Source organism: Schistocerca serialis, chromosome 7 (assembly GCF_023864345.2).
Source record: "Schistocerca serialis cubense isolate TAMUIC-IGC-003099 chromosome 7, iqSchSeri2.2, whole genome shotgun sequence".
NCBI lineage: Eukaryota > Metazoa > Arthropoda > Insecta > Orthoptera > Acrididae > Schistocerca > Schistocerca serialis.
Genome location: NC_064644.1, coordinates 418,072,311 through 418,216,489, shown reverse-complemented (window position 1 = coordinate 418,216,489; position 144,179 = coordinate 418,072,311). Strand labels below are relative to the sequence as shown.

The following is a 144,179-nucleotide window of genomic DNA, read 5'->3' as shown; positions in this document are numbered from 1 at the left end:
CACTGGCGTCATAATGAAGCTGTTGATGCAAGTGAAGCAGCAAGATGATGAAATCGTTAGTGATCAACTGCCATATAAAAGCCTTTCACACTATTTTCGTAACACATAACTGATGCAAATCTATCTGCATCCTATACATGCTGTAATATACATAGCCAACCACAAGGAAGAAGACCAGCAGAAGACATCACTTTAGATTTCTAGCCACACACTGCCCCCCACCTTCCCCTAAAATGCCACACCAGCAGCTACAGTAAAAAACAATGGACAAAGAGTTCTAGATTAACATAGTTTAAGACTATTTATTTTTAAGTAACATTTCTCTATATGTATGTACGTATGTATGTATAAACGGCTGAAGATGAACAGAACATGTTCGAAACGCGTTGCATTATGTTAGATTAAGCATAAAATAAAAAAGTGACTGGTAGCAGAAACTTGGAACATCGTTTTCGCTAAACATCAACTATTGTGCTAACTATTGCGTTTGCATCATATGAAGCACCACCTACTGGTCATTTTGTGCATTTTCCTTGTTTCAATAAAGCCACATGTCATTTCAAGCATGTGTGTCAATTTTTACCCACGGGGTCACGGGTTCGATTCCCGGCGGGGTCAGCGACTTTCATCTGCCTCGAGGTGACTGGGTGTTTGTGTTGTCCTCACCATTTCATCATCATTCCTGAAAGTGGCAGATTGGACTGAGCAAAGGTTGGGAATTTGTACGGGCGCTGATAAACGCGCAGTTGAGCGCCGCACAAACCAAACATCATCATCATCATCATCAATTTTTACCTGTCTAGTTACATTATTCCTGGAAGTATTGGCTTTCAGATGTAGCCAGACCTTTGGGTCTCCCTGTACTTCAGATAGGATGTGCCTCACATGACCAATGGAAATCACGTTCAACCTGTGTGGTTACAACTTAAAAGTACGTGATGTAAGTGACTCGAAAAAATTACGCTAGAACCAGGTCTGCAAATGATATGAACAAGTCTACATGAATTTTCAACGTTGTCAGTTTTTTTCAGAAACAACGTGTAATATTAATTACTTGAGCATGCATAAAACAAATAGATACATACACATACACATACACACAGACTTAAACAAAATTTATGTCTAGGGCAACGTTCTCCTTTGTCCCAGAAGTAAAATACATCCAATCCTCTAATCCCATCAAGGTTTTCGGGAGACTTCTCTTGGGCATTAAGTGAATGTCGCAACTGGAAATTGTCTCCTAAACATTCGTAACTGAGATTCCTTCTGCCCTACTGACACCCTGTTGGGATATTTAGTTGCAAGGAACGAAATTCTAAAACAGCCTGCCCTGCTCTCGCGAGTTGGGAATGAAAGATGTATAAAAAGTAAATAAGAAAGTACTTCAGCCCTTTGAAGCTGCGCTTAATATTATCACAAACAGAAAGAATAACAGAGGAGAAGAGTGAAATAACAGCAACTGCTATGTTTTTGATGAACCACATTCGCAAATTACTACTTCGAATTTTGCAAAAATAACGTATATGTGCTGCTGTGTGCATGATCCGTGTTCACGTTCATCCGTTCTCTTGCCCGGTCCGAAGCCTGATTTGAACTTAGTTTCTCTTCTCCCCCCTTCCTCCCTTCCCCCCCCCCTCTCTCTCTCTCTCTCTCTCTCTCTCTCTCTCTCTCTCTGTGTGTGTGTGTGTGTGTGTGTGTGTGTGTGTGTGTGTGTGTGTGTGTGTGTGTTTTATCTGTGTTGTGGACTGTTTGAGGGTGGGAATGTTCAGTACGGCGAGCTGCAGACAAGTATGTGTTAGAGACAGTTACTGTGACAGGTAAACTGTTAAGTTTCTTCTCAGGTCGTGTTTCGAATAAGAAAAACATTTTGAGAGGATTGCTGGAGGTGTTACGTGACAGTACAGAGGATTTTCCTTTATTGTGAGCGAGTATTTCTGCTGTGATTCTCAGAAAGAAATATTACAGGTGAATATAAACAAACACTATGCCAATCTAACACGTAACTACGCGGAATAGACTGTAAAACCACAACCATTATCTCTTCAAGCGCACTAGATTTCCTGTGAGTAAACAGATAGTTTCCTTAAAAACAAAGTTACATCACAGCAAAGTTAGCTAAAGTAACGAGTGTTAAACAGAGAGAAAATTACGAGTACTAGGAACTCAGCGCTACATCACTTACCTGAAAGCTTGTTTAGAGGTCTTAAACCTTTTATGAAACATTATTAACCAGTATTTGATGTGTTTCTTTTCTGGGTATAGATACGACAGAAAAACTGACGGAAGAAAAATAACAGTTATTTCAGAAGTGTACTTTCTTTTACCACGTAATCGTCTGTTAACTTTATGAAAGACTTAAAAATTTTTTCTCTTTGTTCCTTAGTGTAATATGAGTTGCTTACACATGCATGTCTACTAACGTATGTGTAACAGGGAATGAATCAATAAGCCTTATGCGAATGTAATTCATCTTTGAAACAAATGGCTTGCAAAACACTTATTCCTCCGATTCTTGAGTATTACTCATCAGTCTTACGACCATTACCAAGCTGGATTAATAGGAGAGATGGAGAAAATCCAACGAAGAGAATCGTGTTTCGTCATGGAATGTTTATTCGGCGCGAAAGCATTACGGAAATGCTCAACAAATTCCAGTGGCAGATGCTACGACAAAGTGGCTGTGCACCACAGATAGGTTACCTCTTGAAATTCCGAATATTTACTTTCCACAAAGAGTCGATCAACACACAAGGGCTATCCACAAAGTACATTACGTTTTGGAATTAAAAATAAATAAAGCACTGGAAATTTTTTTATTATATACAGATGAAAGCCACACTTAAATACTACTTTTCCTACACAGTTGCCATTTAAATTAAGGCACTTATCGTAGCGATGGACGAGCTTGGGAATTCCTTCGTCGTAAAATTCGGCCGCCTGCGCCTTCAACCACGTGGTTACCTCTTCTTGAAGCTGTGCGTCGTCATCAAAACGCTGCATAGCCAACCACTTCTTCATTGCTGGGAATAAGTGGAAGTCGCTCGGTGCCAGGTCGGGACTGTACGGCGGATGAGGAAACAACTCCCACTTAAAAGATTCGAGAACTTCATGAGTGGCATTTGCCGTGTGGGCCCGGGTGTTGTCGTGAATCAGCAAGATCTTTGAGCCCAACTTTCCCCTGCGCTTGTTTTGTATTGCTCTTCTGAGGTTGTGCAGAGTTTGGCAATACCTTTCAGAGTTTATTGTAGTGCCTCTTTCCAGGAAATCCACAAAAATCACACCTTTTCTGTCCCAAAAGACAGTCGCCATCACCTTCCTTGGCGACATTGTCTGCATGCATTTCTTGGGTTTTTGGGGGGAATTTGTGTGCCCCCACTGCATTGACTGCAATTTTGTCTCACAGTTCACGTGCTTAACCCATGTTTCGTCACCAGTAACGATGCGATCGAGTAATGAGTCGCCATCTTTCTCGTAAGCGTCGAAAAACGTTAACGCTGCAGCCATTCGCAGATTTTTGTGAATCTCTGTCAAGATTTTTGGTATCCATCTAGCACAAAACTTGTGGTAACCAAGCTTTTCGGTAATGATTTCGTGCAACAAACTTCGTGAAATTTGTGGAAAACTCATAGAGAGTTCCGTTATTGTGTTTTGATGACGACGCACAGCTTCAAGAAGAGGTAACCACGTGGTTGAAGGCGCAGGCGGCCGAATTTTACGACGAAGGAATTTCCAAGCTCGTCCATCGCTACGATAAGTGCCTTAATTTAAATGGCAACTATGTAGAAAAGTAGTATTTAATTGTGGCTTTCATCTGTATATAATAAAAAAAATTCCAATACTTTATTTATTTTTAATTCCAAAACGTAATGTACTTTGTGGATAGCCCTCGTATTTCTTTCTACATACGTCTCGCGAAATGACCACAATAATAAAACGTTATTTAAGCGAATACAAAGGCTACCGACAAATATTCTTATCACTCGTCATTCGCCATTCGTGAATTAAATACGAAATGTAAGTTAATATAGATAAGTAGGAAAACCAGTCCCGTAACGTTCGAATACTGTATCAATGATATGCTGCTTGAAACAATTTCGTCGGTCAAACATACAGGTGCAATTACTATACTACAGTGCCTGTGTTGTTAAGAAGAACGATGCATGCATGAATTTAGCGTCAAGCGTGCATTTCTCGTGCCAACGGCCTTGCCGCAGTGTTAAAACCGGTTCCCGTCAGATCACCGAAGATAAGCGCTGTCGGGCTGGGCTAGCACTTGGATGGGTAACCATCCGGTCTGCCGAGCGCTGTTGGCAAGCGGTGTGCACTCAGCCCTCGTGAGGCAAACTGAGGAGCTACTTGGTTGAGAAGTAGCGGCTGTGGTCTCGTAAACTGACAAACGGCCGGGAGAGCGGTGTGCTGACCACATGCCCCTCCACATCCGCATCCAGTGACGCCTGTAGTCTGAGGATGATACGGCGGCCGGTCGGTACCGTTAGGCCTTCAAAGGCCTGTTCGGACGGAGTTTAGTTTAGTGCATTTCTCGTGTTGTTTCCATAATTTGTCCAACACCTGCAGCAGTACTCAGTCTCACGAAAAGTACAATACGTTATCAGTAGTAAAGAAGTATCTAAGCTATTTCCACAGAAATATGAAAACACCGTGAGAATTGCATGCTTCAACAAGAATGCAGCTGCTAGCCAATCCTGCATCTTTAAGTCTACGGTATTGGTGATAAGTTGAGAAAACTGTCTCTAAACACATGTACTACAAAACGCCACTGCTTCCTGCGCATGTACCCCGACATCAGTATGGGATATGATCACCATGCACACGTAAACAGGCCGCACAACGGGTTGGCATATTCTGAATCCGGTGGTCGAGCAGCTGCTGGGGTATAGCCTCCCCTTCTTGCATCAGTGCCTGTCGGAGCTCCTGAAGTGTCCTAGGGGTTTGAAGACGTGCAACGATACGTCGACCGAGAGCATCCCAGGCGTGGGGCCGGCCACGGTGGCCTAGCAGTTCTGGGCGCTACAGTCTGGAACAGCGCGACCGCTACGGTCGCAGGTTCCAATCCTGCCTCGGGCATGGATGTGTTTGGTGTCCTTAGGTTAGGTAGGTTTAAGTAGTTCTAAGTTCTAGGGGACTGATGACCTCCCAAGTTATGTCCCATAGTGCTCAGAGCCATTTGAACCAACCAGACGTGGGGTTTAGGTCTCGCAAACAGACAGGCCACTACATTCGCCTGATATCTTCTCTTTCAAGGTACTCCTCCACGATGGCAGCTCGGTGGGGCCGTGCATTATCATCCATCAGGAGGAAAGTGGGACCGACTGCACCCCTGAAAAGGCGGACATACTGGTGCAAAATGACGTCCCGATACACCTGACCTGTTACAGTTCCTCTGTCAAAGACATGCAGGGGTGTACGTGCACCAATCATAATCCCACACCATCAAACCATGACCTCCATACAGGTCCCTTTCAAGGACATTAAGGAGTCGGTATCTGGTTCCTGGTTCACGCCAGAGGTTGCGTCGTTGAATTTGACCACGACGGCACTTGCGCAATGCCGTCAATACGTTGCAACTATCTGTCGTGGTCAGAATAGTATTCTGTATAGCTGTGTGTAGGAGCTATGAGAATTCGGTCATCGGCAGATTGTTGGTAGTCGTGTGGCGGGGCTTCCGTAACGAAGGTAGCCGAAATGTGTGATTTTTCACGAGACACTGTATCGAAGACTTGTAGCGCACAGAGGGAAAGCGGAAAAACATCATGCGCTGACAACGCGGACGAAAGTGTGTTACGTGTGCCGGCCTCTGTGGCCGAGCTGTTCTAGGAGCTTCAGTCCGGAGCCGCGCTGCTGCTACGGTCGCAGGTTCGAATCCTGCCTCGGGAATGGATGTGTGTGATGTCCTTTAAGTTAGTTAGATTTAAATAGTTCTAAGTCTATGGGACTGATGACCTTAGATGTTACGTCCCATAGTGCTTAGAGCCATTTGAACCATTTTGTGTGTTGAGTGATCGTGACAGATGGTCACTGAAGAGGATTGTGGTGGAAAGTAAGAAAACGACAGCTGCAAAAGTCATTGCAGAACTGAATGTCACACTCACGAACCCTGTCAGTACCAAAACACGAAAGGACCTCCATATGGTGGGAATTGCACAACGATCTGGAATTCCAAAATGATTCATCAGTGATGCAACTGCCTGTAACAGGAAAATGTAGTTCCGAAGCGCTAAAACCTGGACTGTGTAGCAATGGAAGAATGTCATTTGGTCGGATGAATCTTGCTTCACATTCTTTGTAGCTTCTGGCCGAGTTTGCGTCCCAGGAGTGAAGCATGAGTGGTTTCGGTGATGATCTAGGTAACTATATCGCGGTATTACATGAGCCCCAATGGTACTTCGCAAGGTCGAATTACAGCCAAGGATTATGTGAGCATTTTGGCTGGTCGGGTCTATCCCATGGTACAACGTTTTGTTCCCCAAAGATGAGACAGTGTTCCAAGGCGACAGAGCTCCAGCCCACACAGTTCACATCGTCCAGGAATGACTTTGTGAGCACGAAGGTGAGTTGTCTCATCTCCTCTGACCACTATAGTCAGCAGATCTTTCAAGATGTGGGCGACATGTGCTAGGCCATTACCGACTAGTAAGACGAACTCATTTCCGAAATGTTAAGTGCAGCAAATCGATACTACACTTATGCTCATAAATTAAGGATAGTTGCAGAATGTGGTGCCACACAACGTGGCACTACACAAAACTGGTGCTAATAGCATAGCCTTTTAGGGAATACACTCCACTCAGATTTGTAAGTCCACGGTATTGGTGATAAGTTGAGAAAACTGTCCCGAAACACATGTACTACAAAATGCCACTGCTTCCTGCGCATGTACCCCTACATCAGTATGGCATATGATCACTATGCACACATACACAGCCGCACAACGGGTTGACATCCTCTGGATCAGGTGGTCGAGCAGCTGCTGGGGTATATAGCCTCCCATTCTTGCACCAGTGCCTGTCGGAGCTCCTGAAGTGTCATAGGGGGTCGAAACCGTGTAGCGATACGTCGACCGAGAGCATCCCAGACTTGCTCGATGGTGTTTAGGTCTGGAGAACAGGCAAGCCACTCCATTCGCCTGATATCTTCTGTTTCAAGGTACTCCTCCACGATGGTAGCTCGGTGGGGCCGTGCGTTATCATACATCAGGAGGAAAGTGGGACCGACTGCACCCCTGAAAAGGCGGACATACTGGTGCAAAATGACGTCCCAATACACCTGACCTGTTACAGTTCCTGTGTCAAAGACATGCAGAGGCGTACGTGCACCAATCATAATCCCACCCCACACCATCAAACCACGACCTCCATACAGGTCCCTTTCAAGGACATTAAGGGGTTGGTATCTGGTTCCTGGTTCAAGCCAGATGGAAACCCGGCCAGAATCACTGTTCAGACTATACCTGGACTCGTCTGTGAACATAACCTGGGACCACTGTTCCAATGACCATGTACTGTGTTCTTGACACCAGGCTTTACGGGCTCTCCTGTGACCAGGGGTCAGTGGAATGCACCTTACAGGTCTCCGGGCGAATAAACCATGTCTGTTCAGTCGTCTGTAGATTGTGTGTCGGGAGACAACTGTTCCAGTGGCTGCGGTAAGGTCCCGAGCAAGGCTACCTGCAGTACTCCGTGGCCGTCTGCGGGTACTGATGGTGAGATATCGGTCTTCTTGTGGTGTTGTACACTGTCGACGTCCCGTACTGTAGCTCCTGGACACGTTTCCTGTCTGCTGGAATTGTTGCCATAATCTTGAGATCACACTTTGTGGCACACGGCGGGCCCGTGCTACGACCTACTGCATTTGACCAGCCTACAGTCGCCCTAGTATTCTATCCCTCATAACGTCATCAATATGTGTTCTTTGAGCGATTTTCAACACAGTCACCATTAGCACGTCTGAAAACGTCTGCACACTTACTCGCTATACCGTACTTTGACATGCACCAACAAACCTCTGCGTATGTGGACTGCTGCCAGCGCCACCGCAGGTCAAATGCACTGCATAGTCATACCCCGAAGTGATTTACACCCGCAAACCGCCCACTAAAGCGTTGTATCTGCATTATCCTTAATTTATGAGCATGAGTGTACATATTTTAGCGATTTTACTGCACTTAATTTAAATCAACTATGGACGTTAATTGAGACGAGCTACGGCCACGTTTTCTATTTCCGCTACACCGAACATTTCACAATGAGTCGTAGGCTGATAAAACGGTTATACAGTTGGCGCAGATGACGACACTGCCTCCCCAGCCGTGACCGCTATATTAGCGTTCACGTCACGGTGAGGACGACAGCCAGGATAGGCGAAGCGTGGCCAATAGTGCCAAAGACAGAACAATACTATGCTTGAAAGAAATGTCACAAGGAAATGAACTAGGCCCATTCACTTTATCTCACAACGACAAGACCCAGCAGTCGGATTTTTGTAATTTTATATTTGTGATACGTGACTTCCAGAAGCCAAATATCATTCCCCCAAAGTAATTCGTTGGAACTCGCAAAAGTTCTCGAGAAAATTGACTTTGAAGTTTTCTGACAAATTTTGATTCACTAAAAATAAGTATTGGTGAACGGTAATAGCGTAATCAATGGATCGCTAGTTCGAATCTTGTGAAGATCTTTTTCGTCAAATTATTTATTCACTTCGAAGATTTACATCGTTTAAATATAAAATCCATTAGGTATATGCTAATTAACACATTCTTAAGCGTAATTTTTTAAAAAACGCACAGAAAGTTCCAGTTTTCATGGCAAATATAAATTCCTAATTACTGATGTTTTATAAAAGATTGTCAGTAACTTTGTAATTTTTTAAAAAATTAAGCAATTTTTACTAACAATGTTTTATAAAATACCGATAATGAGGAATTTATATTTTCAATGTGTGCAATTTGTAATTAGGAGCAAGATGATGTGCATTTTAATGAAAATGATAGATATGTGTTAATTACCATATATTTAATGAATTTGAATTTACATGGTGAAGGTTTTCTCGAACTGAACGAGAAAGTAAAACGAAGAAAGACCGTACCGAAATCTGAACGAGCAACCCGTTGATTACTCGAATGTCATTCTTCGACTGCGAGGTAGCGCAGTGGTTACCAAGCTGGAATCTCATTCAGGTGAACAACGATTAAACCCCCGCGTTCGACCATCCGTATTTGGTTCAAACTGGTCCAAATGGCTCTGAGCACTATCGGACTTAACTTTTGAGGTCATCAGTCCCCTACAACTTAGAACTACTTAAACCTAAGTAACCTAAGGACATCACACACATCCATGCCCGAGGCAGGATTCGAACCTGCGACCGTAGCGGTCGCGCGGTTCCAGACTGTAGCGCCTAGAACCGCTCGGCCACTCCGGCCTGCCATCGTATTTGGGTTTTCCGTATATTTCCCTAAATCGCTTAAGGCAAATGCCGGAATGGTTTTGTTTTTTTTTGTGGAAAGGACGCGGCCGCTTTCCTTCTCCGTCCTTATTTAATTCGAGATTGCGCTCCGTTCCTTATGACCTCGTTGTCGGCGGAATTTAAATACTAATCTACTCCTCCTCCTCCTCGGCGCCAACAAGTGAGCCAAGCGGCCTATGGAGAAATTCGCCTTAACTTTGGTGAATTAAAGATCCAAGGAAATCTTCAAAGTCGATTTTCTCAAGTGTTCTTGAGAGTTGCATCGAACTGGTGTGGTTAACTGATATTTCAGTTCTGTACTTCACCTACTGCAAATATAAAAAACCACTAAAATCCGATTCCTGGGTGGTCTCTGTCAGTTTTTGTTATTATCTGTATCATTTCGTTATGTTGTATCTGTCTTCTTAACGTGCAGGTATTCGCGCTATACCTCGTGCCTCTGACGTTGAACACGAGAAAGGTCAAGGAAACGTGGCTGACCACTATCCACAACATGACAAGGGGGTAAAAACTGGAGGAAAACAATATGGAAAAAATATGACGTTTGAGACTTGCATAGGAAATGGTCCTTCTAGCAACAGATGGGAAAGAATTGCAAGATATAGTGGATGTTCGCCAGTTACGGCCTGTATCATCGCGAGGATGATTCCCCATTTGTCTCTGATCTGCTGATGCAGATACTCTCCTTAGGCCGGTGTTACATAATCAAATTTTTTTGACAAAGAAATTGGACCAAAGTTTCTTTGACAGAGATCTTTAATGTGGCACAAAATGTGGTCTTACACTGTCATCAAATATATCATAAAAGTTCCTTCGCAATGGCCAATGGAGAAAAAAATGGCTCTGAGCACTATAGGACTTAACTTCTAAGGTCATCAGTCCCCTAGAACTTAGAACTACTTAAACCTAACTAACCTAAGAACATCACACACATCCATGTCCGAGGCAGGATTCGAACCTGCGACCGTAGCGATCGCGCGGTTCCAGACTGTAGCGCCTAGAACCGCTCGGCCACCCTGGCCGGCGGCCAATGGAGACCTACTACTACTGTATGATCTGCAATTAAGTGTACAGCAACTGTATTGCCATTATACATGGAAGAAAGACAGTAGAAAAGGAAACGTTCTTGGGCGAAGCCGTGGGTGTCACGCCGAGATGAGAAAGGCATGCAACACAATTTACAACGGGAGCTGCAAGTCGAGGACTTTAAATCGTATGATAATTGCTTGCAATAGGACGAGAGTACATTTCAATATGTGGGCAGGAAAGTAGATTCTCATATTACAAAGCAGAACACTCATCACAGAAATTCTATATCCTCGAAAGATAGACTTATCGTGGCGCTACGATTTCTTGCAACAGGAGAAAGCTACTCTAGCTTATAGACAGCTGTCAGTTTACAGCTGCCTGGCACACGTTTCACACAATGATTCAATACACCGGAAGAGAGAATTTTGTTTTCTGGTAGTGAAAACGTCGTGGTACCATTGGTCTAACAGTGTCAAGGACGAGACGAAAAAGATAATAGACGCGATCCTGCAAAGATGCAAACCTTACGCTGCACGCTTTCAGATATTGCTTGTTGTTTTGCGCCTAGAGAACTTCTTACGTCATTTCGGAGGATAAGCCTGAGGTAGCGTGTAAGGTGCAGATAAGACACAGACGGTAAACAACTAAACCTGTTTCTTCGGCTGTGCGCTTTGAGCCAGGTTGAGACAGGAAGGAAGGCTTGTGGTTAATGGAAGTTACTGAAGTCTTGACTTAATTATTAGGACGAACTAATGAAGAAAATTGTTGAAACAAAAATAAATTTTTAATATAACAGGTTTTAAAATGGACAATAAGTGAAAAATAATTGCTCCTAGCCCCATACAGAGTCCTAATTCCATAGTGATAGTTCTGAAAATTTATGCTTGCGATTTTTGAATAGCTATGACAAAACTTGTAAAATTTAAAACGAAATACATGGGACGCATGCTGCTGATTATTCATGCATGAATAGTTCACCTAAATCACTAACAACTTTACTGCACTGCAAATGATGTGAGCTGCTGTGTGATTTTTCTCAACGAAAGTTACTCTCTACACTCCTTACTATTATCTATGCCGTACGCCCCACGTTTTCCGTTTTAAATTTTACAAGTATCGTCTTAGCTATTAAAAAAATCACAAGTACAGATTCTTAAGACTGTCTACAAGGGTTAGGAACCTGTATGGCGCTAGGAGCAATTATTTTATACTTTTAATCCGTTAAAAAAACGTCTTATATCAAAAATTTATTTTCATTTAAGTAATTATGTTCAGCTTTTTTAGTCTTGTGTGTGTGAAATTTTTCAATTATGAGATTACAACAGACATGTTTAAACCTCAGAATTATTTCAGTTTCTGTTCACCTGAGCCAACTAATATATTGCTATTAGTACTAGTTGAAAACAGTCTTGGTTGCAATTTTAGTTTTATTATTTATCAGCAACGCGTTTCACCTTATTTAGGCACCTTCAGGCTGATCCTACATAGAAAACAGAGAACAAATACATCTATTTAAGGATCGCGATCGCGTTGTGCAGACTTGGATAACCTAAAAGCATGTATAAACACATCAAATACTGAAAGAGCAAATACTTTAATTTGGTATTTCTTAGGACGATCCTTTAGATGATGTAGCTAAAGGGCATCGTTGGCCTGATGTATTCGACGATGCCCTTTAGCTACACTGTCTAAAGGATTGTCCTAAGAAATACCAAATTAAGGTATTTGCTCTTTCAGTATTTGATGTGTTTATACACTCCTGGAAATTGAAATAAGAACACGGTGAATTCATTGTCCCAGGAAGGGGAAACTTTATTGACACATTCCTGGGGTCAGATACATCACATGATCACACTGACAGAACCACAGGCACATAGACACAGGCAACAGAGCATGCACAATGTCGGCACTAGTACAGTGTATATCCACCTTTCGCAGCAATGCAGGCTGCTATTCTCCCATGGAGACGATCGTAGAGATGCTGGATGTAGTCCTGTGGAACGGCTTGCCATGCCATTTCCACCTGGCACCTCAGTTGGACCAGCGTTCGTGCTTGACGTGCAGACCGCGTGAGACGACGCTTCATCCAGTCCCAAACATGCTCAATGGGGGACAGATCCGGAGATCTTGCTAGCCAGGGTAGTTGACTTACACCTTCTAGAGCACGTTGGGTGGCACGGGATACATGCGGACGTGCATTGTCCTGTTGGAACAGCAAGTTCCCTTGCCGGTCTAGGAATGGTAGAACGATGGGTTCGATGACGGTTTAGATGTACCGTGCACTATTCAGTGTCCCCTCGACGATCACCAGTGGTGTACGGCCAGTGTAGGAGATCGCTCCCCACACCATGATGCCTGGTGTTGGCCCTGTGTGCCTCGGTCGTATGCAGTCCTGATTGTGGCGCTCACCTGCACGGCGCCAAACACGCATACGACCATCATTGGCACCAAGGCAGAAGCGACTCTCATCGCTGAAGACGACACGTCTCCATTCGTCCCTCCATTCACGCCTGTCGCGACACCACTGGAGGCGGGCTGCACGATGTTGGGGCGTGAGCGGAAGACGGCCTAACGGTGTGCGGGACCGTAGCCCAGCTTCATAGAGACGGTTGCGAATGGTCCTCGCCGATACCCCAGGAGCAACAGTGTCCCTAATTTGCTGGGAAGTGGCGGTGCGGTCCCCTACGGCACTGCGTAGGATCCTACGGTCTTGGCGTGCATCCGTGCGTCGCTGCGGTCCGGTCCCAGGTCGACGGGCACGTGCACCTTCCGCCGACCACTGGCGACAACATCGATGTACTGTGGAGACCTCACGCCCCACGTGTTGAGCAATTCGGCGGTACGTCCACCCGGCCTCCCGCATGCCCACTATACGCCCTCGCTCAAAGTCCGTCAAATGCACATACGGTTCACGTCCACGCTGTCGCGGCATGCTAACAGTGTTAAAGACTGCGATGGAGCTCCGTATGCCACGGCAAACTGGCTGACACTGACGGCGGCGGTGCACAAATGCTGCGCAGCTAGCGCCATTCGACGGCCAACACCGCGGTTCCTGGTGTGTCCGCTGTGCCGTGCGTGTGATCATTGCTTGTACAGCCCTCTCGCAGTGTCCGGAGCAAGTATGGTGGGTCTGACACACCGATGTCAATGTGTTCTTTTTTCCATTTCCAGGAGTGTACATGCTTTTAGGTTATCCAAGTCTGCACAACGCGATCGCGATCCTTAAATAGATGTATTTGTTCTCTGTTTTCTATGTAGCTCAGCCTGAAGGTGCCTAAATAAGGTGAAATGCGTTGTTGATAAATAAAAAAAACTAAAATTGCAACCAAGACTGTTTTCAACTAATACTATTAAACACTGGTTTGCTGATTCATGCCACAGATGGATTGGAAAATTTTCTAATATGTTGCTTCCATTTACGTATACCTTGGGAAAGCGCTATCGAGGCAAAATTAGAAAGATGGAAGCTTACCAGCAATCGTTCTTACCACGAAACATTGGCAATTGGAACAGGAAAGTGAGGAAATGGCAGTGGCACACAAAGTATCCTCCACCATACAACAGACAAGAAAGCGAGTTGGTTTTGTACTGTCATCTACTTCTGAACTATGTTGAAAGTTGCAAGTTTCTAGCTCACCTCTGAGTACCGCAACTGGTGAAAGAGTGTGTCATTACGACCAATAAAGACGTCCAGTTGACCAGCGAGGTGCTTGTGATCCATCGGTTACGTCGAGTGAGAGTGTCCGCACGTTCCAGCATTGCAGGAGTCATAGCTGCCGACACGTGGGAGATCGGACAGGTCTGCGCGACCTTTCTGCTATGATGACAGATGCCTCGGCCAACGGCTCACCGTGCTTTTGTTCACAGCCAGGTCTCCTTAGACATTCTACAAGTGCTTCTGCTCTCGGTTTCCGCCAAAAGAAACTCAATGACAGCTCTCTGCTTGGAACATACCTCCGTTATAAACGGCATTTTGAGGGTTACGTATAGCACCGCCGGCTATCGTAACTTCTTCAAAGTATAGAGGCTGAAGCGGGAATATTCCAAGATGTCCCATAACAAGTTCCACATTTTTCAGATCGAAGGTGACCGTGAAAAAAGGTTTGCATTACTTGCTAAACGCCTCTTGTACAGAGGAAACAAGAGCGGGCCGGTCCCCTGGGACTCTTCTCCGATAAATACACGCCGTGGAGGACAATGTACTGGGTTCTGCTTCTTAAAAAGTGTTGGAGCCACTCACATAGCTGAGATCCTCTTCCGTATGCTCGGTTTTTGGTTAAGTGTGCAGTGTGGCACTGTATGAAAAGAAGTCTAATTCAATCACCATCAGTTGTAGGTTCTTTCGTGTAGTACCAATCGAGTCCAATTTCTGAGAAAAAGACTTTAAGTACATGCTGTAGTTTCGATGACACATTGGTGATTCCATTGGAAATTGAAATGCTGTGTGGCTACGGCCTCGCGTCGGGTAGACCGTCGCCTGGTACAAGTCTTTCTAATTGACGCCATTTCGGCGACTTGCGTGTCGATGGGGATGTAATGATGATGACAAGGACAACACAACACCCAGTCCCTGAGCGGAGAAAATCTCCGACCCAGCCGGGAATCGAACCCGGGCCATAAGGTACGAGATTCCGTCGCGCTGACCAGTCAGCTACCAGGGGCGGACGACGATTCCATTGATAGTGTGTGATAGTATTTAGAAAACAAAGAGTCATATTCCGCGAGTGTGCGTTGTTAAACCCCCAATAATAATCCCACGGCTCCATAGTAAATGTTACGTCTTTTGTAAGGCAGAATATCTCTATTTTATGCCTGGCTCTGACTCTCATAACCTTGTTGTCAACTGGACGTTACATTCTAACCTTCCTTATTTCTACGGTTGGCGGCAGTAAAAAGTGATTTTTCTTGTGGGTAACTCGCAGAGGCTCAGTTTTATGTATAAGGGGGCGATCAAAAAGTTTCCATTTGAGGCTGCTCCTACAGCGTATATGCGACGTACAGCGACTCCGATGCGGATACACAAGCAGCGACATTTAAGCAAGTGGTTAGTGTGACATTCGTGTCTTTCTGAAGTGTGTGCGATAAATGCGGAAACGTGAACTTTGGCGACGTTGTTCCTAATGGGTTCAATGTGCACCAACGTGCTGTTATTCTTTTCTTGGCTGCTGAAGAAAGAACACCGATAGACATCCACTGGAAGACGAAGAACGTGTATGAGGCAGCATGTCTGTAGAAAACCACTGTTGTGGTATGGTAAGGGGTGCGTTTGAAAAGTCCATGCAAAAATAAAAACTACTTACGTTTGGGGTAAACCTTTTTTATTTTTCGACATAGTCTCCTTTTAGACTTATACACTTCATCCAGCGCTGTTCCAATTTGTTGTACCCTTTCGAATAATAGCAATTGTTCAAGTCTGCAAAATAGCTATTAGTTGCTGCAATCACCTCCTCGTTTGAATAAAATCTTTGTCCCGCCAACCATTGCTTCAAATTGGGGGACAAATAGTAGTCCGAGGGAGCAAAATCTGGAGAATAGGGGGGATGTGAAGCAAGTTAGAATCCTATTTCCATTCATTTTGCGACCATAACTGCTGAGGTGTGTGCTGGTGCATGGTCGCGATGGAAAAGGACTTTTCTGAGGTCCAATCGCGTTTTTCTTGCAGCTCAGTTTTCAAACTGTCCAATAACGATGAATATGCACCTGTAATAGTTTTACCCTTTTCCAGATAGTCGATGAGGATTATCCCTTGCGAATCCCAAAAGACACTCGCCATAACCTTTCCGGTCGAAGGAATGGTTTCGCCTTTTTTGGTGCAGATTCTCCCTTGGTAACCCATTGTTTAGATTGTTGTTTGGTCTCAAGAGTATAGCAATGTATCCATGTTTCATCCACAGTGACTAAACGACGCATAAAGTCCTGCGTATTCTTCCTGAACAGCTGCAAACAATCCTTGCAACACTTCACACTATTCCGTTTTTGGTCATCGCGGAACCCATCTTGCGGATAGCTTTCTCATGTCCAAATGTTTATGCATTCGAGATGCCCACAGCACTAGCAATCTTACGCACCTTAACTCTTCTGTCATCCATCACCATACCATGGATTTTATCAATGATTTCTGGAGTCGTAACCTCCACAGGCCGTCCAGAACGTTCATCACCACTTGTGCCCATACGGCCACTCCGGAAATTTTTAAACCACTTATAAACTGTTCTAATCGAAGATGCAGAGTCACCGTAATGTTTATGAAGCTTATTTTTAGTGTCCTGAGGCGTTTGTCTTTCATAAAGCAATGTTTAATCACCTCACCAAAATCTTTTTCGTCAATTTGTTGACAATCACTCGACTTGCTTGATTCACACGAATGCCAAACACAAGGAAATAGACCAATATGGCTGAAACTCCGTGTGCCTTCTTTCCAAGGATGCTACTAACTAAACATGACATCGATACTCGCCGGTGTGCCATCTCGCGGACTTTGCACGGACTTTTCAAACGCCCAAACGCCCATCGTATATCCTACAGTTACATCAAGTATCAGCAATTTGGTGTTTCACCTCATCCACGTTGGTTCTTGTTTTCTACAGGCCATATTGTTTTTATTTCTTTTCTGTTGATCTTTATTTTGTGTATCAGCAGATAACGTCGGAATGTAATGCTATTTTTGATATCGGTTTATTAAAAAAGTACTCTTTCACTTTTATCTCCCTATCTAAAATCAGAGATAAAGTCATGCATCTTTATCAGCGGCCACTTTCGTTCAGGGCAATCACGCGGTGTATTTAGTTTAGTCGCGCTGGACAAACTGACATAATCGTATCGTACATTTAAAACGAGAACTAAATTCTAAGGTTTTTCTATACAAAACTTGAGTCTTGCAAAGAGAAAAACAGCAACCAGTGACTACTGATATTGCTATTTTCGACAAAATACCACGAAGCTTTTTCGTTGTTTTCTGGAGCTACACTTTCGTATCGTGTGTTTCAAAATGAATATCGGGGTTTTAAGACTTTGTAGCATTTATTACATTCAACTTTACAATTATAGATAATGCATCAAATGAAAGAGAACTCAAACAGTTTTTCCTACAAGTGTTTAACGTGTATACCATTCGTAAAGGACGATCGAGAGTGACTGAAAAACACGTTGAACGAGTGAGAGCGTCTTTCATGCCTAGCCCCAAGAAATCAGTTCGCAAGGCTAGTCGCGAATTAACAGTACCAATGACGTCTCTGTACAGACGTTAAGGAGACGCATACAATTACGTCCTTATCATTCGTAGCTGTTAAAAGGGCTCATTTGCAAATCTTGTGACTGCTCTACTGCTAAAGTGACAACTGCTGCTATTCACTGTGTAATTTGTACATTTGGGTGTGTTCATTGCACTTCACAGAACAGTATTTAATGAAAGTTCGTTTTGAAATAGTAAAATTAGGTTTTTTTATAAATAATGTTTTTACATTATTACGCCTAATTAGGCTGGCGACCGTATAACTATTTCATTAAACAGCAATCAGTTGCTGTTACTTCTTGCAAAATTATTTCTTTCTGCTGTCTATCTACAGCTATTATTACGAAATTAAGGTTCGATACCAATCTTTCCGTTAGGTAAACTCGGCCAGTTTTCTAAACTCCTCTTAGAGGGTAACATTTACAGCAAGTTTAGGCCGTATTTGGCAAATCTACTACCGCAGTAGTGTTGTACGTGGCTGCCTTGTCGTCACTAAGTTAAACTGCATGACAGTATAACAAGCGGAGTAGTAGTGTTGTACGTGGCTTTTCCCGTGGCAGGATTATTTGTTCTGCTGGGGTGTAAGTGTTATAAGTTGTTGCAACATTTACTCCAGACACACTGATCAAGCTTTGGGAAGAGCCCGCCTATCGATGCCACGTATGGAGTGTGAATAATGGTGCTCGCACTGCGCTCTTGTAAGAAAAACTGTTTGAGTTGTTGTTTCATCTGATGTATTATTTACAATTGTAAGTCGAAAGCAATAAATGCTACAAAGCCATAGAACCATGATAATCATTTTGAAACACCCGTTATATTACGTGCGCCGTACACTGTGTAGCACGTACTGGCTAGGATTCTTCACATTCGATGCACAACTTTTCGAGTTTACGACATCTTCTTCTTCTTCTTCTTCTTCTGTATATACAAAATGCAATCTCCTGACTGACTCACCATCGCCCAGCCCAACCCCGCTAAGGATAGAAACTTGAAATTTGGAGAAAGTGTGGATCTTTTACTGTAGGCGTTGTTTAATAAGGGATTTTTCTAAGTTCCAACCATAAGGGGGTTAAATAGGGGACGAAGTTAAAATAAAAACTCGCTATTAACCTAATTTTGAAGCTAAACCTACGAAAATTGGTATTTGATTTCGCGGTCAGAAATAAAGAAAAACGTGTTTCGGCATTTTTGAAAATTTAACCCTACGGGGGTGAAATAGTAGCTGAATGATTTTTTGAAATATTTCATTATTAAAGAACGACTAAAGTATTTTTAAAGCTACATGTATGAAAATTGGTATTTCACTTCTAGGTTACAAATAAAAAGAAATTATGTGCCTCAATGTTTTTGGAAACTGAACTCCTAAGGGGATGAAAAAAGCGATGAGACTTTTTGTGAAAATATTTTATTATAAAAGCATTTTTAAAGTTGAAACTATGAAAATTTAAATTTGATTTCTCGGTTGGAAATAAAAAAAGACGTGTTTCACTGTTTTTGGAAATTCAACCCCTAAGGGGGTGAAACGGGAGTTGAAAGCTTTTATCGAAATATTTCATTGCGCAAGCATTCTTGAAGCTAATTTTATGAAACTTTGTATTTGGCTTCTCTGTTAGAAATAAAACACATGCAAGTCGCTGCGTTTGGAAATTCAGCCCCTTAAGGGGGTGAAATAGAGGCGAAATGTTTTATGAAAATATTTCATTGTGAAAGCATTTTTAAAGCTAAATCCTTGAAAACTGGTGTTTGGCTTCTCGGCTAGAGATGAAAAAACACCTGTTTCACTGTTTTTGGAAATTCAATCTCTAAGGGGGTCAAAAAGGGGAAGACTACTTCACTGACTCGTCATCACCCAGCCCAAACCAGTAAGGATAGAAACTTGAAGTAAGTGTGGATCTCATAGGTACGCATCGTTTAGAAGGGATTGTCCGAAAGTCTACTCCTAAGGGGGTGAGATACGGGATGAAAGGCGTTTTGAAAGTACGTCGCTATTAAGGGAATTTTGAAGCTAGAACTACGAAAACAGGTATTCGGTTTCACAGTCAGAAAATAAAAAATACGTGTTTCAGCATTTTTGGAAATTCAACCACTAAGGGGATAAAATAGTGGGTGAAAGTTTTTTGAACATACATAATTACTAAAGAACTACTAAAGGATTTTTAAGGCTAGATCGATCACAATTGGTATTTGACTTCTCGGTTAGAAATAAAAAAATATGTGGTTTCAGTGTTTTTGGAAATTCAACCCCTAAGGGAGTGCAATAGGGAATGAAAATTTTTAAGAAAATATTTCGTTACATTGAAAAAATTTTAGAACTACATTTATGAAAATTGGTATTTCGCTTCTAGATTACACATAAAGAAACATTTGTTAGGGATGAAAGTTGCTATGGGAACATGTTCACAAGAATGCCCAAAGGCATGATTAACAAAAACTTTGGACTCAAGCTACAAGAGTCGCTTTTTGGTCAGAAGTACATTCGGAAAAGACGATGCTCATATGGCCTTAATTAGCGTGAAAAACTTAGAAGTTGTAGTAGTTTGTGAACAACATAAAAATTCGATTAAATAATAACAGGTCATACATTCTACGCGAGCGAAGCAGCGGACGCTAAACTAGTTCTTTATATTATTCATTGATGTATAAATAACAGCGCAATTTAGCGACGCAGAAAGACTGAGCTGTGTTATCAACAAAACTGACAAGCGACAAGTGCTTAAGACGGTTCACTGGCTGACAAAGGAAACCACAGGCTAGGATTAGCATTAAGCGTGAGATTTCTCCTGGGCTTAAGAAATCTCTCAGCAAACATGCGGTGAATGTGAGGACCAATTACGGCAGTTCACAAGCGGTTTCTGGCAATTTTCAGGTCGAGCAACTTATGCCAGAGGGCTGTGGTACACAGATTTCTCATTAATCAGATGTCAATCTCTATAAAAATCCCAACGCCCTGTTGAAGCGGTGAGTGATTTGCGATATTTAAGTAAGCAGCTGGTTAAGATCTCCATCTGTCTACATTTACATACTGTGATGAGCCAAAATAGTACCAGCGGAAAAATGCTCCTATTGGAAAATAAAATATTCTAATATGTTCCTATTTACTTAAAAGACTCTGACTGAAAAGTGGGATACCAGCTCGTTCTGTCTTCCTCAACACCTTTAAAAATTTTCCTAAAACTTTTGGCATCCGAACATATTCGAGCTTTTTTTGATGTGTATCTCATCTGAAACTCACATATTCAATAACACCCACTAGTTCATCGCCGTAAGTCGCTCATATCCATCCACTTCCAGTTGCCCTTTCTGTCTCACTCATTCAGCTCAATTCAATGCCATTATCTGCTCTCAACTGCCATTATATCTCTCTCTTTCTCTGAAACTGCCACTGTATCCTTCGCTCGTACTTTACCACAACCACTGCCTACTATCTTCCAGTATTCATTACTTTTCCATCCCTTTTTCACTGCCACTGTCTCCTTCTCTCTCAGCATAAAAAGTGCGAACATGTTCACACATTAAAATTTTTGGAAAAAAAAATTACAGGTGCTGAGGAAGGTAAATGAGGCACATGGTACCCCATTTTTCAGTTTAAAACAGGAGCATATTAGCCTTTTTTGGGCTCCGACAGGAGCATTTTTCCGCTTGTTGCCTTCTTTTCCCTGCCGGAGCAGAGCATGTAACTTATATTAAATGAAATGTATTCGCCAGTAAAATTTAGATAGTTTACTTACGTCAAACTGAAATAACGCAAAATTAATTTTACGCTTCAGACCGGATTTCAAGTACAAAAAAATGGCTCTGAGCACTATGGGACTTAACTTCGAAGGTCATCAGTCCCCTTGAACTTAGAACTACTTAAACCTAACTAACCTAAGGACATCACACACATCCATGCCCGAGGCAGGATTCGAACCTGCGACCGTAGCGGTCGCGCGGTTCCAGACTGTAGCGCCTTTAACCACTTGGCCACTCCGGCCGGCTTTCAAGTACAAAAAAATGTTGCATGTGTTTCAGTACTATAACATGGGGTTCCCCAGATGAAAACGGACACACTTTATGGAAAACTGCTCCATGTTAAGTCACTTTATAAACTACATTTTCGCCGCACATCGGATTTTTCGTACGTATTTTAGGTGTACAGTTACGCTAACTTTGGACCTCGGTATCTCGGAAACGAAGAAAGAGACGAAGCAAATTTTCAAGGTTGTTCCAATCGGGATCTTAGCCATACATCGTAAAAATTTCATCAGTCTTAGAAGCCTCGGCTGGATTTTGGTCCACTGATGACGACAAAAATATAGTAAAAAACCCTTTTTGTGGGGTTTTCAGAGGAACTGCCAATGAACTATTGGTGCCGCCATAAGTGCCATCAAACCCACCGTAGACCACACCAAATGCAGAAAGAACCAACCGATTTGCTCCATTTGGCTAAGCAGGATAAAGTTTGACCCTGTGATGTAAGACATTGACACTAAGACGATCCTTCTATTGGGTATACAAATGGTCCCTAGCCCAAGGACTATCCCAAACACTTGACCGTACCTTATCACGAACAGAACCCTAGGTATAAGCACCTGAAAATCGTTTTTGGACCTCACTAGGCCCGCATGCTGCCGCGTGTATACCGGTGAGGTTCTGCTTTATAGCGTGTTGGTGCGCCGTTGAAAGGGTGTTAATAAAGTCAGGGAACACTTTCAATTATTTATTGCACAAGAACCAAACATTGTACAGATATCATACATATATCATTTTGAAGAGAAATCCACAGTGTAGTTTGATAATTTGCCGATAGTCAGCGCTATAGTTCAATTCTTTTATCTTGGCGGCTCGCGCATGCCCGCCCAGACGCGGGAGATTGCTGCGTTGCCAGTTGCACGCGCCAAGGGAAGCAGCGCCATAGTATAGTATAGTTCGCAAACTTACGTTTAGGGGGGAGCGCGCAGTTTATGAAGTAAAGCCACCACGGCCGCATTAACCCTTTCGCTGCTACAGAGACGTGCTCCCCGCATTCCGCGCTGCACGCTATTTTGTCATCACTGCACTGCTCGCCTATGCAGACACATGGTGTTCCGACTGCTTTGACACACTTATCATTCGATTTCACAAAAACTATTTGGCCTAAAAATTTGATTTTTGCACATATTCTTGACTGAACCTGCCCTGCCCCCCCCCCTAAATAACATAATACTGTTTCGATGTTCAACGCAGTTATTGTGCAGCATTAGATGTAGTAAACCATTGCACGAAATTTTTAGGAGTTTGCAGAGGTGAAAGTCCACAGCGTATACTTTCCGTATCGTCGATTTTAGTTGCCACTAGAAATTTCAAAAAATTACATTCAAACGAATAAAATTCATGAAGTAAGACACATCGAAATTGTTTTTAAATAAAGAAAATATTAAGCACCAAATAAGGTTAGAATTCAGAACCTTCTGCTTAGCAGTCAAACACCTTCACCATTACGCTAACGCTGGTCAACATTCAACATAGTTCCTGGAGGACTTTAAAGGCTCACGCAAAATACTGACACACACTGTTCGTATGACTATGAATTACTCACGTTTCGTCGAAGTACAATAGGAAATAAACTGCGAAAAAGCGGTTAGTGAGAATGAATTTCCTTGCTATCGCCTGAATTAGGAGGCTTATTGCTTGTTTGGTTTAATTAATTAATAGAATATGAAGCAATTGGTATAAAGAATGCTTTTTCCAAACTATCTTTTACAGAAAGTCTGCTATCAAGACATTGCTTTTGTTCAATTACATTATTTATGACTGAACGTTTCTAAAACTGAAGACACTCGTCTGTGCTCTGCACTGCAGTCGAGCTCTGGCAACGTCGTTCTCTGTTCATTGGCTGACTGTGTTTTGTGACGTCAGATGCGCAGAACGAACCTAAACTCGGCCGCTGTCGTAAATGACGCGCACTTTAGTCGCAAACACGGCGAGTTCAGGTGCGAGAGCACTGTCACTGGATATTCCTACTTGGACATGTTGCAACAGCGGCTGATGCCTCAAATGCAGTCGGAATCTCCGTTCATCTTTCAGCAGGATGGGACTCCAACCCATTTTCATCGTGAAGTTCGTCGGCACCTGAACACGGTGCTGACGCATCGATAGGTCGGCCGTGCTACAGAAGGGGACAGCTGTCTCATGAAGTGGCCTCCCCGATCACCAGATCTCATTCCGTGTGACTTTCTGCTGTGGGGACACATTAAAGGTCTGGTGTATGCACTGCCTCTACCACGTGATGCTCTGCTAAGAGCTGCGGGAGAGAATACAGAAAGCCACTGCCATAGTCGACAGTCGACGATGCCATGCTGGGACGGGCTTGGCAAGAATTCGATTACCGTATTGACGTCTGACGGGTCACTCATGGTTCGCATATCGAATGTTTGTAAAAAAAAAAATCTTTCAGAGTTTCTCTTCGAAATGCGATATGTATGACATCTGTACAATGTTTAGTTCTTGTGCAATAAGTAGTTGAAAGTGTTCCCAGACTTTATGGTTCAAATGGCTCTGAGCACTATGGGGCTTAACAGCTGAGGTCATCAGTCCCCTAGAACTTAGAACTACTTAAACCTAACTAACCGAAGGACATCACACACATCCATGCCCGAGACAGGATTCGAAACTGCGACCGCAGTAGCAGCGCGGTTCCGGACTGAAGCGCCTAGAACCGCTCGGCAAGATGTCCGGCTGCATATCGACATGGAGTGCATGAAGTAATGTCAATAGCAGGGTTGTTGTTGTTGTGGTCTTCAGTCCTGAGACTGGTTTGATGCAGCTCTCCATGCTACTCTATCCTGTGCAAGCTTCTTCATCTCCCAGTACCTACTGCAACCTACATCCTTCTGAATCTGCTTAGTGTATTCATCTCTTGGTCTCCCTCTACGATTTTTAACCTCCACGCTGACCTCCAATACTAAATTGGTGATCCCTTGATGCCTTTGAACATGTCCTACCAACCGATCCTTTCTTCTGGTCAAGTTTTGCCACAAACTTCTCTTCTCCCCAATTCTATTCAATACCTCCTCATTAGTTATGTGATCTACCTATCTAATCTTCAGCATTCTTCTGTAGCACCACATTTCGAAAGATTCTATTCTCTTCTTGTTCAAACTATTTATTGTCCATGTTTCACTTCCATACATGGCTACACTCCATACAAATACGTCCAGAAACAACTTCCTGACACTTAAATGTATACTCGATGTTAACAAATTTCTCTTCTTCAGAAACGCTTTCCTTGCCATTGCCAGTCTACAATTGATATCCTCTCTACTTCGACCATCATCAGTTATTGTGCTCCCCAAATAGCAAAACTCCTTTACTACTTTAAGTGTCTCATTTCCTAATCTAATTCCCTCAGCATCACCCGACTTAATTCGACTGCAGTCCATTATCCTCGTTTTGATTTTGTTGATGTTCATCTTATACCCTTCTTTCATGACACTGTCCATTCCGTTCAACTGCTCTTCAAAGTCTTTTGCTGTCTCTGACAGAATTACAATGTCATCGGCGAACCTCAAAGTTTTTATTTCTTCTCCATGGATTTTACTACCTACTCTGAATTTTTCTTTTGTGTCCTTCACTGCTTGCTCAATATACAGATTGAATAACATCGGGGATAGGTAGGGTTATTGCTTCGTAAAACAAAGAAAGTAATGTAGGTAGTTTTGGCTTTAACTGCCTGTCGTCGAGTCATCTTTTGTGAAGCTCATATTGATTTTTATTCCTCCCAAATATATTTCCAGCGTCTTAATACGAATGCCAGGATGATACCTTGAAATGGTTAAAACCGATTACCTGCTCCCTCAGTTCAGTGGCAGCCATCCCTTTCTCTAATCATTGTCATCAACTGGACGTTAAACCACATTCTTCCTTGGAATTTAAATCAAAGAACATCGATGACTCAACCCAAAATCATTTATTAGAGGGATAGTCAACTATGACCGGGTGCAGTTCGTTACGGATACTGCGAGAGAAGAACAGAAAGAAAAGTAAGAGAATTTAAATCAACTTTGTATTTTCGTGTATACACAACACTACTGCCATCCTTAGCAAGTCAACGAGTCGTGTGTCGAGAATGCATTGGCTATGATTAAAAACAGGCATCACGGCCTAGATTCCTTTTATCACTGGAGAAAAGCCAGCCAATCAGTCAAGTTAGGTTTATTTTTTTATTCAGGACGAGTTTCGAGGCTGTATTGTGGTGTTACACGCTGCTGTTATTCAGATCGCCGGTACACGTGTTTTCTTGGCACTAGAGTTTCTTTGTCTTGCCACTGAGCTGCTGACGTATGCAACGCGTCGCTGTCAGTCTCCAGCAAGTGAACAAGAAATCTGAACTATACGGATACCGCAAAAACAACTCACAGTGGCACAAGTGCGCTGCTAACGGCGATCTGTAGCGGTTGAACACGCTGATCTGCGCTGCGCCGCATACAAAACTACGGCGAGTGTGTGGCGTGTTATTTACAGTCCGTTTCCCTTGCAAGGGCGCACAAATTTTCCATCTACAACATAACTTAGTACGTTTAGTTCCATAATTTTAAAAATACCATAGTATGTTTATTAATTTCTTGTTCATATATTTTGCCGGCCGGAGTGGCCGAGCGGTTCTAGGCGCTACAGTCTGGAGACGCGCGACCGCTACGGCCGCAGGTTCGAATCCCGCCTCGGTCATGGATGTGTGTGATGTCCTTAGGTTAGTTAGGTTTAAGTAGTTTTAAGTTCTAGGGGACTGATGACCTCAGAAGTTAGGTCCCATAGTGCTCAGAGCCATTTGAACCAATAGTTTGTTTATAAATAAATAAATCTTCTGCTACCAGTCACCATTTTTTTTGTTCATATATTTTGCAGATGCGCTCCCCCGAGTAAAATATACCTCGACATGAGGATATGGAAAAGAAGAAGCAGACATCTTTCAATGACTACAGAAAACCTACTGCTACAGATACCACTATACCGCATTTTTCCACGCAACCCATCACCCGCAAGAAAAGTCCTTACATAGCGATGTCATAGAGAATGCACAAATTTCCACGCACACAGTAAACACACAGAAATACAAATCATTATTTCAGTAAACAACTTATATGACCTTTCACTCGTTAATACAATGCAAAAACAGATAAGAAATAAACTGAAAAAAAATGGTTCAAGTGGCTCAAAGCACTATGGGACTTAGCCGGCCGAAGTGGCCGTGCGGTTCTAGGCGCTGCAGTCTGGAACCGCGGCACCACTACGGTCGCAGGTTCGAATCCTGCCTCGGGCATGGATGTGTGTGATGTCCTTAGGTTAGTTAGGTTTAACTAGTTCTAAGTTCTAGGGGACTAATGACCTCAGAAGTTGAGTCCCACAGTGCTCAGAGCCATTTGAACCATTTTGAACTATGGGACTTAAAGGATGGAGGAGATTAGTGTTTAACGTCCTGGCGACAACGAGGTCATTAGAGACGGAGCGCAAGCTCGCGTGAGGGAAGGATGGGGAAGGAAATCGGCCGTGCCCTTTCAAAGGAACCATCCCGGCATTTGCCTGAAGCGAGTTAGGGAAATCACGGAAAACCTAAATCAGAATGGCCGGAGACGGGATTGAACCGTCGTCCTCCCGAATGGGACTTAAAGTCTGAAGTCATCAGTCCCCTAGACTTAGAACTAATTAAACCTAACTAACCTAAGGACATCACACACATCCATGCCCGAGGCAGGATTCGAACCTGCGACCGTAGCAGAAGCGCGGTTCCCGACTGAAGCGCCTAGAACCGCACGGCTACAGCGGCCGGCAAAACTGAATAAAACAAAAGCAAACTCCACCCATATACGATGATACTCGAGAAATTAAGTAAGTAAAAATGTTATGTCTTAGTGTAACGTCAGGAACCGACGTAAAAATCAGTTTCGGACCACCACCAGGAGATTATTTACAATATAAACCCGACGGATCAGGACACATCTGATAATTACAGAATTACTGAAGCCAATGCAACAAATATATGGGCCCGATTGACAGAAATTTCTGGACGAGATTTAAAGAACATATGGATTGCTATACACCAAGGAAATGTAAAAATAAGCAGTAGCAACACATATTAAAGACACAGGCCACTCTTGAAAATCGAAGACACCCTAGAAATATTACATGAAATCGGAAAAAGTAAGGAAATGAAAATATTCTTAATGAGGAAACCTAATTTAAAAACTCAGAATAGTTTAATCGACATAAGCGAATTCTGATGCGACAGATTTAAAACGCGCCAGTACGAAACAAACGCCATCAGGAATATCGTGAAGAAAGATACGACAGTCGATATCCACACATTGAAAGACCGCCATATTGTTATAAGAGCGTATTGTTTACTTCCACCAACAAACATATTGTGTAGTGAAATACACCTAGGCCACTGACAGTGGCATAGTGTAATGTACCTTAATAGTACCGCTTGAGTAACAGATGGAAACACACTGCGAATGAAGCTATGGAACGCCGAAATCCTCCGTGAACGACTGACATTTCCATATTATTGTATCACAGAAATAATACACGGGTAACTGATGCAAAACTACCTGCACGTCTCCCACATAGTCTGTGTTCTCCACCTCAGCGGACGAGAGAAATTTGCTGAGCTCCACACCAGATATTAATGAACGTCGGCTTCTGCCTCCCCCCCCCCCCCCCCTCACCCGCATCCAAGAGCCACTCCATCGAATGTATACTGCGCAACGTTGTAGCTATTATGTTACGGTGTTAATTTACATTAACTAAGGCACTTTATCATTAAATAATATCTACGTCTTTATGTTTACACGTCTGAAATAGGCGCAACATTTTCGAAGCGCGTAGCGCTACACAAAGTTAAACAGAAAATAGCCGTGCAACACAAATAATTAAAGCCCACTTCCGAGTCACTTTCACACGTCATCGACGAAAGATTAAAAATGTTGCTCTCTCTTTTCTCTGGAAGCAGTTTATCGAGTGGAAGCTTGTGATTCTGAGAACTTCTCATTCATAAATGTAAGTCCAACAGCCAAAAATCACAAAATAATAGAAAAATTAAGAAAGTGAAGATAAGAAACAAAGATACGGGAAGAGGACCCACATTAGCTTCATGGATGGGGAAGGGTTGAAGAGGGGAACCACAATTTTTTTTCAAATGAAAACTCGCGACTATAGAAAAATTGCGTTTCTTAATTAGCAAACATACTAACGCAACAACATACAAAAGGCACCTTTTATCTACACTACTGGCCATTAAAATTACTACACCACGAAAATGACATGCTACAGACGCGAAATTTAACCGACAGGAAGAAGATGCTGTGATATGCAAATGATTAGCTTTTCAGAGCATTCACACAAGGTTGGCGCCGGTGGCGACACCTACAACGTGCTGACATGACGAAAGTTTCCAACCGATTTCTCATACACAAACAGCAGTTGACCGGCGATGGCTGGTGAAACGTTGTTGTGATGCCTCGTGCAAGGAGGAGAAATGCGTACCATCACGTTTCCGACTGAGATAAAGGTCGGATCGCCTATCGCGATTGCGGTTTATCGTATCGCGACATTGTTGCTCGCGTTGGTCGAGATCCAATGACTGTTAGCAGAATATGGAATCGGTGGGTTCAGGAGAGTAATACGGAACGCCGTGCTGGATCCCAACGGCCTCGTATCACTAGCACCCGTGTTTGGCGACATGACGGTGAACGCACATTGGAAGCGTGTGTGATGGTATGGGGTGCCACTGGGTACACGTCTCTGTCACCTCTAGTTCGCACTGACGGCACTTTGAACAATGAACGTTACATTTCAGATGTGTTACGACCCGTGGCTCTACCCTTCATTCGATCCCTGCGAAACCCTACATTTCAGCAGTATAATGCACGACCGCATGTTGCAGGTGCTGCACGGGTCTCTCTGGATACAGAAAATGTTCGACTGCTGCCCTGGCCAGCACATTCTTCAGATCTCTCACCAACTGAAAACGTCTGGTCAATGGTGGCCGAGCAATTGGCTCGTCACAATACGCCAGTCACTACTCTTGATGAACTGTGCTATCGTGTTGAAGTTGCATGGGCAGCTCTACCTGTACACGCCATCCAAGCTTATCTTTTGTGGATGCGTGCAGGTCTTTGTACGGGGAGTTGTTGCATTGTTTGAGCTCAACAATTCCTTTCTTTTTCTTATGTTAGCATAAAGACACATTTCTCGCCACAGTAACGATACAGGACAGGAAAGGTCGGAGTTGTTCACAAGCCAATTGATGACGAGCAAGCAGAATGCACATATGGCCACCCACTCATTTTTGTGATTTTGGCTTAGAGCATGCGATTTTTGAACCTTCGACATTGCATGGCAATGTCGCACGATCGTGGAATGATAATACAGTACTGGCCATTAAAATTGCTACACCAAGAAGAAATGCACATGATAAACGGGTATTCATTGGACAAATGTATTATACTAGATCTGACATGTGATTACGTTTTCACGCAATTTGGGTGCTTAGATCCTGAGAAATCAATACCCAGAACAACCACCTCTGGCCGTAATAACGGCCTTGATATGCCTGGGCATTGAGTCAAACAGAGCTTGGATGCCGTGTACAGGTACAGCTGCCCATGCGGCTTCAACACGATATCACAGTTCAACAAGAGTAGTGACTGGCTTATTGTGACGAGCCAGTTGCTCGGTTACCATTGACCAGACGTTTTCAGTCGGTGAGAGATCTGTAGAATGTGCTGGCCAGGGCAGCAGTCGAACATTTTCTGTATCCAGAAAGGCCCGTACAAGACCTGCAACATGTGGTCGCGCATTATCCTGTTAAAATGTAGGGTTTCGCAGGCATCGAATGAATGGTAGAGCCACGGGTCGTAACACATCTCAAATGTAACGTCCATTGTTCAAAGTGCCGTCAATGCGAACAAGAGGTGGCCGAGACGTGCAACCAATGGCACCCCATACCATCACGCCGGGTGATACGCCAGTATGGCGATGACGAATATACGCTTCCAATGTGCGTTCACCGCGTTGTCGCCAAACACGGAAGTGACCATCATGATGCTTTAAACAGAACCTGGATTCATCCGAAAAAATGACGTTTTGCCATTCGTGCACCCAGGTTCGTCGTTGAGTACACCATCGCCGGCGCTCCTGTCTGTGAGGCAGCGTCAAGGGTAACCGCAGCCATGGCCTCCGAGCTGATAGTCCGTGCTGCTGCAAACATCTTCGAACTGTTCGTGCAGATGGTTGTTGTCTTGCAAATGTCCCCATATGTTGAGTCATGGATCGAGACGTGGCTGCACGATCCGTTACAGACACGCGGATAAGATGCCTGTCATCTCGACTGCTAGTGATACGAGGCCGTTGGGATTCAGCATGACGTTCCGTATTACCCTCCTGAACCCACCGATTCCATATTCTGCTAAAAGTCATTGGATCTCGACCAATGCGAGCAGCAATGTCGCGATACGATAAACCGCAATCGCGATAGGCTACAATCCGACCTTTATCTCAGTCGGAAACGTTATGGTACGCATTTCTCCTCCTTACACGAGTCATCACAACAACGTTTCACCAGCCAACGCCGGTCAACTGCTGTTTGTGTATGAGAAATCGGTTGGAAACTTTCGTCATGTCAGCACGTTGTAGGTGTCGCCACCGGTACCAACCTTGTGTGAATGCTCTGAAAAGCTAATCATATGCATATCACAGCATCTTCTTCCTGTCGGTTAAATTTCGCGTCTGTAACGAGTCATTTTCGTGGTGTAGCAATTTTAATGGCCAGTAGTGTAATATTGGTGACTAAAGTCTTTATCATGTATGACTCGTGCAAACGAAGTTGACACTCGGCGCGCTGGCTGATGGGAGCGACTGTAAATGGGAAATACCTTTACAGTCGCTTCCATCAGCCACCGCACCGAGTGTCAACTTTATTTGCACGTATAAAACATCTAAAAATGGCTCTGAGCACTATGGGACTTAACATCTATGGTCATCAGTTCCCTAGAACTTAGAACTATTTAAACCTAACTAACCTAAGGGCATCACACAACACCCAGTCATCACGAGGCAGAAAAAAATCCCTAACCCCGCCGGGATATAAAACATCTGTTGCGTTTACTAAAATTATGGAGAAACGCTACGGATTTATGCACCAACCCAATATTTTTGATATACCTTGGTTCCACGCCTCGATATCAAGTTGGCTGTGTCATATAGAATACGATTAATTCCTTCATTGCTTCTTGTCGATATGGATTAGTGTGCTATCTTGTTGTGGACCACACACACACACCAGACTAAGAAAACGGAGCTGTCGTACTCGAATAGACATGAATTCGTACAACAGCATCATCTCGCCTGTCTTGCTAGTACGTCGATCTCGTTGTCTGGCGAAAAGCCAAAAGTCGTAGCCAGCTTTCCTTACGTGGGCGTGAAAATTGCTCGTACGTAGTCCAGAGTTTTCTTTGCTTTCATCGCTCTCTCTTCACTTATGCTCTGTTCGACGTTACTTCTTTTCGTACACGTCCCCTTCCAGCCTTTCACTTACGTAATGCGTAAAAGTTTCTAAATAGTTCCATGGCTTCCTGTTATCTACTTAACAAAGCGGCTCACGCAGCTGGTATGAGCTGGCCTGCTTTGACGGTGCACGTACGCGGGATCACGTGTTCGCCGAGAAGACGGAAAGGGGAAGACCCATCTGGAAGTATACTGATGGCCTTCGCGAACGACAACTGTGGGTATCTGTCTCTCTACTCGCTGAAATTATGAAAGCTACGTGGTGTATTGGAAGCATGACGCTTGATATCGATTTACATTTCGTTAATGTCCAAAAGTATACACCAACAATCCAAAGCATAATGACCACTGACCACCTAGACTGAATGCCGCCTGCTCACGCTGTGGGTACGTGACGCGGCGAGAAGTACAGTACCCCGTATTTATTACACAGGCGTTAATGAATCGTTCTTTCTTATTGTCGCCGTCAATCCTCTACAGGAGTGAAACTTCCTGGCAGATTAAAACTGTGCACCGGACCCAGACTCGAACTCGGGACCTTTGCCTTTCGCGAGTAAGTGCTCTACCATCTAAGCTACCCAAGCACGACTCACGACCCGTCACCACAACTTCAGTTCTGCCAGTACCTCGTCTCCTACCTTTCAAACTTCACAGAAGCTCTTCTGCGAACCTTGCAGAACTGCTTCAATTCTTGCAGTTCTGCAAGGTTCGCAGAAGAGCTTCTGTGAAGTTTGGAAGGTAGGAGACGAGGTACTGGCAGAACTGAAGCTGTGGGGACGGTCGTGCAGAACTGCAAGGTTCGCAGATGGTAGAGCACTTTCCCGCGAAAGGCAAAGGTCCCGAGTTCGAGTCTCGGTCCAGCACACAGTTTTAATCTGCCAGAAAGTTTTGTATCAGCGCGCACTCCGCTGCAGAGTGAAAATTTAATTCTATAAACAGGAGTTCTTATATCCTTAGCATAAAATTCTTTCCACCAATGAGACACTCTATGCTCTTAGCCAATGAGTGGCTTCATAGGTAAAGAGCTTCTGTAGCAGGAGAAGCTAGCGCCGCGCTCGACTTACTAGAAAGTGATGTCAAAACGACGTGTCGTGCGATACGTCCAAGCTTTAGACGCCATATTTTATCGTATTTCACAGTTTTGGTTTTATAGCCTGCAGTATGCCATTTCAAGGCAACGGCACACTGAAGATTTATCACAATATCTGCTCGATTTCTTATAATAAAATGTCAATAATAATGCATCAGCGGTAAGAGCCTCAACAGACAAATATGAACAATACTGAAGCTCCAGACTGCAAGTTCTCGGCACAGGATACTGGTAGCTCTGCAGATTGTGTCTAATGGAGTATAAGGTATTAGAGTCACCTCCTGCTATATGCTAATATTGTTTTGTAAGACGTTTAGCGAATTTATTTACCACGGTTTTGTGGCTTCTGTCTGATAGAAATCACGGATTAAATTGCTGCAGATGACATGACCAGCAATGACATTCCTATTCTTGCTTGTCACAAATATTTGGCCGTTTTTTCCTAAAATGTCACGATTTCCGAAGGTATGATTACGAGGGAACCTAAGAACACAGCTCAAATTGCTGAGAGCGAAACGAACACGTGTGACCTGTATATTCATTGCTTGCCATAGATATTTGGCCGTACACTTCTGAATATGTCGCAGTTTTCGAGGGTGTGGTTAGGCAGATATTTACTGCTTGTCACAAAGATTTGGCTGTTTATTTTCGAATATGTCGCAATTCCCGAGGGTGTAGTTATCCAGGAACCTTTTGAAGAGGACAGATTGAATTTCTATTGCAAATGTTTGAACTCAGAACAGCGTCGTCTGTTAGGCCGTGACATGTTTCAAGATCATTCTTCCTAAAGAGAATCTTCGACTGGAAGAACATATTGCTTGGAAAAACAGAATTTCGGCTGGTTTCAGCTCGCTCCCTCGTAGCAACAGTGAGTATCTTTGCCCGGAAAGAATTTGCTGCTTGGGAAATAAGTGTACGTCTGATATACATCTGTGGGGATACCAACATCGATAGCGCTGCTTGCAGGCAAAGAATTGCTGGCAGGGACAGAAATATCTGGGCAGTAAACAAAGAATTCCGTGTGCCGTGACACATGCAGTCACGCTGTTACATCGTTCGATCGCAATAAAGTACTGCCTGTTACATCGTTCGATCGCAATAAAGTACTGCCTGCTCACAACCACCTCATCTCTGTTATTGGAACTTTTTTTACAACCAGAAGTGAAATCTTCCATAGGCTACATCAAAATCATGGCTGATGAGTAATCTTACACGATGGGGGAATAGATCGTAATGAGCTCGTATGCTCATAGATGATCCTTTATGGGTAAATCAATGAGAGATATTCAGCATGATTTTACTATAACGTTTCGGAAACCTTTCCCATCGAAACCAACAACTTTTTGGTGGGAGAAAAAGTTTTACTTAAAAGATAAGCTCCGCTCACGACGACCACCAAGACGACTAGAAATCTGTCTGGGAGTAGCAGTGCCTGTCGAACGTTCGCCAAAAAGTCAATTCGTAAGTGGTCACAGGAATTGGGGACTCCATACTCGACATTACAAAAACATATGAAGAATGATTTGAAGTTAAATATCTTTAAACCTTCCTTTGTAAAAGAAATGAGTGATAATGACATAAGAAAACGTCATCAGGCTTGTGGGAGAATGCCCAATGTCTTTACAACTCTTCTTTCAAGGGGGAAGTGTTTTTCTCGGACAAGTCTGCGATATATCTTGTGCAAAAGCGAGAAACGTTTGTTTTTGGAGTACGAAAAACCCACAGTTTTATGAAAAACTTGGACACATCCCACCACATGTCGTGATCTGGGTTACAGTGTCTGCAACCCACTTGGGAGGTCCATATTTCCTTGATGCATATCTCACAATGTTACTCTCAATCTGATATTTCCTGGTAAATGGATTTGACGTTGTTGAGTCCATTTGCCTAAACTTTTAGAGTGCCCCCACCCCCCAAAGTACTAATTGATCTTGTGACAAAGCATTATGGGGTTCATTAAACAAAAGGTTGCTGCCACACATCAAGAGATAGTTGACGAACTAAAGGTAAAGTATGCTGCTCGAGGTGCATCTACCGATCACAAGCACTATTTTGAGGAAAATTTCACATTGTACATGGAGGAGAATCATACGGCGGTGTACACACAAATTGGAATAAATATTAAAGAGTCGTCAAGCTACTGCCATTATCTCACATTAATACAATGCAGCCATGTATGAATGTGTGGACATGATACAGGGGTTACCTAATGGGATTTTGTGATCATCCGGTATATAACCGGATCAGAGGCCATTGGTAAATTATTCTAGTGATAACGTGGGACTCAAAGGGGAAATCTGCAGATATAAGTGACTTTGACTTAGCGCAAAATGTTACGGCTTGGCTTCTGGGAATGCCAAAACTGGTTGGCTATTCACGTGCTACTGTCGTGAGCATCTCTGAAAATGACTGAAGCACAATGAAACCACGAGTAGGAGACCAGGTTTTGTTTGTCCACATGCCTTGTCATAGACAGTGGAGGTTGAAGGCTTGCCCACGTGCTTTGGACCACATCGTCGTGTGCTCATTGTTGAACATTGAGCCTGCAACAGGCAATCCCTACGTATTCCCATGATGATCCAAAGACAAAGTGGGCACAAGATCATCGAGACTGGACTGTGTATCAATGGAGTCATGTCCCCTGGTTGGTTGAATCACATACCTTGTTACATCATGTCGACAGTTGTGTCCAGATACATCATGATCTAGGCGAACAGCTGCTCGAAACATGGACCATACCACTGACGCAGGTTGGTGGGGGGCATTCACCTGGGCTTCATGAGATCTGTGGTAGTAATTGCAGGCACCATAACAACTGTGGGCTATGTGAACATTACTGTGGACACCTGCAACCCTTGATGCACCTGCAACCCTTGATGCTTGAGGTCTTCCTCAATGGCGATGGTGTATTCCAGCAGGATAACTGTTCATGTCACCTCATCAAATTCGCTTAATCTTAACTGGGACGCCAATGGGCGCCACCTCTGTACCTACGAACCACACGCCCATAATATGTGGAAACAGTGTAGCTTGTGCATAGATATCTGTTGCCACACACCTCCGGAAAAGCTGCCAAGAACTTGTAGAACCATGCCACAGAGAATCGCTGCTGCATTTCGTTTCAAATGTGGACGAATATGCTGGTAAGCAGGTGGTCATAATGTTTTGGCTCGTCAGTGTTAATTTGAATTATAACAGGATGATCAAAAACTTTCCATTTGAAGGTCATATAGACCAGAATTGGTATTTCAATCGGGGAAAATCGCCATGAGCACGGAGGCAATAATCTCAGCAACTCACCTGGTTGATACCTGTTTGATAAGTAAAACAGCATGTACAGATGTGTGAAGACGTCAGTAACCGCTGTTGCTCATACTTGACAGACAGGAATCATCGACGCTTCATGGCCTTTTCTAAAGGACCCAGGCATGATAATCCAATGAGGAAAGATCAGGACTATAGGGCAGGCACTCGAGTGTCTCCCACTCAAGTCGATGTAGCTTCTAAAAAAAATGGCTCTGAGCACTATGGGACTTAACATCTGAGGTCATCAGTTCTCTAGAACTTAGAACTACTTAAACCTAACTAATCTAAGGACATCACACACATCCATGCCCGAGGCAGGATTCGAACCCGCGACCGTAGCGGTCGCGCGGTTCCAGCCTGAAACGCCTAGAACCGCTCGGCCATAGCGGCCGGCGTGTAGCTTCTGCATTACGACATTTGCGATATGGGGATGTGGGCTATCATGAAGCTGCAGCACACAATGTCACAGTTTTTCCTTAACGGCATGCCATACTTTCTCCAGTGTTGCGCAGTACCGTTCCCAGTAATGGAGAACGAGAAGGCTGATTCTCAGATTGACTGCCGTTTTGTGTCGAATCGCGACCAGCATGGAACTTGGTGCACCATTCCACAACAGTGGATTTTAACAGACATGTTGCCCCATACGCATTCTTCATTCTCTGATGCATGTCTACAGTGTTTGTCCTTCGGCAGCCAAGAAAAGAATAACAGCACGTTGGTCCTGTTTCGACGCATTTGGTAATAACATTGCCACAGTTCACGTTTCCGCATTTACCACACGCACGTCGGAAATACATGAGTGCCACAATAATCCTACATGTTCGTGCTTATACACCTGCATCGGATTCGCGCTACACTGCATACAAACTGCAGCAACACACTCAAACAGGTACTTTCTGATTACACCTTATATAAATGAAACACTGACCTGTTAATAAACAGTGCCTAGTTGTAACACAGTTTAATCAGAATCTTGGTCATCAAATAACTAAACATTTATTGCAAATTTTGTTTCAGTTGCTCAACTAGTGACATTGTGGTAGGATGCTGCACGGGCGAGCAAACAAAGTCTGTCCTCTCGAGCGCTAGTCATACGGGCTGCTGCGATCCTACATGACACTGAGTATGGACCCCAGATCTATTCAATATTTACATTGCAGTTGCAGGATCCAGACCAGAGCAGTCTACTAAGCAATATACTAAGATTCTGCCGCTGTCGAATTCTGACAAGTTTTTCCTCCACACATGGGTCATAACACAATCTCCTCACAACTAACCAACATTCAAATGCAATTCCTGAATGAGAAACACTTTGCTTACGATAATCTTTCTACACAAACAGAATGTTCATAGCGCCCGGTTGCACTGCAATACGAATTATTTATATATAAAACTAAGTCAATTTTAACGTTTCTTGCGCGGCGCGAATGTAGCGGTACAATTTTACTGGTCAGTAGTGTATATGAGTAAGTTTCAAGAAGGAAACAAGCGGTGGGGTGAGAGTAAAAAGTCGGATGTGATCTGTCCGGAACCACAGTGCAAATCTCAAGTGATTTACAGAAACCACGATAAACATAAATATGGATCGCCGAAGGGGTATGAACACCACTACTCCTGAATAAAAGTCCATTGTACAAAGTTACAGCACCACTTCAATTGCTACGTGAGATAAAAACAAAATATTTAGAGTACATCTGCTTTCATTCAGAATGTACATTTAAAACCAGCTATCGAAGATTAACAGCAGGACTCATAATTTGTTGAAAAAAACAGAAACACTTAGCTTTTTGTATCATTTTAGCACTTTTCAGCTTCATACTCGACTAGACCAACTCTGGCTACAGTGTTTATCCTCTCATATTTCCGTTTGCCTTGTTTTTCAACAAGTGAAAGTTTGCTAGTGGTAACACTGGTTCCCGTCAGATCTCCAAAGTTAAGCGCTGTCGGGCAGGGCTAGCACTTGGATGGGTGACCATCCGGTCTGCCGAGCACTGTTGGCAAGCGGGGTGCACTCAGCCCTTGTGAGTCAAACTGAGAAGCTACTTGATTGAGAAGTAGCGGCTCTGGTCTCGTAAACTGACATACGGCCGGGAGAGCGGTGTGCTAACCACATGCCTCTCCATTTCTGCATCTAGTGAAGCCTGAGGATGAGTGAAGTCTAAGGACGACACGGCGGCCGGTCGGTACCGTTACCCCCACCCCCACCCCTCTGTTCGGACGGAGTTTAGTTTAGAAAATTTCCTAAACTGGATTGGGCTTTCTGCCTAGAGAGGGCTTCTGCAGCGCAAGATTTTAGACTGCACAAGCATCAGAAAAAATTCTCCTGAGTGGTCTATAAAAGTGAAGTGGATATTATTTTGATACAATAAACGACACTGAATTACGAAACCGTTACCCTCAAAATTTCCCATATTCTTTTTTTATTTTTTCTTTAATGTAGACCTACTCTTTTAATTTATTAATCGTTCGCCAACAAAATGCAGGCCTGTATACATCTCTTGGGCAAATTTCTTTCGCTCTCTACCTGCAACGTAGTGAACAAAGTACCGAACCATTCAATGTCATTTATGGGTCTGCAATCAATGGATATGCAATCTAAGGTGGACTCACTGTTTTAAGTTTTTATATTACGTAATGTCATATTTCCGTGTACTCTGTTACTAAATTTAGGGATGTGTAGAGGGTAATTCAGCTGCCCCTCTCTATGCCGTTTCATGCAACCCGCAATGTTAAAGTGACCAAAAACCACACGCGAGCGGTTGGTACGTGCAAACTTTTAGTCGTTCTGAAAAATAAACAAGGCCTTTTTGTAGCAAATTTTATGTAGTTAAATTTTGTTTGGGATACGTTTCCGCTAGAGGCCGAAGTACAAAAGCGACCTTCAAACGCATCTCCACCCCACATTCATCCCTCACAAGTCAAAATTTGTAGCATGTTGGTAGCACTCCCTTCTACCACAGTACAAATATTTCTGACTACGCGAACTATTCCCGATATTCAACCTTTTTTGGTCTCTATTGATTGGGCTATTACGCCACCAGCATAGTCGGCTATTTCGTTAACATTATTAATTTAAACGTGTCCGTGAGGGTAATGAAAAAAAAAAGACTTTTGTAAACGTCAAGTTGAAACTAATTACGTTGACTATTCGTCCAAAATTAATCCTTACAAGCATAGAAGATTCGAAGTCAGAAGGCCTGACGAATACAACAATGCAATTTAATTTTACAATTTGCAAGTGCTCGATTAAGTCAGTGGCGTAGTACGGGCAATCAATGAAGACCAAAAAAGGTGGAATGTGGGGAAATAATTCGTGCAGTCGAACATTTTTTGGAGAGTGGTAGGAGGGAGCGCCATGAGCAACTTACTAGAAACCCTGACCGGTGGAGGCTTTGTGTTGGATTAGGAGTGCGTCTGAAGATAACTTTTGTTAAGTTAACTAAAAAACTACGACTCTAGCGAAAACGTCTCCCAGTACAAAATTAAGTACATTAAATTTCCTAATTTTTCTGCAAGACGTAACTCTTAGCACGTAGCGCACGAATGAATACGAAAATCTCGCGCTTGGTTTTTGAAGGCCAGATGTAACATTGTGGACTGCATAAATCGACATCGCTAGGGGCAGCTGAGTCTCCTTGCATACTCTTCAGTGACGACACAAGTAAATATGTTGAAAGGTAAATAAATTCCATGTGGATTATTAACAACGATAGAAAGGTGTGTTGTTGGTTTCGTTTCACATTAAATTCGACGTTGTGTTATTCGCTGTAGCTTGATACAATCTCATGCAAACGGCATGTCTTTTTCTTGGCTATGTGTTGCATGTCCGATATACAATGCCCTGTGTCGTACGATGATTAGCGGTCTCAGCGGTGATGCGGTCATCATGTCGTATCAAAGTCACTATCCACACGATTAAGGATTATATATATCCAAGTGTAAAAAAGCAAAAATTGGTAAGATCATTTTACTACTTAGAAGATCCAGCAAAAAGTTTCTCAGGTGGCGCACCGCATTACTGGCGGCTAGCGCGGCACTATACGGTAACCACACAAAATCAAAAAGATTTAGGATTATGAGTGTGTCACGAAAGGTGTTTCTTGTTTTTAGGAATATGAATTGCAAACCTCGACTACCTACACGCACCGTATAGGTTTGCGGACCACTAAAATTTGTGTGACAGAGAGCGCAGGTGGCCCTGCGAGCGCGCAGCTACCGGCAAGTCTGTATTTTGGATGAAAGACACATTGTTGCAGTCACTGAACACTTTTAAGGTACAGCAGGGCAAAGCGGCATTATAACATGCAATTTGTTCTTCTAAAGTACGGGAACCGTGGGCGGGAGTTCGTCGTATCAGCATTGGAATCATTGCGCGTCAGTAGAAAAAGATGACAACCAGCTTTATTACAAAACATGACACAAATTCTACTCAATCCTGACTAATAAAATTCTTCTGACACTAATAAAGGCGGAAACATGAGAACTGTTATGATATGCTCTGCGCGACACGAGTCGTACTATCAGTGTTTCTTAGTCATGTTTATGAAATGATAAATCGTTTGTTATCCAGTAACTGTTCATTACTTAATTCAATAATAATACCATGGATTTAATAATAATTATACCATGGATTTTTGAAGTGAATAGTAAAACAGCAAACTCGTGCCACTTTCTAAACAAAAACGCAACAGCAGAAGAGAGATAGTTACCTTTTCTTCGTCCGTAGGGCCCGGCAAACGTCGTATTCTTCCCAATAACATTTTCATCGATGTATTTTATTAACTTCGATGTCTCTTCAGTTTTCTTTGGTGGGGTGGTGGAGCTAATCTTTCTAGCACGCAACGGATATTCTTCCGGCAAAGAATAAAATCTTCTATTCCCAAATGTTTTCTTAGAAGTCATTATCACACAGACTTCTCTTAAAACATAACACGTTCACTCACAAACAATAGCGCCGCGTTACCACGTCTTGCGTCGTTAACGGCGAACGAGTAAATTAACCTAACACGCGCTTCCAGCGAAAACGCAACACTGTCTGCGAACCCCAGCGCTGGCTACATGCTTCTGTTTTCTGCTCTGCAGTGCTGCCAACACAAACCGCTGTTGTCACTGACCGTCTCAATCTGTCGAGAATACTGCAAAAACTGCAGCAACTGTTTTCGGCGCGAAAGAAAAATGTTATAATTGCAGAGTTACGCGGTTCTGTAGTAAACAAAATACACGGGATTAATGGCGGGATGTCTGCAATAAATAAATGCACTTTAGATAATCGTAAGTAAAATACGATTACTGGAAGTTTAATTGACCCATAATACGTGCATCATCAAGGCAGCTCCTGAAAATAATAAACGGCACTCTGTACTGTTCGTCTCTTAACAGATTCTAGTAAGCAATGTTCCGATTACGGTGAATACTACAGTAATTACCGTCTCCGTGATGGATAATCAGTGTTAAGGTAACTTGCCTAAACGAGAGCTCAGGACTCAGCAAAATGTTTACAGATATCTGCAAAATCATTAGAAACATTATTCGTTATATGGCATGATACATTTGAAAACTCAAATGTTATAACTTTAAAAGGCAAATATAAGAACCTCCGAAGAACATGCACTACACGATATGCATTATAAAACTGTTCACAACATGTAAGTAAGCAAAAGTAAAATTACATAAAAGTTTATCAGTATATCCAGTACGTTGGTAACAAGAAACGAAAAGCAGTATTCCTATGTGAAATACAACACATTATGCGCCATTGAACCTGGGCTAACTGAGAGTCAGATAGGTAATTTGACAGTGAAGGTCCTGCCATGAGATGACTGGCTGTTTGTGTTGTCCTCATCATTTCATCATCATTCATGCAAGTGGCAAGATTGGACTGAGAAAAGGTTGGGAATTTGTACGAGCACTGTTAACCGTGCAGTTGAGCACCCCACAGTCCAAAACATAATCATCAATGAAGGACTTTATGTTATTCAGTCATTTCTTTAGATCTAAACATTAAGATGGTGGAGTTTGTGTATACTGGATATTAAAATAGAGAATCTCCTATTACAATAATTAAATATAATTTGAATGTCATAGCATTCCCCATAGTAGAGGGACAAGAAAAGCTGTAGGATCAAACAGAATGGATGAGCAATGAAGCATTGGAACAGCTCAGGAAGCTGTAGGAAATGAAATGAATAGGTCTAGGTGAAAACTATATAATGTTACAAAAAAGTGCAGAACAAACAGAGGCAAAAGTAAGAAAAATTAACACCAATATAATGAACCCAAGAAATAAGATAAAGGCTGCTTGGGATAAAATTAATGCCGAAAGAAAACAAAAAGATGTATCAAACAAAGAGACAGGGGTAAGGTCAGTGAAAATAGGCAACTCAACGTTTACAGATGGTATAGAAAGCAAACATGCTCAATAATAATTATGTAAATGTGGTAGACAACTGGAAAGAAAAAGTCCAAAAACAAAGGATACTAGGATATAAAAAAAATCATACATTGCCATGTTCTCAGAACTTGTCACAAAAGATGGACTGAATAAAATTGTACAGAAACTAAAGAGAAAAAAAGGTCAGCTGGTGATTACGAAAAATCAAATCGCATAATATGGTCAGTAAGTGAGCAAATAATCACACCATTGCTGGATGTAGCAAACAGGTCTTTCAGAGATACAATTTTGGCAGAAAAAGCAGGGTTTTGCCTTTGTACAAGGAAGGGGAATAGAATAGAGTACAACAGTACAGATTCTTTATTGTCACATGACATGCCATGTACAATCATTTGACTGAAACATTATGAAAAGGATAGTTGCTATTCACCATATAGCGGACATGAGGAGTCACAGATAGGCACAACAAAAAGACTGTCAGAAAGTGAGCTATCAGCCAACAAGGCTTTTGTCAAACACACGCACATGATCACAGTCTCAGGCGGTTGAAGCTCACTTTCTGACAGTCTTTTTGGTGTGCCTATCTGTAACTCAGCATCTCTGCTACATCATGAGCAGCAACTATGCTTTTCATAGTATTGTTGAATTCCATCCTTGTTTGATTGAAATGTTAATGACTTGTCAATGAGTTCAGTATATTCCTACACGGGTATATATAAAAACAACATACTCATATGTTAAAAGAAAGTGTATGCACACACATGTAAGCAGGTTACAATATAACAATGACCCGAACAACTACAGACCAGTTTCACAACTACAGAACAGTTTCACTGATATGAAGTTTCTCTAAAATCCTGGAAATGCTTATGTATAATTTATTTCTTGTCTTTCTGGACAAACACAACATTCTTGTACACATGGCCTATTTGAGAAACGATTTGCCACACAAATGCCTCATTGTTTGGCTGTCCTCCTGCCCCTCCCTCCCACTATTTCCATTGTACATTTTCACTCTGCCACTTGCCCACTAGTGGTGATACACCTTGTGTACAAATCTTGCACTTGGGCACCCCAATTCCCCCTGTCAGTTTGACACTCCAAGTGGCCACTACTAATGTGGTACACCCCGCACAGAAATCTTACAGTTGTGGCACCCCTCTCCGTGTGGCGTCCCAAGCGGTGGGTTGTGTCTTTTGGGCCTTAAACTGGCACTGCTTGTACCATCACATCATGGTTTCTGAAAGGGTAAATCTACAGACTCAGCAATTGCCAATCTGACAGAATATGTTATACAGTCTAACACCATACTAACTGTTAGTTGACTGTGACTGTTTGAAAGATATGAAAAGGTTTATTTTAAAAACTGCTACCAGTCACAAATTTTTCGTTGACATATTTAAATTATTTAATAAAATAATACTCATCCTAAGGCCAATGGTGATACTGAACACGTGACTAGAAGACACCCATTTCAAAAGAACGACGACAACTGAGGTTTGTACCTCAAAACACATTGCGTTATTAGATAATTTAAGTAATTCACCAAAAATTTGTGATTGCTGGTGGTCACTGATAAACCTTTTCATGTTCTACAATCATTAGATGAAAAAAAATTTATATCTGCAATATTTTAGGATCTCTCAAAAGCATTTGACATCACAGCCCACAAAATACTGATACAAAAACTGGAAAACTCGGCATTTGAGGGCAAATAGGAGTGTGGATACTATCATACCTGTGCAACAGGAAACTCTATATGTCAATAAGGAACTCATACCAATCAGAAATGAAAGCTACCAAATATGCAGTGTTTCAGGGTTCACAAACAGTGCCATTGCTATTCAACCTGTTTATAAATGATATGGGTGTCAAAGAGAAAGAGATTAAAATATTATATATAGATGTCATGACAATACTGAACAGTGACAAAAATGTGTAACAGCTTGAGAGAAGAGCACGTATTTCTACAAATGTTGCAACTCAGTGGGCCATGAAAAATGAAATTATTCTGCACCTGTAAGACTATGTATGTGATGTTTAGAAAAAGAGAGATGTCTCAGCATGTGGATTACGAGGTGGGTGATACAAAGCTGGAAGAACTAGAATCCACTAGATTCTTGGGTATTACTGTGGATAATGAGCCGAAATGGAAACAATATATTTTAATTCTGTCTTTAAGAAACTCAACTTGGTCATATTCATAATGAAGCAGCTATCACACTATGATGGACAGCTTCTGTGCACAGTGTACCATGGACTCTTTGAACTGTACCAGCAACGATAACATGCATCACACAAGATTGTTGGGAGAGGATTACAATGGTATTCTTTACACCCACAGGCAGTTGAGGAAGAACAAGATACAAAGCATACCCCACCGACTGACAAAAATTGGGAAAGGATCTCAATACTTGGCTATGAAGCTACTAAAAACAAACAACCTGTGAGTGATAATATGCATGACATGAACTTCACAAAGAAATTAAGAGACCATCTGATGGAAAGCAATTTTAAAGTGTTAAATTTGTATGTATTGTTCTTTATAATGAGTTGTGTTAGAGAGAGTGATGAAAATGGTGGCTCCTTAGGAAATAAATACTAATGAATGTTTTCTATTTTTGATGTGTCCTATATTACATGTACATTTATTGAACACAATACAATGGCATAGAATCAAATAAAATTCAATCCAATCCAATTCAGTTCAACCCTTACTTATCTACATTTGCCATTTAGTACCTGGTCTGCATCATTCACCAGGTGTGGCTGGACAAACTGTGTCAAATTTACAATATAAGTAAATTACAATACAAATGATATTGCAACGAATTTAAACAAATTAAAAATATGCTTTGCACTCTGCACAATACTGTTAGTGTTTCTTAGTAGTCTCTACCATGTGATGAAGTGTTTGTTATCCAGTAATTGTTCATTATCTAATGTACTGACAATACCATTAACATTTATGTATATAGAGAATAACACCGGTCCTATCACACTTCCCTGGGGCTCTCCTGATGATACCCTTGTCTCTGGCGAACACTCGCCATTGAGGATAACTTACTGGGTTCTATTACTTAAGAAGTCTTCGAGCCACTCACATGTCTGTGAACTTATTCCATATGCTTGTACCTTCATTAACTACCTGTGGTGGGACACTGTGTCAAATGCTTTCGGAAATCTAGAAATATGGAATCTGCCTGTTGCCCTCCATCCATAGTTTGCAGCATATCATGACAAAAGGGCAAGCTAAATTTTGCGTGAGCGATGCTTTCTACAACCATGCTGATTCATGGAGATAAGTGTCTCAATCTGAAGAAAGTTTAAGGTATTGGAAGTTAGAGTATGTTCAAGGATTTTGCAGCAAACCGAAGTTAGGAATACTGATCTGTATTTTGTTTGTCTCTTCTTTTACCCTTCTTATATACTGGAGTCACCTATGGTTTTTTCCAGTCTCTTGGGACTTTGTGCTAGACGAGAGATTCACGATAATGCAGGCAAGGTAAGGGGCCAATGCCTTTGAGTACTACACTCCTGGAAATGGAAAAAAGAACACATTGACACCGGTATGTCAGACCCACCATACTTGCTCCGGACACTGCGAGAGGGCTGTACAAGCAATGATCACACGCATGGCACAGCGGACACACCAGGAACCGCGGTGTTGGCCGTCGAATGGCGCTAGCTGCGCAGCATTTGTGCACCGCCGCCGTCAGTGTCAGCCAGTTTGCCGTGGCATATGGAGCTCCATCGCAGTCTTTAACACTGGTAGCATGCCGCGACAGCGTGGACGTGAACCGTATGTGCAGTTGACGGACTTTGAGCGAGGGCGTAGAGTGGACATGCGGGAGGCCAGGTGGACGTACCGCCGAATTGCTCAACACGTGGGGCGTGAGGTCTCCACAGTACATCGATGTTGTCGCCAGTGGTCGGCGGAAGGTGCACATGCCCGTCGACCAGGCACCGGACCGCAGTGACGCACGGATGCACGCCAAGACCGTAGGATCCTACGCAGTGCCGTAGGGGACCGCACCGCCACTTCCCAGCAAATTAGGGACACTGTTGCTCCTGGGGTATCGGCGAGGACCATTCGCAACCGTCTCCATGAAGCTGGGCTACGGTCCCGCACACCGTTAGGCCGTCTTCCGCTCACGCCCCAACATCGTGCAGCCCGCCTCCAGTGGTGTCGCGACAGGCGTGAATGGAGGGACGAATGGAGACGTGTCGTCTTCAGCGATGAGAGTCGCTTCTGCCTTGGTGCCAATGATGGTCGTATGCGTGTTTGGCGCCGTGCAGGTGAGCGCCACAATCAGGACTGCATACGACCGAGGCACACAGGGCCAACACCCGGCATCGTGGTGTGGGGAGCGATCTCCTACACTGGCCGTACACCACTGGTGATCGTCGAGGGGACACTGAATAGTGCACGATACATCCAAACCGTCATCGAACCCATCGTTCTACCATTCCTAGACCGGCAAGGGAACTTGCTGTTCCAACAGGACAATGCACGTCCGCATGTATCCCGTGCCACCCAACGTGCTCTAGAAGGTGTAAGCCAACTACCCTGGCCAGCAAGATCTCCGGATCTGTCCCCCATTGAGCATGTTTGGGACTGGATGAAGCGTCGTCTCACGCGGTCTGCACGTCCAGCACGACCGCTGGTCCAACTGAGGCGCCAGGTGGAAATGGCATGGCAAGCCGTTCCACAGGACTACATCCAGCATCTCTACGATCGTCTCCATGGGAGAATAGCAGCCTGCATTGCTGCGAAAGGTGGATATACACTGTACTAGTGTCGACATTGTGCATGCTCTGTTGCCTGTGTCTGTGTGCCTGTGGTTCTGTCAGTGTGATCATGTGATGTATCTGACCCCAGGAATGTGTCAATAAAGTTTCCCCTTCCTGGGACAATGAATTCACGGTGTTCTTATTTCAATTTCCAGGAGTGTATTTGTAAAACTTAATTGAGATCCCATCCGGACCTGGTGATTTATTTGCTTTCAAATCTTTCAGCTGCTTGTGTACACAAGGATGCTTATTACTATGTCATCCATATGGGAGTCTGTCTGGTGGTCAAATGGCGTATGTTCGCACGATTCTTCTGTGTGAACGATTTTTTGGATGTGAAATTTAAAACTTCAGTGTTTGTTTTGCTATCTTCAACTGCCACACCAAACTGGTCAACAAGGGACTGAATGGAAGCTTTAGATCTGCTTAGCAATTTTACATAGGATCAGAATTTTCTCGCATTCTCTACCAGATCTTTTGCTCAGGTGTGATGGTGGTAGTTGTATGCTTCACGAATAGATCTTTTCACATATGCACAAATCTCTACTAACCTTTGCTTATCGTCTTTTGTGCATTCTCTTTGAGCTGAGAGCGCAACACTTTCTGCTTCCTCAGCATCTTCTGAATTTCATTAATAAACCATGGCAAATCTTTTCCATCCTTTATCCAGTTATTAGGCACATAACTTTCCAGACCACGTTTTATAATGTGCTTAAACTTTGCCCATAATTTCTCTCCATCCGTAGTACCAGAACTAAGTGATGTCAATTCACTGTGTAAGTGAGATGTTAAAACTCCTTTTTGTAATGTTACTCAGTTCGCATGTCACAATGGCTTGAATGTCAGTTATGTTGTCAGACACTTTAATGTGATTGTCCACATTTTGTCATCAAATGTTCAAAAGTGTGTGAAATCTTATGGGACTTAACTGCTAAGGTCATCAGTTCCTAAGCTTACACACTACTTAACCTAAATTATCCTAAGGACAAACACACACAGCCATGCCCAAGGGAGGATTCGAATCCCCGCCGGGACCAGCCTGGCATGCTCATCACCCATGCTGATTTTTAACAAGAAAAGAACTGTCTATGTTTTGCATTTCAATCAAGTCACGACAGGTGTCTGCATGTTGTTTTTGTTTGGTAGTCAAGGTGTACAGGGCAAACTTTGCATACAATTTACGCTTTTTCAAAATATTCTGGAGAATGTCCTGAACACTTGATTCAGAAATGTTGCTTCATTGTGATTTATGATAGAACATTAACACACAATGGTCACATGTCCACTGCTTAACACTGTCTGCTGCAACTGACTGGTTGAATGCACATCTGCTATTTACAGTTTTTAGTTCAAGCTGCCACCATAGTTACTGCACCGACATCACTTATATACCAGGAATAAAATCACTCATGGAACTTTTTTGATTACCTCAAACAAAAACAAGATACCAAAGTGGGACATATCAGACAAACTCTACAATTAATTAGTTGTTTTGTATTTCCTTTGGCCCTCGTAGAATGATCGATCAGGAAATAGGTTCTTAACAGATAAGAAAAACAGGTTATGCAATCTACCAACATTTTATTTATTACAATAAAAATACAAGGATTTAAAAATCTGGGCAAGAATGCTATGGCTATTTCACACATAAGGTTTTATAAAATTATCTGTTGATACAGTCTATAATGTGCAATTAAAGTTTTGTCCTAATTTGTTAGGCCCATCACCAATTAGTTTTCTTCGTGTTTGAAACACTAAATACTGAAAATATATAAGGCATCATGTCAACTACAGGTTGGCCATTCCAGCCATGAGCAAACATTATGTTAACAAACTATTTATTGTGAAAATATCTACTACATTTATGAAATTTCACAACCCTGATGTAGATGGCAGAACACTTACTCTTTTATATTCAATAAACAACTAATTCTTTTGGATGATAAAGCTTTTATATCCTTCAATAAATTCTTGCATTTATGTAAACAATTCTATAAACATTAGTTAATATATCTGTGCAAGAGTGAGTTGTTGACACCAATATGTAATAGGTGAATATTAATGAGCCCCCTGGACTTTTTTGAAGGTACGGACTTTGGCACATTAATTACAAGCATAATTGAACAACAGAATGAAGACAGTGGGGGACAAAAATTACACAGTAGGCCCTGAAATAAGGCCTTTATCGTAGAGATTGATAATGGATTCAGCTATGATACGAGCAGTTCTCTTGAGGTAACCACCACTCGTCAGCATTACAACAGGTATGTGACGCTCATTAGCCTTCATGAATACCAGTTCATCTCTGCGTATAATACCCTGCAAAAAGAGACTGAGTGTTACTTACTGCATACACAATTCATCAAGAACATTGGAATACTTGCAAATGATTACCAAACAGGATTATAAATACATTATGAAAAGAATGCAGGTAGCATGGTGTCTAGTCTCACTGCATCTGAGATTAATGTGTTCTTTCACAAAATAGTGCTGGTGTATGCACACCACTATTCCACTGGAAGTTCAATAAAGTAAGAAAGTGATTTTCACTATGGCATTGGAGAAATATACGGTGATCAGGAACAGTCCTGAAAGCTTGTAAGAGTGTTACAAGGTAGACTCTGCTGAGAAATAAGTGGCATGAAAAATAAATCCAACACATTTCACTATTTCTGAGTTAATTAGCAACAAAGTTAGCCAATCAGGCTGTTGTGTGTGCAAATTCAAGTGGCCCGCCAGATGCAATTCCTGTCAGTTGTTCACGCAGTATGATGATAATCCATGAAACTGCTCAGCCTTTAGCTCATGTTTGATCCTTCCTACCATACCATGTCCAATTTTTGTATCACTCTCTTGTTAAGTTTTAGGAAACCAGACAAAGAACATGTTACAAAATTGCCTCTGGAAGGTTGCTTGAATATGCACGCGCAGCAGCCGGAATGGCTGACTTCAATGCTAATTAATTCAAAAAATGGCACAATGTATCAATTTTTTTCTTAACAATTACTTCTCAGCACAACCTATCCTGCAATACTCTTACAAGCTTTTTAGACTGTTTCTGACCACCTAGTATAAAAAAGGACTACGATAAACATATGTGATTAAAACTATCACTGGAGCCAGTGACCTTATTCAATGAAGAAGCACAACACCCACAGCAACAACTGATGAAGTGTGCCTAAATCTAATATTACTAGTGGCTGTAGAAGTTTTTTGTTCATCTAAATTTAGAATGTGCTACAGAGATGGTGGTGTTACAGTACAGGGGTGGTTTTCATGGTTATGAATGTTGTTACCTTGTTGTGCTTTTAAAAGAAAGCATTAAATGCATAAAGATGTAAACACATTTGAGAAACTGTATACCACAAACAGTAGAGAAACAGTTCTGAGATGATGACTGACTGTTTGTATCAGCCTGCCATTCCTCCAGACACCGACACCTCATTGAAAGTGTCCCAGGCAGAGTTCAAGCCACCAAAAGGGCAAATGGTGGATACAGCTCATATTAATGTCCACTAATAGGTGTCTGGATACTTTTGATCAGATGGTGTACAGTGATTTATACTTATTTTCAATTTCTCTTTTTCAACCCCCCCCCTCCCTCCCCCTCTCTCCTTCCGATCATATGTGTACACACACACAGTTTTATTCATTCAACCTTCCAAGCAAGGAGCAAGGTGTCTGTAATATTCATATTCATAGCAAGTAAATCTGGCATGTTTCAGTGAAACATAATTACAGGAAAACCCAACTTCTGCCACTTGTTTCACTCATTTTTTTAAAATTTTTGTTGCAAAAAATGCAAAAAGTGTTTTTCTCCCTGTAAACTTGTCAACGATAAATATATCTGAGGAAAAAGAAAAAGAGGGACAAAAATATTTTTGTTTTTTCTCTTTGAAATAAAGAATACATTTCCAGAAATGAGACAAAGCATCAAAACATCTGCTGTGACAGATACTTACATGTTAAACATCCATATAGCCTCAGACATTCTGAAATTGTTTTTGCTCACATCCTGCAAACCATTACAACCTTGCATAATGGTTTGGTTAAGTTCACACTTTGTTTGATAGAAAAAGCTCTAGAACTAACACTAAACCCTTAGTTTGCATTAAGCCAATCTCTGCCACATAGTGCCTCCACCCCCATCCCCCTCCTTTTCCAGGTTAGTAGTGCAAACTTGGCAGAAGAACCGCTGGTAGTACACACAAAAAGTATTGACAAATAGGAGTCTGTAAGATACATCAGCTGTACTGTTATCATCAAACAAACTGACCAGTGTAAGTTAGAATACCTAAATGACAAATAAGCCTTACATGAAATATCAAAGAGATTTTACATGAGACAAGTTTGGTAGCCAGGTACTGACATACATTTAATTAATGAAGTATTAAACACCTGCCTCAGGGTAGTATACGAAGAAGACATTCTTTCTGTGCATACCTTGATTGCCTTGAATTAAATTTAAAAGTCTGCTATACAAGTGATATAATTGTGGCAGCAACAGAGTGCATACTGAAATGGAGAGTAATTGAACACCACAAACTGCATTCTGCATCTGTTTAAAATAGTTCTTGACATGGGATTCACATGACCTAGGCATAAGTTCGCAGATGTTTGACAATGAATTTGACAAGGTGTATCTTAAGGGACAGTTATTGCTCCATATTAGAGAAATAATCCTCAAAAACAGTTTAGCATCATTTCATGTATGACTTCTGTTCGGTCATTATTTTTAAGTATGAGAATGAGGTGCCACACCTTCTGTAGTCCATTATAAGCTAACCTGAACATTAATGGATAACTGCTGTGAGTTTCAGAACAGATTCCTTCCCCTACAACAGCTAACAAAAATGAACCTTGAATACGAATTCTTCTGAAGAATTCTTGGGTTGCACGCATTCAATATATAGTGAATTGTCGCTGAAACTGTCAGTGCATTAATCATATTAATTCTAATTTGATAACTAGTACAGTGCTTCACAGAAGTATGTGCCTCCTATTACCACAAAATTATTGACCATTTCTAGTCTGCCAAGTTTTGATGCTTTGTCACTCCACCTGTTGGGTCACTTGAAGTTTTAAATTTCCAAGATGTGTGTCCCCTGACGTCTACACTGTAGAAAGATATTTGTAGCAACAGCTAAAAACTAAATAAATTACTGCTACATTCACTTTACCTTACCTGTGAAGAAACAGACAGAAGACCAAGCCTATCTCCATCAAGGATATCTGTTCCTGCATTATAAACTATTATGTCTGGATGAAATTCTCTGAGTGCTTCCTCCAGATTACTGCAAAGAGATATGGAATGTCATTTAGATAAATCCTCTGAACAACAGAACTCTATTAAACTTTACATCTAGTGTGCTGTGTCATTCTGAGAGTACCAGAGGTACTTTGTGTACAAGAAGACTGCATATGAAATTTGAATACTAATAAGAGAAATGAACAGTAATGTCAGTTGCTGTCATACACAGTCAGTGTACTGAGGAATTAAATATACCACTTCCACACAAAAGAAACAAGACTGCTCACATTATTAAGGGGCTATCTGTTGTAGTGTATTAATGTGTTACTTTTCCAGATTTGTTTATTTTCTCCACCTTTATATCACTAAAGCTAGCTGTTTTATGACTGCTAACTAGTTTCTCATCAAACTCAGAAACTAGCTTATTATCTTCTAACTTTATTTATTTGTGGATCTTAGTCTCATTCCACATAAAGTCTTCGTGCTGTCTGCCTAAAACATGTAATTCCCAGGCTACTAAAAGTGCAAGCCTAACAGTCAGTTTTGACCAAACAGTAGTATGTTTCAAAGAAGCTCACAAAGTTTGATAACTTAATAGGTTTTCTTAAAACTATATACACTCCTCCTCTGAAAAGCATTTTACCCCCTCTGTGGGCTGAGTATAAAATGGGATCAATATCTAACGTTTTCAGTGAAGCAAGACATGGAAGGTCCTCAATAGACTGAGAACTGGAACATTTCGGTGTAAGGTAAACATGAATAAATGGGAATATACAGGGTGTTACAAAAAGGTACGGCCAAACTTTCAGGAAACATTCCTCACACACAAAGAAAGAAAATATGTTATGTGGACATGTGTCCGGAAACGCTTACTTTCCACATTAGAGCTCATTTTATTACTTCTCTTCAAATCACATTAATCATGGAATGGAAACACACGGCAACAGAACGTTCCAGCGTGACTTCAAACACTTTGTTACAGGAAATGTTCAAAATGTCCTCTGTTAGCGAGGATACATGCATCCACCCTCCGTCGCATGGAATCCCTGATGCGCTGATGCAGCCCTGGAGAATGGCGTATTGTATCACAGCCGTCCACAATACGAGCACGAAGCGTCTCTACATTTGGTACCGGGGTTGCGGAGACAAGAGCTTTCAAATGCCCCCACCAATGAAAGTCAAGAGGGTTGAGGTCAGGAGAGCGTGGAGGCCACGGAATTGGTCCGCCTCTACCAATCCATCGGTAACCGAATCTGTTGTTGAGAACCGTACGAACACTTCGACTGAAATGTGCAGGAGCTCCATCGCGCATTAACCACATGTTGTGTCGTGCTTGTAAAGGCACATGTTCTAGCAGCACAGGTAGAGTATCCCGTATGAAATCATGATAACGTGCTCCATTGAGCATAGGTGGAAGAACATGGGGACCAATCAAGACATCACCAACAATGCCTGCCCAAACGTTCACAGAAAATCTGTGTTGATGACGTGATTGCACAGTTGCGTGCGGATTCTCATCAGCCCACACATGTTGATTGTGAAAATTTACAATTTGATCACGTTGGAATGAAACCTCATCCGTAAAGAGAACATTTGCACTGAAATGAGGATGAACCATTCACAGAAGTGTACTCGTGGAGGCCAATCAGCTGCTGATAGTGCCTGCACACGCTGTACGTGGTACGGAAACAACTGGTCCTCCCGTAGCACTCTCCATACAGTGACGTGGTCAACGTTACCTTGTACAGCAGCAACTTCTCTGACGCTGACATTAGGGTTATCGTCAACTGCACGAAGAATTGCCTCGTCCATTGCAGGTGTCCTCGTCGTTCTAGGTCTTCCCCAGTCGCGAGTCATAGGCTGGAATGTTCCGTGCTCCCTAAGACGCCGGTCAAGTGCTTCGAATGTCTTCCTGTCGGGACACCTTCATTCTGGAAATCTGTCTCGATACAAACGTACCGTGCCACGGCTATTGCCCCATGCTAATCCATACATCAAATGGGCATCTGCAAACTCCACATTTGTAAACATTGCACTGACTGCAAAACCAGGTTCGTGATGAACACTAACCTGTTGATGCTACGTACTGATGTGCATGATGCTAGTACTGTAGAGCAATGAGTCGCATGTCAACACGAGCACCGAAGTCAACATTACCTTCCTTCAACTGGGCCAACTGGCGGTGAATCGAGGAAGTACAGTACTGACTGACAAAACTAAAATGAGCTCTAACATGGAAATTAAGCGTTTCCGGACACATGTTCTCACAACATCTTTTCTTTATTTGTGTGTGAGGAATGTCTCCTGAAAGTTTGGCCGTACCTTTTTGTAACACCCTGTATATCAGAGGATGAGCTATGTGAGTGTGGTGAACCTCAACACCACCAGCACCTACTCAACTGCACCGAACTGGCACAACTTGTCTCGATGGATGAACTGTTGTCTCCAATGACAAGGTAGTTCATACAGCGGTATTCTGGGCACCACATGGAATGTAATTATGTATATCTATTTTGTAATATAGTTTGTTCTAGACATGTGTAAGTAAACAAATATAAATGAAGCAACTTATAGACTGACATCTGGCTTTGTTCATTGAGACTGCACAGGATTTCAAACTGTTGCACATTTCACGTGACACAATAAGTTGTGTGCACATTCTTTAATGGTCAACTATTATAAAGCAACATAGATTAAATTAACACTGAAATTTTTTACAAACACCAATATGTGCAGAAAGGACAAATCTTCATCTACAGTAAAGCAAGATTTTTCATGGGAAAAAATTATTCACAATTAAACTGATTACATTATTTTGTTTAGTAGTTTCTAGTACGTTAATACTTGTAGAATGGCTTTTCTGTACATTTTGGAGTATTCAAAGTTATGTACATAGAAAGAGAAAGAAGAACCAATGAAAGGAGCTCAGAAGCTATCAAGAGAGAAGAACATAAGAAACAGACAATAATTCCTCTCTTACTATTACTTTTTTAGGGTATCTGTCATCACTGGAATTAACTCACTTGTTTTTCTTCAGGTACCAATAGTGTGAAAAGGAAGTAGACAGTTGTGTTACATAGTAACCACAATAACTTTTACTTCTTCATATACATGTCTTCAAGCAGTTGACACATGCACTGTAGGACCTTTTACCTCATTCTGAAAACTTGGAAACAAGCTTTCAGACTTCCTTGGATAATTTTTTGTCCAGTTTTTTAAGTATAAATGGCCAGGAGAGTGTGATTTATTTCTAAATAAGGGAGTGAGATTCTCTTAATTACATTTCTGCTGTGTTCAATCAGCTTTAAGCTATAGTATTGTCCAGAACAACAATTGGGCTAGCTTACATTCTTTGGCAAAGTTATTGAGATGCTTTTGCTCACTTCTTTGTTACATGCAAGATTGCACTTCTAAGTGTCTGTAAATAGCTGCTGCAATTTTGCACTAATTCATATCCCACTGCCGTGATGATTTCCCGTACACAACCACTAAACAAAGATAAGCCAACACCGATTCAGCTCACTGAATCATAAATATTGGCCTTGAACTTGAAAATTCTATTACTGTTTCAGCAATATAAAAATCATTTTATAGACAGGATGACATATACAACTGAGCAGCAGGGTAGTTAATATATAGCTTTTTTAAAGTACATGAAGAAGACATGTATGAAATAATGTTTTAACTCCTGAATAAGAATTTTGTTGTGGTGTTTAAGGATTTTTAATCATGTCTGTCACTTTTATGTGAAAATATTGGATGTATAGGTAGACCAAAGCAGCATGATGGGATCTTCCAGCAAAAATAAATATCATTGCCTGGAGATGAACAGATGCTCCATGAAAATATGGGAAAGCTTCTGTGACATCAGCAAACTCAACACCTGGGAGCTTCAACAACACAATACTCATTATTGGTCTGAATGATTCAGAAAAAACTGTTGAACTTGAAACAGCTGTCTATGAATTCTTGGAACAAGTCCTTAACATAGCTTATCATGCTGATCAAAACAGCTGTTAGAGAGCTGTGCCTGCTAGGAATTTTGATTGCATCATCCTTGGTTATTCCAGGGGTGCCCCTACCTGTCCTCATGACTCGTCCTGTCTTATCCAAACTTATTCTGACTTGCTAGACGGCGACATGAGATGGGAATTGGTGCACACATTACCTCTGAGGTAAGATAGACTAAATCTGCCTGGCCAACCAGTCTCTCCCGCTCTCCACATATACACTCCTGGAAATTGAAATAAGAACACCGTGAATTCATTGTCCCAGGAAGGGGAAACTTTATTGACACATTCCTGGGGTCAGATACATCACATGATCACACTGACAGAACCACAGGCACATAGACACAGGCAACAGAGCATGCACAATGTCGGCACTAGTACAGTGTATATCCACCTTTCGCAGCAATGCAGGCTGCTATTCTCCCATGGAGACGATCGTAGAGATTCTGGATGTAGTCCTGTGGAACGGCTTGCCATGCCATTTCCACCTGGCGCCTCAGTTGGACCAGCGTTTGTGCTGGACGTGCAGACCGCGTGAGACGACGCTTCATCCAGTCCCAAACATGCTCAATGGGGGACAGATCCGGAGATCTTGCTGGCCAGGGTAGTTGACTTACACCTTCTAGAGCACGTTGGGTGGCACGGGATACATGCGGACATGCATTGTCCTGTTGGAACAGCAAGTTCCCTTGCCGGTCTAGGAATGGTAGAACGATGGGTTCGATGACGCTTTGGATGTACCGTGCACTATTCAGTGTCCCCTCGACGATCACCAGTGGTGTACGGCCAGTGTAGGAGATCGCTCCCCACACCATGATGCCGAGTGTTGGCCCTGTGTGCCTCGGTCGTATGCAGTCCTGATTGTGGCGCTCACCTGCACAGCGCCAAACACGCATACGACCATCATTGGCACCAAGGCAGAAGCGACTCTCATCGCTGAAGACGACACGTCTCCATTCATCCCTCCATTCACGCCTGTCGCGACACCACTGGAGGCGGGCTGCACGATGTTGGGGCGTGAGCGGAAGACGGCCTAACGGTGTGCGGGACCGTAGCCCAGCTTCATGGAGACGGTTGCGAATGGTCCTCGCCGATACCCCAGGAGCAACAGTGTCCCTAATTTGCTGGGAAGTGGCGGTGCGGTCCCCTACGGCACTGCGTAGGATCCTACGGTCTTGGCGTGCACCCGTGCGTTACTGCTGTCCGGTCCCAGGTCGATGGGCACGTGCACCTTCCGCCAACCACTGGCGACAACATCGATGTACTGTGGAGACCTCACGCCCCACGTGTTGAGCGATTCGGCGGTACGTCCACCCGGCCTCCCGCATGCCCACTATATGCCCTCGCTCAAAGTCCGTCAACTGCACATACGGTTCACGTCCACACTGTCGCGGCATGCTACCAGTGTTAAAGACTGCGATGGAGCTCCGTATGCCACGGCAAACTGGCTGACACTGACGGCGGCGGTGCACAAATGCTGCGCAGCTAGCGCCATTCGACGGCCAACACCGCGGTTCCTGGTGTGTCCGCTGTGCTGTGCGTGTGATCATTGCTTGTACAGCCCTCTCGCAGTGTCCGGAGCAAGTATGGTGGGTCTGACACACCGGTGTCAATGTGTTCTTTTTTCCATTTCCAGGAGTGTAGTTAGGTTTTATTTTTGCCTGAATTAGTCTTTGTAAGTAATCGATTCACCAGCTTCTGTACAGATCTGTCAACAGAAGTCTGGTTAAAGTCAACGTCAGTAAATCTATTACTATGAATGATTCTAAAAAATAGTTTTCTTGAAAGTTGCCTGGTAATCCTAGTCCTAAGTAAATAGGGAGAACCATACCTGGCACATAACTTTTGAAATAATTTCCGATTTCGTGAGAATACCATTCTCACACTGAATGTAAGATAATCGAGTTAAAGTCATTGAAGCATAATTTTTCTAGTAAACTGAATGGACTATTATATTTGTGGAAAACATAATATTATATGACTAGTTAAATGACTGTGATAAAGGTATATATAATTTTATATTTGGTACAGAATACTTCATGGGATGTGACGTAGACGGAAGGGTTTGTATCGATTTTGAAAGGGGGTGGGTAGTGTAGGTAAAAGCATGATTTACACTAACAGATAAATCATGACTAACCCAAAAACACATCACACCTTTCAAACAACCCTCGCAAACAAGTGTGTCTGATTCTTCACCATTTGCCCTTTCCATAGGGTTGCTAAGATTTTCTTCGGGGACCTCAAAGGTAAAGGTGGAAATGTTCATTCTGTAGGAGATGATTTAACACCATACCTCTTCCAGCTTCTCACTCAAGTACCGGTAAGGTAGAGGTCCTGGGGAAGGGGGTGGGTGGGAAGTGTCTCCTGGCTTTGGGGCTGTCTTCTTTCTCTTCTTCGATCTTTGCAACCACATCTATTTTTTTCCTTTTTTAGTTCTCGTTTGTGGACCTATCTATTTCTCCCTCTTTCCACATTCATCTACTTCTATCGCAGAATTCCTTCCTGGTTTCCGTAGTTTCCAATAACCTACAACTTATCTTCAAATAAGCAGACCGAAGAATCAGGCTGCACAAACACGCATCAGCATACACACTAAGATACACGGGTATGCAAACAATGAAACTACTGACTAGAAACCTGTCAAAAGGTGAGAACAGTCAAGTGTTGGAGGGGGAAGGTTTATGTACATCGGGAAATATGCACACATTGTTGTTTACTGTGACAGTTCTACATCGCACGTATATATAGGAAAATGTACATATACATAAAAGAACTAAGATGATTCAGTATCACATTTATATGTACATATAAAAAAACTAGAAGGATTCCACGTCGAGTATATAAGAAGGAGGTGTGAGTAAGGAAAGAGAGCATAAACTTGAGAAGAATCAATTGTGATAATTATTAAGGAATGTCAAGTTGAAGCATAGGTAGACATAGTATCTGTTAAGAGTAAAGAAGTCGAAAAGTAGATGACTCCAGGGACTAAATGAAGTATTAAGAAGTGAGAGTGAAGAGTAAAAGAGATTTTTATTTTTACTAGGAAATATTTAATTATAGTATACATAAAGATGTATACTAGGGCAATGAACCACAAGGCCTACTCACAAAGGATAAGGGGGGCATTTGCTAAGGATATAGGGCAGCCGTACCTACTTAGAGATAGGATGACCTGTGGCCTGAAGACTAGCGATTTGTTATAAAGGGGTGTCCCTACTGGAACGTAAGGAGGAAGTGCACTCATAGGATCAACCCACACGTAAGGTATAGGTACTGATCCTAGGGGAAAAGGACAGTATTCATGACAGAAGTCACACATTATATAGGAATTATTCCGGTAAGTTTGAATTCTGTATACCACTAGCATTATTATGTGTCATGAGTGTCGGAAAGAACACTTTCATTTGCCCAGAGTTCCTCCAGACTACAAATTACTGTGAATAATGAAACTAGTATGAGCTAAAGAAAAAATAGTACAAAGAATTAGAATAAAGGATGAAATAATCAAGTGTATATAACACCTGGAGTTTACGATTGAAAATCAGAAATGTTGTCCGCTCGATTCTTAGATATAAAAGAACTGACTCCAAAATTAGGTGAAATGCTCAAGTTGTTATTATCAAAGTTGAATGAAAAAAGAAGAGTTAAATAGTAAATAAATGGATAATAAAAAATGTGGAATGTATACTAATGTGCATAATGAGTATGTATAGGTAATGAGTATGTATAGGTAGTGATTCAAGAATTACTGTGTAAATTCTAGAATCACTTGCCCTTCTACCGTCTCGAGTACATGATATTTTTAAAAATAAGTGAGAGAGAACGTACATACTGTACGACACATGTTTGTGTGTGCAGGCTCGAAAGGAGGCATGAGCACAACGGAGACCCGACAGTTGAACGGCATTGACAAGTGCTTGCTGCTCACGCCATGGAAGTTGTATTGGAAGAACAAGGACTGTTTATGTATCTTATAGTGTTTTATATCGTTGAGAGAAAAGATGAACAGTTGAAACGTTGTTAAATGTACTTCACGTATTGGACTCACTAGGGACAAGACGGGATTCATAAATTATGTAGTTGTTAAACATACTTTATTGCAGATGTATTTTATCAAGTCTAATGCAAGATGAATCGGTTGACTTGTATACATTTAAATACTGATGTGAGAAATGGTGAATATATTATTTGTAGAAGTTGAAATATACCAAGACTGAACTAAAAGTATTCTTCGAGTACTAAATTATTTCAAAAGTAGAGAGACAGATCTTATAAATTCCTATTAACCAGCAGTATTCTTCAGAGAAGTAGTTTTTGGAGATCGACGTAGCCGTAATTCAAGAGAACAAGATCAACTGTACATACCAAGTGAGTCAACCTATGGGAGAGAGGTGTGAGTTTTGCAATCCAACTTCACATCACTTCTTATTGTCAACATCGTTAGAGTAGAAGGAAACAAGATGACTTAGGCAAAATTTCTAGTTGGTGTGATAAATGGCAGCTTGCTCTAAATGTAGAAAAATGTAAGTTAACGCAGATGAGTAGGAAAAATAATCCCAAAATGTTCAAATACAGCTTTAGTGCATTGCAAAGTGATATGAAAAGGAACAAACATGTAAGGATGGTAATAGGGGAGACGAATTGTTGATTCTAATTTATTGGGTGACTTTTAGGAGAGCATAACTTATCTATAAAGGAGACCATGTGTTGAACACTAGTGTGACCCATTCATGAATACTGCTTGAGTGTTTGGGATCCCCACCAGGTTGTATTTAAGAAAGACATCAAAGCAATTCAGAGTTATACTGCTAGATTTGTTATTGGTAGGTTCAATAAACACTTGAGTATTAAGGAGATGTTTCTTGAACTCATGTGGGAAACCCTGAAGGGAAGATGATGTTCTTTTCATCAAACACAATAGAGTAAGTTTAGAGAACCGGCACTTGAAGGTGCCTGCAGAACGATTCTACTGGTGCCAACATACATTTCGCATAAGGACCACGAAGATAATATAAAAGAAATTAGAGGCCATAAGAAGGCATATAGACAGTCGTTTTTCCCTTGCTCTATTCAGGGGTGAAACACGAAAAGAAATGATCAGAAGCAGCAAAAGGTACCCTCTGCTGTGCACAGTGTAGTGGCCTGTGGAAAATGTATTAGAACCAGATGTACATGCCTCATAAAGCACTGTACTATTGAAACCAACATTCAGGCTGATAAAAGCTTTGCTTTCAAACTTCAGCAATGCAAGATAAAACTTACAAGACCAAGTTAGAAAGTAGGACTGGAAATCAATTACAATAAAATTAAAATAACATGCAGTCAACATATCAAAAAGAAAATAGTACAAATTAATGTGGAAGCCACAGAACTAGGTAATGAGTATTTATGGCAGTTGAAGAAAACAACTAGATATACAAAGAAAGAAATAATAATAATTGTAAAAACGACCTCAAAAACATTCGGTAAATTAAAAAGGGTTTTCAAAACCAAACTTTTGATGTACTTATAGGGATATCATGTCTGTTTTGTCGGACATGTCCGAAAGAACAGATACCATTGATGACCTGCAGTTGTCTAGATCAAAGTAGAATTATATTAATACCTTCAGTTGCTAATGGGCGTTGATATATATCAACAGGGACAGGTGAAAATGCGTGCCCTGACCGGGACTCGAACCCGGGATCTTCTGCTTACATGGCAGATGCTTTATCCATCTGAGCCACCGAGGGCACAGAAGATAGTGTGACTGCAGGGACTATTTCATGCACGCCTCCCACGAGACCCACATTCTCACCTTGTATGTCCACACACTACATTCGTAGTGTCCCACGCCAACACACTCATTACTCGTGGAAGACGTTCTTACCAGACAGTCTCTTCAGTCACATTATCTTCTGTGCCCTCGGTGGCTCAGATGGATAAATCGTCTGCCATGTAAGCAGGAGATCCCGGGTTCGAGTCCCGGTCAGGGCACACATTTTCACCTGTCCCTGTTGATATATATCAACGCTCATAAGCAGCTGAAGGTATTAATATAATTCTAATTTCATTCTAGACAGCTGCAGGTCATCAATGGTGTCTGTTCTTTCAGACATGTCCAAACAAACAGACACCATATCCCTGTAAGTATGTAGTTCTGGCAACACCGGCCATGACCTTCTTCTTCTGTGCAGATGCACACATATTCCCTGAACTCTTATGGGGCTTGATAAGAATGTCCTCCATGAGTAATGAGTGTTTTGGGGTGGGAGACTACGAATGTAGTGTGTGGACATACAAACTGAGAATGTGGGTCTCATGGGAGGTGTGCACGAGATAGCCCCTGCAGTCGTGCTATCCTCTGTGGCCTAGGCGGCTCAGATGGATAGAGTGTCTGCCATGTAAGAAGGAGATCCTGGGTTCGAGTCCCGGTCGGGGCACACATTTTCAACTGTCCTCATTGATATATATCAACGCCCGTTAGCAGCTGAAGGTATTAATATATTTCTACAAACTTTTGATGTGTCTGCAATGGAAACTTTACAATTAGTGTGTATTCTGAGCTCTGAATTATGCAGTGAGATATAGCCTTTTAATATGAAAAACATTAAAAATTATCCAGCTAATAGAGCTTACTTGTGGGACTTGCTAAGAGAGACAGAAAACAAACAAACTGATAAGGGAAAAGAGTAGAGTGGGAGAGGTAATTGTAACAGTAACGGAAATGAAATAGAGACATGCAGGTCATTGAAGTATGTGAGTGGGTGGTAAATGAACCAATGAAATTCTTTTCAGAATTCCAAGACGCAAAAAAAAAAAAAAAAAAAAAAAAAAAAAAAAAAAAAAAAAAAAAAAAAATGGTAAATCTGGGATCTAACAACAACAATATGAATAGAGTAGATTGGCATTTAATAGTAGCCTAAGCTTTCAGATGTAGTAAACACACACACACACAGATATATGTATTCATACACATACAACTCGTACACACTTAGCTATTGTCATCTCCAGGCACTAAGCCCCAACTCTTAGCGTCTGGAGGCAGTAATTGCCACATGCGTGAGAGTTGTGTGTGTGTGTGTGTGTGTGTGTGTGTGTGTCTGTGTGTGTGTGTGCGTGTGTGTGCGTGTGTGTGCGTGTGTGTGCGCGCGCGCGCACATGCTGCTTTTCTACATCTGAGAAAGAAGCTGTCTGGTAAGTTAGTCTACTTTTAAATAAGCCTCTCTGCTGCTCAGCACCTCCTCTACATGGTGAATAGCAGTCTATCCTATTTCATATTGCTAAAGAGATTAGAAAAGGCAGAGATGATAACCTAGAGGAAAGTGAGTAGATTACAGAAAACACGCAAGATCACGGTGCATATACCTAGAATGTAATTCACTGAAAAATTGAGAGGAATAGGTGTGAAATTGCTGTAACTGGTGGTGATTTTATGCTCAGACGAGAGGTCATATGTTGGCTAACCAGCTAACCTGTAGTTTAGTACATGTATACAAAAATGTGGCACGACTTTCACAATTTTGTGAAATATTTCACTTGCTTCTTAAATTATTAAGAGTTGTCAGTCTGCCTGGTTCAAGTAAGTTTTTAGTACAAGATAATCTGGCCACTATTTCCTGTTACTTTAGCATAACTCTGTTAATCTTGGTTGCAAGTTTGAGTTTGACTGTTTGTATACAGGGTGGACACAGAGGAATTGTCAGTGTTCAGTAATATGAGAGGACTTCTTCTACTGCAAGCTCTTAGCTTTCCAGACTGTGGAAGGTGGTAGCATGGACCAAAATAAGAAAAAAACTATCTAGTAAACAAGAGCATCTGTTCAGTTGAAGAAATGTGTTTCACAGTGTTCAAAGCTCTTAAGATATTCATTTTAGAGCCCATTTGTACTAGACCTTTTTGCTTCAAATTATTGTCCCTGTCATATCTCTGAATATTGACAATTCCTTCTAGGACAACCTGTATGTTGTACTTTTTCCAGTTTTACATATCTTAAACACAAATACGTCGAATACTGTTTTAGCCAGGGGATGTATAATCTTGCACTAGAGCATCTCTAGGACATACAAAAACAAGAATTCCTCTGAAATATCTTATTTATTTTGTACATTTTCTGTTTACTCTCCATTATTTGGTTTACTTCCAAAATTATTATATTTACCTTACCAGACTGTTATGATGGCATGAGGAATAAATTGCAGTTTAGGAGTAACAATTGCTATCTGTTTTAGTATAGCTCATATTTTGCATTGTATTTTTCCACATACACTGGGGACAGTGGTTTTCTCAGTACAGTAAAAGCAGTCTTTTATGTGGAGATTTAAATATACTTCTAATTCAGGATGAGGTAATCTGCAGCAAGTTGTCGAAATTTTACACAGGATTCTTCTGTTTACGTGGACCTCTGAAAATGTTCCTAAAAAGATTCATGAAGATCTAACTTCAGTTGACCCAGATAATGTGAAATTTATGGATATTTCCAGTATATACATTAGATAACTTTTTTTATTCTGAAATTATGGTTTTGTTCTGCGATGAAACATAGAGCTGTAACTCTTGAATATTGATCTCAACCCTTCACGTCACTGCATGACGAAGCTGGTGGATCCTTTTCCCCCGTAAATAACCTTTTTTTTTTTCAAGTTTACTCTCATTTGCAATACGTTTCTTTATTGACATGTAGTTAGGCTTACCAAATTTGTTTGGGCCCAACTCTGGACATATTATCATATTTCTTGTGTCCAATTCAGGACATATTTTGAACTTCCTTAAAATATAACCAGTTCACAGAAACATTAAACTTTAATTATGCAGTGGAATTTTTTTCAGAAATGGTTTGTTTGTTTTAATTACATCACAAAATCATAACAAAGAAGTTCTGAATTAACTTTAACATTTAGCAGATGTTTAACAGAAGCTACTGAAAGTCTACTCCTTCCTGCAGATCAAATGTTCCTCATAACTGTTATCAGCAATATAACAAACCAACTCTTCTTCGAGTCTGTATTTTTCACAGACTGCACAAGATAGTTAGTCAAAATTTAAACAGGTTTGTCAGACTCTTCATCAAAATTTAAAGTTTAACTTGAATTTGCTCCTCCAGACTGAAATAGTTTACAAAAATCAGAACAGGTTTTACTTCACTTCTGTTTGAGCTATCCATCATTACTGTTACATAATTAATGTTTTCCAAAGATCACAACACATTAACAAAAATAAATGGTGAAATAATGTTAACAATAATTGCCTCACATTTGGTTCCAGCAGATGAAAGTTTTGGGTAACATAACTTTTTAACCAGTTTAGATGTGCACCCTGATATTTTGCAACTGCATTCATGTCTAGTTGCATGGCATGAAAATGTAGCCTCTTTAACAGAACAGCTTAGATCACTGTTATTCCCATCTTTTACTTTAAAAATATATCTTTATGTTTGACGAAGCAGAAGCATTAATAGCATCATTATGTTTAGCTGTTTTCACCCAGTGTTTAATATCATCTTTCCCTTTATTGCAACAGAAAATTCTCCAGTAAATAGTGTGCAATAAAAAGATACAGTGGTACTGTGATTATGCACTTCCAAAAATTTGTTCCCAGATGTACATTAATACTAAGTGCAAACTTTGTTTTGCCCATTGCAAAAAACAAAAAGTGATAAAATGATAAAAAATGTGGACACAAGTTACTTCACATGCAAAGACAACACATAAACACATTGCCTCTGTTGTGTTGCCAAATGACTGACGCAGAACCTGTAGCCACGCCTCCCCCTCAATGTCAGTGCTTGCTCCAAGGTCTGCTGGGAGATGACAGCCACATAACAATGTTTAAAAACACAATGTTGAACATTTGGGTCAAAGGTTTTAGAAAAATCATTACCAGTCGTAACATTCTCAAAGCCCAAACAGCACTAAAAATCCATGAATGTCCAGGCTAATCCAGGACATACGGTAAGCCTACATGTAATATTTACCTAAAAATCTCAATATCCTATTTAGATTTTTCACTTAAATTTATTAAACAGATTGTTATTTCAAGTGCTCTGATTCATTTGTGTAATTAACTTTCATTAGGCCACAGTTAATTAAAATTACAGTTAATTAAAGTAAGCACTACATTCACTACATGAGCTAATCCTCATATTCGAGAAGGGTGACCTACACCATTCGAAAATTAACCATTCCTACTTTCTTGTAAAGTACCTTAAGTAATACATAACTAATTATCCTCTGGAATAATTAACTTAAAAGTTCATAACCCGTACCATTTTACAGAGCAGATTTTGTAATAACTACTGTTAAATTCTGTACTTCAATGATATACTTTTGTAATCTTAATTTTTTTTGTACAGTTTGACATACAGAATTGATTAATTAAAGCACTAATTAAAAATTTCATGAAATTTAGTATTATTTGTAATATGGCACTCATACAAGTAAATGACAGGATCCACAATGCAGAAAAATAGTGCCCATGTATTTTTTTTTTTTAATTTCTGACTAGCAACAGTTTCTACATATAAAAATCGTACGAGTTCTTGTAGTTTAACAAAAAATTTCAAAGCATATGTCCATTTATAAGCAGCCAGACATCACCCAAAATTGCCAGTCTGCAGTTTGAAAGTAAAGGAGTAACACCTGTGCTGGACATGAGCTTATTGTGGATTCATGCCTAAGTTATACACATTTTATATGCAAAAAATAAATGCACTAGGAACTGCGAGACTCAATTACTGTAATGTTCAGTTACTTTCAAGTAATCTTTGTGGGCTAAATTAATTAACTGTGTTATAATTACCAAGAGTGTTAAATGTAATATACGTGAATTAAATGAACTACCAGAGTGCAACTGCCTGTAACAGGCATTGTGATATGGGAGAACTGTTACAGTTATGTATAAATGTGGGCAGCTTATTTTGCAAATGATATCACTTCTGCTTTGGCTGTTAAAACATGATTTATTGGGACTGCAATTATGACATGATGTCATTTTCAAGCATTGTGGGAGGTTGTAACCCATTCAGTAATATAACCTGTGTGATGCTGTGTAAGAGCAGTTGCATGAGGTGTTGTGAATTTATTGGCTGTTACATATACTATATACGTTACAGAATAGGTGAAATATTGATGTAAACACTGAAGTCGAAATTTCATGAAAATCTCGTGCAACTGCTCTTACACAGCATGGCAGAGCTTTATATTACTGAGTGGGTTATTGCATCCCACAAAGCTTGAAAATGACATTGTGTTGAAATTGTAATTGCAATAAATAATGTTTTAACAGCCAAAAACGGAAATGATTTAGTTTAAAAATTTCACAAATGTTGTGGACCCAGTTATCATCAGACTTCTGTTTATTTTGTGCCACAATTGAATACTTCACCACTGGACTGACTGTTAAGCATTGTGGGAGTGGATAGTGCTCAACTGTCCCGATGATTTTTTGTAATGTATAAGCTGGTCCCATTTACTTCGCATAGAATAAAATGTGCGTTTTAATGTAATCTAAAATAAGTGTTGTGTACATAAATGAACAATCATCATCACACACTCAATTACATATTCAGCTTTGCAGTGATTGGGACAGGTGCTATTGAGAAGAGACTATAGAATTCATGTCAATCCTGTCACAAAGTGAATTCCGTATGGTGACTTTATTTACTGCTGTAAAACTTATTTTTCTCAACAAATTGCTTATAAAAAAAATCATATCTATGTCTCTCTCCAGCAATGTAACAGAAGCACAACAGTCTATACTTACTGCTCTACAAGATCAAGGTACTCAGCATCCTCAGTGAAATGTTCCAGCTGAACTGCTCTTCTAATGGCTTTCTTAGCTTCACCATCATTTGGATAAATGCCTTTGTTGTATATATCAAGAATATAAACACTGGAATCACCAAAGAAATCTCTCTCATGGCCATTTCCCTGCCAAAAGGACATTTTTGTCAGTAAACAAGAATATGTATTTGGCAAAAGTGTAATTTGTGGGTATAAGGCAGTTTCCATGTTTCATAATATTAATTGTTTTTAATTATTTAAATAAGATAGCTCATCAACCAACATTCATGTAAGATTAACTTTGGATGAGAATACCAACTACAAACCAATTTAAAGGACTGCAAATTATTTTTGCAGATTATGCAAAAATGTATCATGTACTCAAAAAGAAGAATGGGGGGAAGGGAAAGGATCTGATTTATGTACACCACATAATAGTTTGTTTCATTCACCCATAATGTCATAATTTAGTGTGCATGTTTTCTGTTTGTTCATTCCAATGCAGTTATTGTTCTCTTTGCTAGCTTGTTTGCTTTCCATTCCAACATTCCAATGATGAAGTCATTCTATCTTGAGGCTATCAAGCAATCACAGCATCATTTGTTCCAAATAACCTCCGCTACAAGGTAAGACAGTATAAACTATTTTACTCCCCCCCCCCCCCCCCCCACACACACACACAGTGTGAAGAGTTTTTGAGATGAAAATAGTTGTTCTCCCTCTTACTTCACTGATACGCTTTTCAACAGGGGTCACTTACTCCATTGTTCACTATCTCTGCACGTCTTCTCATGTCTATACATACCACTACTTACATGGCGGTTAGTTTTCGAAATCTAGGAGAGGAGTGACCTTGTCCTGATTCTACACAGAAAATATAATTTGTGAATCACTAGATAAGTCACTGCAAATTTTTGGTTGGTGTGGAGAATCCTATAGGCTCATAAACCGGTGTATATCGCAATGCGCCATGTGGATTTATGGGGTTATGTGATGTACATCTTTAAATCAGGTCTTCTCCTCATGTCAATATTTTCTGAAGAGGTCATTTTAGCTTGAATTTTTAACTTTCTGGACTTTATACTGTTATGTTCCAGCAATAAACTGCCCTTACTAGTACAAATGAATTTATGATCTCAGATTAAATTTCACATTAATATACTACCCGATTTATATTAGCTACTAAGCAGAGTAAACTGTTTGTTATTAATCCAACTTTGAAATTTTGTGATATGAACTGTGCAGTCATGTTGCACCACATATTCTTGAAAATTCACTTCTCCCCTATTTCTGAAAAGCTAGATGTTTATTCATTATGATTATTTAAAATAATAACTCTACTTGAGAACAAACCAAAATATTGTTAACAATATTTTATTCAGAGTGATTTGTTTATAATTAACTAAAATGTAATTTAAATTGTTGTACAGTAAATTTTATTGAAATTAAACAAGAAATTAAGTAAACTTTTCCAAACTGAATATCAGAACATGTTGGGCAATATGTGGCCCACTTTGTGGTGTAACTAACTAAATTCATCTAATCTTGTAAATCTTACAGTTAACAATGTATTCAATTGTTTGGTTTTATATAAAAGAAAGCGGTGCATGAGCCACATAGTCAGTCTGCATTATTGTCTTTCGGAGGCTGTCAGATGGCCAGATGTATATTCCACCAGTGTACATAATAATCGGTCACAATATAAGACAAGAAAAGCAATATACTCTGTGTTTTATTTAAAAATTAGTACAACAGTGATGCCAAGCTCTGGAACTTTCTGAAGCAACAACCCTCAAGGATATCAAAGTTGAGTATCTCGTCAGCTGGAGCATCTAAGTTGTTATGTGAACTTTCATGAACTGTGATTGAAATTTTCTAGTTTTCACTCATCTTCGTATCTGGAAATGGTGTAGGCCCAAACTATCAAGTTTGGGTTTCCAGAAAAGTATAATCACAATGACCTCACGAATTCCCAGACACTATACTTTCTGAAACATGTTGCAGACAGACAAGACTGCTGTCATAACTGTTCAAATTGGAAATTACAGGAAACTGAGACTTTCCTGGTGATCCCAGAAGCATATCAACATTAATTTCCCAATGGATGGAATTTGTTCATGACAGACAGACAGTTATGTTCACAACAATATAAGGAAAAGGCAGGCAATAGTGCTTAATGATTTTTCATTCTGCAACTCAATGTGTCATCTTTACTGTGAGCAGCTATCTATCTTTCCCTTATATTGTTGATATTACAACCTAGAGTTTTCACTGTTGCACAGTTATGTTTATTTTTCTTGGATTCTGGAGTAGAATGCAAAGCTACTTTGTCTGGTGACGAGGTGATAATAGACCTTTCGTCCCCCTGCATATAATGCTCGAGATGTTTGTGTGGAATTATTTTGGATACTCAGTGACATGAAATCTTGCAATACCACAAGGAACAGTGAACAACATAAAAACTACTTTCATATGAACTGCAGTACTCCTGGAAAATGACATCCCAGCACAGGTGTCAAGACACTTTCTGCATAGCACCCAGCACACAATTTTGCCCACAGAGAATGAGGTACCCTGACTGTTCAGTCATACAGAATTTTTCACTTCTAATGAACATGATGCCACTAATGAACATTTCTTGATGTGACACTATGCCCTATCCATCAGATGTACTTCCCTATGCATTCTAATGGGCACAGAAAGAGAATGGATGTGTTGAGCATACTACACATTTTTGTGAACCGACAATGATGCTGTGGACAAGGCAGCTCCCCGATGCTGTTGGACACATTGAACCATAGCTTGTTATTGTTGTCTACATAGCCAAACCTAAACATAGGATGTAAATCTATCAGTCTACATCTATATTGTGCAAACCACTGTGCAGTGCACAGCAGAGGATACGTCCCATTGTACCATTTATCAGGATTTTTTCCTGCTCCATTCACAAATGAAACAAAGGAAGGATGATTGTTTAAATGCTTTGTGCATGCTGCTGCTAATATAAACCTGCCCTCACAATCCCTATGGGAATGATACATAGGGGTTGTAGTATATTCCTAGAGTCATCATTTAAAGCTGATTATTAAAACATTATAAGCAGGCTTTCTCAGGATAGTTTATGTCAATCTACAAGAGTCAGCCAGTTTAGTTTCTTCAGTATCTCTGTGACACTCTCCCATAGGGCAAACAAACCTCTGACCATTTGTGCTGGCCTTCTCTGTATTTGTTCAATATCCTCTGTTAGTCCTATTTGGTACAGGTCTAACACATCTGATCAGTATTTCAGAATGGGTCACACAAGTGATTTGTTAGCTATCTCCTTTGTAGACTGATTGCATTTCCCCAGTATTCTACCAATAAAATGAAGTCTGCCATCCACTTTACCTGTGGCTGAGCCTATGTGATCATTCCATTTCATACCCCTACAAAGTGCAACACTCAGGTATTTGTAATGAGTATACTGACTCCAACTGTGCCTCACTAACATTACAGTCATAGGGTACTGTGATTTTTCATTTTGTGAAGTGTAAAATATTACATTTCTGAAAACAAAGAAAGAGAGTCATTCTAGTAATCAGACACACTTATTAGGAAAGAAGAAGAAGGTTTACAAATGTCTGATAACTACTGCCCCACATTTTGCTGCCACATTAGTTGATATGGCTTGTACATTGCTCAGGGGACACAGATACTGAAGCTTTCTAAATATCCTCCCAGCTCAGGAAACATGATGTGAAGTTGTTGGACACCTGTTATAACTATGCAAGCTTGTATCATATTATCAATATCACATGCTCATACTTCTCCCTGGTACTATTAAATAGCTTTTGTTTTATAAGTGTAATATGATGCATGTCTAATAACTAAACAAACTTAAATTTTCTCAATCAAAGTTCTGGCAAAAAGGTGGTATGAATTTTCACAAGGGAGGGGACATCTACATTCAAATGTTTGAATTTATGATCCAGCCAATATCGGTTGTGTCATCCATTACTTGGTGAAAGTTACTTGAACAGCTGTACCACATTTTTGAGGGAGTTCCAAGTTGTTTGAGGTGACAATGAATTGAAAAAGTTTTGTCAGAAAGCGGTGAAGCTCAAAATGACACATTTTGTAAAATTTGAGAGACAGATGGAGGGGACTCCTTAGGAAAACACAAATACAGAAGTGGTACAGCTAGTTTCAAGAGAACCAGGTATCAGTGGAGAACGACAAGCACTGTGGATGTGGAAAATCTGTACTCAGTACAGCTCTTGTTGCAAGTATGTGAAATCTGGTAATGAGAGATCATTTGACCAGTTACAATCGATGATGATTCCGTGCATCCAATTTGTGGATGTGGAAAAGCTGTACTCAGTGCAGCTATTGTTGCAAGTATGTGAAATCTGGTAATGAGAGATCATTTGAGCAGTTATAATCTATGATGATTCCGTGTATGCAGTTTTAGATAAGGATTTCAACAAGTTCAGTCAGTCTGCATAATTTCTTCTCAAGTCACTGCCGGCATAACAGAAATAACACCATCCTGATGTTTCACTGGACACTGCCCACCCTGATTTTGTGTTCATGAACACTGTGATAACTGGAGACAAGTCTTGGATACAGAGCATAATCCCGAAGCTAAAGCACATTCATTACACTGGAAGCCTTTCTCAATATTAAGAACAAAAGATTTGCAACTGATGCAAATAAAAATCTAGGGAGAGCCAAGTGTTGACTCTGATAGCTACACTATGTGGTCAAAAGTATCCGGAGACTGGCTGAAAATTACTTACAAGTTGGTGGCACCCTCCATCGGTAATGCTGGAATTCAATATGGTGTTGGGCTACCCTTAGCCTTGATGACAGCTTCCACTCTCGCAGGCATATGTTCAATCAGGTGCTGGGGCGCTGGAAGGTTTCTTGGGAAATGGCAGCCCACTCTTCACGGAGTGCTGCACTGAGGAGAGGTATTGATGTTGGTCGGTGAGGCCTGGCACAAGTTGTCATTCCAAAACATCCTAAAGATGTTTTATAGGATTCAGGTCAGGACTCTGTGCAAGCCAGTCTATTAAAGGGATGTTATTGTCATGTAAGCACTCCACCATAGGCTGTGCATTATGAGCAGGTGCTCGATCGTGTTGAAAGATGCAACCGCTATCCCCAAATCGCTCTTCAACAGTGGGAAGCAAGAACATGCTTAGAACATCAGTGTAGGCCTATGCTGTGATAGTGCCACGCAAAACAACAAGGGGTGCAAGCCCCCTCCATGAAAACCACTGCCTCTGAATATTACTGTTGGCACTACACACACTGGCAGATGACGTTCACTGGCCATTCGCCATAGCCACACCCTGCCATCGGATCGCCACATTGTGTACCGTGATTCGTGACTCCACACAATGTTTTTCCACTTTTCAATCGTTCAATGTTTATGCTCCTTAGACCAAGCGAGGTGTCATTTGGCATTTACTAGTGTGATGTGTGGCTTATGAGCAGAAGCTTGACCATGAAATACAAGTTTTCTCACCTCCTGCCTAACTGTCATAGGCAGTGGCTCTTGATGCAGTTTGGAATTCCTGTGCGATGGTCTGGATAGGTGTCTTCCTATTACACATTACGACCCTCTTCAATTGTCTGTGGTCTCTTTCAGTCAACAGACGAGGTCGGCCTGCACACTTTTGTGCTGTATGTGTCCCTTCATGTTTCCACTTCACTATCACATTGGAAACAGTGGACCTAGGTATGTTAGGAGTGTGGAAGTCTCACTTACACACTATGATAGAAGTGGCACCCAATCACCTGACCATGTTCGAAATCCGTGAGTTCTGTGGATTGCCCTATTCTGATCCCTCATGATGTCTAATGACTACTTAGGAGTACCTGACATTAGATGGCAGCACAATGCACCTAATATGAAAAATGCATGTTTTTTGGGGGTGTCCAAATAGTTTTGATCACATAGTGTATATGACTGACCATTATGAACCAGGGCGAAGAGTGACAAATGGATACCATCAAGAAATTCTGTGTTCTCTCTGTGATGCACCTCAGGACAATTCTCCAGCTCATTCATGACTCTTGATCCAGACTTTCTCCTTGGGAAAACCAAATTCTTGATCCCAAACTCAATCCTCTTTACACTGAGTTCCTTGGCTTCTACTTCTTTACAAAATTAAAAGGTACGAATGCAAGAAACCTGTTTTGGGAGCAGCAAAGAAAGAATGTGTAATGAAAAAGCAAAGCTGCAGGCAATTCAAATGGAGTTCTCGATGATGGAAGAATCAGTGCTTTAAATGTGTGATGGTGCAAGAGACCTAGTTTGAAGAGTATTAGGGTGGCATGCAATATACTTTTCCAGTATGATGCTTTTTAGACGTACATCATATGTTATTAATGACAGAAATAAATTCCTTGTATGAGTCCATGATCATTATGAACTTTATAAAGGATGCTGTTTACAGTGCTTAATGATTTTTTATTTATTACATTATTTCATGTGACATGCTTTAGCTACCGACATAACCAGATGCAAACAAAATACTTCCAAAACAAAGCCAATTAAGACATCTTTGTTAAGCATTCTGCACAGTACTATTTACTATTCTTCAAGATCTCATATGCCTAGGTGAGAGCAACTAAGTTCGGTAAGATTATTTGGACACTATTTCAGCTCAAGGTACTGAATGAGGCCAACTTAAAACCTTCAATTTTGATTATGTGAAAGATTTATAAGTACTTTTTCTATGCCTGTATGAATGACCAAAGACTATGTGGTCTTCGAGAGGCCATGTTCAATGGAGTTCCTTCCACTGGTGGCAAACTGTACATAATGATGATACTGTGTGGACTTACTAAGTCTTGTACACAAAAACAAAATTTCTATTTTAATACCAGAACACTACAAGGAATTTGAACAGCTTCAAGTTAAATGTGAGAATCCCTGCAAAACAGTTATTTAAAGGTATCCATTTAAGAAAGAGAAAAGTTTTCATTCTCTCAGTAATCATGCTGCATGGTGGAATCGGTCAAGGTATACATCCAAAAAACAAAACAACTTTCAGAAATGAATTATACTGCATTAATTTATTTATAGTCAAATAATTGTAAATGGAACCACATTTGAAAATTTTTGCTGCTTCTTGAGTTATACTAGGGGCCTGCTGTTCATCTACTGTGGTTTGTGCAATATTTGCAGAACTACAGTAGTGATTATCAAGTAATAATTTACCAAGATAATGTAAGAACAGAATGTTTGCAATGGACATTGTTAATTGTCATGATGTCAACAGGAATACCACTGACAAAAGTGTTCACATTACCGTGCAGTAGTTTTAAGTTGTTGAATATAAATAATTTATAGCAATGCCTCATAAATCATGTTTATCTTTTAGTTCTGCAGGTTCCCAATTTCTTGTTTCATACCTGGTACTATTTTGTTAAAGACCATTGTACCAGAATACAAAACCCACTCTTAATCTGCAACAAGGTGAGACCAAGTTACATATGGTAATTATTTTGGTTCTTTTTCTTTTGTTATGTGAAAAGCAATTAATTTAGGCATTGTGTGTTTATTAGACACCAGATCAATAAAGGGATAAATGCAGTGGACAGAATGCATAAGAACTGGCCAATACCTAAAAAAGCCTCTAAAATTTAACATTACTCATTTTGCCAAGTTAGTCTTTACCTTAGCTACAATGATGTAAAAATGACATGCAGTAAAGTGAGCACAATGAGAGAATGCAACAAATGCCAAACTAAATTTCTTGATTATGATATCTGTGATTCCACTGTAGGCTGTGATCAAACTGCACACAAAAATACTTTGTATATTTGAAATTGCAAAACATGGGTTTTTGTGAGAGAATACTCAAAAACTGTTTGCTGTGGACCAGTTGTTTGCATGTTGTGTTACCAACTGGGAGTATCTGATGTGATGGAGTTTGGATTCTTTTTTAGTACTGCTTGATCAAAAGCAAACACAACAGTTTTTAACAGTCCTTGAATACGTCATGTTTGTTCAGTACTGATTGCGTGAATACTTTTTAATGGCCGGGTTTAGGCTGATAATAAATTATCTGCATATATATACATATATTTTACACTATCAATCATCACTAAAGTAAGAAGTATAAAATGAAAATTACAATACTAACAATTAAATAGAGGACCTAACTTATTCATGTCCATGCTAGCTACAATAGTTGCATATCAAACTACATCAGTCAGATGGCTTTGCAATACTCACAGCAATAGTAGGGACCACCACAGTGTCCTAGTTAGATGGGTTAGCTGTCATGCACACTTCTATAATAGTTTACAAATTCTATATATAAATTTATGCCTTTCTGACCTGACACATGTATTTGTCATAAGGTATAAGATCAAATTTCCTTTCCTTACAATACGTAATTTTTTTAAAAGTCTCCACCAGCACTAAGCATTTACAGATTTTTTGTTTAGTCTCTTAGCAGTCCAAGTAATTCTTCACATGTACATTATGCTTCATACTTGACAGCATTTTTATATAATTGTAAGCTGTGCACAATGAGTGACAGGTGTGTCTATAAGAACCAACAGAATTTAATAGCCCCCAAATGAAATTTAAATTGATATTTCTTTTCTGAATGTATGAAATGTGACAACAGAGATATCTGTGGGGTTTATTGGGGGGAGGGGAGGGGGGGGGGGCGAATTTAACTTCTAGTTAAATTTCCTAAATTAAAAAGCAGAAACTTCTTGTAGAATTTGAGTTCAAATATGTTCTTTTATACTTGCAATTTTCAAGAGACAATCTACGTTTGGCTAATCAGTTGTTGCTGCCTTGGGTCCAAAGACTGGTTTGATGCAGCTCTCCATGCTACCCTATCCTGTGCAAGCCCCCTTCATCTCCGAATATCTACTGCAACTTACATCCTTTTAAACCTATTTACTGTATTTATTACTTCGCCTCCCTCTACAATTTTAACTCCCACTTCCCTCAAATACTAAACTTCTGATCACTTGATGTCTCAAAATGTGTTCTACCAATCAATCCCTTCTTTTAATCATGTTATGCCACAAATTTCTATTCTCCCTAATTACATTCCTGACCTTCTAATTGCTTACATGATCTACCAACCAAATCTTCAGCATCCTTCTGTAGCACCACATTTCAAAAGCTTCTACTATCTTCTGATTGCCCATGCATCGCTTCCATACAAGGCTACACTCCAGACAAATATCTTAAGAAAAGGCTTACTACCACTAAATCTGTATTCAATTTTAAGAAATTCCTCTTCTTCATAAATGCATTTCTTGCCACTGCCAGTCTACATTTTATATTCTGTCTATTTGTTTTTCTCTTTTTTATATTTATCATAAATCCTTCTTTCAAGACTCTGTCTATTCTGTTCAACTACTCTTCCAAGTCCTTTGCTATCTCTGACAGAATTACAATGTCATCAGCAAACTTTAAAGTTTTTATTTTTTTTCTCTCTGAACTTGAATTCCTTCTCTAAATTTTTCTTTGAATTCACTTACTGCTTGCTCAATATACAGATTGCATAATATTGGGGATGGGGTACAACACTGTCTCACTCCCTTTCTCAACCACTGCTTCCCTTTCATGCACATCAACTCTTATAACCGCAACCTGGTTTCTATACAAGTTGTATATGACCTTCCTCTCCCTGTACTTTATCCTTGCTACCTTCAGAATTTCAAAGAGTGTATTCCAGTCGACACTGTCAAAAGCATTCTCCCAATCTACAAAAACTATAAACATAGGTTTGCCTTTCCTTAACCTATCTTCTAAGATAAGTCTAAGGATTAGTATTGCCTCAGATATTCCTACATTTCTTTGGAACTCAAACTGATCCTCCCCAACGTCAGTTTCTCCCATTCCTCTGTAAATAAATATTGTTAAAATTTAGCAAACATGAATAATTAAACTGATAATTCAGTAATATTCACACTTGTCAGCACTTGCTTTCTTTGGAATTGGAATAATTACGTTCTTCTTGAAGTCTGAGGGTATTTCACCAGCCTTGTATATCTTGAATACAAGGTTGAACAGTGATTTTTAGAGAATTGTTAAGGTCTCACTATTCAAAAAATCATTGGTAACATTTGGGAAGTGGTTTCCATTTTGCTAGAAATCTTCACTCTCTCTTTCAAATGCCATTCTCTGCCAAATTTTTCAACTTACTTTCTTTCCATTTGGTTTCCTTCACACCTAAAGTAAGTAACATTGGGTTCTCAAAACTCAAGATAAACTGCTTTTACCTCCTTTCTCTCCAATAATTGTATTCTCCAACTTCAATGGTGGTGATGAGCTGATTTTAATCTATATTAGTCTTATTCTTTTTAATTATCACACTGAACAATTATCTGTAATATGTACAACTTTTCTGGCAATATCTTTATTGTTCTTAATATAATGCATTCAGTGGGTAGTGGAGGATACCAAATTGTGTCACTTATGCAATAAAATGAAACAGCTACAGCCGTTGTTTTGATGTTATTTTATTGCATTGCAACCAGTGACTCAATACACCATCCTCAGGCCTGATGCGTAAACAGTAATGATAGCATCAACAAGTTATCAACCATGCAAATACAAAGACAGATTGAAAACAGAATAAAAATTGAGGAAAATTCTATATAAGGGGATTTACAGTAATCATTTGATAAAAACCAACAGATTGTCACATACCCAAAATATTATTTATATACAAACTATTTTTTAATAAAATCATCAATTAAATATTCCATGATTAAAATTTGGCCAGTGAGATGATACACTAAACTGCAAAATCCTGAAGTAACCTACCCCACCTAGCTACAAAAACAACTGTAGAAAATGGCAGATGTATGAAAGAAACTGCAACAATTTCAGAAATATGCAAACCAAAGAAATATGCGTTTATATGCAAGTAGTCCTTGCAAAAGGACAGCATCAACAATATCTAAAGTGTCAATATAGGTAAAGTTATCAAAATGATAATATGTTGTTGTTGTTGTTGTGGTCTTCAGTCATGAGACTGGTTTGATGCAGCTCTCCATGCTACTCTATCCTGCGCAAGCTTCTTCATCTCCCAGTACCTACTGCAACCTACACCATTCTGAATCTGCTTAGTGTATTCATCTCTTCATCTCCCTCTACGATTTTTACCCTTCACGCTGCCCTCCAATACTAAATTGGTGATCCCTTGACGCTCTGAACATGTCTTACCGACCGATCCTTTCTTCTAGTCAAGTTTTGCCACAAACTTCTCTTCTCCCCAATCCTATTCAATACCTCCTCATTAGTTATGTGGTCTACCCATCTAATCTCCAGCATTCTTCTGTAGCACCACATTTCGAAATCTTCTATTCTCTTCTTGTCCAAACTATTTATCGTCCACGTTTCACTTCCATACATGGCTACACTCCATACAAATACTTTCAGAAACGACTTCCTGACACTTAAATCTATACTCGATGTTAACAAATTTCTCTTCTTCAGAAACGCTTTCCTTCCCATTGCCAGTCTACATTTTATATCCTCTCTACTTCGACCATCATCAGTTATTTTGCTCCCCAAATAGCAAAACTCCTTTACTACTTTAAGTCTCTCATCTCCTAATCTAATTCCCTCAGCATCACCTGACTTAATTTGACTACATTCCATTATCCTCGTTTTGCTCTTGTTGATGTTCATCTTATATCCTCCTTTCAAGACACTATCCATTCCGTTCAACTGCTCTTCTAAGTCCTTTGCTGTCTCTGATAGAATTACAAAGTCATAGGCGAACCTCAAAGTTTTTATTTCTTCTCCATGGATTTTAATACCTACTCCGAATTTTTATTTTGTTTCTACATCTACATCTATACTCCACGAGCCACCTTACGGTGTGTGGCGGAGGGTACTTATTGTACCACTATCTGATCCCCCCTTCCCTGTTCCATTCACGAATTGTGCGTGGAAAGAACGACTGCTTGCTCAATATACAGATTGAATAACATCGGGGAGAGGCTACAACTCTGTCTCACTCCCTTCCCAACCACTGCTTCCCTTTCGTGCCCCTCGACTCTTATAACTGCCATCTGGTTTCTGTACAAATTGTAAATAGCCTTTCGCTCACTGTATTTTACCCCTGCCACCTTTAGAATTTGAAAGAGAGTATTCCAGTCAACATTGACAAAAGCTTTCTCTAAGTCTACAAATGCTAGAAACGTAGGTTTGAATTTCCTTAATCTTTCTTCTAAGATAAGTCATAGGCTTAGTATTGCCTCACGTGTTCCAATATTTCTACGGAATCCAAACTGATCTTCCCCGAGGTCGGCTTCTACCAGTTTTTCCATTTGTCTGTAAAGAATTCGCGTTAGTATTTTGCATCCATGACTTATTAAACTGATTTTTCGCTAATTTTCACATCTGTCAGCACCTACTTTTTTTGGGATTGGAATTATTATATTCTTCTTGAAATCTGAGGGAATTTCGCCTGTCTCATACATTTTGCTCACCAGATGGTAGAGTTTTGTCAGGACTGGCTCTCCAAAGGCCGTCAGTAGTTCTAATGGAATGTTGTCTACTCCCGGGGCCTTGTTTCGACTTGGGTCTTTCAGTACTCTGTAAACTCTTCACGCAGTATCATATCTCCCATTTCATCTTCATCTGCATCCTCTTCCATTTCCATAATATTGTCCTCAAGTACATCGCCCTTGTATAGACCCTCTATATACTCCTTTCACCTTTCTGCTTTCCCTTCTTTGCTTAGAACTGGGTTTCCATCTGAGCTCTTGATATTCATACAAGTGGTTCTCTTTTCTCCAAATCAAAATGATAATATAAATTGTTCAAAATGTGTCAAAAGACCAAAGGTAGAAAACCACCTATGTCATTACATGTGCAGAATATACAAAAGCCTCTACAAGATACTATTGAGGGCGAACAACATTTATAAAATTTTCTCGGACTTCCAGCCGCATCCAGTGGTTTAAAAATCCACGAGCTTTTGGCCAATTTCTACTCAGCCATTGTCAAGTGGTGACTGTCGAATGATTGTTGTTATCATCCTTATATAGCCGCATTGTCTTCAGTGACGGTGCTCACTCCAGCACCATATATGGCAATGTTTTCATTGCGTACTTGCTGCGCCCACTTTAACTTTGCATTGGCTGGGTTCCAAGCTGTGCTTAGCTGCAGACCACCATCTTTATTGAGGGTGTTGTCAGAAAATTTTAACCAGATGGGTGGTGTCTTGATGGGAAGCCCATTAGCTCCAGTTATAGCTAACCTCTTCATGGAGTACTTTGGGAACATTGCTGTGGAGATGGCTCCAGCAAAGCCTAGTTGCTTTTATCGTTACATCAATGACACATTTGTTGTCTGGGCTCATCCATGATGTCAGATTCACAATGTTGCCTTGCCTTTTCTAGATGTCCTTGTCCGCCAGAAAGAAAAAGGGTGTCTCAGCCACAATGTTTATCAGAAACCCGCACACACAGACCAATATCTGCATGCTACCATATATCACCACACTTTGTAGATAAGTTCTGTTCTGAGGACATTGGTACATCGAGCGGAAGCCTTTTCAGATACTGAAAGCCTTCCGAATGAACTGAAAGTCTTCAAAGAAAACGGCTACAACAACTGCCAGATTTTGCAAGCCTTTTGCCAAAAAAGGCATCCTAGGAGAGCACGAAGCAGCTTGCATTCTTGCCGTTCTGTGGCTCAATAACAAGAAAAATTTGTCGACTTCTAAAGAAGCATAAAATCCATATGGTTTTTAGGGCACCAGCTAAAATTCAGCAGCCAATGAGGCCTGTGAAAGACGATGTTGGACTCGGAACACCAGGAGCGTATAAAATACTGTGTGGGTGTGGACAGTTCTGTATCAGACTGTACGTACTATTGAATGGCGTCTTGTGGAACATGAGAGATGTTTTCGCCTACAGTATCCTGAGAAATCAGCAGTGGTCAAAAATGTTATAGAAAATGGACATCGTATTGCATTTGCCGATACGTCTGTTATTATGTCGATTACTAGCTTTTTGGACAGTGTTATAAGAGAAGCGATCGAGATAAAAATTTCTGACAACACCCTCAATAAAGACGGCAGCCTGCAGCTAAGCACAGCTTGGAACCTGGCCATCAGAAAGTTGAAGCAGGCACAGCAAGCGCACATTGAAAACATTACCATATATGGTGCTGGAGCGAGCACTAGTGACGTCACTGAAGGCAGCTCAGCTATATAAGGATGGCAGGAACTATCATTTGACAGTCATCACTTGACAATGGCCAAGGAGAATTCACCGAAAGCTCAGGGATTTTAAATCACTGGACACAACTGGAAGCCTGAGAAAATTTTATCAGTATCTATCGCTGCAAAACTATGCATTCGTATACTAGAGATACTAAATATTATGTGGATGTATATTATTAATTTCTGCCATTTACACGAGTTAGATAGTAGTCCTTGTTTGTTTTATGACAGTACATGATATTTGGAAGCAGTCTTAAGTAAATGAGCTTTCATATATTCTGTATATGCTAAGATATAGGTGGTTTTCTACGTTTGGTCTTTTGACACTCATTTTATGCATACAACAAATATGCTCACATACAGTTTTCACTGCAGCAATTTATAACTTCAAGGTGACCTATTGATATATTTGTCATTTTGATAACTTTAGGTGTACTGACACTTTGATATTGTTGACGCAGTTCTTTTGCAGTGACTACTTGCACACAGCAGCATATTTCTTTGGTTTACTTCTGTCTGCTGCTGCTGCTGCTGATGTTGTTGTTATGGTTGTTGTTGTTTCTTTCATAAAGCAATGATTTTAGTGGCTTGGTAGGCTACTTCAGGATTTTGCAGTTTAATGTATCATCTAACTGACCAAATTTTTAATAATGGAATATTTAACTAATGATTTTATTAATAAATAGCACATCTATAAATTCTATTTCATGTATGTGACAGAGTATGTAACTGGTGGTTTTTATCAAATGATTACTGTAAATTCCCTTATATAGTATTGTCCTTGATTTTTATTCTGCATTTAATCTGTCTTTGTAATTGCATGGTAGGTAAGTTGTTGATGTTATCATTACTTCTTATGGATATGGCCTGAAGATATTGTACTGAGTCACCGACAATGGTTGCAATATAACATAATAACATCAAAACAACAGCTATAGGTGTTTCACTTTATTACGTAAGTAAATGGCTGGAGTCAGACATTGCAAAACTCAATGGTACATATTCCTCTATGGACTTTTCTTTCTCAAAATCAGTTTTAACTATAATAGTAGGGCATTTAAACAATCAGAAAAATTTTTTCTCCGATACATAGTCTTTACCATTATATATAGGGTAGTTATAATCAAACTTCCACTGCTTGAGTGAGTGTAGACAGAAAACTATTTACCATATGGGTACTCAACTTTGTATGTACAATTTTCAGACTGTGTGCTACAGGGTTTGTATTGTTAATACTGTTAGTGTCATGACTTACCATTAGGTACTGATACTGGTATGGCGACATAAGGTTGAAATGCAAGTATCAGTGTGCATTACAGTTGCAGTCACTGTGGGTCCGGACAAGGTGAACGGAGAGGTCCTCATTCTACATTGGGGTTGAAGTATATGATTTGGAAGCTCAAATTAACTGGTGATTTCAGAACTGCTGCTAGGAGAGGCTGACAGCCAGTTCCGACACAAATTGTTTAAGACATTACTGTTGCCATAGCGGAGAATGATGGACACAATTTGTGATCTTCCAGCAGTGCAAGTGCTGTGTCACACAGCTGAACATTCCGTGGTCTACCTGAGATGTTTCGAGCAGCAGTATAGCAATCTCTAGTGTGGTTCCAGGCTGTTGTGGATGTAGTTGGTCATCATAATGAACGTCATTTGTAACACTGAGTGTCAACATGGTACACAATTTAACAAACATTACCCTCTCATGTGGAAATTAAAATGTGTTAAAACATGTGTCTTTTAATGGTTTATTCATTATTTCTCTTTCTCATGTGTCGTCAAATGTTTTCCCAAGTTTCACTGTCCAATGATCACTTTTTTGTGGAGGCCCTCTGAAATTGTGAAAGTTTAATTATAATCAATCTGTACATTTTTAAAGAGCAATTGTACACACAATAATGACAATAATGTGCTGTTTGGTTTTCTTCCTCAAAGGAGGTTTCACAAAACACAGGAAAGTTGTATTTATGGCCTATCAGCTCGTTATTAGGATACTACTATGGAACCTGAATTTTCAGTAACAGTAAACAAGGCTCAAGATCAGGTAGAGGTGGAGGAGTAGAGAGAAGGGGGTAGAGGGAGCAAAAGGACATAGAGAGGGGGACGGAGGAGATGGAGAGAGAGAGAGAGAGAGAGAGGAAGGAGGGGGTGGTGGAGAGGGGGAGAGAGAGAGAGAGAGAGAGAGAGAGAGAGAGAGAGAGAGAGAGAGGCAGGCTCAGGAAATGAACAAAGAGAGGGGGAGGAGGAATGGACAGAGAGACGGATGGGAAAGAAAGAGGTTAGGGCAGATACATAATTCCCATACATATTTAATAATTGTGAAGCATTGCCAGGTTCGCTAGGTTATTTACAAAAATATACAAACTTGGGGAAGTAGAGTCTAAATTATCTGGCTTCTTGTCTTTTGAGAGTCCAGAACTGCATAAATCACTTACTACTGTCCACACACTTGTGTTCAGGAAGAACTTGTTATAACTACAGGTGTGCTTAACTTCTGGCTACAATAAAATATGTGTAGATTACAAATTTAGGAACTCTAGATGTGATACGTAAACTCTAAATAAACAATGAGCTGTATAGCATCTATGAGCAATAATTTGTAAAAAACGGCCAATTCAATCAATCTTTTCATATGGAAGATTTACCACTTTAATTGGCTTCCTCTACTGCATTTCGTAACATTTATTAAAATAAAAAAGTTATCAAAAAAAGTGATGGATGCTTCCAACTTCCCCATTTGTAATTCTTCCCTACAGTATTTCCAAACTCACTTTCATCTGATATTTACTCTCCTCGATGGAAAAGGGATAGCTAATACATGTTCTGTCACCAACTTCACATGATATTTTGAAGTGAATTGATGGTACTTTTCATTTTACTGATTTTTGTTCAATCTCAGTTCTAATTTTTTAGCTTCACGCTGATTGGTTTGTTAATGTTTTCTATTTTGTTAAATTTAATGCACTTTCAATTATTAAATTACAGGAGAAGCATATTAATTAGTATTACTTTTATGTATGCTGACAGTCTGTGGTATGCTGTTTATAAAGAACTGTTTGGTCTGTTAAATACCAAGACATAAATTAAATTGAGAAAACTTTATATAACATCTAGAATGTTTAATGACACTGATGTAGCATTCAAATAATTCTAATGCACTCTACAGTTTTAAATCTGGTGTGTAGTTTACATGTGTCAGTAACTATTATTAAGTTTTCTTTTGGTGTCTTCCTCCATCAACTGTCTGTCAGCTTTTTCAGTTCACACGGGACAACAGGCAGAGATATTGGTTATCTCTGCTGAATCATCCAGTTATGGCATTTTCATCTTCAAATGAAAAGATTTATCCAACAAACACTTGAGGATTGAAGGTGTCTCACCAACACTGAAATTAGTACAGGATGATGATGATGATGATGATGATGATGATGATACAATGAGAAAGGAGATTTTAAGTCCACTTAGCTGTTTATTTATTCATGTTACCTTTTTACATCACCTCAAAGGGTTACATTAAAAACAGTATTATACATAACCTAAACCACTATACAATCTATGACTTATTTTATTTCAGCCTTTTACTGTTAGTTTTTTTTTTTCAATAAATATATAGCAAAGCAAAAATAACATGATAGTAACACAAGAAAACACTGTACTACCAAAATGCTGCTACAACTAATTCTAAAGATATTCCACCTGCTTCCTTATTCTGTTTTTTTATTTTATGTCTTACTAACATAGAATCTACACTCATGCATAGTCAGCAGCAAAAGGCAAACTCATTATCAGTAGGTCATGAGCTACTCATTACCTACATCATTAATTCTATGAAATGCTAATTTTTCTAACAAAATGTTGTGATGTGCACAATCAAATGTCTTACATTGGTCACAAAAATACAGACTACTATGACAGGATGTCCCACATAAAACCAGTATGCCTCTCATAACGGTTAATCATTTCTAGTCAAATTGCGTGTCAAGTGGCAACACTGTCGAAAGTTGGCTACAGCGCATTTTATCGGAAAGTGTTTGTGCGTCAGTAGTTGTGAGAAGCTCGTATTATTGAGTTGTTACAGACAGGGGGCAGTTTGCATCAGAACAGCAAATTGATATTGTGGAGTGTTATATAGAGACAGCCTCCATCAAGGAATATAAAGTGTCCTGGTATGAAACTTCCCACAGCCAGCACTATTCAAGATCTGTACAAGAAATTGAGAGTTGGGATCTGTTTAGAATGTGTAGAAGCATAGGCGACCGACAGTGAGGAACCTTGAAACCACAGACAGGATTTGCATGGACATTTTGAGAAGTCCCCAGCAAGAGTTGAAATTTGAAGGGGAAAAAAAAAAGAAAAAAGGTCCTTTACTGTAACTGGCTGTTAACATCAATGCTAATGGTTACTTGTTGGACCCCCTGCTTTACTTCACATTAGGTGATGCCTGGTTTCATTTGTCAGGTTATGTAAACTCACAAAATTGCTGATACTGTTCACAGGAAAACACATATATTCTGTGTGAAAAATCTCTCCACTCAGAGAAGAAAGATGTTTGGTATGTGCTGTCTGGCTCGTGCGTTATTGGCCCCGTATTTTTCAATTACAGCTTAAACAGTGCTACATAAAATGGCTCTGAGCACTATGGGACTTAACAGCTGAGGTCATCAGTTCCCTAGAACTTAAACCTAACTAACCTAACGACATCACACACATCCATGCCCAAGGCAGGATTCGAACCTGCGACCGTAGCGGTCACGCGGTTCCAGACTGAAGCGCCTAGAACCGCACGGCCACAGTGGCACATAGCAAGGGCTCTTTGACTATTTTTATGCATCAGAGCCAAGGAAGCTGCATGCAGTATTCCAACAAGATGGAGCAACCCCTAACATCCAACCAAAGTATAGCCCACATCACCAATGTTTTCCACGAAGACAGACTTCAGCAGAAGCCTCTGGCTTCCAAGGTCCCCAGACTTAACCACTGTGTGATTTTTATTTATGAGACAAACTAAAAAGCAAAGTGTATGCTGACAATCTTCACATAATAGACAATTTTAAACAGAACATTACTAGGGAAATTAAAAACATCATGCCAGCAGAATAACAACATGTTGCTGACAATGTCGCCACACAAAGTCAGTGATGCCCGGATGCCCATGGCCAACACTCCCAGCATCTCTTATGAAAAGGTAAGTACATGTTTTTTTTAAATGTTAGTATTATCTACACTTTTTTAATTAGTTCACTGTTACTTGAATCTCAGGTGCGTTGTGTAGCGGTTTTATGTGGTACACCCAGTATATTCAGAGTTGAGCTGCCCTTCTAATTATCAAATAGTGATTTACTAAATCTATTACTAGTGCTATTATTATTATTATTATTATTATTATTATTATTATTGAAGAGGAGCAATAGTCTATTGTACATTACTTCCTCAATACTTCACAAAATGATGGTGAGAATGAAAGAGAACAGAAGTTATTAACAATGCTTATCACCTTACTTATACTGGTGTTTAACAATAGCAATCAAAGAGGCCTTCAGTTAGTGGGGCATTATATATTTTATAAAAAGCAATAATTATTATGGGAGAAGACTCCAAGTAATCTCACTCACTATAGCCTTTCACCACAAACATTTCTGAGAACTATTTCCTTTCTTTTCTTCAAACCATCATTCAGGAAGAAAATCATTGACATTTGACCTGCCAGAAAAGCACTGAAATTTTACATCATCAAGATTTCATTAATAACTCTGATTACTGGAATATTATTAATAGCACTTTTCTTAAGTTATGTCGCAATGCATTACTCAAGAAACTGCAACCAAATGTTCTTGTCAGTTTTTTTACGAAGAATATTAAGTACTTCCTTGATCACTGTCATCAGTCAGAACCACAACATTTTAATTAACAAACGTTCTTTAATTTGAAGATGCTACAAATGGGGAACATTCTCCTTGTTTATCTAGACTGTCCATTTTCCATGTAAACATATATTGTATGTTTTGCAAAATTCTTCACTTGTTGGTCTATTTATATTCAAGCATTACTTTCAAATTTCCACGTGAAAATAATAATTTAGCCTCCACTAAGACATTTCAAACATGTATTAATAAAAATTCCTCAAAGCATTATCGATACAATATACTCAATTTACACTTATGGATCATAACATATCATGGGTGACAGTGTGATATTTTTCTTCTTTGGGAGAAAAACAAGGTTTAATTAGTGTAGTGAAACATTCAGCTAATGATACATTTTAAAAGTCATGGCAAGAGAAAGAAAAACAGTGTACTTGCAAAATTCACATTAGCTAGTGACTCAAAAGAATGAAAAAAGAAATATTCTGTGTATTTCCACACTGAAACAACATGAAGCACATTTGTAATGACTGCAGAATGTCACATCTTTCAATGATAGCAAATGTGACAAATTTTATGTAAAGTCCTAGGCAGTTCATAGTTACCTTCCCAGTCAGCACCAAATACTGAACATGAAATCAATCAGTTATGCAGTTATCTAGCTGCAAACTGGCCTGTGTGTATGCAATTTAAAAGAAGCCCCACTTCCCATTATAAACTTCAGATGATTGTGTGTTGGCTCAAGGAATCCTTGATAATGTCATCAATATAAAATTGTGTAATTCCGTTTTTACTTATTTTTAGAACACTTATACTATGGATCCTATGGTGAACATGAACATGATGTGCGCAATATGGAAACACATGTGTTACTGATCCCAGACAGCGTAAGAAGATCACATGCCTACTTTCAAGCGATAACAAGAAACATGGTTAGGTAAGAGTGTCAGTGCAGAAGTAAAAGTAAGAATGCACTTGCAAATTTCATTGTGTGCAAGTTATTCAAGTTGAAAATATACACGAATGAGAGTGTTCTGTAATTACACTCCAAAAAGTTTGTGGTGGGTGATGGAGGCTGTTAAATGCAAACTGAAGCAGTTCAACCACCTTTCTGGTTGCTAGCAACCTAGCCTACCCTTGTTAGTATATAGCACTGAGTTTTGTGCATCATCCACTTTTGTATATGAAAATATATGTGGCAAGTTGGGTTAATGATTGCTTTATCTACCTCATTATTCATTTTCTTGAACAACTAAAAGAACAGTAATCAATCACAAAACATTATACAGTCAAGGAAACGTAGAATCGCAACAACAGTGGCAGTGTACACAGCATTATATGCTAGGCTAAGCATTATTTGTGACCCAATACACGTGAACATCACTCTGAAGACTTATAACTTTTTGCATCTTCTATCAGTTCCACTTCTCTCATCATCCACTGCACTGAGTGTCTTTGTGGAGGCATATACAGCACCATAAGAATAAAGCAGATGAGATGGACTACCTAAAACGTGCAGCTCTGCAAATTCTACAAGTGTTTCATATCCATAAAAAGAAAGAGCTGCCACTATTCAATCCCCTTGTCCCCTTATGTTTGATATCACAAGTCTTTGAGCCAACTTTAAAAAATGTGATCAGAATCTAGTACATTAGGATGACTCCAACAAATTATTGGCTGTAATTCGCACATAGCACCAAAACACTTTTGCTACTGATGTTCTATCATCACTTAAATTTATAAGTGAACAGGCTTAAAAACTCTGTGCAAAAATGTATCCACTTCTACAATGTCAAGAAGTTGTAAGCTTCTACAGCTCATGGAAATTCACCAAGATATGGACTAACATAACTATTTGGGCATACTGATGTTATAAGTTCTAGATTGTATGCCAAGGTGAATAAAACTAACTGAATATTATTAGCTTATGAATGCAATTTTGTGGTCACATAATACAAGAATGTATTTTTCTCTTTTCAGGCATATCAGAAAGATTAATGTACAGAATATTTTGGTGGTGTTCTCTTCCCAGTTATTTTGCTATATTTTCCCCACTTGTGCCTAATCATCATACTTCAACTTTGCAACAGCTGTGCCACATATCTCTCACAGCTACATATTGTCATTTCTACAGAATGTATCTGTCATTAGGGTATATGGGTTCCGTCTTTTTTGCAAACATGCTGTTTTTTCTTTTTACCCAAACACGTCTCAGCACCTCCGTGGGTTTTACAGCTTGCTGGGGAATGCTTGGCTGTCATCATTTTAATTCCTGTCACATATCTGACAGCACATTAACAAAAGCTTTCATGTTCCAATGAAAATAAAATGCACAATTTTGAGGTAGCAGTTTCCTACGAGCATTGCTGCACTGTGTACCAGGTGAAACACCATCTGCACTTGCACTGTGTTCTGTATACAATTAGACTCCTGAATCTTGTATTATACTCTCAACAAATCTCACAATACTTGTGAAAGAGTTCTGTCAACTGACTTAATACAATGGCTACCTGAAGTCAGATAATCTTATATATCACTGAGCTGTGAAACTTAAGAAATCCAAGGTTCTTGCTGTATTCTCCAAAAGTGCTCTTCCTAGAGTCATTTCTGAGATGATCTGAAACGTCTGCAGGTGCCAATAACTTTTTGTTTCGAACTTTTTTGTATGTGCCTCATTTCTAGAGGCAGGTTTCCGATACTTCTAAGTCATTAACATAACAGGCTCCTATGCCAGTCTCTGGTTGCTCAGAGCATGCAGATGAAATTTTGTGCGAACTGATTAACTGTGCTCTTCAGATTTTCGTTGGAGACAGATGTAAAGACAGCACAGGTTAGCATTTTATTCCACCTTCAAGGTGAACATTATGTGATCCTATTTAAAGTTATTGCTATTGGATCAACCATTATCATGCAGTACTTTTTACATCTATACTCTGTAAGTCTGCAGCTTGTGGTCTCGCGGCAGTGTTCTCGCTTCCCATGCATGGGGTCCTGGGTTCGATTCCCGGTGGGGTCAGTGATTTTCACCTGCCTCGAGATGACTGGGTGTTGTGTCATCTTTATCATTGTCATCATTCATCTCCGTTACAATTGGAGGAAGGCAATGGCAAACCACCTCCACTAGGACCTTGCCTAGTACACTGGTGCAGGTCTCCCGCATCCTTCCCCTATGCTCTGTTGAGGAGTATGGGACTTCATCATTATACTCTGTAAACCACTGTGAAGTGCATAACAGAAAGCATGTAACATTGTTTAGGGCTTCTTCCTGTTCCATTCACATATGGAGCATGCAAAGAATGACTGATTAAATACTTCTATGTTTGTCACCTCTAAGGAAGTGACGGGTTGTGGTATGCTGGTAGATGCCCTGTTTAAGGCTAGGCATTGAAACTTCATAAATTCATTTCATGGAATACTTGTAGTTGTCTACTTTCAATCATCTGCTAGGTCAACTTTATTCAACACGTCCGTGATGCTCTCCCTGGTGACCATCAAGCTGTGCTTTTTTGTATATGTTCAATATCTCCTGTTAGTCTTATTTGGAAGGGTTCCCACACAATTGGGCAATGGCCTAGGACATGTTGGACAAGTGTTTTGTAAGCAATTTCTTTTGTAGACTAGTTGCATTTTCCCAGTGTTGTTTTTTGAAGTGCAAAATTCAAATTTCTGGGTTGCCAATTTTTAAACCACCTACAAACCTTGGTAGGGCCTGATTGAATATTTGTGCAGCTTTTATTGGACAGTACTTCAATATACACCACTGCATCACCTGTGAAAAGTTTGAGGTTACTATTGTCTAACAGTTCACTACTATACAATATGAACTGCAAGGGTCACAAAAAAAATCTATCTACATCTACATACATACTCCTCAAGCCACTATATGAGGATGGCAGAGGATACCATGTACCACAACTAGTCATTTCCTTTCCTGTTTTACCCACAAACAGAGTGAGCGAAAAACTACTGTCTACACACCTCATACGAGCACTAATTACTCTTATCTACCTGGTCCTTACATAAAATGTATGTGGAGGCAATAAAACTGTTCTGCACTCAGCTTACAATCCCATTCTCTATTTTCTGAATAATGTTTTGCAAAAAGTGTGTTGCCTTTCCTCCAGATTTTCCCATTCGAGTTCACAAAGCACCTTTGAAATACTCGCATGCTGACTGAACCTATTGGTAATAAATCTAGCAACCTGCCCTTGAGTTGCTTTGATGTCTTCCTTTAATCTGATCTGGACAAGAATCCAAGCACTCAAGCAGTATTCAAGAATGGAACACATTAGTGTCCTATGCATGGTCTCACTTAAGAGATGAGCTACATTTTCCTAGAATGCCTTCAATTAAGTCAACCACTCACCTTACCTATTACAGACCTTACGTGCTCATTCCATTTTTTATCGCTTTGCAACATTATGCCTCCACATTTAATTGACATGCTTGTCTCAAGCAGCAAATTACTTATGCTGCATTTGAACCATTACTAGCTTGCATTATCTTACACTTTTCTACATTTGGAGCAAACTGCCATACACCACACCAACTAGATATTTTGTCTAGGTCAATTTGTATCTTCCTACAGTCACTCAATGATGACACTTTCCTGTACAACACGTCATCAGGAAACAGAAGACTTCTACTACCACTGTCTGTCAGCAATTTTGTGGGTCCTTTCTTTTGTTGTTGTTGTTGTTGTTGTTGTTGTTGTTGTGGTCTTCAGTCCTGAGACTGGTTTGATGCAGCTCTCCATGCTACTCTATCCTGTGCAAGCCTCTTCATCTCCCAGTACCTACTACAGCCTACATCCTTCTGAATCTGCTTAGTGAATTCATCTCTTGGTCTCCCTCTATGATTTTTACCCTCCACGCTGCCCTCCAGTACTAAATTCGTGATCCCTTGATGCCTCAGCACATGTCCTACCAACCGATCCCTTCTTCTAGTCAAGTTGTGCCACAAGCTCCTCTTCTCCCCAATTCTATTCAATACCTCCTCATTAGTTATGTGATCTACCCATCTAATTTTCAGCATTCTTCTGTAGCACCACATTTCGAAAGCTTCTATTCTCTTCTTGCCCAAACTATTTATGTCCACGTTTCACTTCCATACATGGTTACACTCCATACAAATACTTTCAGAAACGACTTCCTGACACTCAAATCAATACTCGATGTTAACAAATTTCTCTTCTTCAGAAACGATTTCCTTGCCATTGCCAGTCTACATTTTATATCCTCTCTGCTTTGACCATCATCAGTTATTTTGCTCCCCAAATAGCAAAACTCCTTTACTACTTTAAGTGTCTCATTTCCTAATCTAATTCCCGCAGCAACACCCGACTTATTTCGATTACATTCCATTATCCTCGTTTTGCTTTTGTTGATGTTCATCTTATACCCTCCTTTCAAGACACTGTCCATTCCATTCAACTGCTCTTCCAAGTCCCTTGCTGTGTCTGACAGAATTACAATGTCATCGGCGAACCTTAAAGTTTTTATTTCTTCTCCATGGATTTTAATACCTAACTTTTCTTTCGTTTCCTTTACTGCATGCTCAATATACAGATTGAATAGCATCGGGGAGAGGCTACAACCCTGTCTCACACCCTTCCCAACCACTGCTTCCCTTTCATGCCCCTTAACTCTTATATCTGCCATCTGGTTTCTGTACAAATTGTAAATAGCCTTTCGCTCCCTGTATTTTACCCCTGCCACCTTCAGAATTTGAAAGAGAGTATTCCAGTCAACATTGTCAAAAGCTTTCTCTAAGTCTACAAATGCTAGAAACGTAGGTTTGCCTTTCCTTAATCGTTCTTCTAAGATTAGCCCTTGTCTTTTTACCTACTTGATCCTCTGCTGCCTTCACTATTTCATTCCTCAAAGCTACCCATTCTTCTTCTACAGTATTTCTTTCCCCCATTCCTGTCAATTGTTTCCTTTTGCTCTCCTGAAACTCTGTACAACAATTGGCTTAGTAAGTTTATCGAGGTCCCATCTCCTTAAATTCCCACCTCTTTGCAGTTTCTTCAGTTTTAATCTACAGTTTGTAACCAATAGATTGTGGTCAGAGTCCACATCTGCCCCTGGAAATGTCTTACAATTTAAAATCTGGTTCCTAAATCTCTGTCTTACCATTATATAATCTATCTGAAACCTTTTAGTATCTCCAGGGTTCTTCCATGTATACAACCTTTTTCATGATTCTTGAACCAAGTGTTAGCTACGGTTAAGTTATGCTCGGTGCAAAATTCTACCATGCGGCTTCCTCTTTCACTTCTTAGCCCCAGTCCATATTCACCTACTACGTTTCCTTCTCTTCCTTTTCCTACTATCGAGTTCCAGTCACCCATGACTATTAAATTTTCATCTCCCTTCACTACCTGAATAATTTCTTTTATCTCATCATACATTTCATCAACTTCTTCATCATCTGCAGAGCCAGTTGGTATATAAACTTGTACTACTGTAGTAGGAATGGGCTTCATGTCTATCTCGGCCACAATAATGTGTTCACTATGCTGTTTGTAGCAGCTACCCGCACTCCTATTTTTTTATTCATTATTAAACGTACTCCTGCATTACCCCTATTTGATTTTGTATTTATAACCCTGTATTCACCTGACCAAAAGTCTTGTTCCTCCTGCCACCGAACTTCTCTAATTCCCACTATATCTAACTTTAACCTATCCATTTCCCTTTTTAAATTTTCTAACCTACCTTCCCAATTAAGGGATCCGTATATTGCCAGTTTTCTTTCTCCTGATAACGATGTCCTGTTGAGTAGTCCCCGCCTGGAGATCCGAATGGGGGACTATTTTACCTCCGGAATATTTTACCCAAGAGGACGCCATCATCATTTAATCATACAGTGAAGCTGCATGCCCTCGGAAAAAATTACGGCTGTAGTTTCCCCTTGCTTTCAGCCGTTCGCAGTACCAAAACAGCAAGGCCGTTTTGGTTAGTGTTACAGGGCCAGATCAGTCAATCATACAGTGTGTTGCCCCTGCGACTACTGAAATGGCTGCTGCCCCTCTTCAGGAACCACACGTTTGTCTGGCCTCTCAATAGATACCCCTCCATTGTGGTTGCACTTACAGTACGGCTATCTGCATCATTGAGGCACGCAAGCCTCCCCACCAACGGCAAGGTGCATGGTTGATGGGGGGAAGTCCTTTCTTTTATCCTTTTATATAACGAGTCACCTGTGCTTCTTTCCAGTCATTTGGGACTTTGTGATGGGTGGGAGATTTATGGTAAATGCAACCCATGTATGATGCCATGCCATAGACTACTCTCTGTAAAAATGAATCGGGACTCCATCTTTCAGTTGCTTCTCTACGCCAGGGATGTCTATTAGTATGTCCTTCAAGTGGGAGTGTCTATGACAGTGAAACGACAGAATGTTTGTACAATCCTCCTGTGTGAATGATTTTTTAAATGCGAAATTTGAAACTTCCGCTTTACTTTAGCGAACCTAACATAGGACTTTTCAATCTTCATATCAAGATAACAGTCAGTTCAGTATTGGTTACTTTCAAGGAGGACCTTGCATGAAATGGGCAATAGTGATATTCCCTAGGCTGTAGACATTTTTCTTATCTCCTCTTTAGTGCTGTTGATGTCATTCAATCCAAAATAACCTGCTGCTCCTTAAATCCTCAATTCAGTCAAAAATTTCCCTTGGTAGCCCTTATGATCACACTTTCGCTAATAAGTGCCAGTGAGGTACTAAGTACTTTTCAGAAGCCAATAAATATTGCATATACCTGGTGCCATTCATCTATTGCTTTAAAAATGACATCATGTGAAAAATCAAATGTTGGCTTTCGCATGCTCTGTGACTTCTAAATCCATTCTGGTTGGCATTTGTCACCTTCCTACATTACACCTCTGGTAGTTTATGCATTCATAATACAGTGATTATCATTAAAAATTATTAAATTCTTTCTTAGCTTAGAGATGACAAAGATGCAAATTTTGTGGTTGTCCGATTTGCTTTCTTAACGTTTGATCCTAGAACCTGCCATCAGAAACTGGGTACATTATTAAACGACGAAAATGTGCAAAGGAAAAGCCAACTTTGAATAGCATTAAGGATAAGTTCCACACTGAACAATCTCTGCTAAAGCATGCTTGTGTGGTGGTGCTCTACCTGGGGGTAATCTGGTTTGAATCTTGGTGGTGGAAAAATTTTCACCTCTACTATTTTCCTGGCAAGGGGAGGAGAGGTGGTGGCATAAGAACCCTGACCACCAGTCTTTACGCCAATGTCCTGGTTTAAATACGAAACCTCTCTGCAGCAGTGTCTCACAAAGTTAGGGCACGTGACACTGCTGATGGTGAATTGGATGAGGAAGTTAAGCTAGGTGGCCCTGCTGGTGCTATTCATTAGTAGTAAGCTATGTGCTGGCACCAGTTTTCACCCTATCCTTTCCATCATCATCGTTGTCAGCATCATGGAACACAAACGATCACAGTCGACAACACACACACACACACACACACACACACACAGTATAACAAAAAGTGGTAGTGGAGTACATCGTAAATAAACAAAACAAAACAAAAAACCAAACAAACACTGAACAATACCCATAAATCAAATTTCTACCCAGAGTCAAGGAAGCAGGAAGGGAGAAATGCTGAGGTTTAACATTATACTGACATCGAGGTCATTAAAATGAAGAACAAGCTTTGATTGAGCAATGATGGAGAAGGGATGATCCTAAAGTCATTTAGGAAAACTGTGAACAATTTATATCAGGGTAGCAGATCAGGGATTAAACTTCCAATCCTCTCAAATTCTTGATGTATCAAGGGAAGAGATTCCACTGGGAGAGGCAAAGGTACTGGTCAAGGTGCATGTGTGAAATGAATATCAAGCAGGCTCCAAGAATTGGCTGTCAACAGTTGTAAATCCTTCAGGGAGCACATAGAGACAAGAGAAGATAAAGAGACAGAAAAGTAAATAAAAGTAAGAAGCAGGATAAGAGAGATGGAAAACAATGGAGGTCTTAAATGGGAAAAAAAAGAATGAAAAAGTTGAGCAAAGTAAGTAAAATGAAAATTGAAAAAAATGAATTGTGTGTATACAGGGTGAGTCACCTAACATTACCGCAGGATATATTTCGTAAACCACATCAAATACTGACGAATCGATTCCACAGACCAAACGTGAGGAGAGGGGCTAGTGTAATTTGTTAATACAAACCATAAACAAATGCACGGAAGTATGTTTTTAACACAAACCTACGTTTTTTTAAATGGAACCCCGTTAGTTTTGTTAGCACATCTGAACATATAAACAAATACGTAATCAGTGCCGTTTGTTGCATTGTAAAATGTTAATTACATCCGGAGATATTGTAACCTAAAGTTGATGCTTGAGTTCCACTCTTCCGCTGTTCGATCGTGTGTATCGGAGAGCACCGAATTACGTAGGGATCCAAAGGGAACGGTGATGGACCTTAGGTACAGAAGAGACTGGAACAGCACATTACGTCCACATGCTAACACCTTTTTATTGGTCTTTTTCACTGACGCACATGTACATTACCATGAGGGATGAGGTACACGTACACACATGGTTTCCATTTTCAATTACGGAGTGGAATAGAGTGTGTCCCGACATGTCAGGCCAATAGATGTTCAATGTGGTGGCCATCATTTGCTGCACACAATTGCAATCTCTGGCGTAATGAATATCGTACACGCCACAGTACATCTGGTGTAATGTCGCCGCAGGCTGCCACAATAAGTTGTTTCATATCCTCTGGGGTTGTATAAAAGACTAAGGAAACAATAACAGGAAAGGCAAATGATGAACGGGCACATACAGAAACATAGATCTAATGGCTATTCAGGCCACCAAAGGGGATGAAAGACCATTCTTAACACACAATCAGAAGAACCAATACTCAATATGTAAGGTTATATAGCATGATTCAACAAGCTGTTTATATTGTACTGAGAAGAATGATCACTATTATTCTTAAGTATAAATGCCAAAGAATGATTTGACAAAGAATGTAAACTATCTACATAAGTCGGGAAAAATAACAAGAATGAAATACATGCACATACAGGGATGAATGAGAGCACTACTTTGTGAGACGCAAAATCTAAAACAACAATATACAACAAAAACTGTATAGTTTGAAAGCATAAAAAAGGAAAAAATAATAAGGACTGACAGCAAGCCAGAACAGAGAAAGTAGAATAATTAAGGGAGAACAAACACAATTAGAGTTGGGCCGAATACTTTGAGAATAAATGGAATGCCAAGTAAGACCAAATATCTCACAGTAACTGGTAGAGAATACACAGCCAAGAGAAGAAAAAGGACAACAAATACAGAGGATATAATGGAAGAGGTGAAACAGAGATGAATGGAGGAACTTTGGGTCCTATGAATAAAATGGAGAATGTACTTTATAACTGGAATTTTGAACATTCTCAGGTTTGCATGAACAAAGTGAGTCAGACAATATACTTCACTTGAGAATTTTCTTAGCTTGAGTGAAAGGGTGGAGGAAGTTGCTAAACCCAAAGAACATTTTTTTGATTTCATATTCAAACTAGATAAGTTTCTTAGATAAATTTCTCACAAGCAGAGAACATTTCTCATTTTTTAAAGGAAGCTCTGTAGCATATTCAGAGATGAGTAAGTTCTATTGAGGCTAAGTTTCAGAACTTATGGTACATGCAAAAAAGGACATACCTACCCCAAAGACATACTGAAGAGAGAAACTGTAGAAGTTTATAGAGGTTTAACAATAAAAACATTACTTGGCTTGTGAACTTTCCTCCCAAAAATCATGAAAGAAGTAGGCAACCTTTTAAATGATGTTAAAATGAAAATGTTTTTGTGTTATTTAGCAGACCATTGTTCAAATTTGGAGTACATGAAAATGTGATGTATTCTTAAAATTTTGTTTGCATAATGTGTTCACCTAACTTCAATTACAAAAAAAGATACCTGCATGTCAAAAATTCAATAACATTGTCAGAAAATGCATTTCTGTACACTGTCCATAATTGCCTTAATAATTTGTTGCTGCACATAAAAGAAAAATCGAAATGTGTCTTGCAGCACTCACTGATGCCAGTTCCATATTTATACAATGAATAGTTTACCTGTTTGAGTGAGGTGAATGAAATGTAAGATTACACATATGTTCTATGCCAGACGCAACAGATGACACAAGAAAGAACTTCCTCATCATAGAATACACTTTGAATTTTTTATTCATATGAAATTGAGAACTTTCTTAGAGTATGTTCCTTTGCTTTGAGAAAATTCTTCGGAGAATGTTCCCTTTTTTTATTCACATGGCCCGCTGAGGTAGCCGACATTTATTAATAAATGTAATACCGAAACAGAAAAGAAGAACTATTCAAGTAGAAAACTGATTGCAACCATGTCCACATAGACTGTTACTCAGTGACTGCAACAAATTTCTTGCATGATGTAACTGCTTTGACAGAAAACCTTTTAGGACATGGGTATGTTTGGTGGCAAGTGAGTGGGGTATCTCTCAAATCAAAAGCTGTTCGTGGAGTGTGATGGGCATCAACACACCACACAAATGTCCACCACCTCTCTACTTCAGTCTTTCTAGCCCTGTCCTACATCCTCCTCTGCATCTAATGAACATTTTCTATTTACCGATATTAATATGACTTTGGACTTTTATGCCTGTCACTTTCTGTTTATTGCTTGATTTTTGTGGTAGCTTCAATTTTTATGCCCCCTTGTTTGTAGATCTGACCATGCCTTTTGTTGTCCATGTACTCCAATCAACCTCTACTAAGAAGAGACAGAAAATCAATCATTGTATCAAGTGTATCTCTGATCTCTTCATATCCCTGACTTTTGCAAATTAAATAAAAATAGTAAAGGAAGCTAGACTGAAAAGAAGAAGAAAGAAGAAGAAAGAAGGAGAAAATAAGTGATAAAAGAGCATCGCAGAAGCCAATATACTGTACAATACAATATACCTGGTGTGCATCCAGGTCAACAATCATAGCTGTTCTGGCTCGCCCATGCCGAAATAAGAAACGTATGAGAAGAGTAATGTCAGCATATGGACAAAACCCACCACCTTTCTGTCCACAGCAGTGATGAAAACCACCACCTATGTTTATGGCCCATCCACGTTCCAGTGCTAATTTTCCAGCCAGGATACTCCCACCCACCTGATACCTGTAACAAATAATGCATTATTAAAAAAATAATCATATACTTGTCACTAAAACTGACATATACATAATTTATACTTGTCACTAAAAGTTTAAAGATTAGGCAAGAAATTTGATTATTTCTTTTAAACATACTGTTTTCTGTATGTCAAACAATGCAAAATCCAGGATGGAAAAATGACAATATTATGAAAAGGATGGATTACTACTTACCACATAGTAGAGATGTTAAATTGCACGTAGGAACAACAAAAAGACTATTAAACGCATAAGCTTTCAGTCAGAAGGCATTCTTCTGAAACAGACAACAAAAGCACACGCATTCACATACACATGACCACTGTTTCTAGCTGCAGAGACCAGTCTGAGAGAAACTGTGCATGATGGAAGAAGCAGCATGGATGGTAGTGGTAAGGTGGTGTTTTCGGGGGAGGGGGGGGGGGATAGCAGGGTATGGGTGGAGGAGGGTGAAGTGCTGTTTGCGTGAGCATACAGGGACGAGGTGGAGAGAGGGTAGGACAGCTAGATTGTGAGGTTACACGGAGCGGCACAGAGGAGGAGGGGGGGGGGGGGGGGGAGGGGAGAGAAGGCTAGAAGTAAAAAGACTGTGGATGCACTTGTGGAACAGCAGGCAGTGTAGTTTTTGGAGTGGGAACAGGCGAGGGGATATGTGGGTGACGGAAAATGAGTAATGAAGAATGAGGCCAGGAGGGTTACGGTAATGTAGGATATATTGCAGAGAGAGTGTTATCACCTGGGCAATCCAGAATAGCTGGTATGGCTACGAAGTCTTTCGCAACGTATTTCTTGAGTAAAAATCTCTCGGTGTACATGCCGCGTCAATTCAGGATAAAACTCCAAGCTTTCGACCACTACCTCCATGGTCGTCGTCAGGGCTAAAACTGACTGTCGTGAACTAGCGAAGTTCCCACTGTTATATGCAAAGGACGGATTCTGATTGGCTGGAATACGTCATAGCAGCAGCGATATGGCGCGTAGTGAAGTGGTGCCCTCTACTTCCATAGATGTAGTTACTATCCCGCGTTGCTTGCAGCACCATCCCTTGAATCAGGAGGTAAAGTGCGAGAAGTTTTTCTCTGCGACTTTTCTTTATCCAGTACACTCTACCAAGTGTTGCTAAGTGCATAGCCGTTGTCTCTGTTAAAGTTGTTATCGCTAAGTCTAATTTCGACTGCTTCCCGGATCACAGAGTCCCAGTAATTCGATGCGTGGGCTATTACTCTGGTTTCTTCAAATAAAATCTTATGCTTGTTAAGCAGGCTATGTTCAGCCACCGCTGATTTTTCCAAATACCTGTATTTCAGGTGGCGTTGGTGCTCGATGCAGCGGTCGGCAACGGTTCTTACAGACTGGCCCACGTAATTCTTGCCGCATTCGCAAGGAATAGTATAAATTCCCGGCACTCTTAAGCTGAGACTTTTATTTAGACAACCAGTTTCGGCACCTCATCAATGCCATCTTCAGGCTCCAGGCACTGTCCCATATCCACAATGGATCAACAGCGATTGAATTCTAAGTGCTGTGAGATTGACATAAGACATTTTCAGTACGCTCTCCACCATTTTCTGCCACAAGAAGAAACCGAGGAACAGTGTATGTTCCACAACAGATCGGAGTGTCTCAGTGCTCATGTTCAGAAACTTTTGTGCCCTGCATACTTTCAATTCAGCTGCATTCATAACTGGAGCACTGAACACAACATCTTTCAGATAACGATACAGCCAGAAGTCACACAGATTAATATCAGGTAATCTAGATGGTTGAAGGGAAATGATGGTTGATAATTCTAGCACTTCGAAAATATATCTGTAGCAGCCACTTCACTGGATCTACATTTAGCAGAGGAGTGCCATTTTGCATTAAAATGATCCTACTCTCACATTCACGTCATTGAAGATTTGTAACATTGTTAGTGGGCAAAACATTCTCATAGCATTTACCAGCGACAGTACGAGTAACACAACCCCCAGGACTCACCTCTTTGAAAAAATATGGCCCTATGATTAGCAGTGCTGTCAAGTTGTACCACACAGTCACCTTTACAGAATGAAGTTGTAACAGTGGATGTGCATGTACATTTTCCATTGCCCATATTCTTCAGTTCTGCCTATAGACATGACCTCGGAGATGGAAACGGGCTTTGTCTGTTCACAGAATGTTCAATAGCCATTCGCTGTCCATTTTCATGCGAGCACAAAATTGCAGAGTGAATGTTTGTCTTGCTGGCAGGTCAACATGGAGCAACTCCTGAAGATGGGTAATTGTGCAGATAGCAATGCAGGGTGTTTTGTAGGATTTTATGTACAAGCTCGCAGGCACGTCCAACGTCTGGGTAATTTCCCATGCGCAGCATGTTCTCATGTCATTGCTTGACTCCTCCTGCAATGCTGTGGCCACATCTTCAACAGATGTTGGACCAACTGCTTTCCCACTCCCCACCCCACAATCCCCCACGTTAAACTTCAAAAGAACTTGTCTTTTCGAATTTTGTTATCATTTTGTCCAGGCCCTTAGCAAAAATGAGACCAATACCTTTTTTTATACCTTTGAGTGTCCTGAACTTCTGCACGACTTCTGGTGCACAGTCACCATTCTTGTAAAAGAGCTTTACCAGCAGTGTGTGATCCTTCAAGGAGACTGTCATGTTGGGCATCTCAGATGCAAACTAAGGAACAGCCATGCACTGCGTATCTGTTGGCTTGCATACTCTGTTGTTTACAGGGTCATCTGTTGATCAAATGTTCATTAACTTTTGTTTTTTTCCATGATGCTTCCCCCTGTGTTAATAATAAGCTGTTCAAATTCATTGTCATTCTGAGCAATAGGTCTCTCTCTCTCTCTCTCTCTACAGTATTTTGAAACTGGAACTTTAATTATAAGCACCCTGTATTTGATCTATTTTGGCACATTGTAAGTATGCTGAGGAGTACCCACTCAGAAAAAGTTGTGTTGTAGGATTCCAAACATACACTGAAGTACAGGGTGACATTCCGCTCACTTTCTGTGGAGACAGAAGTCAAGGATGGAAGGGGGTGGGCTGTTGTCAGGCACTTCTTCTCAGAGCTTCACCATATGGTCAGCAAAGAATATCAATTGTTTTATTGATATTATTATTATTATTATTATTATTGTTGTTGATCACAAATACACCATAATTTTGTCCTCGCCTGTGAGAGAGGTACAAGTTTTGATGGTGGATAGGAAGCTTTCCCAGTGCTGCTGCTTTTGTGCTTTTATATGGCTGCAGCTTCTGACACATTCGAAGGCAAGAAGAGCATCTTCCGATGGATGGTGCTTTCACTGTTGGAGTGCCCTTCTGCAGCATTTAAATGCTGCAGCAATCTCCCGAACACACTCAGAGTGTATATGAGGACAAGGAAAAAAAAAATTCCTGGATTTTTCCCTCGCTCGGTGCCCAGTGGTAAAATCATAGAAATGCAGAGAGGCTTACAGCTAGTCTTTGTTTCCATGCATTAGCCTTAAATGGAACAGCAAGAGGACCAAAACTATTGGTTGTATTGTTTATCTTCTGGCATACAATATAAAAGATTAATTTCTCAGTGTAGTAATAAAAAAAATTGAAGTTTTTACAATTCCACATCCAATGTAATCCCAAGTTGAACAGATGAGTATATATAATGACTGCTTTATGGATCACAGACTTTCTTTCATTCAATCTGTTAATTTTGAAATGGCTTGCTATTTCTGCCATAAATATTGAAAACAAGCAGAAAATACAACTGTAATAAGGCTACATAATTTTCATATCAAACAGCAGTATGCGTGTTTCGTGCCTATATCACTCAAGTTTATGTAGAGTGTAAGAGATGGAAATTAATAGGTATACAAATACAGGTTATCTGTTTTCCCTACAAGAGTGGGTCAAAAGTCTTATACTGATAACATAATAAAATGTAAACAAATATTAAAAAGTTTTATTGATATTAAATAAAATGTATGTCTTATGTTGTCTCTTAGCCAGAACTTGACCTATACTCCACCCTGAGTACCGTATTTACTCGAATCTAAGTCGCACTTTTTCCGGTTTTTGTAATCCAAAAAACCGCCTGCGGCTTAGAATCGAATGCAAAGCAAGCGGAAGTTCTAAAAAATGTTGGTGGGTGCCGCCACAACTAACTTCTACCGTCGAATGTATGTAGCGCTACACAGGCATGCTTTGTAGGCACAAAGCTAAATACTGGCACCAAATCCTTTGCGTCAGTATATAAATTAAAAAAGGTGGAAGACGAGCTTTTTTCTCCGCCCAGAGTTTCGACCACTGCATTTTCATACATTATCCAACGAAGTAAATGCAAATTGCGTATCGTTCATCTTTGAATGAAGCAGCATTTTAATGTACTACAAAAATCCGACTGGCAAGACTGTTTGGGATGTTTGTCAATATGGCCAACTCTAATCGTCAATATGGCCAACTCTACGTTCTGAATTTTTTCCTACCTGTGGGAAGAGATGGTTGCTAATAGGAACTTTTATGAATTGTGAATCAAATGCAGTATTCTCTTCACCGTAAGAATAATACGAATATAAACATTTTGCCATGTATTGTTTCGTGTTTGCTGCTATCTCATTTAAATCCTGTCTGCCTAATAAACTACGAAACTAGAGTGAGACAACAGCAAACGCAAACATGTCATGTTTATATTCGTATTTTTCTTATGCCTAATAGTGATACAGTCAGAAATGAAGCACAGCAATTGACTAGATTTTTAAATCTAAGATGACTAATTTCTGTGCAGAATGTAATGTACTAAAGAGGTGCCTGCAAAGATATTCAAACGGAGAAAAATTTTCGCTAAACTCTCGTTCAGAACATCTTCTATCATACGCAGTCTATTATTTGGTTCTTGTTGATCATTATCAAAGAAAGCTGCGGTGTAAGTAACAACAAATGGCAGTCTCTTGCCATTGTTTCGCTAATGAGACGATTCCTCTCTCTCTCTCTCTCTTTTTTTAAAAAAAAAAAAGGGCGGCGGTAGCGCGCACAAAAGCAAGCCATGCCGCGAGCGGCGACAGGCCGCAAACATGCACTATCAGAATGCGACAAACAATGCATGACACAGTTCATTAATAATTTTTCAGCTTAGAGTGACGTAAACACCAATAACAAAGAAAACGGAACTTATCAGATCAAAGAAAAATAAGCAATCAATTCAAACCAGAGAAGCATGTGAAAAAGGAAGGGTACCCGTATAAATATGGACAGAGCGCCTGACGCATAGCAATGGCTACCTGGTAAAGCTTCACTGCTAAGCTTACGACTCGAACCAAACTACTGTAGAGTCATTCATTCGACCTAAATTGTGTCTCGTATTACAATGGACCAACTTTGTTTCGATTTGGAGATGCGGCCTAAAACTTTTCTCTCCCCTTGAATTTCGAGTCTCAAATTTCAGGTGCGGCTTAGATTTGGGAAAATTTTTTTTCCTTGATTTAGAGTCTCATTTTTCATGTGCGGCTTAGATTTGAGTGCGGCTTAGATTCGAGTAAATACAGTATCCATTTCTTTGTTGTTGATCACAACCAAAAACTGAGCAAGCCTTAGGAAATGTACAACTCTCCCTGTTTCTCATATATAATAAGAAATACGCTAGTTTACAATAAACAAAATACTAACAACAAATGTGTCAAGAGTATCCAATACTTTCACTACAAAAATCTGAAAATATGATAAACTAAGACTTTATTTATCATACCTCATAGGTCGCAAGTAATGTGACTGGACAAAAAAGTTGGGTACCAAAGCTAGCAGTGGAATCTCAGCTACTGCTGCTACATTAAAACTGAACTGTAAACATGAAAGATAAAAGGTTACATTCCATGATATGAAAAATGAGCAATTAATAATACTAACTTCTAAAAGCTCTTTGAGACATTCACTTTTTTTTATTTTTATGGGAAATTAAGCTGTAATGTTAGTCAAATGAATCATTCAGACCTACTAATATTTGTATTACGATATGTGCCACTAAAACTCTTCATTAGTCATTTTTACATAGAGATACAGTGATTATTTCAAATTAAATATGCTGACATTTTATGTCAAAATATACATAACACACCAAGATCTCTCACGACAAGGAATCTGACATGGAAAAAAGCAAAGCAATCAAACCAGAGGAATTAGTTGTACTTAGTCTAGTCACACACAGATTCAGAGCTGGAATAAACAGTAGAAAGTTTACAGAATTTAATTCCGTAACTCACATTTGATTTCTTAGCAATAAGAAGGAAAACACAAAAAAATAGTAATAAAATGAAAAATATGAGAAAAGTAACTAGGTCACAAGTGGATATGAGCAGGAAAGAATTCCTTGGAAATAAAATTTTCTGAGAAACAGAAAATCATTATGATACTCATAAGAATCTGTGACAAGAGGTATTGCAGAAATAATAAGTGAAAAGAATAGATTATAATGCTGAGAGGAATCAACTGAATTATTAAGAGTTTTGATGCAAGCATGCAGATTCCTGCCACTTACTTCCAGGGTTCTGCAACAGTATGGAAGAATATCGTGGGGCATCCACGGAGCATACCATATGGTAACTTCTTACAAATCACATATCAGTTCATGGTTATATTGATACTGGTAAGAAAACTAATGAGCTTTCAGAAAGAGAAAATGAAAACATGGTGATGTGTGTAGTATTTGGTCAGCAAGTGACTGGAGCAACCTACAGCTGAGGTTAATAGAGTGACATGACAACAGTGAACACAACAGTAAGTGTGACTAAGTACCTTTCCTCATTGGTTGTTGCTATGGCGGCTGTTCTCTAAACAGCTACTGTTAATACTTTCATCACGTTATCTCATTCAACTTTAAAACATCACGTTCAGGTCCAAAATCATAAAACTTACACAACTATAAAGCATTTATAAACTATTTTGATGTGGACCTTGGCAGCTAAACTAATGTTTAACTCTTTTCAGAGGCACATGATAAAGTTCAGAATTTGCATTTCATTCACACATCTGACAACATCTCAAACATGTACACACTCCATAAACACAGTGCTGTAAGTAGTCAGCAAAAAATATCAACATATAACAGAGAAAAAAAAGACTGTTACACTGTTATAAAGCATTCCACATGAAACATAGACATGTATCCAATGAAACTAAAATCCAATGTAAGTGGTGAAGAATGAGATTTAAAATTCAAATTATGTACCTTCAAACTCTGAAGATACCGTGCAGTATGTACTACCAAGAGGTCCTCTTGTGAAGCTTCATTTGGTTGTAGCACCTTATCCTCTGATAGGTGCAGCTCATCTTTCAGGTACTACACAGATAAAAATATAACATCAAATTCTGATAAAGCACTGACGAGTTGTACTCTTCAATAGTTACATTTAACACCATGTTTCAAAGCTAATACACAGACAGTATAATACCTGGAATATATTACCCCATTTATTAGCATCAAATGGATGAAGTTTTTCTACACCAAGAAAATGGACATTGTATTCTTTCCTATAAACAATAGGCCATTGGTTATGCCGAATTTCAATGTACAGTCTAGTATGTGGAGTTATCTGTGCTTGGCTGAAATTAAAAAGGGTCGTCAATACACAATATACAACACAATATGACTGCTTCATAAGGCTATGTGCAATCATATTACATTAAATAAGATGATAATTTCCTCTCTCAGTGAGATGATTAAAATGGCAAAGCTGATCATACAGGCCAGAATGAGACACAACCAGCTATACGAGGGTTGTTTTTTAAGTAAGGGCCGTTTTCATTTTTAAAAAAAAGATACAAATACTTTTGTAAAAAAACTTTTATTTTCTGATTCTACACACTCTTACCTATTTTTCTACATAGTTGCCTTGTTTATTTAAGCACTTTTCATACCGTACAACTAAGTTTTTAATTTCCTCTTCAAAGAATTCGGCCGCCTGCTCCGACAGCTAAGAGTTCACGGCCGCTTTCACTTCATCGTCGTCATTGAAGCGCTGCCCGCCAAGATGGTGTTTCAGGTACCGGAAAAGGTGAAAATCGCTAGGAGCAACATCGGGGCTGTATTGTGCATGGTCCAAAACTTCCCAGCCAAAAGAATCAATCAAATCCAGAGTCTTTTGAGAGGTGTGAGGCCTAGCGTTATCGTACAGGAGCAAAACTCCTTTTGTCAGCATGCCGCGCCTTTTGTTTTGAATTGCTCTGCGGAGCTTCTTTAGGGTTGCACAGTAGGCATCTGAGTTGATTGTCGTTCCTCGTGGCATAAAGTCCACTAGCAAAACACTGCGCCGGTGCCAGAACACAGCTGCCATAATCTTGCGCTTTGGCAGCGTCTGTTTGGCTTTGACCTTGACGGGTGAGGTTGTGTGTCGCCATTCCATCGATTGTCGCTTGCTTTCGGGAGTGATATGGGATACCCATGTTTCATCTCCAGTGACAATTTGACTCAACATGTCATCCCCTTCTTCCTTGTAACGCATCAAAAAGTCCAATGAAGTGACAAATCTCTTCCCTTTGTGGTCCTCTGTGAGGAGTCTGGGTAACCACCGAGAACGCAGTTTCTTAAAGTTTAGGTTTTCAGACACAATTTTCTACAAAACCGATCTTGAAACTTGTGGAAATTCCAAAGAAAGAGTGGAAATTGTGAATCTTCTGTCCTCACGAATCTTTGTTTCGACTGCAGCCACCAAATCATCAGTGATCACAGAGGGCCGGCCTGAGTGTTCTTCATCATGGACGTTTTGACGGCCATTTTTAAACTCTCTAACCCATTGACGCACTTTACCTTCACTCATTGCATTCAAGCCATAAACTTCTGTTAACTGACGATGAATTTCTGCAGCTGATAGGTTTCTCGTGGTCAAAAAACGTTTCACTGACCGTATCTCACACGCAGCAGGCGATTCAATAATCGTAAACATTATAAAGTAGCACAGCGATGCGTACATGTCAGTCACAGAGCTGCAACTTGCATCAGTGTGAACGGGAAGGATGCCAGCAAGTGGCGCGGTGGCTTGTTGCGGCATCCACGCGAACTACGGGACTATATGCGCGAATGGCCCTTACTTAAAAAACAACCCTAGTAATTCTTATAATAGGTTTTTGTATTCTGAAAATAATATCACTGTAAGTTGAGTTTACACCAAATACAGCTCTGTAACTCATTAGTGAATGGAAAGGTACACAAGATGAAACTGAAAAGACACTGAGTCATTTGGCTGATGAAATGAAACCTACACTAGTTGATGGCTACAATATGCACATCAACAAACATGAATCTATGGTAAGGATGTGCGTCACAGGTGTACATATTGAATGGCTATTCCTTAACTTGGCTCTTTGAGGAGTGAACAATTGTTTGGAACTCAAACATATAGAAGAAAGGTGTAGGAAAGCAGCAAGTGTCGCAAAGGGCAAAGAGCTTCCGATAGAAGGTTTCATGGAAAGCTATGTTTTGAATGCAAAAAAATGTAAACAGAGAAGAAAGAAATTACTTTCAAATATGCCATTACAAGAGACTGTTTAGGATCCAATGAAATGATCGAATATGGAGTGAAGACAGTACATCTGGGTCAGTTGGTTTGGGGCTTAAGGGAATAAACAGCGAGGTCATTGGTTCCTTAGCTAAGCAAAAGGTCATCTGGTGTTATGACATTACACACAAATTTGATTGAATTGTGGAAGTATGTAGGAGTAGTAAAATCAAGGCACTGAAAGCACCGTCATAACAGTGCCAGCTTACCTATGGCGAGAGAAACTTCACCACTTGCATCTCCACCCCCCCCCCCCCCCTCCCGCCAACATGGTTAAGAGCTAAGACAGTTATGGAGTACAGAATCTCTTCTAGCCGGAAAATTCTTAAGAGTGAAAGTGAGAAGACTCAAATCGTAATGGACAGCAGTTGGATCTACAGTAGTAAAGTACGACAAGAAATAATCAGGTCAGTAGGTGGGTGGGGTGTGGCTCTGGGGCTTAACATGCAGTGGGGTGTGACCCTCCCACAACTGTTCCAAACTGTTCCAGTTCAAATGATAAATATGGGAACATCATCCACTACAAAAAAAGAGCTAACTGCATGCAAAAGCAATTAGAACACAGTAAAAGAGGGATGATCGAGGCAGCTGGCGGAGGAAGTGGAATCAAGAGTCCCCCAGCCTACGCATGCAATGGGAGGCGCCCGAACTCCACCCACCTTGTCCCTGCTCCAAAAAGTAGTCTGAAACATTGTATCTGAAATAAGAATCATATTCTTGGAGAAAATGAGGAACCTGTTAAACTGTCCGTAAGCCAACCATCAATATTAGAGGCCAAGAATCTAGAAGACAATGCTTGCTTAGTATGGAGAGCCAGAAAGAGGGGGAATTTCACCAGGATGTGAGCTACTGTCAGTGTGGCTCTGCAACCACAATGTGGGGGTGGCTCATTACATAATAGAAACCTAAGGATTAATCTGGTGCTACCAGTAAGGGGGCAACAGAATGGTTGATGTCTTCCAGGAGGAAAAAGGAGAGGAGCACCAAGCAGCAGCAGTCTCCTTGATAGTGCAGAGTTTATTAGAAAGGGCAGTAGTCCACAAGACGGTATTTCATCTTCGAGTGAGGAGAGATCTTATTTGCATCAGCAAAGCTGCATCTGGCATCAACACAATGAACATTGAGCAAGTAACTTGTTCCCTAGCCAGACAGACAGCCAGTTCATTCTCTGGGATAACCACAAGACTTGGAACCCAGGGAAAGACAGCTGAGCATGTAGTAAGACAGATCACAGAGAAGCTCACGAACGGCATATATCACACGATGACAACAGTAACCCTGATCAATAGCTAGGAGACTAGTCACTGAGTCACTACAAATTAAAATATGGTCGAGGGTAGCAGTAACACTGATCGATAGCTAGGAGACTAGTCACTGAGTCACTACAAATTAAAATATGGTTGAGGGTTGCCTGTTTAATAAAATGTAGGGCCTGTGCACAGCTGTCAATACTGCTGTAGAAACACTACATGTTTCCAGCAACAAATGTTGTTCTGGCCAGCAGCAGATGTAAAAGCATATCCCATCCTATTAATGTTTTACAGCTTTCAGTGTAAATGGCAGTAGCCCCCTAATATTCTTGAACAACTAAGAGGAGCAAATGCTTAAGGGTGGCTGAAACTTTAAGCCCTTGAAATAATAGATCAGTCTTAGTTCCTGGAGGGGAGGTAGGTGGTGGTGGTGGTGGTGGTGGGGGGGGGGGGGGGGGTGCTGAAACACGAGGAGAAAATTGTAAGGAGGTTACACACAGGTTCCAGCAGTGGACCTCAACACAGATACCAATGACTAATCCAATCTGAGGGTAGATGACAGGGGACCGATGCCTCCTGTTTGCAAAAAGAACTGATATCTACATCTACATCTACATTGATACTCCGCAAGCCACCCAACGGTGTGTGGCGGAGGGCACTTTACGTGCCACTGTCATTACCTCCCTTTCCTGTTCCAGTCGCGTATGGTTCGCGGGAAGAACGACTGTCTGAAAGCCTCCGTGCGCGCTCTAATCTCTCTAATTTTACATTCGTGATCTCCTCGGGAAGTATAAGTAGGGGGAAGCAATATATTCGATACCTCATCCAGAAACGCACCCTCTCGAAACCTGGCGAGCAAGCTACACCGCGATGCAGAGCGCCTCTCTTGCAGAGTCTGCCACTTGAGTTTATTAAACATCTCCGTAACGCTATCACGGTTACCAAATAACCCAGTGACGAAACGCGCCGCTCTTCTTTGGATCTTCTCTATCTCCTCCGTCAACCCGACCTGGTACGGATCCCACACTGATGAGCAATACTCAAGTATAGGTCGAACGAGTGTTTTGTAAGCCACCTCCTTTGTTGATGGACTACATTTTCTAAGCACTCTCCCAATGAATCTCAACCTTGTACCCGCCTTACCAGCAATTAATTTTATATGATCATTCCACTTCAAATCGTTCCGTACGCATACTCCCAGATATTTTACAGAAGTAACTGCTACCAGTGTTTGTTCCGCACATATAATCATACAATAAAGGATCCTTCTTTCTATGTATTCGCAATACATTACATTTGTCTATGTTAAGGGTCAATTGCCACTCCCTGCACCAAGTGCCTATCCGCTGCAGATCTTCCTGTATTTCGCTACAATTTTCTAATGCAGCAACTTCTCTGTATACTACAGCATCATCCGCGAAAAGCCGCATGGAACTTCCGACACTATCTACTAAGTCATTTATATATATTGTGAAAAGCAATGGTCCCATAACACTCCCCTGTGGCACGCCAGAGGTTACTTTAACGTCTGTAGACGTCTCTCCATTGATAACAACATGCTGTGTTCTGTTTGCTAAAAACTCTTCAATCCAGCCACACAGCTGGTCTGATATTCCGTAGGCTCTTACTTTGTTTATCAGGCGACAGTGCGGAACTGTATCGAACGCCTTCCGGAAGTCAAGAAAAATAGCATCTACCTGGGAGCCTGTATCTAATATTTTCTGGGTCTAATGAACAAATAAGGCGAGTTGGGTCTCACACGATCGCTGTTTCTGGAATCCATGTTGATTCCTACATAGTAGATTCTGGGTTTCCAGAAATGACATGATACGCGAGCAAAAAACATGTTCTAAAATTCTACAAGAGATCGACGTAAGAGATATAGGTCTATAGTTTCGCGCATCTGTTCGACGACCCTTCTTGAAGACTGGGACTATCTGTGCTCTTTTCCAATCATTTGGAACCCTCCGTTCCTCTAGAGACTTGCGGTACACGGCTGTTAGAAGGGGGGCAAGTTCTTTCGCGTACTCTGTGTAGAATCGAATTGGTATCCCGTCAGGTCCAGTGGACTTTCCTCTATTGAGTGTTTCCAGTTGCTTTTCTATTCCTTGGACACTTATTTCGATGTCAGCCATTTTTTCGTTTGTGCGAGGATTTAGAGAAGGAACTGCAGTGCGGTCTTCCTCTGTGAAACAGCTTTGGAAAAAGGTGTTTAGTATTTCAGCTTTACACGTGTCATCCTCTGTTTCAATGCCATCATCATCCCGTAGTGTCTGGATATGCTGTTTCGAGCCACTTACTGATTTAACGTAAGACCAGAACTTCCTAGGATTTTCTGTCAAGTCGGTACATAGAATTTTACTTTCGAATTCAATGAACGCTTCACGCATAGCCCTCCTTACGCTAACTTTGACATCGTTTAGCTTCTGTTTGTCTGAGAGGTTTTGGCTGCGTTTAAACTTGGAGTGGAGCTCTCTTTGCTTTCGCAGTAGTTTCCTAACTTTGTTGTTGTACCACGGTGGGTTTTTCCCGTCCCTCACAGTTTTACTCGGCACGTACCTGTCTAAAACGCATTTTACGATTGCCTTGAACTTTTTCCATAAACACTCAACATTGTCAGTGTCGGAACAGAAATTTTCGTTTTGATCTGTTAGGTAGTCCGAAATCTGCCTTCTATTACTCTTGCTAAACAGATAAACCTTCCTCCCTTTTTTTTATATTCCTATTAACTTCCATATTCAGGGATGCTGCAACGGCCTTATGATCACTGATTCCCTGTTCTGTACATACAGATTCGAAAAGTTCGGGTCTGTTTGTTATCAGTAGGTCCAATATGTTATCTCCACGAGTCGGTTCTCTGTTTAATTGCTCGAGGTAATTTTCGGATAGTGCACTCAGTATAATGTCACTCGATGCTCTGTCCCTACCACCCGTCCTAAACATCTGAGTGTCCCAGTCTATATCTGGTAAATTGAAATCTCCACCTAAGACTATAACATGCTGAGAAAATTTATGTGAAATGTATTCCAAATTTTCTCTCAGTTGTTCTGCCACTAATGCTGCTGAGTCGGGAGGTCGGTAAAAGGAGCCAATTATTAACCTAGTTCGGTTGTTTAGTGTAACCTCCACCCATAATAATTCACAGGAACTATCCACTTCTACTTCACTACAGGATAAACTACTACTAACAGCGATGAACACTCCACCACCGGTTGCATGCAATCTATCCTTTCTAAACACCGTCTGTACCTTTGTAAAAATTTCGGCAGAATTTATCTCTGGCTTAAGCCAGCTTTCTGTACCTATAACGATTTCAGCTTCGGTGCTTTCTATGAGCGCTTGAAGTTCCGGTACTTTACCAACGCAGCTTCGACAGTTGACAATTACAATACCGATTGCTGCTTGGTCCCCGCATGTCCTGACTTTGCCCCGCACCCGTTGAGGCTGTTGCCCTTTCTGTACTTGCCCAAGGCCATCTAACCTAAAAAACCGCCCAGCCCACGCCACACAACCCCTGCTACCCGTGTAGCCGCTTGTTGCGTGTAGTGGACTCCTGACCTATCCAGCGGAACCCGAAACCCCACCACCCTATGGCGCAAATCGAGGAATCTGCAGCCCACACGGTCGCAGAACCGTCTCAGCCTCTGATTCAGACCCTCCACTCGGCTCTGTACCAAAGGTCTGCAGTCAGTCCTGTCGACGATGCTGCAGATGGTGAGCTCTGCTTTCATCCCGCTAGCGAGACTGGCAGTCTTCACCAAATCAGATAGCCGCCGGAAGCCAGAGAGGATTTCCTCCGATCCATAGCGACACACATCATTGGTGCCGACATGAGCGACCACCTGCAGATGGGTGCACCCTGTACCCTTCATGGGGGTATGTTACATGGTGATCGTCTAAATGAGCAGGAGTTGGCACCATCAGAATTAATGAGGTAAGATGCCAGATTCTGCAAGGGAATTTCTATGGGACTAGTCTGGAAAATGACCTGCAGCCAGTCTTACTTTACAATGATGGACTGGGTCCAGTAATTTCAAAGCTGAAGAAGCTGTTGAACCATAACCCTGACAACCATAGTCTAGTGGTGACAAGAACAGGGCCCAGTAAATATGAATTAGAGTTGGGTGATCTGAATCACAAGAGGTGTGGGCAAGAAAATAGAGAGCATTTACCTTTTGCATGCAGTTAGTCTTTAGTTGATGAATGTGGGGCAGCCATGTCAGCTCTTTATCAAAGAGCAGTCCCAAAAATTGAAACTGTGCAACAACATCCAAGTACTGGTTATCCAAGTAGAGTTCTGGTTCAGAATGGACTCCGGTAAGATGACAGGAGTGGGAGTAAGAAAAATGTGATAGTCCCATGCACTGTCGTATGCTTTATTTAGGTAAAAAATGACTGCAATGAGAGGCTGGCTTAGAAAAAGCCTGTCAGATTGAAGTTTCCTGCTAAATCAGATGGTTGATTGTGGATCATTCCTCACAGAAATCACACTGACAGAGAGAGAATGGTCCCGTGATTCCACATCCCAGTATAATCATTGGGCTACCACCCTTTCAAAACAGTTTGCAGAGCATGAGCACTACTTGGAGGTAGCTGTCGATGGACATTGGGTTTTTGCCTGGTTTAAGGATTGGGATAATGATATTATCTTGCCACTGTGATGGGAAAACATCTTTGAGCAAAATGCAGTTGAAGACTGAGTAGATGGAATCTACACTCAGATGTTGGGTCACCTGATGATGAATCAAATCAGGACCTGGTGCTGCATCATCTGAGTCTTTTATGCATTTGAACGGTAGAAAGGTAAGACAAGGTTGCCAACACAGTTACAAAATGGGTCACAAGGTGTTCAGCAAGAACCAAAACATTGGTAGAAATACTACCACAAAGGAGGGCATTTGGAACAGTTTTTGCCCTTTGGTGGCCTAGTAGACTATGGAACTTGGTACACACCTGGAACAAAGAGAGAGTGCTATACATCTCTTCCACAGGAGGAGATAAGCATTCCTACCATAGATTAATCAGCTAGCAAGCCTTTGCACCAAACCACTTAAAAGTGATGAGAGTGGTCTGTGAAGTGTGTCAGTTCAATGATCCTGAATAGCTGCTGCAATGTCTTTGACCCTCGATGGGACCAGTCAACAGCAGAGGAGACCTGTAGAAAGGGCGGCGTGATAGTGTTGGATATGTCTCCCACAACTTCATCAATACAATTTGACAGTGGGGACAAAGGTGACAACAGAGGTATATGACTGCCAGTTGCTCTTCAAAGAGCTCAGTTGGTAATCAATCTGCCTGGAGGTAAATCATTGTTACAAATGGTGGTAATTGGGGTGTTTTGCACTCAACACTGCTATTGCTTTCAATTGGGTGTACAGGAGAATCCATTCACTGAAATCATTGTGACCCAATGTACATACATGTCCACAGTTCCTTTGGGGCCACTACTGTTTTGATACAATGCACAATAACTTCAAAGGTATGGAAATGAATATCAGTGAAATGTGTTTCTTGAAGACCATAACAGATCAAAGAACATGAGGAAATAAGCTGGTGATGGTTGGTTGGTTAGTTTGGGGTGTAAAGGGAACAAACTACAGGGTCATCAGTCCCTTTTTCCTGATACAAGCAAGGCTAAAGGTACAAAAACACCCAACATCACACCTAAAAAGAAAACGAATGGAATGAACAAAAAATGGGAAAAACATACACCAGAAGGAAAAGTAGAAGAAGGTATTAAAAACATAGAGCATATGGTTTGGGCTGGCTGATCACAATAACGAAAGAAGATGAGCCAGTCTCTCTGAAACACATTAAAATGTCCACCCCAGAAAGACAAAGCGAGATGAACACATGTACACAAAAGACAACCAACAAGACAAACAAATGCAAAGAAAGTGCGACAGAGTTAAAATGGAGGGAGGGTGGCAATCTCAGAGAGAAGGCTAAATGCCCACCCTTAGATGGTACGATAAAACCCCTGTCACGAATAAAATGTAAAACTAAATCTGCTGTTGAGGCACTGTCGCCCAACACCGAAGGTAGGGCGATGGGAAGGTTAATAGGCAGCCACAGAGTGGCTAAAAGTGGGCAGTCTGGCAAGATGTGGACTACAGTCATATGTGAGCCACAGTGACACCGAGGTGAGTCCTCGCGACGGAGGAGGTGCTAATGTATTAGCCACATATAACTGATGCGCAGCTGGCAGAGTACCACAGAGTCCCTGTGAGAGGCACGCATGGAGGTCTTCCACACATTCGTATCTCCTTAACGGCATGCAGTTTGTTGTGCATGTTGAGGTTATGCCATTCCGTCTCCCAAAGCCGAAAAACCTTGTGGCGTAATAATGATTGCAGGTCAGTTACAGGGATGCTGACCCCCAAAAGAGGTTTCCGTGTAGGCTGTTTGGCCAGCCTGTCGGCAAGTGCATTTCCTGGGATTCCGATGAGGCCTGGGCTCCATACAAACACCACGGAATGACTGGACCATTCCAGGGCATAGATGGACTCCTGGATGGTCGCTACCAAAGGATGGCGGGGGGTAGCACTGGTCGATAGCTTGTAGGCTGCTCAAGGAGTCAGTACAGAGGAGAAACGACTTGCCAGGGCATGAGCAGATGCGCTCAAGAGCACGAGAAATGGCCGCCAGCTCTGCAGTGAAAACACTGCAGCCATCTGGCAAGAAGTGCTGTTCAATATGTCCTCCATGAACATATGCGAAGCCAACGTGACCATCAGTGTAAACCACTTCATGGTTCCGGTACATGTCAAGAATTGAGACAAAGTGACAGCGGAGAGCCGCAGTGTTAACTGAGTCCTTAGGACCATGTGAAAGGTCCAGGCGAAGCTTGGGCCTAGGTGTACACCATGGAGGTGTATGTGAGTGGACCTCGAGTATAGGTGGTAAAGGCAAGGACTCCACTTCAGACAGAAGAGATTGGACGCGAACCGCAACCATAAGCCCTGACCTGGACCTCCCATGCAGGAAATGAATCACTGTGGATGGGAAAAGGAGACTGTAATTTGGATGCTCAGGAGATATACAAATGTGTACAGCGTAACTGGCGAGCAGTTGTGCATGGAGGGACTCCAGCCTCCACCAGGATGCTCATCACCGGACTCGCCCTAAAAACTCCTGTTGCCAGTCGAATGCCACAGTGGTGCACTGGGTCAAGTAAACGCAATGCTGAGCGCACCACCGAACCATAAACCAGAGTCCCATAATCAAGGCGGGGTTGAACAAGGGCTCTGTAGAGCTGCAGCAGCGTAGAGCGATCTGCATCCCAGTTGGTGTTGCTCAGGCAGCGGAGGGCATTGAGGTGCTGCCAGAACTTCCGCTTCAACTGATGAACATGAGGAAGCCACGTCAATCAGGCATCGAAAACCGTCACTAAGAATCGATATGTCTCCACTACAGTGAGTGGATCATCATTAAGGTAAAGTTCTGGTTCCGGATGAACAGTACATATCCGACAGAAGTGCACGACACACAACTTCAAGGCTGAAAACAGGAAGCAGCAAGGATATGATGTCGCCAGGTTGTGTCATAAGCTTTTCGTAAATCAAAAAAATGGCAACCATGTGTTGGCATCTAGAAAAGACTGTTCAGATGGCAAACTCAAAGGAAACTAGATTATCAACGGTAGAGTGACCCTGGTGGAAACCACCCTGGCATGGAGCCAGTAAGCCTCACGATTCCAGGACCCAACACAACCGCCGACTTACCCTACTTTCTAACAGCTTACAAAGAACGTTGGTGAGGCTGATATGCCGGTAGCTATCCATATCAAGCGGGTTTTTACTGTGTCTGAGCACTGGAATGATGGTGCTCTCCAGCCATTGTGATGGAAAAACACCAATGCACCAGATCCAGTTGAAGATGATGAGGGGATGTCGCTTGTAGTCAAATGAGAGATGTTAAATCATCTGACTGTGGACCCGATCTGGCCCAGGAGCTGTGTTGGGGCAATGTGCAAGGATGCTGTTCTCACTCTGTAAGTGGAGCATTATAGGGTTCACTGTGATGTTCAGTGAACAAGAGGGCTTTGCTTTCCACCCGCTGTTTGAGGGTGCGAAATGCTGGGCGATAATTCTCTGACATGGAGGCTCGAGCAGAGTTCTCAGCAAAGTGTTCGGCAATTGCATTTGTTGGTAGATAACATGCCATTAAAACATCTGTCATGGTCTGGTACCCACAAACATGTCTGACCTTCGTCCAGACTTGGGAAGGTGATGTATGGCACGCACTGGTCGAGAAGTACCTCTCCCAACACTCCTGTTTCTTTTTTTTTATAAGTTGGCGAATGCCGGCATGGAGCTGTTTAAAAGATATTAGGTGTTGTAGGGACGGGTGCCACTTATGTCACTGTAGATCTCGCCAACGTTCTATAATGTCCTCGGTGATTTCTGGCGACCACCAAGGTACTGACCTTCACAAGGGACACCCTATAGAACAAGGGATCATAGCACAGAGTGTGCTATGACTGGTACGCGTGAAGGTGGCGATAATGTAGCTGCAGCATATGCGGACGTCAACCGAATGGGGTCTTATCATTCAAATTTATGTTTAGCCTCTTGGTAAGTAACCCGTCCAGGGTCTTGTACTCCATGATTTTTTGCTCCTTTTGGAGTACTGTGCAGTCTGGCGAGCAGTGGAAGTGCTGCTCTCCGCAGTTGATACAAGTGGGAGGAGGCGCACAAGGAGCATCTAGATGCAGTGGACGTCCACAGTCTTGACATGTGGCGTTGGAAGTTCAGCGGGAAGACGTGCCCGAATTTCCAGCACTTGAAGCACTGCATAGTGGGAGGGACGTATGGTTTAACGTCACAGCGATAAACCATCACCTTGAGCTTTTCAGGCAATGACTCACCCTCAAAAGCCAAGATGAAGGCACCAGTAGCAACCCTGTTGTCTTTGGGTCCCCTGTAATTACGCTGCATGAAATGGACACCCCGCCATTCTAGATTGGTGCGGAGCTCGTCATCAGATTGCAAGAGGAGGTTGCGATGGAAAATAATCCACTGGACCATGTTGAGGCTTTTATGGGGAGTGACAGAAACAGGAATATCACCCAGCCGATCACAAGCGAGTAACATCCGGGATTTGGCTGGGGATGCTGTCTGAATCAAGACTGCACCACTTCTCATCTTGGACAGCACTGTCACTTCCCCAAACTTATCCTGAAGATGTTCAAAACTGAGACTTCATAGGTAGAAATGAGCCCCATCCATTCTGCTACAAACTAAATACCGAGGTGAACATTGCTCTCTTCTTTCTGTAGCCCTACATTCCTCCCATGGTGTAGTGAGGGAGAGAAACGATTTAGGTTCATATCTGTCAGCATTGTACTCTATCTTGCCCTTCTTAGAGACTGCTGGCGCCATACGGTCACCAGCAAGAGATGACGTAGGCTGCTTCATTGTTGGTCGTCTACCCTGATGCCACCCACTCCGATCAGGGGCTCTCTCCACGGGCACCATCCGGCCACACCAAAGGCCACCTGGCATGATGGCTGTTGCTGGGAGTCTTGATGCCCCAGGAAGACAGGCATCTACTCCTTGGCATACGTAGGGAGTTTACAGCTCAGGCAACAGCAGCGCGATCCCTGTGTTGTCAGGGGGCTACCACCAAATGGGTATATGACGGCCCCACCACAACGGACTGGCTACTATGCTGGATATTGGGCGCAGAGAAATCCAATGCTGTCATGGGCGCGAAAAACGACAGGAGACAACGGAAGAAGATGACGTAACCCAGAAAGTGTCCTCGCCCAAATAGTTGAATTGCAGGTGGAGAAGTAAGGCCACGACAAGATGTTCAAGAGATCAAATCTAAGGGTACAATTGATAACTCATGCACCATGTAAGGCTTCCTTCCCCATATGGCCTGCACTTCTGTAGAGTGGCAGGTCAAACCATAAAATGGGACCTGAACCTACAGGGCCAAAAAGTGTGAGACTTCTTTTAGTTGCTTCTTATGACAGGCAGGGATACCTCGAGCCTATTCTAACTCCTGGACCCGCAGGGGGAGGGTTTGCAGATGACACTGTAATTCTGTCAGAGACAGCAAAGGACTTGGAAGAGGAGTTGAAAGGAATGGACAATGTCTTGAAAGGATGATATAAGATGAACATGAAACTTCCTGGCAGATTAAAACTGTGTGCCCGACCGAGACTCGAACTCGAGTCTCGGTCGGGCACACAGTTTTAATCTGCCAGGAAGTTTCATATCAGCACACACTCCGCTGCAGAGTGAAAATCTCATTCAAGATGAACATCATTGGAAGTAAAACAAGGATAATGGAATGTAGTCGAATTAATTCAGGTAATGCTAAGGAAATTAGATTACGAAATGAGGCACTTAAAGTAGAATATGAGTTTTGTTATTTGGGCAGTAAAATAACTGGTGATGGCCAAAGTAAGACGAAATAAAATGTAGACAGGCGACAGCAAGAAAACATTTCTGAAGAAAAAAAATTTGTTAACATCAACTACAGATGTAAGTTTTAGGAAGTTGAGACGAAGCAAGCTGGGGTACTTTTACTTCCCCTCTTGTTTTGCCATCTGTCTCCTTACATTCGTTTTTGTCATTATAACTGATTACCATTAACATACACGAGTATAATCTGCATTTCCATAAAAGAGAAGGGTTGGTGCTCAGTTTCAAAGAATATAACGCCAGAACTAATATTGTGCTTAGGTTTATGTATGTAATTGCTTTTCTAATTTATTTTGACTACTCCTAGTTAGTATCTTTTGTTATAGGGTGAAATCAGTAATTGCTTTGTAACTTAAATGCTATTGTTGATATATAAACAAATATAAATTCCGTATTAATTATAAACATTTGGGAGATGAACTAACAGTATTGTTAAAGGAAGGGGCTGTGAACAATGGAAATGAAAGACTGTGAAACGCAATTGTGCAGCTGTTGGCTACATCATTTACAGTAGACAGTAGTTGTACTTCCACAACCCACTTTTCAGCCAGTGTAGCAGCTAGTACGTCGACACTGAGGACAAAACACGAACGGACAAATTAACGAGCGTTGTCACAAAGTTTTCTGAAAGTATCTGTCTGGAATGTAGCCACATATGGAAGTGAAACATGGACAATAACGAGTTTAGATAAAAAGAGAATAGAAGCTTTCGAAATGTGGTGCTACAAAAGAATGTTGAAGATTAGATGGGTAGATGACTTGACTAATGAGGAGTTACAGAAGAGAATTGAGGAGACAAGAAATTCATGGCACAACTTGACCAATAATAATAATAATAATAATAATAATAAACCCCGTGGTGGCCCCGGAAAAGAATAGGCCTCCGGTATGTTCTGCCAGTCGTAAAAGGCGACGAAAAGAACAAACCACTAATAGGGCTAACCCCCCTTTTAGTGTGATTAGTTGGTTCAGGACAGAACTAAAGAAGCCTCAGACAAGTGCCGTCATGGTCGTGGACGACGTTTGAACCCTATGCCCGCCCACAATGGTAACGACACTGCTAGCCAACTGGAAAATGATTTAAATCCAAATAGGGGTGTTTTGCAGGATATGCTTCCTGCAACCACCCTAGAAGGAAAACAAAGACAGAGGATGAGATGGTCAGATGAAGTTAATCGACACCTCATGTTCTGTTATTACCAAGCAACAAACCTAGGAACCAACACAACTGGATACAGATCACAAGTATACACAACATTTATTATCAGATACCTAGAATTAAAATTTTTAACAGAACAATGACTAGCTGATCAGATCCGTGTAATAATCAAAAATAACAAGATACCCCAGTCAGAATTAGAAAACATCAAACAACAAATACTGGAACAAAATAATGTGCAATCAGAAGAAGAAGAAAATACAGTAATGGACTCAAACATCCCACAGCAAACAAACGAAGAACAACACACATCAATTAAACAATCAGAGGATAACGAAATCTTAAGACAGCCACCAGAACAAGCACAAATAGAACTCAAAGTAGCACACATGTTAGATATAGAAGAAAAATTTCAGCTGACATATATAGAATACAAAGACACAAATACAGACTTTAGACCATTCTTGCATAGACCGCCAAATAACCCACAAGTCGAAACAACAATAAAAACTATCAACACAATCATACACAACAAAATAAATGAAAACACAACTATGGAGGAGTTACAACTACTGGTTTATATAGGAGCACTCACTACACTAAATAGACACACTAGGCAGAGATCAGAACCAACCAACACACAGAAAAAACCCACAAAACCAGCATGGCAACACAGGCTACAGATCAGAATAGAAAAACTGAGAAAAGACATCGGCCAGAACACAATTTATAAGAAATGAAATGTCAGAAAAAAAACCGAAAAAGGTAAAATCTCACAACAAGAAGCGATAGAGCAATTAGATGAAAAGAAGCAGAAATTACAAGCTTTGACCAAACGACTTAGAAGATACAAAAAAGTGAAAATAGAAGGAAACAAAACCAAACATTCAACACAAACCAAAAGAAATTTTACCAGACAATAGATAACACACACATTAAAATAGACAATCCACCAAACATAGCAGACATGGAACACTTCTGAAGCAACATATGGTCAAACCCGGTACAACATAACAGGCATGCACGGTGGATACAAGCAGAAACAGATACATACAAGACGATACCACAAATGCCTGAAGTGATAATTTTGCAACATGAAGTCACCCAAGCAATTAATTCTACTCACAATTGGAAAGCCCCTGGAAAAGATAAAATAGCAAATTTCTGGCTAAAGAAGTTCACCTCAACACATTCACATCTAACTAAATTATTTAACAGTTACACTGCAGACCCATACACATTCCCTGATACACTTACACATGGAATAACTTATCTGAAACCTAAAGATCAAGCAGACACAGCAAACCCAGCAAAATATCGCCCCATAACATGCCTACCAACAATATACAAAATATTAACTTCAGTCATTACACAGAAATTAATGACACATACAACACAGAACAAAATTATAAATGAAGAACAAAAAGACTGTTGCACAGGAGCACGAGGATGTAAAGAGCAGAGGTGACATATCAAGCTAACACTAAACAAAGGTCGCTACACTACACATACATTGATTACCAAAAAGCTTTTGATAGTGTACCCCACTCGTGGTTACTACAAATATTGGAAATATACAAAGTAGATCCTAAATTGATACAGTTCCTAAACATAGTAATGAAAAATTGGAAAACCACACTTAATATCCAAACAAATTCAAATAATACCACATCACAGCCAATACAGATTAAGCGTGGAATATACCAAGGAGACTCATTAAGCCCTTTCTGGTTCTGCCTTGCTCTGAACCCACTATCCAACATGCTAAATAATACAAATTATGGATACAATATTACTGGAACATACCCACACAAAATCACACATTTGCTATACATGGATGATCTAAAACTACTGGCAGCAACAAATCAACAACTCAACCAATTACTAAAGATAACAGAAGTATTCAGCAATGATATAAATATGGCTTTTGGAACAGACAAATGTAAGAAAAATAGCATAGTCAAGGGAAAACACACTAAACCGGAAGATTACATATTGGATAACCACAGCGACTGCATAGAAGCAATGGAAAAAACAGATGCCTATAAATATCTAGGATACAGACAAAAAATAGGAATAGATAATACAAATATTAATGAAGAACTAAAAGAAAAATATAGACAAAGACTAACAAAAATACTGAAAACAGAATTGACAGCAAGAAACAAGACAAAAGCTATAAATACTTACGCTATACCAATATTGACCTACTCATTTGGAGTAGTGAAATGGAGTAACACAGACCTAGAAGCACTCAATACACTTACACGATCACAATGCCACAAATACAGAATACATCACATACATTCAGCAACAGAAAGATTCACATTAAGCAGAAAGGGAGGAGGAAAGGGATTTATCGACATAAAAAACCTACATTATGAACAGGTAGACAATTTAAGAAAATTCTTTCTAGAATGAGCAGAAACTAGCAAAATACACAAAGCAATCACTCATATAAATACATCGGCTACATCACTGCAATTTCATAACCACTTCCACAACCCTTTAGATCACATAACATCAACAGATACGAAGAAAGTAAATTGGAAAAAGGAAAGACTACATGGCAAGCACCCGTATCATCTAACACAGCCACACATCGATCAAGACGCATCCAACACGTAGCTAAGAAAAGGCAATATATACAGTGAGACAGAAGGATTCATGATTGCAATACAGGATCAAACAATAAACACCAGATATTACAGCAAGCATATTATTAAAGATCCCAATACCACAACAGATAAATGCAGACTTTGCAAACAACAAATAGAAACAGTAGATCACATCACAAGCGGGTGTCCAATACTAGCAAATACAGAATACCCCAGAAGACATGACAATGTAGCAAAAATAATACATCAACAGCTTGCCTTACAACATAAACTTATAAAACAACACGTTCCCACATACAAGTATGCACCACAAAATGTACTGGAGAACGATGAATACAAATTATACTGGAACAGAACCATTATAACAGATAAAACAACACCACATAACAAACCTGACATCATACTCACCAATAAAAAGAAGAAATTAACACAACTAATCGAAATATCCATACCCAATACAACAAATATACAAAAGAAAACAGGAGAAAAAATTGAAAAATACATCCAACTGGCTGAGGAAGTCAAGGACATGTGGCATCAGGATAAAGTTGACATTATACCAATTATATTATCAACTACAGGAGTCATACCACACAATATCCACCAGTACATCAATGCAATACAGCTACATCCAAACTTATATATACAGCTACAGAAATCCGCAATTATTGATACATGTTCAATTACCCGAAAAGTTCATAAATGCAATATAACATACACCGTACAGTTAAAAGGAAGTCACGCTTGATCAAGGTCCGCATCACTTTCCATTTTTGACCAGACATAACGTCTGAGAAAAGAAAGAAAGAATAATAATAATAATAGTGGCAGATATAGAAAGAATTTTTAGGTATACAAGATATGTTTTCTGATATAGTGAGTTCTGGGGATAGGAAATTTAAGGACAGTGCATCACCTAAGAATACTGGGAAATGATGAAGTTCTGGTTGAAAAAAAGGATGTACAAGGGGAACGAGTGTGTACAAGGACAATGGTAATCCTTAATGTTGCTTTGGTAGATATGTCATTATATATCTTCTGAAGCTGGAGATGTTATTCAGTTCTCTAATATAATGTGGGAGGTTACTCCAGAATCAGGTTCTTGATGCTGAGAAGGACTGCAAGAAAGTGGCTGAATTGAGTGATGGAGTGGGACAGAAGGGATTTTACTTTGATGGGAATGGGTGTTTCTATCATGTTTTTCAGACAGGAGTGTTAAGACTGACGAGAGATAGGAGGAACAGCGTCTGTTGGTAAGAAAGACGAGAAGATGGAGGGTATGGAAATCTCTGTGCTTGTTCGCAACCAAGATAACTGTGCATATGATGGTGAAACATGATCAAAGAGTTGAGCATCAAAGATATAAGAAACATGGGCATTCATAACCCGTTCCAGATACGGTGAGCTTTCCTGAGAAAGGCACTGGAGGATAACATCACTGTAATCAATAATTGGATGTATAAGTGTTTGTATAAGTTTCTTCTTCAGGTCAAGATGGGAGAGCTTTTTATATTTTTGTAGAGCTTGGGGAGATGCGTATGCCTTCTTGCACACCGCAGTGCTCAGTCCAATTTAGATTTTCATCTGTTATTACTCCTAGATCCTCTGCTGATGAAGAGACGTTGATACTTGTCCCATTTAGGGTTAAAGATGATATTCTGGGCTAATCAGTATGGTTAGCGTTTTGGATGGGTTGAGCTTCAACCCTATATCCTGCACCCATTTTGATACTGCACATAGGATGAGGTTCCCGATAGCTGTCCTCAGGTTTATTGGTTCTGAACTTAGATCTGTTATCATTATTAGCTTTATTAAGGCAATGATGTTTATGGAAACCTAGCTGGTATTCATCTAGTAGATTGATTGTGATTAGGTGGTTTGTTAGTTGATTGGACTATGTATTCTAAGACCTTGGACAGAGCAGAAAGAATGCAAATATGTCAGTATGCAGAGGGTGCTGTGTCAATGTCCTTTTCAGGCAGTGACTTAACTAGTCATTGTTTCCAGGTCTCTGGGAAAACACTTTTGGTTAAGGAGTGATTGAAGATACAATTATAGTGGGCCACTAATAAACTTCATCATTTGCACTGTGATGCTGGTCCGATATGCATGATGGTTTTTTTCCCAGGGATTTGAAGTAACATGCTTTAGACTGAATTTTTTTTATGGCTACAGGTAGTTATCCCCATGAAGTAATCAATGGGTTTCTGTTTCATTTGTGGTTGTAGGTGATGTATGCAGCTGTTCAGTTCTCCAGATGGGATAATGGGATCATCTGAGCTTTTACTTTGCTTATACCAAGACCACACAGCGGTCTCTATAGGATAGCCAGTCTGTTTCTGTTGTCAATTAATGTATGGGCATCCCTGAGTTTTGCATTTCTCACAGCTTGACTGACTCTGGTCCATTTCTGCTTGTAAACAGTATGATTTTCAGGTACGGGGTGTAGTTTGTAAGCACATTGTGCAGTGTTTCTGATTATTCATGATCTGTTTTAGTTCTTCAGTTAGCCAAGCCTCAGGTTTCCTTCTTCAATTTTCGGTCTTTAGTAGAGTATATTTGTCATATAGTTGAATAAGTTTGTTAGTAAATCCATGAAGTTTATCATTTATGTGCGAGATGGGAATAGATAATCCCCCCCCCCCCCCCCCCCCCGAACTATTTCTTGCACCTCAGTTGCAATTCAGATAAATTAATGTGTTTGACGTCTCGGTGTTTAGCCAGTCACAGTTTCTTTCTGGGAGATTCTAGTGAGTAAGGGGTGGATGTGTTAGGTGCAGATATTCGAGAGGTACAAATTACTCTGTCTGTCTTTGCATATGTCTATGCCAAGTGTTAGGGTAGTCACTAATTTTACCTGCAGCTGGTTCTGACCCCAGGTCCTGTCAGGCTGTCTCATTACTTATGATTTCTGCTCCTGATTTACATTCATTTCTGCTCTTTGATATTTTACCTTAAGTAATTTTTATACACAATGCTCATTTCTTGTTTTGATATATATATGTGGGTGATGCCACAATCTAGCTAGTTTTACAGCCAGATCAATCTGACAGATCACTGTACCATTTAACTAGATGATTCAGGTGGCCATACGCTTAACTGTTAGTCCCATGAAAATATATGTAATCCTCGGGAATGATGATTCACACAATCAGGTATGTTGGCTAAAACCAATACAAAGGTGACATTTTGTCATTTAAAATTTACATTATGTGGCTAATGAATGTCCAACAATCAGTTCTGATAGAAAGTCATTTTGAAATCCAAATGGATTTTACAGTCAGCACAAACCAAGCTGACACTTGGCGCATTGGCTGACGGGAGTGACCGCAAAGGCATTTCCCATTTTCAGTTACTACCATCAGCCACTGCACTGAGTAGCAACTTAGTATACATGAGCAGTATCTCATTGTGATGGAGGTTAAGAATGTTTTTAAATATAAATTTTTCAGATGTTATTTCAAATGTAACTTGCTTAAAAAATAGTCTAATAGCAGCAGAACAGTATACACAGATAGTGAGATGTTGCCAAATGAAGATGGCAACTAGAGACTAAAGCCATGTGACACAAAGTGGGACAATTCCCTTTAGGCTTTATAGTGATACTCACAATGCTTCTACAGCTCTGCCAAAGCCACTGTTGAATCATTTTTGCTACAGTAATCCTGAAACTTCATTCAATACCACAAGACTGATGCTTAGGTACCCTTGCTGATGTTATAGGTATTGCCACCATTCCTCTAAGATTGGTTAACAGTATGCAATGGATTACTGAAACCATCCATGTGGACTCACTGAAGTGTAGCTGTGTAACAGCTATTAAATGAAAACATGTTTGGGACGGAATAAAGTTGTTCACCGGACCTGTACCAGTCTTCCAGTTCCACATACACCAGAAAACCGATCATAAGGGCTTAACAATTTATGAGTTCATTACACAACGATGGATCCATCTATTCATGTGTCTACTGTCGTTCCAGCAGTAAATGCTTAAAAAACAGCTACAGACACAACAGAAGCAACAATGAATACAGAAATGACAATACCAGCAAGTTTAATATCAGATATAACAAATGCACCAACAGAGCAGCTGTGTAAACTCCTACACAATCAGTTTCCAAAGCCTGCAGAGAAACTGCAGCTTCTGAAACTCACACATCAACTTTGCCAGTGTGTTACCTCCATTTCCTGATTTTTATTAATTCAGAGCAATATTCATGTCCATCAGTTGTAACAGTTTCAAACTTGTCAGGCATACAACTAACAATAAAAAGCCTGTACCTTATCACTGTAGGCTCAGATGATTCCACTTTTTTATAGACACTTTAATCCTTAATTCTAAGTTTATAAGCTGCAAAGTTACATTTGGACCCTCCTCCCCCCATGCATTTTTCAGTATGGGATGGACATAAATATTATGGTTCACGACCGGTCAATTTGTTAACAGGTCCAGATATTCTCCTTTCACATTTGTTGGCTTTGTGAAGTCACAACGAAACTGTCACCTGCCAACCTAACCTAGACTTTGGGCTGTGCTACAGATCAGTCACAACCACCAAGATCATCACTGTAGACATAAGGGAATGACGATATGGCAAATAAGGAGATGGAACCTTAGTTAGGTGTTCATTTATCAATATGTTATTAGCTACATGTGCTAATTAATTCACACACAGAAGCAAAGAACTACAGACAATGTTTGACAAGGATTTATATGCTGTACACATGCTTATTTTTACACATGTACTTCTGAAAAAGTTGGTAAATAATATCAAAACTAATGTTACATTATTGTATCACATCTCATCACTTGACACTGCACGCAACGGAAATACAAACAAGACTTTTGGCTGTCATTAAGGTGATGACAATAATACTACCTTTCTATCACATACTTTGTGCTAAAAAATGGGGGTTTTCTACAACCAATAGGAAAAATTTCTCAAAAACCTTTCATTTTATATCATAGTATGAGGTCTACATGCCAAATAATATGCTTTTGTGCCTTTAGAAAACAAGAAGTCCTTAAACTTGTAATGGTATTACATCATACTTAAACAGTAGCCAAGGCTAAAAAAATCTATCTTCACTTTTAAACACCACCACTTATACACCAAATAGAATCATCAAGAAACTGACAACTTTCAGTGGGCAATCAACCAAAAACGGGGAGGATGTGGGGTGTGTGGGTATTTGCACAAACAAAGGAAGCAAAACAATAGTTAATGTACCTTGAATTAGTGACATATCACAACTTAAGAACTTAAAAATATGGAGAATGAAATTGGCAGCGTCCTTTACACAGGAACTGTTCTGGAATTCTCTATTAACTGCTTCAAGGCCACCAAAATACCCTCAATCTGGAAGACCAGAAGGAGGCTTGGGCCTTGTTCCCACCACATGAGAGAGAGTACTACATCATGTCAACAGCATCACCTTAATTAGCACAGCTGTACATAGCCTGCATTATTCCATCGTGTGACACGGTATAGCTGTATGGTACATGGAGAATAACTTGCCATCATTCCAAACAAGACAGCTGGAATTATCATATGATGCCCACTACTAAAGAAAAAACTGGTGCAGAAAACAGCTTTCACAGAAAGACTGCTGTACAGAATTTCACAGTAATCCTTCAAACTTGACGAACTATCAACAAACGTGTTATGTATGAATATAGCAAATAAACTAAAGAAATGCAAGGGGGTCTATTACTGAACTTTTACCAGTGAAGCCAATGAGTATGTTATGACAATTTTTTTTAGATGTAACTGCAATCTGTTGTTAAATCGAGAAACCGATTTTCTCACTGTGGTCTGATTAAAAGCCTTCAATTTGTTTAAAGTCGTTAATAACGACTACATACCCACGCAAAAGCTCTATATTCCAATGAGGGTCCCGATAATATGAAACAGAGGTAAAGTTAAAAATACCTGTGATTGTACATTAGTCCAATTGATCATATCTGACGGGCTATATTCTAATATCAGTAGTTCCATTGCATGTATCCCCCAACATTGTAGCGCGGTACATGGTATCAGTACAACATAACAAGGATTGCTTGCATGTATTTTAAAAATTATCTGCAATATACATCACCTATCTTCAACATGTCTCCTCTTAGGCTTGATAAAATCCTTCCCCATCATTTATGATTCAACAATAAACGTATATGCTTCATAGAATAGAATCTGCATTCGGGATCATCTCGAAAATTAGAAACAACAGTTTCCAAATGAAAGATAATGTCACTTTCTGGTTGGAATTCCATTTCATTTATTAGCATCGTATATACAATTTACTGACATGATTCTCGCAAAAGAACAATACAAAACCGCTTTCACCAGCAGATCCATCTAGCAAAACACTCAATCCCGATCCATATCTCATGAAAATAAACATATATCACATGACAAAGTCAATTAACTGAAAGAGAACTGTATCTGCATCATACGCTGTAAAAGTGAAATGCTTTAGACACTTATTGTTGGTGCCAATTGACTGTCACCACTCTACCATCATTTCAGTAAACTCAGTTTGTATATACTGTGCGTTATTGAAGATTTTAACTGTGTCACTTATAACATACAACCAGGTATTTTACTAATTTATGGTTCATAATGTGTCTTATGGTCGATCTGAAAAATGAGACTAGCTCACTAGTTAGTCCAAATCTGACGCAACCAGTTGCGTAAGTGATGGCGAGGAAGCCTACTCATTGTGGTGGTGAGCCATGCTAATCCCCGCCCCCGTATTGTGGGGATGCTCAAAACTAATTTTAATGATTTACTGAAAAATGTATTCTTATAGGTCTATTCATTTATCCATGGAAACATTTTAAGGAGAAGCGCACAAGCGTGCAAGTAAGCATGTCGTACCCTTTCTTGTTTAATGTGAACGACCAGCATTGCACGCAGCGCACAGATTCAGTTCCACTTTTTACACTAACAGTGGACGGTACGCCAGTGAGTGCTCTGGAAGCCGTTTCCTTCAATTTGTATTAACAACAATAGGCCCTGCTACCAACAATCCCTTAAGTTTTTTGTTTATTGTGAAGGACAGTGTTTTAGTACAAGGAGAGTGCTGATTGATAATACCTCGGACATTGCAATTGTGCACATCAGTTATCGGCATAATGCAGTTTATTTCGTCTTCATCTTAGCTGTGCTTGCATGAATGAAAACGTATTGCTGGTGTTTCTTATATGGGCGCACCTTAAACGTTATCAGTAAGTCAAATAGATAATATTTATGCGGTGTTAAGAAGAGGAAAATAAAAGCTTGCAGGGACGAAAAACTTAAAAAACAATGAGCATAGATAAAATCTTCTAGTTAACAACTACACACTCTGAACAGGAAAATATTAGAATTAGTAACGGAAGTTAAGTTGGAGTGACGTCTGACGATTTAAGAGTTGAAAGAGGAAGTCAATACAGTCGCAAAAACGAAAAGGGGGAAGACTGTGACAGTTTGTAAGTTCATAGGGGACACAACACGAGCTACAGTGACCAGCCAGAACATTATGACCACCTACCAAACAGATGGTATGTCCACCTTTGGCAAGGATAACAGTAGCGAAGCATCATGGCAAGGAAGCAGTGAGGCCTTGGTAGATCGCTGGAGAGAGATGGCACCACATCTGCACACACAGGTCACCTAATTCCCATAAATTCACGAAAGGGGGTCGATGAGACCTGACACCACGTTCAATCACGTCCCAGATGTGTTCGGTTGGACTGAGATACGGTATCTTGCGGGGCCACCACATGAATTGGAACTCACCATTGTGTTCCTTGAACCACTGCCTAACACTCCTGGCGTTGCGACATAGCTCATTATCTTACTGAAAAATGTCATTGCTGTCAGGAAACATGATCCTCGTGAAGGGGTGTACATGATCTGCAACCATTGTACGATACTCCTTTGTGTCTTTGTGCTTGCATGAGTTCCACTGGACCTACGGATGCTCACATGAATGTTACCCAGATCATAGTCGACTTGCTGCCAGCTTGTTTCTGTCCTGCAGCACGGGTTTCAAGGAGCTGCTCCCCTGGAAGATGACGGACACACTCCCTCCCATTGACATTACGAAGAAGGTATCAGGATTCGTCAGACCATTCGCTGCTTTGCCACTGCACCAGCGTCCAGTGTCAATGGTCATGTGCCCAGTCTTAACTGCTGATGCCATGGTGTTAACATTGGCACATGCCTGGGTCGTTGGCTTTAGAGGCCCATCGTTAGGAGTGTTTGGTGCACTGTGTATTCAGACACGCTTGTACTATGCCCTGCATTAAAGTCGGATGTTAGTTCTGCCACAGTTCGCTGCCTGCCCTGTTTTATCCAACTGCCCAGCCTACGACGTCCTATGTCTGTAATGAGGGGTAGCCACCCAACCCCAGGACGTCTGGGTCTGGTTTCACCTTGGTTTCACCACGTGTTGAAGACACTCACCACAGCTCTCTCGAACACATGACAAATTGTGTAGTTTCTGAAATACTCAGGCTGAGCCTCTGGACCATTACAATCTGCTCTCAGGTAGATCGCACATATTTCACATTGTACACACAGACAACACACTCACTGATGCTACATGACTATAATCCGTTCATCATAAGAGTAAACCTGATGTAAACAAACACAAACGCGATGATTGGTCAGAAGCCGTAGCACATGTACACTGGTATTGTTACACTCCTGGAATAAGATCCTACTTATGTACTGGATATCTTATTATTAAGCTACATTAAATGAAACTGACAGGTTTCAGATAGATTATATAATGGTAAGACAGAGATTTAGGAACCAGGTTTTAAATTGTAAGACATTTCCATGGGCAGATGTGGACTCTCTGTAGATTAAAACTGAAGAAACTGCAAAAGGTGGGAATTTAAGAAGATGGGACCTTGATAAACTGACTAAACCAGAGGTTGTACAGAGTTTCAGGGAGAGCATAAGGGAACAATTGGCAGGAATGGGGGAAAGAAATACAGTAGAAGAAGAATGGGTAGCTAGAAGTAGTGAAGGCAGCAGAGGATCAAGTAGGTAAAAAGACGAGGGCTAGTAGAAATCCTTGGGTAACAGAAGAAATATTGAATTTAATTGATGAAAGGAGAAAAAATGAAAATGCAGTAAATGAAGCAGGCAAAAAGGAATACAAACGTCTCAAAAATGAGATCGACAGGAAGTGCAAAATGGCTAAGCAGGGATGGCTAGAGGACAAATGTAAGGATGTAGAGGCTTATCTCACTAGGGGTAAGATAGATACTGCCTACAGGAAAATTAAAGAGACCTTTGGAGAAAAGAGAACCACTTGTATGAATATCAAGAGCTCAGATGGAAACCCAGTTCTAAGCAAAGAAGGGAAAGCAAAAAGGTGGAAGGAGTAGATAGTGGGTCTATACAAGGGCGATGTACTTGAGGACAATATAATGGAAATGGAAGAGGATGTAGATGAAGATGAAATGCGAGGTACGATACTGCGTGAAGAGTTTGACAGACCACTGAAAGACCTGCGTCGAAACAAGGCCCCGGGAGTAGACAACATTCCATTAGAACTACTGACGGCCTTGGGAGAGCCAGTCCTGAAAAAACTCTACCATCTGGTGAGCAAAATGTATGAGACAGGCGAAATTCCCTCAGATTTCAAGAAGAATATAATAATTCCAATCCCAAAAAAAGTAGGTGCTGACAGATGTGAAAATTAGCGAAAAATCAGTTTAATAAGTCATGGATGCAAAATACTAACGCGAATTCTTTACAGACAAATGGAAAAACTGATAGAAGCCGACCTCGGGGAAGATCAGTTTGGATTCCGTAGAAATATTGGAACACGTGAGGCAATACTGAGCCTATGACTTATCTTAGAAGAAAGATTAAGGAAAGGCAAACCTACGTTTCTAGCATTTGTAGACTTAGAGAAAGCTTTTGACAAAGTTAACTGGAATACTCTCTTTCAAATTCTAAAGGTGGCAGGGGTAAAATACAGGGAGCGAAGGGCTATTTACAATTTGTATAGAAACCAGATGGCAGTTATAAGAGTTGAGAAGCATGAAAGGGAAGCAGTGGTTGGGAAGGGAGTGAGACAGGGTTGTAGCCTCTCCCCGATGTTATTCAATCTGTATATTGAGCAAGCAGTGAAGGAAACAAAAGAAAAATTCGGAGTAGGTATTAAAATCCATGGAGAAGAAATAAAAACTTTGAGGTTCGCCAATGACATTGTAATTCTGTCAGAGACAGCAAAGGACTTAGAAGAGCAGTTGAACGGAATGGATAGTGTCTTGAAAGGAGGATATAAGATGAACATCAACAAGAGCAAAACGAGGATAATGGAATGTAGTCAAATTAAGTCGGGTGATGCTGAGGGAATTAGATTAGGAGATGAGAGACTTAAAGTAGTAAAGGAGTTTTGCTATTTGGGGAGCAAAATAACTGATGATGGTCGAAGTAGAGAGGATATAAAATGTAGACTGGCAATGGGAAGGAAAACGTTTCTGAAGAAGAGAAATTTGTTAACATCGAGTATAGATTTAAGTGTCAGGAAGTCGTTTCTGAAAGTATTTGTATGGAGTGTAGCCATGTATGGAAGTGAAACATGGTCGATAAATAGTTTGGACAAGAAGAGAAAAGAAGCTTTTGAAATGTGGTGCTACAGAAAAATGCTGAAGATTAGGTGGGTAGATCATATAACTAATGAGGAGGTATTGAACAGGATTGGGGAGAAGAGAAGTTTGTGGCACAACTTGACTAGAAGAAGGGATTGATTGGTAGGACATGTTCTGAGGCATCGAGGGATCACGAATTTAATATTGGAGGGGAGCGTGGAGGGTAAAAATCGTAGAGGGAGACCAAGAGATGAATACACTAAACAGATACAGAATGATGTAGGTTGCAGTAGGTACTGGGAGATGAAGAAGCTTGCACAGGATAGAGTAGCATGAAGAGCTGCATCAAACCAGTCTTCGGACTGAAGACCACAACAACAACAAATGAAACTTTAAGATATTCAAATGTTTTAAAAGCCATCAATGATTTTCTTGATCACACTTTAGCCACATAGTTTTTATTTCAAAAATCGTGTACAGTCACAGCCTCTACAGTGTTGTACTTTAATTGTCGCTCTGTTAATGCGTATTATGAAAATGGCTGAGACTGCTTTCTGTTCCGTAGTGAAACATGCACGTGGAACGCGGTTAAAAAGTGCCGAGAAATAGGCTGTTCTTAATGTTTTCCATAAATTTACGGAGACAATCGGCTTTGAATTTTTGCCAACTTAAATGGCTCTGAGCACTATGGGACTCAACTGCTGAGGTCATCAGTCCCCTAGAACTTAGAACTACTTAAACCTTAACTAACCTAAAGACATCACACACCCCCATGCCCGAAGCAGGATTCGAACTTGCGACCGTAGCGGTCGCACGGTTGCAGACTGTAGGGCCTAGAACCGCTCGGCCACCCCGGCCCGCGTAATTATGAAACCCATCATCATTTTTTATGAATAATGCACGTCTTCTTACTTCTAATTACATATTGGACGCGTAATTCCTTTTTCCGTTTCAAATATAAATTCTTAATTATCGATGTTTTATGAAAGACTGTTCATAAAAGTTGGTTAAATTAAAAAAAATTAATTTTTAAGGCAAAAATGAAAAACTAAATCCTCTTTATTTGGACTATTTCCATCGTTTTATAACAGAGGAGTAGATAACTATCATAGAAACATGAAAAACAATCATTTTCACAGCATCAAGCACATCATACAAGCGCTGCATTTTTACATTTGCTACTGTACCATTACAATATGAACGCAACAGAACTGATCTGGAGCCAAGAAGAGGGATTTGGCCCGAGAAGTAACAAGACAATCTGCCAGACGTATTGGAACTAACGCACGCAGCTTTTTAACACGTCACTGCCGAGCGCTGGTGGGATGTAGAGCGGCTCGTCATAAAAGAAGAAGAGAAAATTCTGCGCCTGGTTGGCTTCTTGGATTCTGTTGTTGATAGGCTCGTTATCCACGTAGCAGGTGACACTTCCAGAATTGAAATGTATTTCTCGGATTCGGATAAGGAATACCTTCAGTGGCTTCAATATTTAACTATATGGGGAAGTCCTTGAATACTCTCTTACATTACACACAGCTTATGCAGAAAAATTACCCTGTGGTTAAGTCAGGAATTTTCATCATTCTTGTTTTTAGTTACAATAGTACGTTAGCTAAAAACGATAACGTGTTGCGGTTTTCGACCAGTCGTCTAAGGAGCGTATTGTGGGAGATTTGCAGTGTATTAGTTCATGCTGCTCAAAAATTAAATGACATTCCAAGCTGTATTGCTCCTCTGCTCGTCTCGTTTTATGTGTGAACTGCAGCTGGCCATGTCACTGCAGGCTAGCTGTAATCAGCTGACCGGCCAGTGCTAAGTTAAATGCACCGCTAAAGCTGTTGTCCCGTATCATGCTAAGTCGATGTGCGCATAGCGCACAGCACAAAACACCCTTGTTATCGTACTTGACACTACTCGCGACAGCTTGGCTGCAGTCCCAAGTGAAACTGAAATTCAATGAGGTTACAGCAAATGCGGAAGAATACATAGTGCAATGTTTACATCAGGTTTATTCTTATGATGAACGGTTTATAGCAGTCATTCCTCGTCAGGTGACGCTGCTATAACCTGAACGGGTTTATATCGATAGTAGGTCGGTGGCCATGATGTTCTGGTTGATCAGTGTACAACTGGATAGGTGCAGAGGTCATGTATACGATGGTGTTGCATCTATGAATAACAAATACTCAGGTTTGAGTCAGGAATTAAAGCACATTCCCAGATGCTGAGTTTTTAGTGTAACGCCATTGGCTCCAGAAATTGCGTTGGGCAGTTGAAGCAGGTCGAGGTAAGGAGGCCGTCCAACCACCATCCCAGATGTGGGTTGGTAGCAGATTGATGAGTTGATTCCTGTGTGTTGCCTCAGGGTGTTAGATAAAAAAATTTAAAACAACAAGCATATATTGTTCAGACAATACAATGGTCGAAGTATTGACATACCAGGCAGCTAGCGTTGGTGTACCTGTCTCGTATATGCTAATGTAGATGTGGTGCATAGCAGTGGCATCAGTTCGAGTGACGTCATGAGGCCTGCAGCCATGCACCAGAAGTGTGCAGTATGGTCTGCACTGTCCAAAGTGGCTTCCAAAGTGGGGAACGAGTGTGCTCATCATCACGCTGTAGACTACATGCAGGAAACACTGCCACTAGCCACTGTCTTCACTCATACCAATTGTCTTTTAGCTTTCCAATTCATTGGGTAGGGATGTATTGTGAAGCATTGGTAGCGTACATCCATACTCACCACTTGGATCGCACCAGTCAATGTCATCTTGCACCATGTGTGCCAATTCCATCTATTAACATGTGGTAGAGGAGCGACAGAACTTAGTTCTCTCGGTTCCAGTACGTGTTGTAGCTTTGCAGCTAGGCATTGCTGTACTTTTTACAGTGAGAATCAAACAATGGGATGTCCACGTTGGAGTTTCAACAATATTATGAAAAGGACAGATTGCTACTCATCATAAATATGGCATGTTAAGTTGAATATCTTAGAAGAAAGATTAAGAAAAGGCAAACCTACGTTTCTAGCATTTGTAGACTTAGAGAAAGCTTTTGACAACGTTAACTGGAATACTCTCTTTCAAATTCTGAAGGTGGCAGGGGTAAAATACAGGGAGTGAAAGGCTATTTACAATTTGTACAGAAACCAGATGGCAGTTATAAGAGTCGAGGGGCATGAAAGGGAAGCAGTGGTTGGGAAAGGAGTGAGACAGGGTTGTAGCCTCTCCCCGATGTTATTCAATCTGTATATTGAGCAAGCAGTAAAGGAAACAAAAGAAAAATTCGGAGTAGGTATTAAAATTCATGGAGAAGAAGTAAAAACTTTGAGGTTCGCCGATGACATTGTAATTCTGTCAGAGACAGCAAAGGACTTGGAAGAGCAGTTGAATGGAATGGACAGTGTCTTGAAAGGAGGATATAAGATGAACATCAACAAAAGCAAAACAAGGATAATGGAATGTAGTCTAATTAAGTCGGGTGATGCTGAGGGAATTAGATTAGGAAATGAGACACTTAAAGTAGTGAAGGAGTTTTGCTATTTGGGGAGCAAAATAACTGATGATGGTCGAAGTAGAGAGGATATAAAATGTAGACTGGCAATGGCAAAGAAATCGTTTCTGAAGAAGAGAAATTTGTTAACATCGAGTATAGATTTAAGTGTCAGGAAGTCGTTTCTGAAAGTATTGTATGGAGTGTAGCCATGTATGGAAGTGAAACATGGACGATAACCAGTTTGGACAAGAAAAGAATAGAAGCTTTCGAAATGTGGTGCTACAGAAGAATGCTGAAGATTAGATGGGTAGATCACATAACTAATGAGGAGGTATTGAACAGAATAGGGGAGAAGAGGAGTTTGTGGCACAACTTGACTAGAAGAAGGGATCGGTTGGTAGGACATGTTTTGAGGCATCAAGGGATCACAAATTTAGCATTGGAGGGCAGCGTGGAGGGTAAAAATCGTAGAGGGAGACCAAGAGATCAATACACTAAGCAGATTCAGAAGGATGTAGGTTGCAGTGGGTACTGGGAGATGAAGAAGCTTGCACAGGATAGAGTAGCATGGAGAGCTGCATCAAACCAGTCTCAGGACTGAAGACCACAACAACAACAACAAGTTGAATATAGGCACAACGAAAATACTTATACATAGAGCTTTCAGCCAGAGCCTTCCTCTGAAAGGAAAACACACACACACACTCACACGCACATCCGCACAAACAACTACATCTCTTGTACATGTGAACACTAAATCTGGTCACTCCAGTTAGGAGTTGTTTTTGTTTTTGTGGTAGCAATGTAGGACTTAATGGTTCATGTATTGCGTGACGTACGGCCACTTGCAACGTTGCTACGTCAGCTTTTGCATTGCTCAAACTATTCCCCAGTGAGTGTAGGAACCTGCCTGCAACCATTACTTCATCCAGCAAATTTAGTCGAGTTTGCACTCAATTTAAGTCGCTATTTATTATTCCCAACAGTTGTACATGCTGGAATTGGTCAGGATGGGAAAATGAGCTGCAAGTGGGGAGTCTGGTGGAGTTGGGAGAAAACCTTCGAAAGAAAAGACTGTTTCCAGTCACTGATGGAGGTTTTACTCATGCGAAAGCCTACACCTAATGGGTACAGTGAACTCAAACTCGCTACAGCAACAGGTCGCCACAATTAAATCAAGACGGTCTGCACCCCAAAAGCGAGGAACTAGTGGCAACATCTGGTTGTGAACCAAGCTGGCAGGTAAGAGTGCTCTGAATACCGATACACTCTCACTAACCTCTATGGTGCTGCCCATGTGACTGCCCCCCCCCCCCCCCCCTCAGTCAGTCCTATTGGTGAGCAGAGAGTATTTCAATGGACATCCCTCTTTCAGTATACTGAACATAGTGTCAGTAGTATAACCCTGAGATAATGTTCACATAGATTGAGCACAGATGTTACACTAAACATCTGGTACTATGCTGGCCCAGGCTCAGTCAATGTCTTACCAAAGAGGCAGTACCACACATCATATGAAAGACAATTACAATGGAAAACTCGAAAAAATTTTGAACAGCCATTTTCCCTTTCAATAAAATTTTTCACTGTACACAAATTGTGTAGCGCATCATCGGCCTAAATTTTGGGAAGGCCAGGAAACGTATCAGGAAATCCCCTTTACTACACTTTGAATGTACAAATGCTTAGTGTACCTAATGATCACCACCACCACCACTACCACTACTATCACCGCCAATACTGCTGGTAGCAACTCCTTAAATTCTAAAATTTCATGAGTCTCACAGTCTGCCCCAGCAGGCGAGACTCTCTTCTTAAAGTCATACCGAGATGCTCTCCAGAGCATCCATGCCATAGTGGACACCTACTGACTAGAACACCTTTCCCCCACTACTGCAATCTGTATGTGGGTGGTTCCATCCAGAATTCCCACCTGCACGAAAAGCAAGCATTATTCAGTGTGCGCAAGTAATGAACAGTCAGCGTAACACCTGTCTGAATGCTCCTCTTTTCGTTGTGAACCACTGCTGTCATTATGTGAACCAGTTCGTCATTTGTGAAAAAGTGCTTTCGTTTTGGACTAGCGCTTTCAACGAGTACTCAAGGACCGTCGCACAACGACCATTTGAGGGCAGATTGGGTGAGTTGGCCTTGTGCACTGATCAATTGAGAACCTTTGCTGTGTAAGTTACTACTAAATTTTGTACAGATCGCATATTCTTCATTTTGTTTTTGTTAAATGAAATGTTGTAGTGTCTACATTAATAAACAGCCTGTGTTGTCGAAAATTCGCTCTCCTTCATTTTCGTTGCTTCACCGGAATATCCTCTCCACATCATTTCACGCTTTCTCCTTCTTTTCCCCTTAATTCCCTTCGCCCAATAGCTGTGGTATACATTGTGTAATGAAATGCTGTATTTTCAGCGTTGCCACCGTTATCACAATACTACATCTACTAAGACGACTACTGCTAATGTTACTATTACTACCACTAATACTACTGCTGCTAATAATAGTAATAATAATAATAATAATTAAACTCACTTGTATTTACAAAGTAGTAGGTTCGGCGTTTGAGAGTTCTCACTTGTAAAATACATGAATTCAACGATCCTTCTTCTTCCCGAATCTTTCAGTGATATCGTTATACCACATGAGTTATCTTCCAAGTATTCGCAGTACTGGATTTACAATCGAAGTAGAGCAAGAGTTCATAAGCTATCCTGGACCATACTCTTCCTCAACTACGTTTTCACGCGTAAGACAAGAATAACTCCGTTCAACTGAAGCAGTTGTTGTAGGAATTATAGAAATTAGAGAGGAAAGTTTGAAATCTTCTGAAAGAATTTGTTCCGTTTCATTGTCAGTCATTCTTTTGATTATGTCTCCCAAACTGACAGTGACATTTTTTTGTGCTGGCTGAAAATACAGTCCCCAGTTCTCTACGAAATTGCAAGTGACTGAAAGAAGTACCAAACGATTGTGGTAATGGATGCTCACTGTCTACAAGGATATACTGAGAACAACTGGCGAACTGGGTAGTACTGCTTAATTTAATAAGAACAGTTTATCGCAGTATGATCATCCTGTTTCCAGTTGCGTTAACAATGTTATCCAGTACCTCGAAGAACACCTATTCATATTTGAACATCAATGGATTGTCAATGTATGTATCCATCATTTCAGATCTATTCAAGGAAGCTTTAGGTTGTGAGTTAGTCGAGCCTTTCGTGGAATTTAAAAAGTCGATCAGTTTATCTTCATTCTCAACTTTTTCATGCAAACAACATTGTTGCAAAATCGTGCATCGTTTGCTTTTTCCTCAAACATGTTAAAGGCAGTTCTCTCTTTAAAAATATGCTTTGAAAAACAGAGGGAATAAAACAAAGTAAGGGTCTAGGAGCTATTTTTGAAAGTGTAGTCACTGCACAACACTTTGGGCTATCAGTTACGTTCTAAGAGAAGAAAAACGACGCACCACGAAGGATTTACCTGAATGGGACGGAAATCTATAGACGTGATGTGCATGTGCAAACAAACAAATGATTACATTTTCAGAAAAATTAGATGACTAATTCAATAGATAGAGCTTCACAAACTAGGCACAGCAATAATGTGTCGGTCCACCTTTGGCTCCTGTACAAGCAATTATTTGACTTGGTGTTGATTGACAGAATTTTTGGATATCCTCTTGAGGAATATCGTGCCAAACTCTGTCCTATCGGTGCGCTAGATCGTCAAAATGCCGAGATGGTTGGAGAGCCCTGTCCATAATGCTCCAAAAGTTCTCACTTTGGGAGAGATCTGGTGGACTTGCTGGCCAAGGTAGGGTTTGGCAAGTTCAAAGACAAGCAGTAGAATCTTCGGTCTGTGCATATGGGCATTATCTTGCTGAAATGTAAGCCCAGGATGGCTTCCCATGAAGGACAACAAATTG

At 40.7% G+C, this 144,179-nt stretch overlaps 1 protein-coding gene, 1 non-coding gene and 1 pseudogene across 2 annotated transcripts; 1 reads left to right on the top strand and 2 right to left on the bottom strand.

Moving 5' to 3' along the window:
- Nucleotides 1–4,195: 4,195 nt before the first annotated feature.
- LOC126413482 (5S ribosomal RNA) lies at nucleotides 4,196–4,313 on the top strand (annotated as a pseudogene).
- A 45,092-nt stretch (nucleotides 4,314–49,405) lies between these two features.
- On the bottom strand, nucleotides 49,406–132,558 carry LOC126412699 (histone deacetylase 11). Its single transcript, XM_050082416.1, has 8 exons — nucleotides 132,247–132,558; nucleotides 108,582–108,732; nucleotides 108,359–108,469; nucleotides 106,883–106,974; nucleotides 100,947–101,151; nucleotides 68,848–69,014; nucleotides 53,030–53,138; nucleotides 49,406–50,163 (listed from the first exon to the last, which is right to left on the bottom strand). Exons 1-8 carry the CDS (start codon nucleotides 132,294–132,296, stop codon nucleotides 49,999–50,001), a joined length of 1,050 nt encoding a protein of 349 aa, XP_049938373.1. The 5' UTR covers nucleotides 132,297–132,558; the 3' UTR covers nucleotides 49,406–49,998.
- Nucleotides 62,767–62,841, bottom strand: Trnat-ugu (transfer RNA threonine (anticodon UGU)). Its single transcript has one exon. It is a non-coding gene; the product is annotated as a tRNA-Thr (tRNA).
- Nucleotides 132,559–144,179: the final 11,621 nt, after the last annotated feature.

What these genes read in the sequence shown, in the direction of transcription:
- LOC126412699 (XM_050082416.1), bottom strand. Translation starts at nt 132,296, where the DNA reads ATGATGGGGAAGGATTTTATCAAGCCTAAGAGGAGACATGTTGAAGAT. An exon ending in GGTATCTTCAGAGTTTGAAG is followed by an intron (nt 106,975 to 108,358) that starts GTACATAATTTG and finishes TCATGTTTACAG; the next exon opens with TTCAGTTTTAATGTAGCAGC. An exon ending in TACCTTGATCTTGTAGAGCA is followed by an intron (nt 53,139 to 68,847) that starts GTAAGTATAGAC and finishes ATCTCTTTGCAG; the next exon opens with TAATCTGGAGGAAGCACTCA.